At 37.2% G+C, this 144,179-nt stretch overlaps 6 protein-coding genes and 2 long non-coding RNA genes across 11 annotated transcripts; 5 read left to right on the top strand and 3 right to left on the bottom strand.

Annotated features, from left to right (window-relative positions):
* The first annotated feature begins 4,372 nt into the window (after window positions 1-4,372).
* Window positions 4,373-8,119, top strand: nkx1.2lb (NK1 transcription factor related 2-like,b). The gene is made up of 2 exons (XM_065268102.2): window positions 4,373-4,941; window positions 6,843-8,119. Exons 1-2 carry the CDS (start codon window positions 4,539-4,541, stop codon window positions 7,550-7,552), a joined length of 1,113 nt encoding a protein of 370 aa, XP_065124174.1. The 5' UTR covers window positions 4,373-4,538; the 3' UTR covers window positions 7,553-8,119.
* Window positions 8,120-9,781: 1,662 nt separating this feature from the next.
* uvssa (UV-stimulated scaffold protein A) lies at window positions 9,782-44,245 on the bottom strand. The gene is made up of 14 exons (XM_065249217.2): window positions 44,087-44,245; window positions 43,374-43,495; window positions 41,697-42,027; window positions 41,250-41,370; window positions 38,647-38,970; window positions 38,452-38,561; window positions 38,014-38,142; window positions 27,440-27,545; window positions 19,250-19,451; window positions 15,095-15,247; window positions 14,351-14,534; window positions 14,125-14,236; window positions 10,377-10,566; window positions 9,782-10,234 (listed from the first exon to the last, which is right to left on the bottom strand). Exons 2-14 carry the CDS (start codon window positions 43,481-43,483, stop codon window positions 10,141-10,143), a joined length of 2,166 nt encoding a protein of 721 aa, XP_065105289.2. The 5' UTR covers window positions 43,484-43,495; window positions 44,087-44,245; the 3' UTR covers window positions 9,782-10,140.
* Window positions 20,609-24,634, bottom strand: LOC135749403 (uncharacterized). 2 transcript variants are annotated; one of them, XR_010532370.2, is made up of 6 exons: window positions 23,231-24,634; window positions 22,373-22,518; window positions 21,941-22,038; window positions 21,715-21,800; window positions 21,520-21,634; window positions 20,609-21,380 (listed from the first exon to the last, which is right to left on the bottom strand). It is a non-coding gene; the product is annotated as an uncharacterized lncRNA (long non-coding RNA). The 2 variants fall into 2 exon arrangements; XR_010532369.2 differs by having other exon boundaries at window positions 22,373-24,634.
* A 1,207-nt stretch (window positions 44,246-45,452) lies between the features above and the next one.
* LOC135731251 (uncharacterized) lies at window positions 45,453-50,981 on the top strand. The gene is made up of 3 exons (XR_012335196.1): window positions 45,453-45,653; window positions 46,668-46,751; window positions 48,854-50,981. It is a non-coding gene; the product is annotated as an uncharacterized lncRNA (long non-coding RNA).
* An 18,399-nt stretch (window positions 50,982-69,380) lies between these two features.
* Window positions 69,381-75,642, top strand: LOC135749480 (uncharacterized). 2 transcript variants are annotated; one of them, XM_065268071.1, is made up of 4 exons: window positions 69,381-69,979; window positions 70,568-71,068; window positions 75,136-75,234; window positions 75,379-75,642. In XM_065268071.1, the coding sequence occupies exons 1-4, from the start codon at window positions 69,586-69,588 to the stop codon at window positions 75,519-75,521; spliced, it is 1,137 nt and encodes a 378-aa protein (XP_065124143.1). In that variant the 5' UTR covers window positions 69,381-69,585; the 3' UTR covers window positions 75,522-75,642. The 2 variants fall into 2 exon arrangements, with proteins under 2 accessions (XP_065124143.1, XP_065124142.1); XM_065268070.2 differs by lacking the exons at window positions 75,136-75,234; window positions 75,379-75,642 and having other exon boundaries at window positions 70,568-73,055.
* Window positions 75,643-76,525: 883 nt separating this feature from the next.
* LOC135749490 (trypsin inhibitor ClTI-1-like) lies at window positions 76,526-77,629 on the top strand. The gene is made up of 4 exons (XM_065268081.2): window positions 76,526-76,646; window positions 76,815-76,855; window positions 77,142-77,251; window positions 77,422-77,629. Exons 1-4 carry the CDS (start codon window positions 76,610-76,612, stop codon window positions 77,465-77,467), a joined length of 234 nt encoding a protein of 77 aa, XP_065124153.1. The 5' UTR covers window positions 76,526-76,609; the 3' UTR covers window positions 77,468-77,629.
* A 4,129-nt stretch (window positions 77,630-81,758) lies between these two features.
* On the top strand, window positions 81,759-82,973 carry LOC135749383 (PI-actitoxin-Avd5a-like). The gene is made up of 4 exons (XM_065267966.1): window positions 81,759-81,995; window positions 82,129-82,160; window positions 82,483-82,589; window positions 82,708-82,973. The coding sequence occupies exons 1-4, from the start codon at window positions 81,959-81,961 to the stop codon at window positions 82,781-82,783; spliced, it is 252 nt and encodes an 83-aa protein (XP_065124038.1). The 5' UTR covers window positions 81,759-81,958; the 3' UTR covers window positions 82,784-82,973.
* A 5,178-nt stretch (window positions 82,974-88,151) lies between these two features.
* Window positions 88,152-142,875, bottom strand: neurl1b (neuralized E3 ubiquitin protein ligase 1B). 2 transcript variants are annotated; one of them, XM_065268004.2, is made up of 5 exons: window positions 142,623-142,875; window positions 100,384-100,950; window positions 94,948-95,673; window positions 94,210-94,332; window positions 88,152-90,823 (listed from the first exon to the last, which is right to left on the bottom strand). In XM_065268004.2, exons 1-5 carry the CDS (start codon window positions 142,708-142,710, stop codon window positions 90,576-90,578), a joined length of 1,752 nt encoding a protein of 583 aa, XP_065124076.1. In that variant the 5' UTR covers window positions 142,711-142,875; the 3' UTR covers window positions 88,152-90,575. The 2 variants fall into 2 exon arrangements, with proteins under 2 accessions (XP_065124076.1, XP_065105284.1); XM_065249212.2 differs by lacking the exon at window positions 142,623-142,875 and adding an exon at window positions 115,403-115,875.
* Between the last annotated feature and the right edge of the window lie 1,304 nt (window positions 142,876-144,179).

Here is a 144,179-nt window from a genome sequence, read left to right as displayed (position 1 = left end):
GCCCCATAAATGCATCTTTTGGTTAAAACCAGGAGGAATAATCATATGATCATATATTTGGGTCATTCTACAGAAAAGGTGGAATTCGGGTGATGGAAATCTGCTCACATGAACTTCTTTCAACATACCCAAAACTTCTTTAATAGCTTTACAGTAATTAACTTGTCAAATCTATGAATCCGCAAAACGGGGAGCTTTTTAACTTTTTAATACATTTTAATAAAGAATCCATGACGTTGTATCTTCAATACCTGACAAAATGAGAATATAATAATAGATCATGAATATGATAAAACGTATAAACTTAAACATTTTTCCATCTTGTTTTGTTTTTATGCTTTTATTTTGGCCAGTTAAAGGAATAGTGCTTAGGAAGTACTCATCAGAGAAGTAACAACAATGACGGTAACACCAATGACAATTTACAAAAAAAAAACATTTTAACAAAATGGCTGCCATTAGCCATGTGCTTTTTTATCAGAGATGTAACAATCACATACTTATTCAGTTTAATGTATTTTTATGTAAAGATCTTAACACTATAAAACAGCTAACAGTTATAAAAAAAGAGTAACACTAATGACATCCAAAAAATCTTATCTCAAAATTCTTAGATATATCATGATATTTTAGACTTCCTCCACTGCACTTCTTCCACTGACCTCTTGAACCATGAAAAACTTCAAAGAGCTGATGCATTGTTTCAAAATAAAAGTGCTTTGGGTAGGGTAACACCAATGACATAATTTTGGTGGACAAATATTTATTTGATATTATTCATTTTAATAGTGTATTTTTACCATTTCAGTGTTGTAGTAAATTCATACAGGGTTAAAGGTACACTGTAAAAATAATCCGTAGAAATTACAATGTTATTGCAGCTGGGTTGCCGGTAATTTACCGTAGATTTACATTTATGTAATTTACTGGCAAGAATTTGTTCAAAGTTCAATCAATTTTAAATATTTACAAGTATTTGTCTTTACAGAATAAAACGATACAATAACAGCCTCATGCAAAGCATTCTGGGAACCAGAAGTCATCATCAACCTTTTTCTGTTTTTTGCTTCAGATTTTGTTTCCCAGAATGTTTTGCTTGATGCTGTTTTTTTAGTTTTACTCTATAAAGACAAAGACTTGTAAATGTTTAATGTTCATTTAACTTTGAACAAAATGTTGCCAGTTAAAAATATAAATTTAAATCTACGGTAAATTACCGGCAACCCAGCTGCAATTTCTACAGAATTTTTTTACAGTGTAAATGTAAATTAGATTTGTTTTATAAAAAACATGGTTTTAAATAATAAGTACACAGTTCAACTTCCATGTATGATCAAAGGGACAGGGCAATTTTCAGGACCAGACATTTAAAAAAAAAGTTTTAAAAAAAAGGGAAAATTAAATAAATAAACTCTCTCATCATTTTAAGGACAGTCTATATTAATTAAATATATCATTATGGGATTATTGGGTCAAATTAAATGATTAAGGGGTCTGCAAAAGCAAGGGACAAGCATTTCCACCTTTTTTGTAGAATGACCCATTTGGTTGATTAGATGGAATTATGTCCTTATTATTCAAATATTAATTTGATAAAATAAGATACTAAAATAAACCTGATAATTTTCTGCTTTCACATCTGTATAGTTTTGGAGGACTATTACTTTAAGAAATACTTTAAGTCGACTGAAAAGGGCCATCTCCTTATAAACTTTGTATTATTGAATAAAGCAGGTTCAAAGAAAAGCACGCCCCCTTCTGGCCTATGTTAACATTTTACATCACACCATCCACTTTACAAAGTTGACATGATGTGCTCTATGAATAGAGTTAATAAACTGGACTAAGTTTCAGAAAAAATTATCATTCTGAACAACCATTAGCAAAGTTTATATCACAAATGTAGGTTTCAATAAAGACCAATAGTGTACAAAACAAGATTATGCACTGTACATTTCTTAACCCACTTCTTAAAATAAATGCATTTTAATTCATAGCAGAGCTTATTAAAGGTTTGTTATTATTTGCATGTTTTCTGCTCCTGCTTCTCTATCTCTCTTTGTTTAAAAGAGCCGGGTGTATATTTGTCTGTTCACAAGCTCTCTGCACTAAGATTGTAATTCTCCTTTCTCATTACAAGTCTTAATAGACCCATTCGACCTCATCTCAGACCGAGATATAATCTGATCCATAGAATTAATTAATTATAGCCCAAATATTATAGATTATTAAAAATAGCATAAGTAATAGTGTAATATCTCAAGCTGTCGAGTTTAATAGTCAACATTGTCTTGGCACCTCTTATCAGTGGGAGACACCCGGTCGGAATATTGATTTCTAGTCGTTTTAACCATCATCTGCTGTTGTGATGGAGAATTGTCAGGCTTTTACTACTGGCTGCTCATTTAAAATCATTAGATTGCTTCTGACGCTTCGCCTAAAACTGTCTTTTCTCTCACAACACTATAACTGCTCAGTATTTTATACTGTGTGACGGGACAAAGAATTGCAGAGCAAGAAATAACAGCACAGTATTACAGAAGTGGAGTGGGTTTAGATCATCATTTATTGCTCTAAATATACATTTTTGAATCACTGTATTGTTTTTCTATGCTTCTACATTTCCTAACATAGGGTCTCACTTGAAGACCCTGGCCAGAGATTGTATTCTGGTCCGTCTATGTCATTAGTTCAGTCACATTGAAAGAGGATTGAGGTACTGAAATGTCCTGCTGTGTGTGCATGTACAATGGTTTGGGGACACGACTTGGTTATTATCTTCTAAGGCTGTCTTGGTTATTAAATTGTCAATAATGAATATGTTATTGTCAATGATTTTCTCAGGGTGAAGCAGTGAGGAAGTTGGTTCGATGTGTTTCATGAGCTGTAGACTGGGAGGTCTGTGAATAGAATAATTTACATGCAAATTATCGTGCATAATATGATTAAATTGCCAAAATCGTTCAATGTGCTACTGGGAGAAGCTTCTAATTAAACGGCTATTCCCCAATCAGCTGGTAAAACTGCCAAATTAAATGTGTCTTCGTGGATAGACGTATCTGAAGTCTGTTTAAGACTTAATTGAAGAACAAATGTGAGGGTTTGCACTGTAAAATCTACAATGTTTAATTTATTTGAAATAAAGCCGACCAGTTTTACTTGCTTATGAAGGGCTCAGGTTGACTTCTGTTGCAAAAGATGCTTTTGAAAGTTTCAGCATCATATTATTGCTCTGTTCAAGTAGTGTAAACTTTGAGTTTGGTCTGTATTATGAGGAGCTTTTTAGCAATGTACCTGTCAAAGATCTCAGCACTAGAAACTTTGTTTAACAAAGTGTGAAATGATGTGAACACTCATAGGAAAGCTGACCATTTGAACTCTTGATAGATGAGGTGAAAAGTTGAAGTTGTAGTTGTAGAGAGATATGGTGACTCCCATGAGCTCAGTTAAGATGGGATAATAAAGTCCATCCTTCTTATAGCTGATTGTTTTACCCATTATTTTGTTCAACGTTTAATTTATCCTTCCAAAGGATAATTGTAGTCGATAATTGCACAAAACTGACCTTGTTCGAGTCACCTGAACCAAACAAAATATTTTTTTTGTTTGGTCACATGCCTGTGGTGGATTTTGCTTAAATTACACTACTAGACTTTTGTATTTAAGGTTTAAAAAACATACAAGACTAAGATAATGCCCTTTTGTTATTGTTATCTGAATATTAATAAAGAAAATATATTGAAGCAGAACAGTTTCATTTAAACTTGCATTCTTCTATATATTATTATTATTATTATTTTATTACCCTCCCAACCAAATTACAGATTAAATGTTAGTATGTATTTCATGTAAATGTTTTTGCTCATTATTTTATTTATGATGTGCATCAAAAAAGTCACAGTGCTGACCATTCCGACTCCTTTGGAGTGCCTCAATTTTCTCATTAATTTCTCTGGAAACAATCATTATCCAAACCTTAGCCCATTCAGGGTGGAGGGCGGGAGAAAGTAAGGAAAATAAGGCTATTTAGTCAGTTTCCAGTCCAGTGCTCTCAGTTTGGGTGAGCTGACAGCTGTGTATATCAGGGGTTCAGTCTTCTCTGGAGCTCCTCACATTCACAGACAGAGATAATAGGCTATTAGAGGCATGGGATTAATTTGTAGCCAATTACCACTCACTGTAGAATATGAATGCATAAATAAGCCATGGCTTGTGTTTAAGTTTTGGCAATGATCATCATAGCCGTGTAAAAGGGAAGGAGGGGGAGCCAGCCAGGCGTGTGTGTGTGTGTGTGTGTGTGTGTGTGTGACATAAACCCTGGGGTGTCCTGGGGGGATACTTCAAATCCAAAAAGGACCAAAGCAGGGGGGACATCAGCATCATCTTCCACAGACCGACTGGATCAACTCGGTGACTGGCTCCAAGCGCACCATCCGGCTGGCTCTTTTCATTTATTTTTTGTGTTTTCGCAATAATGTCTGCTGTTGAATAAAGAATAAAAAACAGAAGTCAAAAGCTGTCCTGCCCGCTGGAGAGCTATGAACAGGGATAAGGTGCAGGTTGGCGACTCCGTCGCGCCTCTGGCGCCCGGTGTGATCGTGGTCGCTTCGCAGGACGCTATGGATGAGAAGCGGCTCTCTGTCGGTGAATTGCCTGTGTTTTCTTGCGCCGGTGCCGCGTTACCGGTCGAGAGTCGAGACACCTCACCGAGGCGCGAACCTGCGCCCGCGGGCGCGCCTCCTACCATACACCGGACCACCTCGTTCTCAGTTCTGGACATTTTGGACCCCAATAAATTTACTAGTAAGAGGCAGCCGTCTAATAGGACAGGGTCTGAGTTCGCGTTTGGTGCTGAAAACAGAGGAAGCGAAGACTCCAGTCATACAGCCGATCACAAATCTTATCCAGAAGACTACGAGTGTAAAAAAGCATCCATTTTAAGTAAGTAGAAATTATTTTATTATTATATTCATTGTGTATACAACCGTTTAACCTGAGAGTGTAGCCTAATTTGGATAATCGACACATCAATTAACTTTATAACATGAAGAGTTTATTTTAAAATGTGCTATGAATAAGTTATAATTTGTTTTAAGCGTTCAATTGGACACTGCTTCCCTAAAAGTTTAAATTACATTTAAATTTTAATAGTCCTGCAGTATGAGTTTTTAGCGCAAATGCTTAATGCATTGTCAGAATTATCCTAGTCAAAATGCATTCATAGTGATCAAGAAAAAAATATATATAAAGTTTAGACAAACTATTTTTTTTTCAAATAACCTAAATATGTGCTTAATGTGATAACATTTAAATTAAACGTTTTAATTGGAGTCCAACATATATTTTAAAATGATTAAATCACACTAGTTGGTTACACCAACCAATGCCATTTTTAAGGATCATGTAAGTTGAAAAAAGTTCTCTATCAGCATAACTTAAGTTTTTGCAGTTTAGTATAACACTGCTTGACATGTCGTCGTCTACCCATATTTACAAATAAATTATTGTGACCTAAACAATGTTGACTCTCACAAAATTCAGGACTTAAAATATAACCTATCAAAATAAATATATATTATTTTTACAACCAGTCATTGAATGTTCTTTGTTTAAAGTTTCTTCACAAAAATAAGGTAAGTGATATGAAGTCGTTAAATCCACATAAATTGACTAAATGAGGCTGTTATAACATTTAGCTGAAAAACTTTAGGCTATTTCTTGAATTTTGAGAGATGTACAAACATAATATAATATTAAATATATTAATATGTATAAGTTTTAAGACATTTTAAAGCGCTAGTCATGCTGCAGAATATTTTTAAATATATTTGGATACCCATCGATATCTCCGCTAATAAGTATACTACATATTAATCTTGTAATTATCAGAATTGTGGCCCTGTAATTTAGATGTTGAGAGAGAGTTTGCAAGCTGTCTGAAAGAGATATACTCATTTCTATAATAGGATATCGACCTGTCTGGAGCAGATCCTCCCCATTATCAGCGTCTTTACGCAGCGTTAAATGAAACACAATCGAATATGTTTAATTGTTTTTCTTTAGATATTGGAGCGCTTTGTCTCAAGTCTAAACCGAAAGGACTGTCTTCGTAAGTCTCGTCTTATCTTCTGTGTTTTTGCAAGGACAAATATATGTCAACCTCTATGATTGATTAGGGGTAACGCGGGAAAGCAATTCTCAATAAACAGTAATTGTAGGCTGCAATAATTTGATAAGGTTTGTGCTGTTTTAACAGCCGCTTTAAATGGATGAGTAAATTGAGAATTATCGATCAGACGACCATGCAATGATTTAAGATGTCAAGACGAATTGACACGCCGAAAGAAATGCTGTCTATCCTGTCCTTACTTTATATAAACAGGAAAATGTCCCACCAGAAAAAAAAACAATTCATAAGTTAAAAACACTAAATGTTGTCTTTATCACGTGTTTATAGGCTACTCAGTATCCTGTGTATAAACACGTGATAAAGACAACATTTAGTGTTATACAATCCTACAAAAAATGCGATACCTTATTAACTAAATTAATAAGACTAAAAATGACAAATTGAAGGGAAAATAATTTTTGCTTAACCAATCGAAATCACAGTCCTTTTTATTCATTTATGAATCTAATTAAGAAGTTTGAAAGTAAATAAAGTGAAACATTCTAAATGACATACAAAATTTTATTGTTACATTATTAATGCTAATCTAATTTAATTATAATTCAGAGTAATAAAAAAACATATCGATGTGTGTTCGTGTAAATAAATTTATCACGTGCGTATAAAAGTTGTTTTCCTGATAGATGTGTAACGCAATGTTTTGTTTGTACAGAGGATGGGTTCGTGTTCCGATCAGATGAATGTGAGGATGATTTCTCTCGTGGGAATCAATCTGACAGCGAGCTTCAGGATGATTTGTGCAGTGAGGAAAGCGGCGCACTGACCGGACACAACGATGCCGAGTTTGGACACGAGGATGAGGATTCAATAAACAAAAGCCCAGAAGGACAGCAGACTCAACAGTCCAATTCAAATGGCCAAAGTCATCCGAATAAACCGAAACGGAAGCGCTCCGGTTCGGACTCAAAGTCCGGCAAGCCCAGAAGAGCCCGGACTGCCTTCACATATGAGCAGCTGGTGGCTCTGGAGAACAAATTCAAGTCGACCCGCTACCTATCCGTGTGCGAGCGACTTAATCTGGCTCTGTCCTTGAGCCTGACAGAGACCCAGGTGAAAATATGGTTTCAGAACCGTCGGACCAAGTGGAAGAAACAGAATCCTGGCGCGGACACGAGCGCACCGACCAGCGGGAGCGGCGGGGGTCCGAATGGCCCAAGCAACGGTTTGGGGAGCCTGAGTCCCCTCAGCCCGTCTCCTCCTATGAGCCATTTGTCCATGCACACCGGCTATCCGGGTCACACGCCCGGAGGACTCGTTTGCGCCACCCAGTTACCCTTTCTACCGGGTCACGCGGTTCTGTCACCCTTTATGCTGGGCTCTCAGACTTACGGAGCGCCAACATTTTACGCGCCGCACTTATAACCACAGACATACACAAATGTTCTTCTATAAAGGAGAAAAGAAACTCTGTCCGGTCCTATAGGGCACAGAAATACGTGTAACACGAAGCACTATGGGGTTGCAAAGACATTTCATAGGTTTGTCTTAAAAAGTTAACATTTATTTCAACCTTGCTCCAGTGTGGCAAGCCCTGTGGAAATTTTGTTTACGAATAATTTCATCTCCTGTTTGGCAGTATGATCACGTGCCAATATTACATTTCATTTAAGTTTGCTTCATTTAGAAAAAAATGTGTATATTTCTCTAGGTCAAAATGTAAATATTCAGTTATTATGAATACTTGTTTAGACATTAACTGAATGCAAATACAATTGTTGTAGGGAATAAAACGGATTATGCATCGAAACAAAATGAATTTGTTCGACTAATATCTTGTACAAACATAGGTATAATGAAAAGTTTATCTTTTCTTTTTTTTGTGGTTAGTATTATTTCAGAAGTTACTATTGTTTGTCTCAATCAAGGCAGAGGCCGAAATAAATTCTTAAATACAACTATTAAGGTCAGCTGGGAACCTTTCGTTGACATTATTTTGAGCTTTATTAACATGAAATAATTATATTGAAGTCATTTTCTTTGCATGTTAGTTTAATTTAAAATTGATCATGAATTTGATAAAAACTATATTTTCAATTAACTTGTTTGCAGTCACTAATTAGGAGACAGCTAATTTAATGCAAATTAAATAATAATTAAGAACGAAAATTTAAATATGTCATGGTTAATATAATACTAAGATAAAATAAACGTTTTCCCAAAATGTCCGCTGATATTTTAACTTTCTGTAATAGCCGAGATTTTTGGATATTTTTTTCTCTTAAATTTTATTGATAATTGCTTAGGATTAAATATTCAATAATTCTGTCAGTCACCAGAAATATTTCGATCACACTTTATAGTTCAAACAGTGTTTGATAAAAATAATTTCTTACCATTGAAATTTACCATGTGTTAGTAATGACAGTAATATAGAGATTTAACATGTGACTGTAAAGGTATTAGCCTACTGACAGTTGCCCACAATTTTATAACATAAGGTACGTGCCGTGGTCCAACACATGATCATATACTGCAAACTTTTTAATGATTTTCTATGCTTCTGCTTATGCGATAAATAGACGTCAGTGCATGCTTAACATATGTTCCCTTCTTTATCTGTGGTGATTTTGTTAAATGCCGATAAACATTTCCAATTTTATATAACTATTTACGCAGCTCTGACGTTCAACAGGTACAGTAAATAAAATTTTTCCATAATTTTTTCTTGCTTTTGTGTTTAATATGTGCATTTTATTTTATTATTATTTTTGTTTTCTTGCAATTACACATCCTTTAAATTACACATAAATTGCACACAAACACACAGGGGAAGCATATTATTTAACGTTTTTAAACACCACAGATTCTCACATACCATCTTATATTATGTGCGAATTATTTCAACTTTAATTTTTTCCCAACTTTTATAATAATTAATTACAATATAGGCCTAATATACAACGCGTGTATTTTTAAATAGAAGTTTGCTTTAAGTGTGTGTGTCGTAAACTATAACAGTATTTACGTAAATATTTTAACTTGAAAGATGACGAACGTATAAAAAAACACATCCTGTTTTGTCGGATTTTCCCCACCTTTGATATCATTTTACAGCGGTTTCATTTTTTAATTACAGTTTTTTTTTATGTAGGCATCAGTTTCTTAGGAACAATCGAATACTTACAATACTGATCGTTGATCTGCATCAGTGCCATCAATCACACCGCGTTATGATTTGAACTAGTCAAAATAATAACAATATTAATTCACCCTTTCTGTCATTAATACATTTTTTAACCCGATCATTTTGCCCCTTAAAATATTGTCGAAAGCTATTTTTGCTCTGCTTGTTTTTGAAACCGCCCGCCTTGTAAATAATTTCTAAATACTGCTAAAATATATTAATAAGCACTCGAGCACTTATCAATTAACTTTATCAATTTAGGGCAAATTCATAGTCAAACGACAACTGAAGCCATTGACGAAACAATTATTTGTGGAACATGAAAAAATTTAAAGTTCTGCAAAATATATAAACTATAATTTAGCTTTAATAACTAGTTAAAATAAGCCTCGCGGTATAACAAAATGTTGCTGACGTAATTTCAATAAACATAATAAAGTTATTTTAAAATGAAAAAGATAAAGATGTTAGAATTTCCCTTTTATAAAACCAATAAGAAATTTACTACAACTATCACAGGACATTAAATATAACATTAGCATTCATTTATCACATACAAAATCAATATTTTATAATCATATAAATTACAAATAATGCAATGATATAAATTGTAAAAAAGACAGTGTATTAAGATTTAAACTTTTACATTCCTTATTTTTCATACATATCACAAAAAACAAATATACAAATAAATAAACAGCATAATAAAATGTAATCTACAGTTTTTACATCAAATATTTTACACAACTTCATATAAGGCACAGTGTTGTTTTAATGCTGGTTGTAATCATGTAAACACTGGCCAGTAGAGGTAATGCTGTATCATTCAATTCAGTGCATAGTTGAACTGATTTGAAAATTTCTCATGTTTCCTCTTGTCCATCTTGTTCATGACCTCCGTAACTCGTCTCACTGAGCTCCTGTTAAGAAGTAACAGTTCACATTCAAAATCTTCAAAATATAAAGTTACTCTTCAGATACTCCAGATACTGTACAGTATATGAAAACACCAGACACATATTTCAAGACTTCTTGTTTTCATCCATATCTACAGTTACTTACTTGTTGAAGACTTTCTTCTCCAGCCTTGAGCGGGAAGTGTTGGCACTTTGTTTCAAGTCTGTAAGGTTTGGGTACTTTTTCTTTGACTTGCCCTTGCTGCCCTTCTTCCCCTTCCCGAATGTTTTTGAGGAACCCAGATCTTCTCCAGTTGCTGCCTCAATCTCTCTCATGAGTTCTGGGTCTCGCCAATCTAAAACCATGGGGCAAGTCTTGAGTGATGTCATAATCCAGATATCATGGATTATCTACATACTGTTTAACGTAATTCAATTTAACGTAAATAGAGGAAAAATAAAAATGTGAAAAAATTAAACTTTATTCCAGAATATGCAAATGTTTCCAAATGTATGAAACATCTGATTATGGCACTGATAAACCTTTTTTATAGTTTAATAAAACGTGTGATGCTGTGGATATTTTATGTTGTTCGTAATTGTAATAATATAGTTCACATGTTTTAAAGAAAAGGTTGGATAGGTTTTGGACTTGGTAAAACAAGTTCCAGGCATCTTTGAAATAACATAATGGATTGGTTCTGAACTAAAATACTGAAACAAATCCACTTAAAATATTCACGTCCTGATATTTATAAATACATTTTAGCAGGAGAATTATTTAAGATGTACTTAATTAAAAAAGAATCTGCTGCATGCAAGGAAAACTATTTGAAAAAAACTCTGATTTGTTAAAAACATTTAAATATGCAGCAGCATGAAATGTTCGTCCACGTGCCGACTCTGCACCCAAAACTTAAATCATCTACTTTACATTAAGGACATTGCATACGGTTGATACATGCACATCTTGCAATGATAAAATGGTAGCTGTTAAATTATTTACAATCTTCAAAGTGTTTAATTGGATCGAGCACTGCGGTTCATCGGTCTGTACTGAAATGCATGCACGCAACAAACAGCTTTTTCAAATGCCTTTTAAATTAATATGAGGGAGTCAGTGTTCCCTATAAGGATTTATGAAGGTGAAAGACCCCGTTACACCAGTGCGACGATCCATCCCTTCAGGGGCTCCGATACTGCAGTGAGGACGATGGGGGGCTGGCATTTAACTTAAGCTCTGCAGAAGGGCTCACTACTCTGTCAACGGCTCGCATCTGCATTGGGGAGGTGAACGCAGACGCAGGCGCATGCATACACACGAGGCAACAGCTGACACTAACACCAATTCATATCTGAGGAAATTAGGAAGACAAACAGCAGTTGCAATGCCAGAAGCACAAGTGTGCAAATAGGCGCCCACCTACTGGTACCTTTGTGTCAGTAGCTTTGCTGTGGCATCACTATTGAGAATCACATGGGTGTTTTGGGAAGGCTGAAGCCTGTTTAGAGATGCTGACGCAGAAATCAATGGCCCAGCAGGGGAGCAAGTGTTCAGTCAGGGAACTGAAGGAAGGCACAAGCGCTCCGGCAGTACCAGAGCGTGGGTGGGGTGTCCCGCGGTTACCGTGACAACCGGCATGTCGACGGGCAGAGGCCATGATGGAGTCGGGGGGATCGATAGCTTACTTAGTTACAAAAGATGCTATTTCACAAGCCAGTGGTCAGTGGGCGCCTGAAGTCAGTTACCTCAGATAACTGTTTGTTAACAAGTAAACTGTGGCCAAAGAAAGCACATCCGCCGCTCCAGTGACAGCAGCGAGACGCTACTTAATTGACTTTTAGCACCCAACTCCGCAAGAAAAGAGAGAGAGGGAGAGAGAGAGAGAAGGAGAAAAGTGAAAAGCAGAGTGAGATGCAGTCTGTCCTATTATCCAAGTATTGATGATGACTTGGATGGGATTCCATCAGTCCCCCCTCGCCGATTGGTCTGTTGTCCACTCAGTGTGTTTAAGAAAGGAACTGGGGGTAATGGATGTTTAGGATTTGGATTGGTTACTAAAGGGCTTTTGACAAATCTGAAAAGGCTTGGGGGCTCCAGCACTAAGATGACAATCAGATGAAAACCGTGTCCTGTGATGATGATGAATGAAAGAAGATTATCATGCCCGCAGGTTTGGTGTGAATTGCCAATCTGGCTAGAAGTTTTCCTGTGCTCTAACAGTTTAAAGCGAAAACTTCACACCAAACGCTTTTTACTTTAAAATGTGTTTTTTGTTTCAAGGAGGCAGGATTTAAACACATAGAATGAACATTCCTTCAAATGTGTGCAAGCGAGACGTATCGTGAACATTTAGGTCTCATAGCTGAATTAGGGTGTTTTCAGACAGGAGTCATACTATAAGTAGGGATACATGTCATGTCCATAGACTCTATTATCAATTTTACACATTTTTCATTAACTTTTCACTTCAAGCAATGATCACTTTTATATTAGGGGACTTTTCAAATTCATTTAATACAAAAATCCAACAGATACCCAAAACCTTGCAAAATTGACATATTCTATGCTGGAATTTGCGTTTTTTGTGTTGTCCGATGTGAGGTTTTGTTCTTCAGATTAGCTCTAAAATACATGTTTCTGTGTACATTTCTGTAAGTATTTGTCCAAAATCAACATTAAATTATGAGGAAGGTTTTTTTAACAAAATTTTGCTTATGCATCTACATTAAATCATTCATTTTGTGTATGTCTGAGAAATCAGTGTCAATCGTGTTACTCCCGATAAAACCCCCTATAAATTAGCAATGGTTTGTTTCACACTTTTTTGTTTAAAGTGTGGTAAGTCATAACTTCTCCTCTTCAATATTTTATCTATATTATTGTCTGCACATAGACTAAATTAATATACCATCAACTGTGTTATCAACATGTTCTAGCAAACTTGCGTCACATGTTATATTTATAAATATGTGGGGAAAGAATATAAAAACATAAGTTAATCAAGGTCATGTACTCTATTTCTATATCTATTTAAAGGTCAGCAGTTTGCACAAGGCCCTAAAATTGCTCTGAAATGTCAACTGTGTTACCCGTTAACTGAGTTACCCGTCAACTGAGTTACCCGTCAACTGAGTTACCCGTCAACTGTGTTACCCGTCAACTGTGTTACCCCTCAACTGTGTTACCCGTCAACTGAGTTACTCGTCAACTGAGTTACCCGTCAACTGAGTTACCCGTCAACTGTAACACAATTGACAAGGATTAACGCATTGGAGCTTATGCTTGTCAAATAATCAATTTAGCACATTAAGGGGATATAATATTCAACCAACTAGTTATTCAAAAAAGAATTCTGACTTTTTGGCTGACACAAAATGTACCCCAAATACAGAATGACTCACATAGACTGCTTTATTTCGAAAGGGGATATTCAAACTATTAAAATGTCTCAATGTTCAATTGGTAAAGTTTTACAATGAACTAAACCTTATGTGAGATTAAAGTGTCCTCTCATTGGTTAAAATGGACTCGCGTACAGTATGTTCTGGTATGCGGCTCCTAGCTTTCATCTTTCAGACAACATCTTAGGGTTTATTGTGAAGTTTTTTGTTGCTGTGTTGTATTATTTAATCGTTTTGATCCAGTGAGAGATTAACGCACATCTCTTCAAGACTCTCACTAAACACCTTGTACATACTTGTTCGCTCACAACAAGCAAACTGCTGCAGAGTTCGTTTGCATTTGAGTCGAGACTACCTCGTTCATGCGGTCTTGGACCGATTGTCTTGGTGTAGATCCAAGCACGATATCCATGTTCACATATGCGTAAACTAATTAACACACCAGCTTCCAAAAAGGAGACTCCAGTGTGAGAACACCTTTAAATACTGCTTTGCATAAACTGTCAAACCTGGCTGCTCCTCCTCGCGTTTCCTCTTTTCTTTCTCCAATCGCAGGGCATCCTCAGGGTTAATCGGCCTTCCCAGCTCATCCCGTGGGATAATGCTTCCGTGGAACGGGCACTGAAATTACACCACCCAAAGAAATCTAATGGTTATATCTTTATTTAAAACGCAAATGTATTAATTGTTTAGTGATATTTAATATTAAGGTAATATTTCAGTTATTTTTCTGACCTTTACTCTGTCTTGACGCTCACACAGAGATCCGTTTGCCATTGGTGCTTTGCACTGATGCTCCACAGGTTTGAAGCTACCAACGAAAGGGATGCATCTGGACTTCATCTGTTCAGACAATTCCTTGTTTTCAACCTCCTCCTCCACTTCATGAGGAACCCAAAACTGGTGCTGGGATGTGCTTCTGAAAACAGTGAGGACAGAGAGTGATGTCTTGCATGAATTGCATCAACATGCAATTTAACTAGAATTTTTTTCAAACTGACAGGGTTTAGATTAAGCCAGGACTAGGCCTTAGTTTTATTAGGACATTAAAAGTAGTTTTTACAAACAAAAACAATACTGGTGTGCATTGTGGGACAAAACATGAAATGTCATTACAAGGTGTATTTAAATTAAGGCAAGTTAAACATGCATTTTAGTCTAAGACAACGATAAGCCCTGTGAGGGCTTAATATTTTAAAGTTGTAGTTTTATTTTACATTTTGTGTTTTTCAGGCTTGGTTTTAAATTCCCTAATATTTCTGGGTGACTGTGGAAACTCTATATATTGAATGTGCATGTAAATGCTGATAAAACTGGACTAACATTATGATCATTTAATTGATTTCATTTGAAGTAACAGACAATAGTGCCCTCTAGTGGCCACTTCACATGACACAGTCTATTTAGACTGCAGAGCCTGACACACACATCAGTTATAACACAACTGAATATTTCAACAGATTATGAATGTGACTGTACTTGATGATTTTGCCGGCAGTGGGCTGTTCCTCTCCCCAATAGTAAAGATCCATTCCAAATGGAACAACAGGGGCTTTATCATGGGCTTTCTGTTTGCTCCTGTCCCCCTGATCACTGCTGCCCGCTGTGCGCTCAGATGAACCACCAGACTCGCTAAAACAACCAAGGACAGAATTAAATCTCATACATTATTACAATAGACAGAAGAATAAAAAACAAACAAAAAAACCCACAACCGATTTATGTTTAATCTTTAAAAAGCACATCACTACATATATACAATGTGTCTGTGAAAGACTCTGGTATAGATGATACAAAGCACTTCTCTCTCAGAAAGAGGTACCAAACTTGTCCCCGAGACGGTACCCTAATAAAGGTACTTTTAAAGTGCCTATTAGTATCATATTAGTAATATCTATACCTATATGGTACATATTAGTACCTTTTAAAGGGTACCGTCCCAGTTACAGCTTTTGTACCATTTATTCTTAAAGAGTGTTCAGTGCCAAATGCGTGCTTACAAGGTGTGTGCTTTTATTGGCATTTTAAGATTTACAGCCAGAACTATGTGTTTTATCTAGGGCTCTCAAAAGATTAATCGTGATTAATCGCATACAAAATAAAAGTTTGTTTTTGCATAATATATATTATATATAATATAAAATATATAAAAATCGAAATAAATAAAAATATAAACATAAACACACACATACATGTAAAAGTTTCTTATTTTAAGATTTATAGCCAGAACTATTTGTTTTATCTAGGGCTTTCAAAAGATTAATCGCAATTAATCGCATACAAAATAAAAGTTTGTTTTTGCATAATATATAATATATATAATATAAAATATATAAATAAATAAAAATATAAACATAAACTAGGGATGGGCAATATAAACGATATGCAATATGAACGTTACAAAATTGGCTTACGATAGATAGAGATTTGAATTACAATGAGAGATCTATTACACTATCGCGATAATGCATGTTAATTACGCAATCTACCCACAAAATTTAGAGCCACGAGCTGCAGCGCATCATCATATTCGTCATTTTGAATAAACATGGCTGAAAGCGTCAGCGAAACAGAGGAGCTCGTGAAAAGACCGGTGCAACATCTACTATTTGGACTTGGTTTGGATTTAACTGTCCAACAAGCAGCAGGAAATATACTCTGTAGAGCAGGGGTGTCCCATACATCGATCGCGATTGACCAGTCGATCGCAAAGGCAATGTCGGTAGATCGCACATAAGTTAAATGCTGCTCCACGCGCAAAATTGGCATTATGGTCTTTCATTGTGAAACACGCAAGTCTTTTTGAGTTGTTGCGCCTTTCTTCTCAAATGTGTTTTTATAAATCTTATGCCAGGGCGCTGCAACTCAGTCATCTAACTTCCAAAATTCACCAGGATGCGCATTCTTGCCTTCACGCAGGAGCTGATCCACGGTGTGAGTGTGCATGCGTGAGCAAACGAGAGAGAGAGAGAGGCAGCGTAGTGCTGATTTGTATGCTTCTGATACTGTTGTCATTTTCTAGTAGAAGAGCCCGCGATGGATTGAAATTACCAGGGCCATAACAGTTTACTTGTATAAAAAATACATTTAGCAGTTTTACTTTCCTAAGGGTCTATATAACCTGTTTTGAAACCAGTCTATTAAAATTAACATATAGCAATACATATCGCTACCGCAAGAGGCTGCAGTGCATATCGCCATATGGATTTTAGGCCATATCGCCCATCCCTAACATAAACACACACACACACATACATGTAAAAGTTTCTTATTTTAAGTTTTGAAGCCAGAACTATGTGTTTTATCTAGGGCTTTCAAAAGATTAATCACAATTAATCGCATACAAAATAAAAGTTTGTTTTAGCATAATATATTAGAGCTGCAAATTTCGACTATTTTTTCAACCGATTAGTCTATCGATTATTTTTTCGATTAATCGAATAGTCTAAATAAAGATTTTTTTTTACAAATAATAAATGTAACATCTGCTATTAATGCCAACATTTTATTGAAGCATTTTCTCAATTAAACAAATACACAAACAGTGCCAGTGCCAAGGAAAATATAACAAATCACATAAAAACAAGTCCAACATTAATTCAGCCTAACATAAACAGTGCAAAAGGGGCATTATTCACCTTAAACAAATAAAATATATTAATATTAAAGAAGTAAAATAAAAATAAATCAAACTGAATAATAACTCCTTATTAATATAAAAACATGTCCTGCTCTTTATTGTTCCAGCCCTAGTGCTAATCATAAACTAATGAAGAGTCATCATTAACTACAAAATGACTCACATGAAATCATAATACATTAACTAAAAAACATGTCATGTTGTACTTAATGATGACTCTTCACTTCGTTTATGATTAGTACATGCATTTACTCAGCATTAGTTCAGACTGAAGTAAAAATAAGTTCATTGTGATTCATGAACCCTTATTATAAAATGTAACCATTATATTATTACTGTTAATATTATTACTATCAGTAGTAACGTTACTGCATTCTCATTTAGCATCAACTTTAACATTTAACTTTTCTTAAGTCTCGGGTAAATACAAATTTAGTTAGCATGATCTTCTAATATTTTATAAACGGCGTTTACGCTGCTGTTACTTTAAATAAACGCATGTCAGGAATACCTAACGAGACGAGCTTTTATAATATCTGCGCACATAGCAAAAAAATAAGCTATGGGAACTCCGCGCTGCCAGCTGGCTTTCAGTGCACGCGGGCACATGCCTATCTCAGTGTAACACAGTAACTTATTATTTCATAACTTCTTAATATAAAAAGTTAAACTTGTCCCGCTCTTTATTTACTGTTTCAACATACTGCCCAGACGCGATGCAATGTCGTGTCTGTCAGGCGTCTCGCAACTCGTATTAAACTAAGATGTAAACACAGCTGTATTAAGCACCATATATGCCTGCATTGATTCTATTGTTGTATAAAAACTTACTGTAAAAATTCAAATACTTACGCTGCCGTCGCGTCATTCTGAGGTCGGAGAGCTCCAGGTTGTTTTCTTTTAAGATGATCATGCACAGATGTTGCGCTGCTGTGGTATGCCATTTCAGTTTTACACAGTATGTGTTTTATTTGGTCTCTGCTTAAAGTATTCCCACACTTTTGATCACGTTCTGGCTGTTTGGTATAACACTTGTATTATCCGGTCGGAGCTGAAGCCGCCTTCATTTGAAAACGTAAACAATGCGACGCATCGACGCATTTCCGGCAAATCGACGTAATTACGTAAACGACGTAATCGACTACGTCGACGTGTCGTTCCAGCCCTATAATATATAATATAAACTATATACAAATCTTAATAAATAAAAATATAAACATAAAAACACATGCACATACATGTAAAAGTTTCATAAATACAAACGGTACATGTATGCGTGTGTGTATTTATATATACAAAATAATTTCACAGACGCACACACATTTTTATTTTGTATGATGCGATTAATCCCGATTAATTTTTTGACAGCCCTAGTTTTATCAAATATAACAAAATAGGTCAAAATCCACTCTAAATTCACAACAAACATGCATTTACGAGGTGGTGATGGCACAGTGGATAAGGACACAAGCCTTTGGTGTGAGAGACCCGGGTTCGAATCCACTGTGACACACCATTGTGTCCCTGAAAAAGACACTTAACCCCTAGTTGCTCTAGAGGCATGCGACCTCTGACAGATATAGCAATTGTAAGTCGCTTTGGATAAAAGCGTCAGCTAAATGAATAAATAAATGTACATATTTACAATACATTTTGGAAATAAAATAAAAAATGCATTTGTTTCTATATCTCTACAGCATATAGAAAGGTACAAAAGTTCTGGGGCGGTACCTTGTTCCTAAAAAGTGCATATTGGTAACAAGATTGTATACATGTTTGTACCTAAATGGTAAATCTAGGGACTTTTTAAAGAGACTGGCGGACTGGCGGTTTTTTTAAAGAGACTGGCGGTTTAGACTGTACCTTTGATTTACTAATATGCACTCTTATATTAGTAAATATGTAAAAAAAAGTGTACTTTTTGAAAGGGTACTGCCCCAATGACAGCTTTTGTATGCAGATAAAACAGTGCATAAAGAGACTGATGAAGGTACCTTGTGGATGGAGCTACATGAAGTCTCTGTTTGAGCATACGTAGCGTGGCAGCAGCGCAGGTGGGATCCTCCTCTTCATCCCGCATCCTTCTCTTCAGTCGAGAGAGGTTGAAGGACTCAGCAGGAGCAGGACGTTTTACCACTGGCTGTGATGACTTTGGTTTGGCTACAGAAGTTGACGTTGAAGGAACTTCATCAAGACCTTTGAGTCAAAAAGATCAAAGAACTAATTATGATATAGCCTACACCATAAACATTTATTCATAACATGGCATTTTCCATTGAATGCTATTTTGTCATTTATAAAATAATAATTTAAACCACTGATAAGCTTAAACATGAAAATGCCCCTCACTCTACTTTCAGCAAGGATCTCAGAAGGTTCCAGCAGGAGCGTGCAAGGGTTTAAAGTCGGCTTAAGAGTGACATGAAGATCTAAGATTCCCTCTTAAACTTCCCAGCATCCAAAGGAAATTAAATTTAAACTTCAAAGTGAAGTAAATTCCTGGTAAGACTATGATAAAGAGACACCTGACCACTGAACATACAGACTATCAATGCAGGTGTATAAGAAATAACATCCGACAGCTGTAGAGATGCGAGATATACTTAAATTACCAGAAATACCATGCATGTGGATACCACAATATGCATATGGCAATTCTTTTATATAACAATGATTTTAATACTTCAAAAAATTATGTATTGTCAAAGTTTCAGATTGATTGGCGAGTCAAAAAGATTGATGCTTTCTGTTTGGCTAGAAAGAATGTGAAATGTATATTGGTTAGATTTTATTAATTTGACAAATTTAAAGCATTATCATATCACAATTTGTAAACAACATTTTACAAATCGTATTTTTCTTCAATATTGTGCAGTCCTATTTTTTTTGCATAACAAATTTGACAATTTAAACTTTAATATTACAGTTTTTCTTTTTTCCATTTGGAAGTTTTTTTAATGTTTTAAATTCTTTTTTTATATTTTTTATTCATATTTATATCCATGTTATGTATATGTCAAGTTTCATGATATGGTTTGTCTATTTTAGATGACTACTGTTATGAGAAAATAAAATGTTATAAATAAATTCAAACTACACTAATCCAATCATTATGGTGAGTTGGAAACAACAAAAAAAAAAATTTCTGGTGTTTGGACATGAAGAGAAACGCTTGGCCGGATTCTCACAATCCACACAGCAAAATCACTGGTGTTAAAATAACACCCAGGGTGTCAAATTTAACACTTGAAAAGTGTGTATATGTGTCCACACTACACTGTGTTAATTTAGTCAAAAGTGTAGTGTTAATTTAACAACACTCACTATATGTTAATTTAACACTCAATATTGTTAAATTTTACACTTTGTTCAACACTATTCATTGTTGTTTCCACACTACACTGGTGTTGGCACAGAAATACAGTGTTAAAAATTAACACTCCTAATTTAAGGTCAACACCAGTGTAATGTGAATTCAACAATGTTAAGTGTTAAAATACTGATTAATAGCCACTTTTGTTGCTAATGGGTTGTTTCTATAAAAGACAAATGGCAAGAAATATTGCAAAACCTCTTTTTATTAAAGTACATCACATTTAATATTTACATTGATACACACAACACTTTGCATTTAACACTGCTTATTTAAATACCTCAGCTACAATTAGAATACAGAATACAGTATGGAATAATGAAAGTTATCTTATACCACAGCGCAGTGACATGAAAACCACTTATTATAAGGTCTTTAATATATCAAATGAGAGTTTAAAAAAAATTAGCCACCCTACTCAAAACTTGAACATTAAAATACACTGCAATTACCTTACTGGCAGGCAGAAATGCTTATCCTTCACAATACTAAAGATTTTTCCATAACAAAACAGACATTTCAATTCAAAAGACGTTTCATTTTTCTTAAATACGTTCCAACCTGGTATTTAGTTCTGTAGTTGTTTTACTCATGATGTAGTGGAAGGCTGCATCAGTGGTCTTCATCATGGAGGGAATGGCTTTCTGGTCCAGAATGATGCAAAAATTCTGGATGCAACTTCTGTTCCCAACGCAGTGCAGGCAGGGCTGTGCTGATTCATTCCCCTCAAAGCATGGATTGATGCTCATCACCTAAGTGTTTTAAAAGAGTGTATTTTATGAATGTATTTGATGTGTATTTATGAACTTGTATGCATTTACATGGGGTGAACAATGCAAGCAAACTAACTGCTGAATAAATAACTAGAACAAAATACTAAAAAAAACGTACATAGCACAATCAGTAGCTTCAGTTGCACATTGACCCTCTCCAGTCTTTCTTCCTTTCACAAATGAAGGCAAGAGGTGAATGAGCCAGGGAAGAGCTGCCACATCACTGTCCCGTCCTAGCAAAACAGAATTGAAACACCATTAGTATACAGTTAAACTTTAAAACCGTAAAAGTAGCAAACCCATGTACACTTACCATATTTAAACTCCTGTTGACCAGACAGAGGGTCATCCATATTGTTGTATGTTGGCTATTTTGCAATACATCACCTCAGCATATTTCTGCAGATTTTCAAAGACAAAAAGAGTCAAGAAAATACCAAAAAGGGTGCAGTTTTAACCGTTATTTGAATCAAAATCATCTCAGTATAATAAATCATGTTAGAGACAGTGTACAGTACAAATGTACTGTGTGTACTCACATAACTAGTTGGTAAGCTCTGATCCTCCAAACTGGGTTAAGGAATAACAGTTCCAGAATTCATGAGTATGCCGTATTCAAATATAGTCTGGTAGGGTCCTATCACAAAAATGACAATAAAGACTCTGAAAACTCAACATTCTTTTTATATTAAAAACAGCACTCAAGACAATATGAATCTTCATTTATACATTTTCAAAATAGTAATCAATTTGATTGCTATTTAATATGACATCAATAGCAAAACGATGTATGAGAAGATAATATATTTTTATTAAAGTTGGCAGCAGGTCATGCGAGTTTCTTTCCAGATTAATAATAATAATAATAATAATAATAATAATAATATGTACAAAACTACATATAAAAAGATTGGTTAACTGTTCAGTTATGTCAAATAAAATGATTTATATGTATAAATATATAAACTTACCTTCTGTAATGAATTTATATAAGTATTAGCAGTCGTTTCTCATTGGAAGTCATCCATGTCAGGTCTTCTTTAATAAACTGCCCTAAAAACAGCATCTCTTCTGAATGATTTGAAGCACTCAGTGTGAACTTTCACCAAACTAGCATCTATAATGACAGAAAAAAAACAAACGTTCACGTTAGCCTTACACGTTTTACACTTTGTATGTATTTGCCATTTGCATCTGTCTGACATATAGCGCCACGAAAAGCTTACAACACACAATGCATCCAATCCAGCAATCTGTGCATACAAATGATGATATATTGTGAGGTTTTGGTAAAATTAATTGTTGGTTTGGCGATATTTCCCCTGTTTGCATACATCTTAGAAAAACATATGACAATGCGGTTGCGGTTTTCTCCGTGTTTTTCAGTAATTTGAATAATTAACCGATATCCGTGCACTCACGTGCATGTAAACGACCTCGTTAACTCACGATATCTAGCCTATATGATTACCTCATAACGAGCATCATATGGTGAATAAACGAGCTTTCATTTAACTTAATTTCATACCTTCAATTTGTAGTGCATGTCGCGTTTTATCATGGTTCAATTCTTTCGTTCATATCTCCTGTTAATATTATCCTTCTTGGTTTTAAACTTTTAGCTAGCAGTTTAACTTTATACTAAACTAACAAGGGAACAACGTAACACAAGGTAGCTCTGATTAAACTGAACCAAATAACGAACAAAGGGGAAATAAAATGGGAAAAATATCTTATTTAGGTTTTTTGGCATATGGCTGCGTAGAGTCAGACAGAGAAATAACAGTTTAATTTAGCCAAACCATGTGAATATTATGAGACTGATTTACCTGATCTCTTCAGTCCTCCGGTGAAAGAAAATGGCGGTAAAATCCCTGACAGGATATGTTTAGTGGAGGCGTGGCTTGATTTACACCGCTCAGAGTGAAATCTGATAACACCCTTGTTTTACACTGACACTGTCGTGAATATAACACTGGCCTAGCAATGGCAGTGTTATTTTATTACCAGATAGTGTTAAAACAGCATCAACACTGTGTATTTAACACCATCCCTGAAAATTTAACACTGGTGATTTTGCTGTGCAGATCTTGATCCTCTGGTGTAAACAGTTAATCCAGATTCAACTCCTTTCAATGACCAACTGCATCATAGCCGCGCTCAAGTGTGTGAAATCAAGAAATACGACCAAATCCTTTCTTTTTCTGTTCAAATTGACCAAATGGTAGCTATTTGTCTGAAGCAATAAAGTTGCAGGTGCTAAAGAGATAAATCAATAAGAGGAAATAGAGAGGACCAGCAGTAGACACAGAGTGGAGCTGCCAATGGTGGCGTTATTGATTTTCCCGAGTTCAGCAGGCCTTGTAATTAAAATGTAAATTTTGAGAGAGATAACGTCCTGACAGGAACGCTGGGATAAAGGGATAGATAAAAGCTTCATGGTGAAAGGAGGAACAGTGAGAACAGAGGAACAGGCCTAATGCTTTTCAAATGAAAGTGTTTCTCTCTGGATGAGAGAGCCGGTGTGATTTTGAAGGAGGCGAAGGAAAGATTAGCTACTGATGAGCTTGGCTCCTTTGACAGGTTGATGTAATATTAAATGAAACCGCTGATACTAACTTGTGCTGATTGATAAATTTGAAATGATGGAGTTAACCTGGCAGTAAATCAGATTGATATTTTATGTGTCCCGGGTTAGGAGTATTTAAATTATACCGTTGCGCTCTTAATGTAAAATTTCCATCTCCAATCTGCGCTCTTCCACATGTATAACAGATACACCTTAACACTGCTTTTCACATTTAATTCAAAAGCTAAGAAATGGAAGACACATTGCTCAGAACAGCCCCAGATATGATTCACTGCAGCACAAGATGATTAGCCATGCGTGCTAAGACATTAATCACCGTTACCATTGCTTATCTTTTGGGTTAGGGGTTTTCAAAACCCTTAACCTTAGGTATTAAAATTTGGTGTGTATAATAATAAAATAAAAAAGCATGAAAAAGAAAACTGGGACAATTAATTATTAAATATAATATTATACTAATGTCTACATGTTAAACAGAGATGGCAAAATTTGGATGCAAAGGAAAGCTTATGTTTAAGATTTATAATTTTTATTGGTTTTAGATGATAATTAAGCAAATATATTGTGGAAAAGATAAATAAAAAACTATTTCATATGAGGTATGGAAACACTTTACTTGAAGGGGTGTTCATAAGACTGACATGACGCCTTCATAATCATGACATGACACGTGTCTTGAACATGAAATACATTTTATGCACGTTTATGACAACTGTCATTAAGTGTCATTTGTTCAATTATGTCATTTTTAATGCAAAGATAACATTGTTTGCAATGTTTTTGTTATGAAAACTTGACATAAACCAGTACATCATAACTTGTCATAAATCTGTCATAAACATGACATAGCAGCATAATTATCAAACTTAAGAAACTACCTAGCTTTATGTGTTAACATTACATTAAACTGGCATTTAGATGTTATTAAGTGTTAATACTCTCTCAAATAATTTGAAATACCTTTACAAAATGCAACAGACACGTAAAAAGATTATACTTAGCTTTATGTATGTGCCCAATGCATAAAAAACTGAAAATCAAAGTTTTCTGAAAAAACTAACAAAACATTAATTTAATGTAATTAACTGTTTTCAGGGGATAGAACCAAATGCTACATGACTTAACCTATTATTGTACGGTTTTCATTTAATTTTAGGTGAATCAATCTCCAAATGCATTAAAATAGAATTTTATTCATTTCAATTATTATTATTATTATTATTATTATTATTGAATCACTGATTTTATTTCTAAAACACCTGGAGGAAACGTAAAAAAACATTATGAACTGAAGAATATTCAAAACTATATGACAGAGTATTAACACTTAATGACATTTTAATGACAAATAATATTTGTACCATTTTAGTTGAGGTCAAGAAAAATATTCATGATGCTGTTATAAAACTATATGACAGAGTATTAACACTTAATGACATGTTAATAACAATGTAAATTTGTATTAATGGTAAAAAGTGGTCAGTTATGTTGTCTTGGTCAAGTTGTTATGACAAGTTATGATGTATTGATTAATGTCAAGTTGTCATAACAAAGACATCTCAAACAATGTCATCTTTGCATTAAAAATGACACAATTGAACAAATGACACTTCATGACAATGCATAATATCTCCTTCATGTTCATAGCACGCGTCATGTCATGATTATGAAGTTGTCATGTCTGTCTTATGAACACCCCTTCAAATACAGTGTTACCTCAGGTATTAAGTAGTCCCTATAGTGATATGAACTATATTTCAAATCAAGTGGCTTGTTCAGAAAAGATGTTAAAAGGAGTTGGACAGACCAATGCTATCTCACAAGAATTCATACATATTTTACGAGTTTGCTAATTTGTATTAATTCATACGACCGCATTCGTAAGTTTTTGTACGGTTTGCCTTGACCCCTGTGACTTTGTGGTTAGGGGCGGGGTTAGGCTTCGTTGTATGTTGTATATTTTGCACAATTAACTTCGTATGAATTCTTACGAATTAGCCAACTCTTAAAGATCTGGCTGGACAGACTTGATTTCCACCTGCTAAAGAAAATGTGTGAAATCTTCACATCTACATACAACTTACAACAGGCACCCAGAGGAGCACTTAGAAAACATTATCAGTTCATCACAGCAATGACTTGACAAAACCTGTGTGATTTTTTTAATGCGCAAAAACTTCTACAAAACAATAGATTGTATAAACATGTTTATGATTCCCGATTAAGAGATAACCCTGTATTATGTAGTGTCAGACTAACAGATGGTTTAGTTTAGTTTAGTTAGTGAATGAATGCTCCGTTTCATTGCACAGAGGCAGGTGAGCGCTGTAAATTACAGCTCTAAGCTAATGGGAGCTCATTAACACCATTGCATTGTTAATTTGGCATGGCCGGCGTCCTGATCATTACATACTTTACTGCAGAAAGTAGCTCGGCTCAGTGCAGTCATCGAAATTAAATCCTAATGAATCTTCAGTTAGTGCCTCTTTACAGATGGTGAGAGGAAATTAATAAAGAAAGAGAATGAGGAGTGGAGAAATCACATTGTACCTCATAATTACATCAAACCGTACAAAAAAAAACATTAATATTCAAACTGCAAGCTTTTCCTATGAGAGTACATGCATGCCTTTAGTTTGCAATTTATCATTTATCATGATAGACATGTGTTTGAGGTCAAATATAATCTGGGGTATTTAGCTCAGGTTTGACCTATTGCTTGAACCCTGGGTTTGGCCTGTGGCTTCTTGTCAATAGAGATGTCCTTGCACAGATGGACAAGAATCTTTCGCATGTACAAACAGTCAGCTGTCAAAACAGATTTCTATTGGCGGCCCCGGGTTATAATTGATTTAAAGCAGGCTTAAAGTGATTTATTCCCTGTCCGAGAAAATCAGAGTTTATTAAATGTGCAGCTGTTTTTACAGTGATCATTATTTCAGCCATTTTGAATTTATGGGGGGAACCCAGGAAATATATATAAGAAATATGTTATATATATATAAATATATTTTCAATAAATATATATTTTATTTATTTTATATATATATATATATATATATATATATATATATATATATATATATTTTTTTTTTTTTTTTTTTTTTTTTTTTGGTAAATTCCATTAAATGAATTATCAACTTGTTCATAAATGCATAAAGCACACATTTTTTTTGCTTCACACCTTTAGGCAAGTTCCCTTTTGGGTCTTAAGCTTTTTCTACATTTTAACTGAACACACCTTTCTCGTAATTCCACAAATAAACCCCGTAGCCTTAAAATCCACAACTAAAAACAAACAGGCTTTCCCGGGAGACTCTGCGGCTCATCTCTGCTTTGAGGCAGCCGCTTTAAGTGTGTGGTGATATTCTGCGAGAGATCATTTGGATTATGTGAGACCCTGTAGGAAAAGCCGGACCCTCTGTTATCTGCACCTGAACAAACTCACCATACTCTGCCCGCAGATGGTCGGGAATATGCGGTTCGTAGCCTTCCTTCTCTGGCACCTCTTCAAAATCATCATCATCATCCTCTCCTTCCTCAGGAGCTCGCATCTAGTTTCAAAAAAAAAAAAAAATTGGTTTATTTTCATAGACTTAATTGCATTTTACATACGTACATTGAAAACGCTGTAAAAACTACTGATCTGTAAATGGCCTCTTATTTAAGTTTCACTGTTTCCAACACAATGTTTGTTTGCTGACAGTTCACGAAAGACGTGTGCAATTCTCTCCAGCTGATTAACACTCAGATAGGAAATTCACTATGGCCTCGGGATATTCCAGAGATTTACAGCAGCCAGAACGGCAAACTCTGCAGTAACGTGGGACTCTTAACATTTTAATTCAAACCCTTAATAGAATTTCCAGTTGACCACATCCAATTTTTTTCTAGTGGCCGTCTATCTGAGTATTGTCCCAGCTAACCGAGCCCGTTTAAAATAATGCTTGTTATGTTAAGCGGACTTTCTCCAATTGAACACAACATGGTAATGCCCGTTTGCAAGCTTCGCTTTAAAAATTGTATCAGGATCTTTAGCTAACAGTTATAGAAACAGAGGACAAATCTTATATTGGGTGTCTTAGTTTAAGCTAGAGATGGTGAGGTTGAGTTGTTATTGATAACATCTTTGTGCAGGTTGCTCTACAAAAGAAAGCGATATGACGCTCATTCTTAAGTTCTGTGGTTTCATCATGCAATCACTTTAAGGAGATCAACTCAAGAGCAGGCACCAGATAAACCCATCTTAGAGGCGACCCAATCCAGATCCAGAGTTTAAGAACATTGACTAGAAGTCTGAGAACCGTTCTGAGGGCGTCATTTTGTGATCTTGTGCGTGTCTGTGATATAGCTAAAAAGCATCAGTAAGTCACAAAGTTTCAATAAGCCTTTAAATGGTTAATATCATGAAAATTTGACTTTTTCCATGTTTATGTGCTATAATTGGATCCCCATTGCTTCTATGAACCTAGAAAATGTGAAAAAGATTAACCCATTAACTTAGTTTTGGTAAACCATTCTCTGCAAGCTTGTGAAAAAATAGCTCATTGAAATTTGGCTCCCCTTGTGATGTCAGAAGGGGATAATACCGCCCCCCTTAATCTGCACTAGCAACACAACCCAACTTTCAATGATCCAATAAATTCTTGATGGACAAAATAAAATCCAGTCCAACTTTTTTCATTTCAGACGCCGTTTCATTCGGATATACATCACGACGGGGAAAATAAGACAATCGCTACTTCTGTTTCATTGTGACTTTAAGAGTTTTATTGTTTTTAACAAATATATGACAAATAAATGATACTCAAACTTGATTTCAACATGTTCTTAAGAATAAATTGGACTTATAACTAATTTGAAAGTTACTTCAATAATAAACACTTGCATTATAATCCGCCTGCAGGTGTCTTTTAGTCGAATGTAGACTGGCTCACAGATTAAGCAGGCAGGAAGGCGAATCTCACTGTGCTCCTCCTGTGAGCGCCCGTTTCCAGCATCAGCACCTGCTCATCCATCACTGACGCTGTAAGTTTGGTTATCACTCTAACACTAATCAAAAGAGAAACCTGTCACCACCACTGACCTGTGGAACCTCCCAATTATGCTCTTCAGGAATGACAGCGGCACTTAACTTCCACTGCCGGGTAAATGACCACCATCAATCTATGCAGAATAGCAATGAGCCACCGGGCTGCAAATGATTTTTTTAGGTACAGAAATACCCGGGCTGGAATTTATGAAAGGTGAAAAGCAACTCAAGGCTGTTTTACACCCCTCCCTTCCCCTCAGCCTCGCTCCTAAGACTCACGGGTCTGAGAGACGCCTGCATTAGCGCTAAACAGAATTTATGCCTTTTAATTTACTCAAAAGGTGCTTAACTGCCTCTCGCGCTACAATGCATAACAGAATGCCAGTTTTTTAAATATGGGGGTCGTTTTCATAAAACGGTATACATACTCTGTGTGCCCTTCCTTTTCGAGGGCACTGATAAAAGTCTGCCGCTCTAGCGCGCCATTTCCATTTATTCTATCTAATTGTCTCCAAGATTGCCTCAATATAAAGTACTAAAAAGCGGAGCGCAACTTGCTTCCTTTTATTTTCTTTTTTATTATTGCAGGCCGGTGGTGTTGACAATTGAGGATTGAGTTATAAAGTGTCTTTGGATGAGGTCCCAATTATGTGCGCTGATGGCATTGGTTCAGAAATTAGGTGCACCGCTGACAATGAACACAATAAAAACTGTGGCTATTTCTGTGGCTATAAAAGGAAATGATGTCTAAACTTCAAATTATCAGGTCCTATAGTTTCCATTTAGCATGTGAAAGCAGTGAAGCATAGCTTAACATCTAATCAGACCGTCTTTATAACGAAAAATGATTTTGTATAAAGTGCACATTATTCCTGTATCTGTTATAACAACATTTATTTTTTACGGACCTCAAAAGTTTTTTTTTGTTTTTTAGACGCTGATAACTACTATTTTTCCTCACTGGAATATCTTGTCTCACTTTGAAATATGGCAGATTATGTAAAATGAGTTAATGGCTTTGGTGTTTAATTTCAGGTTGACCGGTGTTTACGGTGTCCCCTTTTAGTTAAGTTAACAACATTAAACATGAAAGTTTCAAGATGGGTATTTTTTATTGCTTATATTGTACTATGTTGTGTTGAGTACAGTGCATTTTAGGTGCAGTTCACTAAACCTTAAAGACTAAGGAAGCCTCTGCAAGTAATGCGATCTAGAGTTAAGTACAAACAAAATAATTCAATGACTCTTACCATATTTTATTCCGTGTTGCCTACAGCCATGGGACAGACTATTATTTTGTTTATACGCATGCTCTTTATTCATCCCAATCCAGTTAAATCCACCTTGATAGATTAAAGGGAAGAGGAAATTATTCCTCGCACAATAGAACATATAGGCCAGTAAACACTATTTTATTTTTAATTCACTTTAATTCAGTTGATAGAATCAGCACTGTCTGCTAGCAATGGCAGTATTATATTTCTTCGACTGTGTACACGCTGAGAATGAGACTCTATTTGGGGCATTTTGCTGACAAAGGTGTTGTTGACATACTGAGCCCGGCTCTAAGTGTCTCCTTTGCATTTAAAACATTTCTGTTTTATGGCTTCCATTTTAAATTGTGCATCAGGAAAACATTGCATAAAGGTTTTTAGAAAATGCCAAAAAATATGGACATGGTTTTAATAGTATTAATAGTTTAATTAGTGAAAATGATATTATTGTTCAAATAATAACACTAACAATATTATTTGTAGAAATTCATTATATATATTTATATATAGAATATGTACACTGAATTAAATTATAAACATTTTACAGTGGCCTTTTATGGTGGCCAGCCTAAGGCACGCCTGTGCAATAATCATGCCGTCTAATCAGCATCTCGATATGCCACACCTATGAGGTGGATGGATTATCTTGGCAAAGGAGAAGTGCTCACTAAAGCCCGGGATACACTTCACGATTTTTGGCTGTCCCAGGCGAAAGATTGTCCACGTGAAACAATCGTTGTGATTTCTGTGATCGTGGCTCTTAATGGGTGGTCCTATGTCGTACAGTGAGAGCTATTTTGTTGCTATGACCTGCGTACCGGTATTGGTTTACCATTAGTGCATGCTGGTGATGTTGCGCTAACGTGTGACGCAGCCGCCGTAGCCTCATATTAAATAGGTGTCATCAATGTACAGTCTACGTGCTTGTTGTACCCAAGCTTAAACAATCCATTTCGCACAGTGTAATCTTACAGGAGTGCAAAAATCCTGCAGTGTATCCCGGGCTTAACACATGTTTAGACAAATTTGTGAACACTATTTGAGAAAAATATAAATTTTGTGTACATAGAAAGTCTTAGATCTTTGAGTTCTTATTAAGAATGTGTTTTGCGTTCATAATTTTGTTCAGTCTATCTATATATAGTCTTTGTTTTTTATTTACCATGCTATTATTGTCATACTTAAAGGGTTTGTTCACCCCAAAATTATAATTTTATAATAAATCACTTACCTGTGTCGTTCAAAACCACCAAGAGGATTCTGTCTATCCCATATACTGCAGTTTGATTTACACATCGACAAAAAAGTCCATGTGCCATCAGTAGTTCAATAAAAATGCAAAGAAAACATAGCGAACGATTTTATTCAACAATTTGTTCTCCTGCTTGGTTGTTCAGTGCGCTTTAACGAGCGCATTCACGTTCATACACTTGCAAGTAATTTGTGCATTAATACCGGCTGTTTAAAGGATTAGTCCATTTTCTTAAAAGAAAAATCCAGATAATTTACTCACCACCATGTCATTCAAAATGTTGATGTCTTTCTTTGTTCAGTCGAGAAGAAATTATGTTTTTTGAGGAAAAGATTCCAGGATTTTTCTCACTTTAATGGACTTTTATAGAGCCCAACACTTAACACTTAACTCAACACTTAACAGTTTTTTTAAACGGAGTTTCAAAGGACTCTAAACGATCCCAAACGAGGCTTAAGGGTCTTATCTAGCAAAGCGATTGTCATTTTTGACAAGAAAAATAAAAATATGCACTTTTAAAGCACAACTTCTCATCTAGGTCCGGTCGTGATGCGCCAGTGTGACCCTACGCAATACGTCATGACGTCAAGAGGTCACAGTGGACGAACGCGAAACTACGCCCCAGTGTTTACAAGTGTTGAGAAAGAGGACCGTTCCTACGTTGTTGTATGTCAACTGATACTAATTAATGTCTTTGTGTCAGTTTATTGTTTACAATGGTCCGCAAATGTGCGTTTTATATATGTTACACGTGACCTCTCTAAGACACTACGGATTTACGTTAGGTCACGAACGACCGGACCTAGACGAGAAGTTGTGGTTTAAAAGTGCATATTTTTCTTGTCAAAAATGACAATCGTTTTGCTAGATAAGACCCTTATGCCTCATTTGGGATCGTTTATAGTCCTTTGAGACTCCGTTGAAAAAAACTGTTCAGTGTTGAGTTAAGTATTAAGTGTTGGGCTCTATTAAAGTCCATTAAAATGAGAAAAATCCTGCAATGTTTTCCTCAAAAAACATAATTTCTTCTCGACTGAACAAAGAAAGACATCAACATTTTGGATGACATGGTGGTGAGTAAATTATCTGGATTTTTTTTTAAAGAAAATTGACTATTCCTTTAAGTATTGCTTACAATGTTTGCATAATGGTTTAAATAAAAACAGAAAAACGAAAAAAAACTTTGGCAACTACATCAGCAGGTCACGTCGGCAACAAGCGTCGTAGTCTGCTTGTGAACGCGCACTAAACAACGAAGCAGGATAACAAATTGTTGAATAAAATCTTTGTTTTGTTTTCTTTGCGAACAAAAGTGTTCTCGTTGCTTCATAATATTATTATTAAACTACGATGGTGGCACATGGATCTTTTTGCCGATGTCTTTCTGGGCTTGATTGTGTAAATCAAACTGCAGTTTATGGGACAGTCAAAAGCCTCCCCGATATCTAAAAATGTTTTCTGAAGACATTCGATGGACTTGGTGGTTAAGAACAACACAGGGGTAAATGATTTATGATAAAATGGTCGTTTTGGGGTAAACTAGCCCTTTAACGTATTTGTTAGGAAATAAAAAGCGACACAATAGGCTTCTGTAAATTCATTTTTAACTCATTCGCCACCAGCCTTTTTTTTTAAAGTTGCCCGCCAGCGTTTTTGTGATTTGCACAAAAATTTCACAAAATTGCTTGCAGGAAAATTTTTCTTCTAAAAATATATAAACAAATATATCAAATGAAATAACAGACCCTCTGCTTTCAAACAAACAATAAACAAACAAAACAGTGAAAAAACTTTATTATATATTTACTTTCCGAAATTTTTCCACTTAATTTAACCACTGACATATGGATATACAACATTTTGAAAAAAAAAATATTTTTAAAGGAATTTATGTTAGAGATCCGACTCAGAACGATTATCAAACATAAATGCATTAAAAAAAATATTTAAATACTTTTTTGCTTCAGTTTTTGATAAATTCGGTTTGGCCGAATAGTATTACACCTTTTCATAGAAATTTGTCAAAAATACATATTTATCAGGTAAATATTAACTCATAGAGATAAGGGGAAATGCCCACAGTTTTGTCACCAGGAGCAACTTTTTGCACTAAGATTTTTCATGAATCCAGGCCCAGATCTTTAATTCTTTCCATAGATTTTCAATTGGATTCAAGTCAAGTGATTGGCTGGGCTATTCTAGCAGCTTTATTTTCTTTCTCTAAAACCAATTGAGAGTTTCCCTGGCTGTGTGATTAAGGGGTTAGGGTTTACCCATCATGAGATGTTTCTTGCATGACACCTTGGTAATGAGACACTATTTTATAGACCATCAGTTGGGACTGAACCAGCTGTTATTATTTGCACTGACAAGGGGCAGGATTGCTTTTTTATTACTGACTGTCTTGGCCTTCCATGTCTTTTTGCACCTCTTTTCTTCAGGGGTCCAACACTTTGCATGTGTCATTTTAGATGATTATTACACATAACTTAATTTACAGACATCAGGTGTGGATTCCATTGGTTGTTAAGAAACATCTGGTAAAAATTTCATGTCAAGAGCACCTTATAAAACATATAATATAAAATGAAATAATAGTGTGTTCAATACTTACTTTACCCACTGTATGAACCTACTGTAGCTAAAGTCAATTATATATTAGGTTTCTATACATAAAATTACCCTACACAATGTATCGATGATCGAAATCAAACTAATTAGATTATGAGACAATGCCTGGATTTTAAAGACAGGGTCACGTATAAGATTAACATTGAGTATTTCATATGTGATGCACTACTGTATGTATATTATTGGCAGACATTCACAGTGAACTGTACTGATCACGCTGTGGCCTCTGTCGGCTAACCTTACAGGAGTCCAGATAATAAGCTTCCGGTTAAATGTCCCCCACTTACGGCGAAAAACACATTCCAGCAGTGCTAAAGTGCTCCTCGCGCCCTACAATATATTTTGTACGGTCTAATTAACTCTGTAAGCAATCTCAATTACTTTGTGCCCAGGGAAGCGTCGGCCAGGCACACTCCTTAAGCAGGTCCGTTATCCTTTTAAAAAATGAGCCGAGGAGGCAGCCTCGGACAACCCGGCCCTACACTTCATTTGTCTTTGGCCAAGTTTGATGGCTATGCGTTTAAAAACCCATTCAATCTTATAAACCAAAAATTAAATGTACTCAGCTGTGATGGTGCTCTGTGCATCTGCTATTTATATGCTAATCTTCTCTCTTACGAGGAAGGTCTTGCAAATTATTACGGCAAACCAATAACTCAGGTGTATGGCCTAGCGTGCTAGCTGACCGCAGAACAGAATGAAGGGTTCTTTGTACTGAGGACACGTTCTAGGCTGCCTGGGTTAAGATCGTTTAAAGTTACTCAATGCTTTTTGATACAAAGCACATTGACAATGACTATGCATGACATTTAGGTGGGTAAAAATAAAGATGATTTGGCATAACAGTGAGTTAGTGCAACCTAAAGTAACAGTGATGCAATAAAAAAAACAGTTTGTGATAGCAATGGACAGATGCTGACTGACTAATACATTTGGGATAATTCGGTATAATGGGCCTTAATGCTTGCTTGTGTTGGGGGAACGTTGTGATTTTCCAAAAGTGAGATTTCAATACCCACTTGAGGTTTGCTATTTATCTTTGTCATGTGAAGATATAATATATGCTTAAATGATTTCACAACTCCATGTAATAGTCACAGTTTTTCTCTTAAGAACCCCGGTGAAATGCTTTGACAAAAAAAAGCAAACTAAGAAATTATAAACAGTCGTTTTACACCTCGCCGTGTTTTCGGTTCTCCAATCAGCAGGAGTTTATGGAGTTGAAAGCAATTCCACCCATGTCAGAGCAATGATAGAGGAAATAAAGTAATGGAATGCTTTTAAGGCTGAAAGGGAAAAACTAATTATGATAAAGCCCTTTTAGTTGTTGCTTTATCACAAAGCACTGACTTTTTGCATTGAAAATCATCAGCGAGAGTGATAAAGCTCTCTGGCGTGCAGTAAAGTGCTTTGTCAATGTCACGGCCCTCTTTTCTCTCTAGTCTGCCTGTTCATTTCACCCAGTTAAAAACGGATATCATGTGTCATAATGATGCGTCTCCTAACTGCTCGCTGTGTCCCGTTCCACCCAAGAGTGAGCAAATCTCCATTAACGCATGAGCCTCCCTGCATCCGTCGATGTGAAGATGTATGTCTTTAGAGTTCAACCAAATATCATAAACAGTGTAATCTGAAACGTGTGTGCTATATCCAACTCATTTTTTATGTAAATGTGGGGCCGCTATCTTTGAGCTATTTTGTGTAAGACTTCCGGTGAGCCACTAAAGCTAATAGTAGTCGTATTTCGATGGAGACGGGTATGCCGTTTGACCGGCTACTTAATGTTTATTATGAAATCCAGAAAGACCGGCAGAATTTGTGAGGTTAGTGGTTGCTATAATATCTTGTACAAACGCAGCAAATCTCAAAAAAAAAGCATTTGAGCATAATCCACCCACCCGGCCTGAACGTGAATGTGGCGCACACGCACCCATGATCTGTGTGTCCACACATCCATCCATGAAAACTTTTCATAGAAACTAATAGAAAGTGATCAATGAATACAATAACTGTTCAAAAACAACTAATGACCATAACCTCATTGTATACTCAAAATCTTTTTATTTATTTATTTTATTTATTTTGTATCTTTTGTTAAATTTATTAATTTTATATTTTTTTCCTCTTTTTTTAACTTGTTTGTGTTAATTTTGGGTTGGGAAGGGATAAAGTTCAAAGAAAAAGTATAAGAAAAAATACTTTTGATATTTTTGATATCATGAATTATCTCTAGTCAAACTATTTCAAACGATTGCGGTTTTTGATACATGATTCAATGTTGCAGTATGTTCGCTTGAATTTGATATCTCACAATCTTCAGCAAAAAATAAAAATAAATAAATAAAAAACTAAAATTATGCTGATAAAAATATGCCGTAAAGAATATATACGACATAAACTGCTTATTAGTTAATGTTTATAGTTCCAAGTATTTGTTTTGTTTTAAATTAATTAATAATTTGGTTAATATCTTTATTATCATTTGTACTTCAAATTAGGGATGCTAAACAATTAATCGCGATTAATCGTTAGCAGAATAAAAGTTTTTGTTTACATCACATATGTGTGTAAACTGTGTATAATAAATATGTGTATATATATAAATATGAACACATTCATGTATAATTTTAAGAAAAAAAAATGTATATATTAAGTATGTATATTTATATATAATATAAATTATATATAAATATACAAATGTATATACACATGTAAACATTTCTAAAACATATACATGCATGTGTGTACATTTATTTATACAAATTTATAATACACAGTTCACAAACATATATGATGTAAACAAAAACTTTTATTCTGCTAACGATTAATCGCGATTAATTGTTTAGCATCCCTACTTCAAATAATTCATAATGTGTTAAATGAGAAAGAAACTGCTGCTGGGATGAAGCGCCACATTCACGTGATGGACTTGATGTGCCATCATTAAAACTTAAACATTATAACAGTAAATAAAAAAGTGCTGTTTAAAAAAAACCTCACACCAGGGGGACAGTTTGGACACATTAAACATACGCCTGAAAATATTAAAAAGACGAATTCTTGGTCTATTTCATGTACAAACACCTGACTGACTTTCCCACTGTACAGGTACTGCATGCCTCTGTGCTTTTATAGTTGCACATTGAAGACCCATCAACTCAAATAAATGAATATATCTTTATGTGATGTATCAGGCCACTTCTTCATTTCATCCTCCCACTGGATTTAACATGGCGGGTGTAGTAAATATTAACCATAATGGTTTTTAATCATGTTTGGTGCCTGCTCTCACGACATTGTTTTCTACCAGCCGGCTATCGAAACGGAAGTCTCGTACAAAAAAAGGGTAATACGTCACATCGTTTACTTTCCCATTTGAAAATAAGGTGGATAGAAAGCACTCTCAGCATTTTTGAGTCTCCTCATGGCCTGTTTTCTGTCAAGAAAACACCACTTGGACCCAATTGCACTAAAAGTGTAAGGAAATAGCGCCCTCCTTTGGTGATAATTTGTTATTGAAGATAGAGCAGTGAAGCATTTGCTGAGTTTGGAATGAAAAACTCACTTATTGCTTGATGCTTACTGCATAGTAGATAATTTATGAGATATCTTATGTAAATATAGTAAATTATAGTAAATTAGCAAGCTATTTCAAACAGAGCCATTGAAATATTACATGTAGAAGCACACAGTATATACAGTACGACTCCATAACTCTTCTTAAACATAAAAAGATTTCAGTGTAAAACATGCGGGGAAAACTAAAGTTAGCAGATTAAGTATAGGCCTAAATGTTTTGATTTGATATAATTTGCAAACCATAGTGAACTCACCACTCTTCTCTCTCTGTTTTTGTAGTCTATGTGAAGGTGATCATGTTTGCTCAACACATTCTCCAGTGACTTCTTTAACTCAGTTGCTCTCCGCATCAGTACTTCTTCAACACCAACCTTTGTAAAAACCTGTAAGCGAATCACACATTTATTGGTACAGGAGTTTTTAATTTAATATAGCAGTTATCCAAGACAGAAAGAAAAATCTGGTGTTAGCACAATTTTAACATGGCAAGCTCACGACATTTTGCAGATTGTCGTTTTTTTTTCTGCGCCATTACATGAATTTAGAATAGAGAAAACAACTGTGAATTGAATGCAATATAAATTTGAATGCAAAAGCCCAACATGTGTATTTTGGCTAGGCGGTTCACAGAAAGAAAATGATGTTGGACAAACTCAAGGTTGTGTGAATGACGACAGAGATTGTCTACGGACCTGAAGCCATGAAAGCACCATTGGCAGGTGTTTGGTTATGATGAGTCTATGCAGATCCCTCACTGTGTTTACTAACGCTTCATTCTCTTCACTCTCCTTTACATTAAAATCTGCACAGAAAATTCAGGTTATTCACAAAACTGTGTTTATAATATGTTTGAGGAAAATTACAACTAATAATTTAGGTAGATGTACCTGTAGCAACACTGAGCTCCAGTTGATATTTATGGGATACCAATCCGGTGCTGCGCAGAAATGCATCCTCGCAGGTGACCTCTTCCATGTCGCTGTCATCGCTACACTCATCTTTTTCCTCTGTCTCATCCTTCTGTGTTGTCTGTCCGTTCTGCTCCTGGATGAGTTCTTTACTGCAGCAGGGCTTGTCAGATGTTTCCTCAGCTGCAGTTAAACAGTTACCTGTTGGAGGTTCTTCACTAAACAGGTTTAAGTCATCCGTCATGAGCAGTTTTATGCAGTTGTTCATCTCAGTCAAGCTTTCCTCAATGCCAGCTGTCATTTCTTAATGGAGACAAAGACAAATATTAATATAAACTGTTAATATAAACTAATTTCTAAGCTTTCTTTTCGTTCTACAACAGTCTGACTGATATACTTTATTAGTTTGGTAAGGCAAAGAAACACTATTACGATTGCTCTTACATCGAACAAAGCCTTAATTGTAAATACTAAACTTTTAATTGAAAAGTATGACAAACATGTGCATAATTCAAAGGAGAGTTAATGATTTGTTTGCCCTAAATAAAACTAAAAAACACAGAATACACTTTTAATTATGGCTTCATCAAGTTAAATAATTTATTTTTCTTAAAAACATTTTTTTTTTTAAATGTCGTGCTATTATTTTGTAAAAAGTGTCAAATGTTTGAACAGATCTTGTTGCTTTTACACTGTTTTGACCAGCAGGTGTCGCCAGCATGTGTGGTGATCGAACGCTTCGAAAAACTGAATAAATTTGCAAAGCAATTGGACCAATTGATTCGAAGCTTCAAAAAACTTTGTTTTTCCCTTCACATGTGCACACAGCTTAAATGAAGTCTAAGGTAAATACTGCAATTCATTTGACACATCAGTATATAAACATTAAAACAGAACTTATGACTCATTAGGAATCTAAATATTGTTTGATTTCTTGATTTTCTGCTAACTTGTACTTTATACATGTTTGTCATTTCAAACCATAACAGGAAATCATTTATTATTAAGGCTTTTGTAGTCAAGATAATATTATTTAACCAATTTAAGGTAAGCAATTGGGCAACGCAGAATGAGTATAAATTAGTCATTTATTTCAAGATTGTGTTTTTCAGGTTTTTTATTTTAACCACATCCTAGGAACTGCCTTAAATGTTCAACCGCCATAAAAAGCAGCTTATGCTGAACATTCCTGAACAAATCCTAAATAAAGATTGTACGTACATTGTAGCCTTGATTTACAGCTGGTTTTATGTTGCTTTAGCACAGCAACATGACTCTGATTAAGCCGGGTACACACCAAAAGATAATCGGACTGAAACTAGGTAAAGTCCTGATTGTCTTCGTGGTTCAACCGATTATCTAATCAGATTTTCCTGTGGTCCAATTGCAAGTTAAAAATATTCAACATTTTGATAATTTAACAATCAGAAATCCTGTTGTGTGGGGAACCGAAGACAAGCGCACATGCATGCTGTTATGTAAAACAAAATGATACTCAATCAGAGAGCGAGCTGATAAAAGATGAAATCATAACAACCGCAGTCATGGCACAGGAGGCACAGTTCAAACTGAGAAGGACATCAGATGTAAATAGCAGTCCACAGTATTAATCACGTTTCCCACACCTTAGTTATCTTCAAATTCAAGGACCTTTCAAGGACTTTCCAGGTCCAATACCCTCAAATTCAAGGACTAAATGTGGGGACACATTTCAAGTGAGAGCAAGGTTACATTGGTTAACTTTAAAGATACATTGTTACAGTTCCCTTTCGAGGGAACTCGCGCTGCGTCACTGCGGTGACACTTTGGGGACGCCTCCAGGGGTAAGTGCGTCTGAATGTGTATATCAAATTCAACCAATGGTGAGGCTTAACGACAAAGACAGGGTGATGCGGGACCCAGGAAGTATATTGCTTTATAAAATTTTGCCAAAGACGGCGTTACAGGGACGCAGGAAGTATGGCAAGGGAGACGCAGCGTCTCGTTCCCTTCTCAGTAAACAGTAACATACGTAACCCGAGACGTTTTCATGTGTCAAACACAACTATGCAAAAAAGCATTTTGGTATGAATCAACATTCACATACAGAAGATGTAAGGATTTAAAGCAAACAGTTTACCACGTGTGCAATATACTACACAGGGAATAATATGAATTTTTCCCAGAAAACTTCTTGCATAAAATAGATTCAAGAACTTTTAATGACCTGTATCTATGTATGTATATTTTCAAAAACTTCCCAGGTCCTTGAGTTTTTTTTACCCAGATTCACAAACTTTCAAGGATTTTAAGGACCCGTGGGAACCCTGATTAATGACATTTCTTTATGTCCGTCAAGTTTGTTAACTGTGAAGTCTTTCTGTGAGAATTCCTCTCTTCTCTTATGTGAAGGGAATTTGAAGATGTGTGGTGGGCTGGGATGAACATAGCAGCAATCCACACACTATAGGAACTATATGTAGATTTCTTTCATCATGTTGGTGGTTTCTTACATTTTGAAAATCTGATAAGAGTTAAATCATCTTTTGGTGTGGCCCTAGCTTTACTGAATAACACAGTTTCAGGGCAGTTATCATGGTTACCTTCCATCTCCTGTTTGGCTCGTTCAAGCTTCTCTTTATAAATTCTTTCCAATCTCTTCTGTTTCTCTTCTTGTCTCTTCCTCTCAGCAAGAGTTCTTGCTTCAACATCATGAAAATCTACCTGTAAAAAAAAAACAAATTTTTCACTTTAAGATGATTTTCCAACACTTTGATGACCAGATGTATTAACCAACAACAAAACTATCAACTACAAACACAAGGTTGGTGAACACAAGTCACATTGTTCACAGTGTATTAATAAGGTTTTTGCAAGCTCAAATTTGGAAAGTCATTTAATCAGACTGAATTTTTTTATCTATTATTCTTTTTAAATGTATTTTTAATTTAAAAGAGTAAGTACTGTCAAAATTAACTTTCAAGCAAGTGGCAAGATAGAAACTGGTGTAATTTTTAGCAATCACAAAACAAGTGAAGTCTGATATGTACCTTTTTAATCTGTTTGAGGAAATGATATCCCAGAGACAGTTTCTTATACGCCTCTCCGTACGTGGCATGCCACGACTGCACAGTGTGAATGGCCAGGGTCCGGAGTTTTCTCGCCACCTCTTTTGGTGGAGGAAGAGGCTGCTCAACATCCGTTTCCACCGTCAGTTCAAGAAACTCCTGAAGGTTTGTGATGAGGAGGACTCTGAAATGATGTGACCGGCTGAACAGCTCACTGACCATTTGAAAGGCAGAGAGGCGAATTTCTGCATGTTCCTGGTTCAGCTGGGTCATAATCAAGTGGTAAAAATGATCAATGTAGTCATTGGAAACTCTGTAGACACAAAAAACACAAGCAATTAACCTGTAACATCTGGGCATGCACAAAACCAAAGCCATTATACAATGCAAATTAACACACACTTGTGACGTCACACATTATATATTAATGTGCAAACTCAATGTTTAATATAATCATAAAAAACACGAATTGTTTGAAAGCCATTAAAACCCATTCAAGGATTATGAAAACAGTGGGATGTTCTTGATGTTGAGTCTACTGTTGTGTTCGAAACCGCTCCCTTGTTCACTTCTTCACTATTCCCTGTATAGTTATATTATTAGTTGATAATAAAGAGAACAAAACAATCGCTTGTCATATTTATTTACTATTTTTTTTATAAACATATGTAGTATATTTTTTTTCTTTAATTGTTATTTTAAATTCTCATGTATCTTTGTTTTTATTGTGATTTTATCGTGTATCTCTTATTTTTACATTTCCTTTTTTATATATTGTTTTCTCATTTCTGTGTAAAGCACTTTGAATGACCTCTGTGTATGAAATGTGCTATACAAATAAACTTGCCTTGCCTTGCCTATATTTTAAATAAAAGGTATCGCACTTACTTTTAATCAACCAGAACTAAAAAGGTGTAAAAACTTAAATTCATGGTGTTTACTGTCTGTATCCTTTACCTGGTTCCAGTTACGCGTTCGGCTCCCATTGTATCATGGGAAACAGTAAGTGAGCGAGTGTACATCGATTGTACCCTCAAAGTCAAAGGGCATTGTGGGTAAAAAGTACTGAACGAATGTAGAGAATGAAGTTGTTCACTCAGGTTTTGGACACCACTACAAAATGACGAATGCCATATATTTTGCACTTACAGTATATAGGAGATAGGGAGCACAGCATATGTATTTACAAGATATTGTATGTTCTGCTTTTACATTTGTGACATTCTACATAATGTAAAGAATATACTGTGAATAAATATCCTTATTATTATCATTGACTAAGTAAGATCATGTGAAATCATAGTGAAATAATTATAAGTATAAATAAAATTTGATGCTCGAGTCTGATCTAAAAATTAGATTTTGACACTTTAGTCTGGTTTTCATAGGAAGGTTCACATTTATGCACTTGGCAAACGCTTTGACTGTATTTAAAGCATGTACTTAATGTCCTACATTTGAGCAATTTGTGTGATCCTTGGAATCAAACCCATGGCCATGACCTTGGTAATGTTAGCAGCATGCTGACTTTGTTCTTCATTTGACATCATCAGATATCAACATCATTCATATCATTTGTAAACAGATTACCAGTTACCCAAACTGTGTGAATAGCTACAAACAATGTTTAAAAGCTCTGCTCTGTTGCCTTATTCATACTTGCAAATTTTCTTCACTTCTTTCATTTTGTCTTGATTCAGTTGCGGCTCTCCCGAAGTTGTCAGCTCCTCAACTAGATTGGACAGCTTATCCCGTATTGTTTGGTCCATCTTAATTCAATCCTGAAGCAGAATGATAGAAATAATGGCAGTTATAATGGCATATTCACCATTACTCACTGATACTTTCATTTATTGCAATTACACAACTGCTGTTAAACACAGAAAGGTGGAGGACAGGGAGAGATATAAACACACAATAATGACATTATATGAGGGCGATAGACTGCCGGTGTCGAAGGTTTCTGCTATTCCACTCCCGACTATCGTTCAGAAGACCTTGAAAAGCAGGTTCATTAGTATGATAATAATAATAATAATAATAAACTCTAAAGATCTGGGACTTTTACTGCATATCATTAAGCATGAATACCGTAGTATTGAAAAGCATTGACCATAAGAAGCACTTAACGTTATACTTGAACACAAATCAGAAGCCATACAATTTATTATTCAAAAAAAGACCAAAATGTAAATATGACATAGTGTTAGGGTGTCTGGTGTTCTTATATATATGTTTCAATGTTGCTGACATTGTAAAGATCTGTTATTGATATCCTCGGAGCTTTAAACAATATCAATAACATGCTCTTCGTTTTTAAGTTTCGAAAAACATTATTAGACTGTCAGCTATGGGATAATACAACACGTTACCTCCTCATCCACACGATGAACCCTCAAGAAACCCTCTATTATATGCCGATTTTTATTAACTGTACATTTATGCTTCTGACTGAAAGTGAAGACCACTCATCTCAGCGGCTCTCTCGTCTCACTGAGCATTGAGCATGTCTAAACAAAGCTCACTGATAAACCACAGCAATGGCGACAACTCCACCATTTTCAAAATAAGAGTCTTAAAGTCCGTTCAACCAAGGATGATAATTTTAACTATTTAAGTAACGCGTTAAATAGTGTAACTGTTACGATACAGAGCAACTTTATTATGAGTAAAAAAAATAATGGTCTTGACTAGAGAAGTGCATCTCAGACTTTTTGACTGTAAGGATTAATTTAACTTCATTTCATTTTTCTAGAGCTTGGATTTAACCCACTTTTTTTCCTCTTAAATAAAATATTATATATAAAACATTGTATAACTGAAATGCTTTTATTATTACACTTTGTGCTTTATATTATTGTTGTTTGGTGTGATGTTAAAGACTGGCATAATATAGTATTTAACAAAGCAATAAATAATTTTTACAGTTATAAATAATCTTAGGGTTAGAATAAAAGACCAGAGTAATATATTTTTTTAACAAAAGCGAAGTTGAATTTAAAAAAAAAAAATCGGTTTTAATAGAAAGATTAAATTGCTCTATATGATATAGAACAACCAAAAGTTTCAAATTCACTATTTAATAAATTCTTTATTGAAATTTAAATTGTTTATGTAGTTTTCTAAGATGTTTATTTATGTAAATGCTGCGTGACTGAATGTGTGTGCTGCGCGCGCTGAATGTTTCTGCCCCTTTAAATCCGTGCGTAAGTTACAACTGCTTGCGACGTAAAGGCTTGTTCGACTTCATGTAGCGCCACAAGGACCGACAGACGAATGACGTCAAAGTAACGCGAGAGGGATTCAAGAAATCACGCGGAGACTCGGCTCTCGCGGTAGTTTTACGTCATGCGCCAATCAGTTCTTGCGGCGCCGCATGAAGTCGAACAAGCCTTGAGTTACAATTTATGCACTACTAAATATTTTTGCGTATAAAACTTGGTTCACCATAAAACTTGGTTAGAGCGTAACTCTCTATATAAACTAATTGTATATGAAAGCGTTAACGGTTGGAATAAATAAATAAATAAATAAATAAAAATTAGAGTACCATTAAATATAAACGTATTTTAACAGTTAACTGCGTGAATCAAATATGTATGAATCAAAAATAAATTTTAATTTATGGCATTTCAACACAATTTCTGCTCATACATTTAAAGGCTGCTATTGGATAATTCAAGGTAAACGTCATATTGTGCGACTATGCATTACTGTATGGAGAGCTTACCACCTAGCTACGTTATGCCTTACGAAGAGGTGGTGCAGCTGAATTAATCAGTTCCATACCAAACTAGCTAGTAGTGCAGACTTTCCGTTCCAGTTCAAGATAGAACTTACGGATAGCTGGTGCAAGCCTACCCTTGAGTGGAGTGGCGGGAGTTACCATGGAAACGAAGTGACAGGAACAAAGTGCGAAAAGTGTCTCTACGGTTTAACGTAAGGATTCATCCCACAAATAACAAAAAATAATACACACAACTGCTGTTGGCACATAATTGATACGCTTTTGTTTATTATTTAACGGTACCTCATAGAAATGGCTTGTATTGTGTGTTCAGAAAAAGTCCGTTTAGCATCTCGACCGTTTTCTGTAGAGGTAACTTTAACGTTAGACTAAGTTAACTGTATATCTTTTGCTCTTCTTGTTTATTAAAGTTTGTGCGATTGAAAACATGTAATTGTGTAGATGAGAGGTTTTAGAAGTTTTGTTAAGGGTGTCAATGCATTATTGGAAGTAGTGTCATTTGTTTAGCCTAAAATATGCGATGTAACGTTACTGTAACGTTATAGGCAGTAGCAGCTTAACACGGAAGCTATGGAAGTTTTTTTCTAACAAAATTAAAATTCAAATGGTTAAGAGTATTAAACTATATGCTAAATCAAAACCCTCTAAACAACTGCTCAAATGAGAAATCAAATGCTTAAATGTTTAATTAATAAATCAAAGTCTCAAACTGGCTGCTCAAATGAGATATGAAATGGTCAAATGCAATTTCGTTTCCTTATTTGGGGAAGCATGGATTGTATCAAAAATCTACTTAAAATCATATGTATTTGAAATTAAATTTTTACTAACAACCCAGTATAAACCTGGCATATTAATGACAAATCAAATACTCAAACCGAACGCGCAAATAATAAATAAAATGCTTAAGTATATATAGGAATCTCATTAAGTAACGTCATATGCACTTTTTTCACATTGTATAACCTTGCATCTTGTTATTTTCCTTTGCTAATTTTTACATTCATTGCAGTTATTTAAAGAAGGTTTTGACATCCGAACGTGAGTGGCACTGCGCAATATTAAATGAATAAATAAACCTAAAAACATAAAATTCTGTTTTTAATACTATCCTTTCAGCCTTTCACATCTACTCTTGCTTGTTTCCTCTTGCAGTGCATACTAAAATTGTTTGCTTTGTGACAAATTGCATGTTATGGTTGTAGATTTGTCCATGCTGATGGCCATGCAGCAGAGTTCAAGCAGACCTGTCAGAAAACACTTCCAAGGTGCTATGAACCATATGGCTAGTAAGTAAAACATCAGACTTAAACACTACCGTACAAAAGGCTGTAATTATTTATTTGACAAAAAATACAGTGTAAACGACAGAAATGTTGTGAAATATTATCACAATTTAAATGAGCTGTTTTCTATGTAGTTAAGTGGGATTGGTGATGCAAAGCAGATTTTTCAGCATCTTTTTCAACAGTCTTCAGTGTCACATTATCCTTCAGAGATCATTCTTAAAGGGCCCATGTCACAGGATTTTTTTAAGATGTCAAATAAATCTTTGGTGTCCCCAGAGCACATATGTGAAGTTTTAGCTCAAAATACCATATAAATAATTTATTATAGCATGTTAAAATTGCCACTTTGTAGGTGTGTGCAAAAATCTGCCGTTTTGGATGTGTCCTTTAAAATGCACATGAACGGATGAAATTCAAACACTGATCACAATGATGGTGGTTTGTTGAAATTGAAACTCAATTGTTCTGTGAATTATTTTCTCTCTGCACTAAATAGCAGTGCTGTGATTGGATTAAGGGGTGGTTTTATTATAATAAGAGCTCCTTATGACATCATAAGAAGAGCCAAATTTCAACAACCTATTTTTTAAAGGGCTTGTAGAGAATGGTTTACCAAAACTAAGTTACTGGGTTGATCTTTTTCATATTTTCTAGGTTGATAGCAGCACTAGGGACCCAATAATAGCACTTACACATGGAAAAAGTCAGATTTTCATGCCATGGCCCCTTTAATATGCTGATTTGCTGCTCAAGAAACATTTCTGATTATCAACAGTTGTGTTGCTTCATGTTTTATTAGGAAGTTTTGGATAAATAAAAAGTTACAATTAAACACTGGTTATTTTAAACAGAAATCTTTACTCTCACTTCTAACAAACAATAGTGCAAACTGCAATTTAAATGTAGTGGGGGTTATTTAACAATAAATCATGAAATAAAACAACTTAATAAAAAAAAACGCTAAAATATTTCTTAACACAACTGTCAGCATTTAATCGAATAATCGGAAATGTTTCTTAAGCAGTAAATCAGCATATTAAGAATGAACTCTGATAGATCATGTGACACTGAAGACTGGAATAATGATGCTGAAAAGTCAACATTAATTACAGGAATCAATTAAAGCTTACAATATATTCATATTGGGGTGGTTTCCTGGACAGTGATTAGACTAGTCCTAGACTAAAATAAGTTTAAGAGCTGTCCAAACTCAAAACAACTTACACTGACATATCTTAAAATACATCTGTGCCCTTTGTTTTGCCCCCTAATGCACACAAGTAATGTTTTTAGTAAGGCATGTTTGTTAAAACTAGTTATATTTCCTAATTAAACCAAGGCCTTGTCCTGGTTTAAGCTAATTCCTGTCCGGGAAACCACCCCATAATGAGAGATGTAAAAAATCCGAAGCTTTGAACGTTATTGTAAATTATAGTTCTGATGGCTTGTTCCTCCCAATTAAAGGCGGGGTGCATGATCTCTGAAAGCCAATGTTGACATTTGAAATCACCTGAACAAACACGTCCCTACCCCAATAGAATCTCAACCTTCTGTTGATTGACCCGCCCCACACATACGCAACCCAGGCAACGATGTCGGTTAGTTGACATGCCCCTTCCTGCTGATTGGCTACAAGTGTATTTTGGTACTCGGCCCGACTCCCTTTTTCAAAGTGTTTTTCAAAAATCATGCACCCCGCATTTAATGATACTATTGCACATGTAGTTTGTTCCATAGAGACTGTGTCGGTTCCCCAAATAATGAAGACAAATTTACTAAGGGATCCAGAACAAACCTGATGGTGATTGAACCAGATAATTGCTAAATAAAGTCACAGAACTCTTGGTAGTACCCAGAATGTCAAAGTCCATAAAAGGAGGCAGAGCTTTTTCACATTTTACTTCCAAACTCTCCTAGTGTAAATCTAGTAAAAATCCTATCTTTTTAGCAAAGCATTCACATAACACATTGAATAACTTTGTACTGAATGAAAAGGTATAAAGTACACTTGATCATATTTTGCTTGAAATACTATGAACAGCAGCTATGCTAATCCTTCTCCTTTTGCTTTCCTGTTTCTATCTATCGGGATACCCATACAGGTTACAGAAGCTCCAGTATGGATCCAGCCTCACTTGTGAAGACTTCAGATGATGCCTACACTCGCGAAGACTTCAGATGATGACAACTAAAGATGGACATACAAAACTGCCAAACGTTATATTGTAATCACTGCCTCGAAGCATAAGTTTGCAGATTCGCAACCCACTTTATATTTTACAATAAATGGTAATATTTAAATGGACAATGTTTACTTTTTTCTTTAGTTAAACTTGTACTGAGATATTCACATTTATTTGTCCGCAATACTCTTCCGAATACATATATTACAGACAGTGAAACAATATAAGGTGGGTTGAAAATCTGTTAACCTTCTCTATAATAATAATTGTCTGTTTAACTGAGCATGACTTGAAACACATGACTTACATTATCTTAGAGCTATTGCTACATGAACATTACTTTGTTCATTAATGAGATAAATGCTTACCCCTTGTTTCACAGACAAGACTTAAGCCTAGTCCTGGACCAAGACACTTCTTTGAGCTGTCTCAAGATACAAACCACCGGTGAGGGCTCGTGACTGCTTTTCCGAGAGGCGCATATTTATACTATGTGTTCGAAGTGTCATGTTAGTTGCTCGTGTTTTCAAAATATGTGTTTGTTGCGTTATGTGAACCATGTGCATCACGTCTTTTGTCAAAATAAGTGCCTGCTGCCCACGCGTCAAAACAATTTATGTTAAAAGAGACGCTCACGTTCATAAAATACACGCAAGACACTCCATTAACAGTAAACTTTGATTATGCATGAGATTATGCGAGTATCTGGCAAACGTGAGAGTCTCTTTTATCATAAACCGTTTAGACGCGCCTACAGCAGGCACTTATTTTGACAAGGCACATGATGCACACAGGTTCACTCAACGCGCCAACACATATTTTGAAATTACGAACCACACACAAAACTGGCTACATACATGTTCAGACGAACTGTGCATCATGCGCACTCGAAAAAAGAAGTCACCGGCCGCCACTGCACACTACTAACAACTTTTTTTAAGGCATGTTTATTAAAGATGCTTAAACATCTTAATTTAAAGGGGCGGTGAATTTATCGATTTTATTGTTTTATACTGTTGTCTGATGTCTACTTATGATGTTCTCGTGGTTTTAGCATCGACTTCTTTACAAATGAATCCGTGTACACAAAGTAAACACTCCCCACTCGAGCTGAAACTTCTTCAAAAGCCACGCATTACTAATGTTAAGACTCCGTTATCCAGCATCTGTGTTCTTCCCATAGACCGTTCTTCCACAACCGAAAATGCGTTTCCGTGGTTACTTCAGATCACCGCGTCAAAATAAAAGTCTCTCAGAAAAAATGTATTTAAAAGTCATTTTGGTTACGTTTGGCAATCTTTAAATACATGTTTACTTATTGTTGAGACACACGTGTCTCACGCGAAGCTGTGGGCGGGGCTACAAAAGTGGTCCTTGTATTTGGCTATGGGGAGGTGCTTCAATTCTACTTTGACGTCATACTTTTCTGAATTCCACACTGGCTTGTTTTACTGGCTTGGTGCCAAAAACTGTTATATTTCAGTAGCAAGGACGTTTTCAGTTCTGAAACTTTCAGGATGTTCATTTATGTATGATGACCTCTTATATAACAAATTATCAAGTTAAAATTGAGTATTTGATTCACCGCTCCTTTAAGTAAGGCCTAGGCCTGTATGTTGCTTAATGAATTAAGGCAGTTGAATTAAAATAGTAAATTTGGTATACCTTTTGGGGTGGTTTCCCGAACAGGAAATAGCTTAAACCAGGTTTAGGCCTCAGTTTAATTAGGAAACTAGTTTTAACAAACATCCCTTTACTTAAAACATGACTTCTGTGCATTTTCAGGCAAAACAAAGGGCACTGATGTATTTCAAGATGTCATTGCAAGATGTTTTCAGTTTGGATAGCTTTTACATTTATTTTAGTCAAGGACTAGTCTAATCCCTATCTGGGAAACCGCCCCTTTATTATTAAAACTTAAAATGTAAGGGTAAGCAGATTAGCCAAGATAATAAATGCAATGCTTTAAATTACAGTTTGCTTACCTATAGTATAAAATATAATTAATTAGGTGTATACCGAATATTATTTTGTCATATCATTATCTTAATTTTCATTAAGATTATCTACGTTAAGTGTCTTGTTGATTAACACATCTTATTATTGGCAAATCTGCTTACTGTTACATGACTTATTAATAAATTAATGTTTTAATTCAGCTGTTCTGTATTAAGCAATGTTAAGAAAGTTAGTCCCAGGAAGTCCTGGGTATGGTTGTGTTCTTATTGATAGTTTGAGGATCTTTTCATTTGGTAAATATTCATAAAATCCTCATAAAGGGTGATCAACAATTTCTGAAATAAAATAATAATGACCCAATGAGAGGTTTCTATCCGACAGTGATGATATATTGTTTGACAATTATATCATTATGAAGACTTATTAAATATTAATACTATCCAAGTATTACATTTCTTTTGCATTTAGTTTTTTTTTGCATGGTCTTAATTGTTTGTTCATAATATTTATAATTATATCACTGCTATCAAAAGATGTTTTGTCATATTATGTTGCATTAAATTAAATCCTTGTTGTAGTTCTTGGAAATTTGATTACTTTTATATTTCTTGTCTAGTGATTTGTCTGTGTAGCTAAATGTGTTATTAATTCTTTTAAAAGTTGTGGTGTGGCTTGCTAATTAAGTTATTAAAATGTTTTTACAACGTTGTGAAAATACGTATTTTTAACGTTAAAAAAGACATTTGTCCTATTAAGTACGTCGGAAAATAACTTTATCACAACCTTTTCATAACTTGAAAAAAAAAGTTTTTATAACGCTTTTGTGTTTGCTGGGAACTCATTATTTATTCAAATACAATAGCCAATGGCAAGACTCCAAGTGCGCACTCTTAAATGTTTATTTATTTATTTTGTTTTAAAAGTAGCTCTGTTTATAAAAAAATTTGAACGTCCAGTTTGTTTGTAATATGTTATATTGTAGATATAAAAATAATATAAAATGGTTACAGTAAGCATACAGTATTGTAGGTTAATTTGTGATTCCTTCTGCGGAGCTGCATTGCGTGCAGTCTTAAAAACAAATTTTGGCGGTTTTGTCATCATAATCTCATACAGCTCGCGTTTGAGAATCTTATGTTTACATGATTGAAGAGATGAAGCTTTAAGGAGATTTCACTCAGAGACCAGTCGCCTTTGGTAAGTACACTTTAATATGCTAACTTTACATGTGGACGTACGTTAACTTGTATGTTTATTGCTATTTGGTATGTTTTGATAAATAGCGCAATTTGTTTTGGTCCCCCACAAATGTTTAAGCTACGGCCTGTGGTTACACACACACACTTCAGTAATTTACGGGAGTGACAACCGAATTCTAACGTTACCACTAAATTAATTAATAACTCCCCCAAAAATGCAGGAGTGACATGGTGACCGCTTTTACATAAAATCTGCGTAGTGTACATAACCGAACTGAAGTATGTAAATTGTGCATCATGGACATTAAAATGTCTCTGTCCTGAAAATAAAATGCCTAAAAGAGGAAAAAGTTTTCTGTGTGCACGGTACAAAAAATACAGGCCTGCTTAATAGGGTTGCGAGATCTTTTACGCAAAAAACACAGTGGACAAGATAAATCCCAAAACCGAAGTAAATCAAATTGTTTTACCTCAAATATAAAAAAATTGATATCGACACCTTCCCATTTAAATAACACCAAAAATCGCTTCATGAGCCAAAGCCATGAACGGTCTAGCGCCAAAACGTTAACTAACATTAAGCAAAAAAAAAAAAAAATGAAGACGTGAACCTGGCAATACTGCAAGACAGCGCTGAAATGTGTACAACACACAACGCCAAGTCGGAGGTTTATTGCAAAACATAACGCTGTAATATTATTTTGATCAAAGCAGTAGATATTAGCCACGCGAGAAGGCAGAACGTTGCTATGGTTACCGCTTTGTTTGGTCTGGAGCCAGTTTGGTCTGGTTTTTTCCTGCACAGACACGAAACGATTATTTAGCGGATTCACTCGCGCATTCAAATGCGGTTGTCACTCCCGAAAGTTTGCAGTGTGTACGTAAATGGTAAAAAGTAAGAAACTGAGAGCATTACAACAATGAATTCATATCAGCTGTGTGTTACAGAAACGCTGCACGCTGTAGCCGCAGTCGTTAATCGTTCAGCAAAGAAGTGAGAAATGCTGTCGAAGGTGAGGGAAAACATCTGAATTAATAATATATTAATAATAATTAATAATATAGGAGTTTTATATTCAGTCAGATTGTTATGTAGCCAATCGTGTCTGCCAACACAGCAAATATGCACCCAGTTAACCCAGTAATGTAAACATACATATTATGTATATATATATATATATATATATATATATATATATATATATATATATATATATATATATATATATATGGGTGTGTGTGTGTTTGTATGTGTTTGAAACGGGAAACAGGTAGCCCGGGATTTAGTTGACCCGGGGTTAACCTGTACTGCAGCATCATGGTAGGCTACTTACTTCTTAAAAAATGATATTATATTATTTATTACTATAAATAATAATAATAATAATAATAAAGAAACAATAATACAATCGGTGAAATAGTTTTCTCCTAGACAAACAAATACCATGTAAATCTAAATGTAAAACCACATATTATTCATTATTTTTATTATGCTGAACCGCTTTGAACCAGATAATTTTTTTACTTTTTTTACTTTTTTCTGTCGCTATGAACCAGACATTATATTAGAATGCGTGACGTCACAGAGAACTCTGCTCAGGCTTTATTGAACGCAGTTTGCAGTGTGTGTGGTCATTCTACGGTGAGGCTCAGAACACTCAGGGAGACACTGCAAGGGAGGTAGGAAAGAAAACCTTACAAAGCATTACAATAAAAACGTGTTAGACACAAATTGCTTTGGGTAATATAATAATTAGTGATTTCTTTTGTCATTTTTTTTGTGTTTATATAAATTGACCCCAAAAGCAGATGTAAAGGCCAACCATTTAGAAACAACTAACAAGTGATTGGAAATATTGAGTATTGTACTATATTCTCAACATGCATATATTCTCATCACATGCTGTTACTTCACTTTTACATTCATGAAATATCAGTAAGGTATTAAAGGAAACCTTACAAAGCATTACATAATTAATTAAAATTATTTTGTCAAATTTAATGTAAATTGACCCGAAAAGTAGATTTAAAGGCCAACCATTTTTTTAAATGCTAACCAATAACACTGAATACTGTAGTATATACTGTATATAATACATTTCAACATATCATATGATGTTACTTCACTTGCATATCCACAAAATTTGATGTAAATGAACCCAAAAAAGCATATGTAAAGGCCAACAATTTTGATAACTCTTACAAATGTCATTAGAGTACTGTATTATAGTACTGTATTATATATATAGTATATGTATATGTGTGTAAACATACTGAGACATGTTAGGACATGTTGATATATTGATATATATTGTGGAGACTGGTGGTTAATAGTTTTTTTGGGGGGTGGGGGGCAAAAAGTCTCAGAACTAAACACATATTGTACAGAACCGTTGGCAGAGGTTTGGTGTCTTTGTGTAAATTCAGCCTGAGGGTGGCGCTCTGATATTGAGAGAGAGAGAGAGAGAGAGAGAGAGAGAGAGAGAGAGAGAGAGAGAGAGAGAGAGAGAGAGAGAGAGAGAGAGAAAGTATTATTGTACTTGTATATTTTGTATATTGATTTAAAATGTTACAAACTGTGGAAAATTCTGGAGAGGATCACAAAGTTGCATAAATTCTTAGAACAATTAATCAAGTAACTAAGTGCATTGGGAGCTGGGTTATTCATGTAAAATATGTTTATGAATTTATTTTATTAATTATTATTTTGCAATTGTTTCTGATTATGGTATGTAATATTCTCTTCTGTAATGCTTTATTTTACAGTGCCCATGATACAGATAATTTAGCTAAATCTGTTGTGTTCATTTTGTCCCAGCTGATAGGGTCGAAAGTAACAATACTTATGTTCAAAGTGAAATTATACTGAAGTCGTTTTACATTTGTTCCAAATTCTACCTGGTATTGATAAACAACACTTGTGAGTTATTGACCAAAGCAAAAATATATCTCTGTCTAAAACATTAAAATTAAGTTTTGTGATAAATGGTACTTTCTACACCCCTGCTTCCCCCTATGTGTTATTGTCTTGATACAATGTACCTATATAAGAATGTACTTAGAACTACAAAATGTAATACATGGTACTTCATATGTTACTAAGATATGGAACAGCCTCTGTTTACACATAAATGTATACATTCAGTGGACTACTGTTGTGACTACTGTTACATGCTGTTAAGGGTTCATATTTGTATTATTTATTTTCTTAAAACACTGCTATATCAGAAGAACAAACCTTGTCTGTCTTTGTCATGAACTTTTGTGATGTAGGTGATTGTTAATGTAATGCTCCGTTCGATGCTCTGTTTTGTGTCTGTCTGTTTTGGTTTATGTTTGTCTCTACCTGTATGGATTTACCATTTATTAAATACTGCACTTGGATCCTCTGCATCTGACTGCATGCTTAAGCAACATCATTACAAAGGCAGAGGATCCATTTCATAAATAATATAACTTATGAAAATATTTAATTGTTTTGTGTTGTTGCTCGGAGTTGGCAGGAGCTGTCTATTACATACATAATTACAGTCTGTAAGTACAGGCTTTTCTATCATTTAGTTACATAATACGTACATTTGAAAACATGTAATTACAATTACAACATCTATTACTAAGTATCATGGACACCGTAAAATAAATAAAGGAGAGGTAACGCTTTATACATTTTCAAAAGAGAACATATAAGGAAATGTACCCATTACGCCCACCAAAGTTTAGGTGTTTATCATAAATAATGAGATGGTTTATTAGAAAAAGCATTTTATTTCTGAATAAAGTTACTGGTACCTATAAACCCACATGTGTTCCAGATAAGCCAAATCTGATTTTTTTTTGAAGGGACAATAAGTAGGATTTTCCCCCATCTAGTGGTGAAGTTGTATTTTGCATTCAAACAAATAGTGCTCTCTAGGGCCTGGCTTTTCCAAATGCGTGTTGCAACTACCGTAGCTGTTATGTAATCGCTGATCTCCTTGTCTGTTTCAGCTGGTTCACGTGTTCTGAACGAAAACGGGTGGTGGAAACGCTGCGTTAGGATAGTGCTTTTAGTCCCTCTGTACTATTATAGGTTTTAAGTAATCTGACACCAATGAGGACATATTTATGAATAAAGAAATTGATTTTGACTAATAAAATACTTAAAAACTACATATTGTCCCTTTAAGTCAATTATTTATTCAGTGACACAAAACATAAAAATCATTTTACCAATGTTTGCGAGCATTTAACTACATAAGCTTCAACAAGAATAACATGCAGTAAAACTCTTCACTTCATGAATAAAAAATGCAAGCCTTTGCAGTAATAACTGTTTTGTTACTGAGAAGATTTTCCAGCATAGACAATTTTTTACTGTGCCCTCACTGTAACTTGCCTCTATGATTTTTGGTCAGGTGCTGTAGTTTTCAGTTTTAAGCTGAGAACAAATGTTACACATTATCATACATCTATTATGCTACACAGTGTGCAATATGTAGGCCTATCTAAATATAGTTGTAAATTAAAGTAGTAAGGTAAGAGGTTAGTAGGGTGAAAGCATGTAAAGTTTTGTTATCATTTCAGTAAACACTTTCATTAAAAATACTCATCAAAATTTGTAATAATAGGGATTGCTCAATGAAACACATAAGGTGGACTTAAATAGTACCATGGTAAATAATGGTGAATAAAGACAATTTTTTCCCTTAAAATATACAAAGTGTTTTACAGAAACATGTAATATACTGTGGACAAAGCATCATAGTTGTTTTCATTGTGCCCATATTAAGAAATGTTTATTCATTCATGGTTAGCTGTGGTGGCTATAGTTTTATGGCAATGTATCATAAAAGCTTATTTGAATTAATATATTAAGCCCATTTGTAGATGTTAAATTATAAAAAAAAATGTAAAATAATCTTGCAGCTCGTCGTTTCTTTCACAGGGGACCGGCTTACGTGGCTGAGAGGCCGCGCGGCGGAGGACCCGACAAGCGACGGCTGCCGCCTGCGGACCCCTCGCCTGCCAGGACCCAGTGATGACGCCGAAGACGCCACCGCACGCCGTGAGTAGCTCCACTTTTAATAAGTCGTCGGCGTACGGGGGATGGGCATAGTTTCATAAGAAGCGTGGCCCGTTTTTAAGTATCCTAAAACTGCTTCGGCAGTCTAGCGGGAAAATTAGCCTTTTTTACACTCAGATTTAGGCCGCCCCCAGGTGCCTTCATTAGATTCGCTTGTTTCCTAGCTCTGGATGCAGCGCCCTGGGCGGGACTAGCGGCTTGGCGCCCCCAGCATCGCGGACCCGGCTTCGCGCCGGCCGTTTGATGCGCACCCGGTGTGCGCTGTTCGTGTTTGCTATGCCCTTCGCCGCACCCGGAATTGTAGTGGGGGATGGGCGCGGGCCGCAGTCAACCCCAGGGTCTCATTTTAGAGTTAGAAGCAGGGCCTGCACTGTAAGGCGGGCGCGGTCGGGAAACAGGAAGGGCCCTGCTTTTGAAACGCAGAAGCGTGTAATGGCAAGCACCTTGGTTTACAACATTGGCGCTTTCACTACTACTGTGGTGAAGCGCCATGGGTTTTCCATTAGAGATTGTTATACTTTGTCTAAGGGGCACCCGGGAAGTAATAATACCCACCAGGCCTCAGTCTTTGTCTTAAGAATGAAACGTTGACACGTTTTTATGATAGGGCGGGTGGGCGGGTGTTTGGGTGGTTTGGCCATACGTGTCTTTGAAATGTTGCCCATCTCTGGACATACCACTGCGTCGTGGTGTCGATTCGTCGACACCATGACGCAGCTCCTCGTTTCTTTCACAGGGAGCCGGCTTACGTGGCTGAGAGGCCGCGCGGCGGAGGACCCGACAAGCGACGGCTGCCGCCTGCGGACCCCTCGCCTGCCAGGACCCAGTGATGACGCCGAAGACGCCACCGCACGCCGTGAGTAGCTCCACTTTTAATAAGTCGTCGGCGTACGGGGGATGGGCATAGTTTCATAAGAAGCGTGGCCCGTTTTTAAGTATCCTAAAACTGCTTCGGCAGTCTAGCGGGAAGATTAGCCTTTTTTACACTCAGATTTAGGCCGCCCCCAGGTGCTTCCATTAGATTTGCTTGTTTCCTAGCTCTGGATGCAGCGCCCTGGGCGGGACTAGCGGCTTGGCGCCCCCAGCATCGCGGACCCGGCTTCGCGCCGGCCGTTTGATGCGCACCCGGTGTGCGCTGTTCGTGTTTGCTACGCCCTTCGCCGCACCCGGAATTGTAGTGGGGGGTGGGCGCGGGCCGCAGTCAACCCCAGGGTCTCATTTTAGAGTTAGAAGCAGGGCCTGCACTGTAAGGCGGGCGCGGTCGGGAAACAGGAAGGGCCCTGCTTTTGAAACGCAGAAGCGTGTAATGGCAAGCACCTTGGTTTACAACATCGGCGCTTTCACTACTACTGTGGTGAAGCGGCATGGGTTTTCCATTAGAGATTGTTATACTTTGTCTAAGGGGCACCCGGGAAGTAATAATACCCACCAGGCCTCAGTCTTTGTCTTAAGAATGAAACGTTGACACGTTTTTATGATAGGGCGGGTGGGCGGGTGTTTGGGTGGTTTGGCCATACGTGTCTTTGAAATGTTGCCCATCTCTGGACATACCACTGCGTCGTGGTGTCGATTCGTCGACACCATGACGCAGCTCCTCGTTTCTTTCACAGGGAGCCGGCTTACGTGGCTGAGAGGCTGCGCGGCGGAGGACCCGACAAGCGACGGCTGCCGCCTGCGGACCCCTCGCCTGCCAGGACCCAGTGATGACGCCGAAGACGCCACCGCACGCCGTGAGTAGCTCCACTTTTAATAAGTCGTCGGCGTACGGGGGATGGGCATAGTTTCATAAGAAGCGTGGCCCGTTTTTAAGTATCCTAAAACTGCTTCGGCAGTCTAGCGGGAAGATTAGCCTTTTTTACACTCAGATTTAGGCCGCCCCCAGGTGCTTCCATTAGATTCGCTTGTTTCCTAGCTCTGGATGCAGCGCCCTGGGCGGGACTAGCGGCTTGGCGCCCCCAGCATCGCGGACCCGGCTTCGCGCCGGCCGTTTGATGCGCACCCGGTGTGCGCTGTTCGTGTTTGCTACGCCCTTCGCCGCACCCGGAATTGTAGTGGGGGGTGGGCGCGGGCCGCAGTCAACCCCAGGGTCTCATTTTAGAGTTAGAAGCAGGGCCTGCACTGTAAGGCGGGCGCGGTCGGGAAACAGGAAGGGCCCTGCTTTTGAAACGCAGAAGCGTGTAATGGCAAGCACCTTGGTTTACAACATCGGCGCTTTCACTACTACTGTGGTGAAGCGCCATGGGTTTTCCATTAGAGATTATTATACTTTGTCTAAGGGGCACCCGGGAAGTAATAATACCCACCAGGCCTCAGTCTTTGTCTTAAGAATGAAACGTTGACACGTTTTTATGATAGGGCGGGTGGGCGGGTGTTTGGGTGGTTTGGCCATACGTGTCTTTGAAATGTTGCCCATCTCTGGACATACCACTGCGTCGTGGTGTCGATTCGTCGACACCATGACGCAGCTCCTCGTTTCTTTCACAGGGGACCGGCTTACGTGGCTGAGAGGCCGCGCGGCGGAGGACCCGACAAGCGACGGCTGCCGCCTGCGGACCCCTCGCCTGCCAGGACCCAGTGATGACGCCGAAGACGCCACCGCACGCCGTGAGTAGCTCCACTTTTAATAAGTCGTCGGCGTACGGGGGATGGGCATAGTTTCATAAGAAGCGTGGCCCGTTTTTAAGTATCCTAAAACTGCTTCGGCAGTCTAGCGGGAAGATTAGCCTTTTTTACACTCAGATTTAGGCCGCCCCCAGGTGCTTCCATTAGATTCGCTTGTTTCCTAGCTCTGGATGCAGCGCCCTGGGCGGGACTAGCGGCTTGGCGCCCCCAGCATCGCGGACCCGGCTTCGCGCCGGCCGTTTGATGCGCACCCGGTGTGCGCTGTTCGTGTTTGCTACGCCCTTCGCCGCACCCGGAATTGTAGTGGGGGGTGGGCGCGGGCCGCAGTCAACCCCAGGGTCTCATTTTAGAGTTAGAAGCAGGGCCTGCACTGTAAGGCGGGCGCGGTCGGGAAACAGGAAGGGCCCTGCTTTTGAAACGCAGAAGCGTGTAATGGCAAGCACCTTGGTTTACAACATCGGCGCTTTCACTACTACTGTGGTGAAGCGCCATGGGTTTTCCATTAGAGATTGTTATACTTTGTCTAAGGGGCACCCGGGAAGTAATAATACCCACCAGGCCTCAGTCTTTGTCTTAAGAATGAAACGTTGACACGTTTTTATGATAGGGCGGGTGGGCGGGTGTTTGGGTGGTTTGGCCATACGTGTCTTTGAAATGTTGCCCCTCTCTGGACATACCACTGCGTCGTGGTGTCGATTCGTCGACACCATGACGCAGCTCCTCGTTTCTTTCACAGGGAGCCGGCTTACGTGGCTGAGAGGCCGCGCGGCGGAGGACCCGACAAGCGACGGCTGCCGCCTGCGGACCCCTCGCCTGCCAGGACCCAGTGATGACGCCGAAGACGCCACCGCACGCCGTGAGTAGCTCCACTTTTAATAAGTCGTCGGTGTACGGGGGATGGGCATAGTTTCATAAGAAGCGTGGCCCGTTTTTAAGTATCCTAAAACTGCTTCGGCAGTCTAGCGGGAAGATTAGCCTTTTTTACACTCAGGTTTAGGTCGCCCCCAGGTGCTTCCATTAGATTCGCTTGTTTCCTAGCTCTGGATGCAGCGCCCTGGGCGGGACTAGCGGCTTGGCGCCCCCAGCATCGCGGACCCGGCTTCGCGCCGGCCGTTTGATGCGCACCCGGTGTGCGCTGTTCGTGTTTGCTACGCCCTTCGCCGCACCCGGAATTGTAGTGGGGGGTGGGCGCGGGCCGCAGTCAACCCCAGGGTCTCATTTTAGAGTTAGAAGCAGGGCCTGCACTGTAAGGCGGGCGCGGTCGGGAAACAGGAAGGGCCCTGCTTTTGAAACGCAGAAGCGTGTAATGGCAAGCACCTTGGTTTACAACATCGGCGCTTTCACTACTACTGTGGTGAAGCGGCATGGGTTTTCCATTAGAGATTGTTATACTTTGTCTAAGGGGCACCCGGGAAGTAATAATACCCACCAGGCCTCAGTCTTTGTCTTAAGAATGAAACGTTGACACGTTTTTATGATAGGGCGGGTGGGCGGGTGTTTGGGTGGTTTGGCCATACGTGTCTTTGAAATGTTGCCCATCTCTGGACATACCACTGCGTCGTGGTGTCGATTCGTCGACACCATGACGCAGCTCCTCGTTTCTTTCACAGGGAGCCGGCTTACGTGGCTGAGAGGCTGCGCGGCGGAGGACCCGACAAGCGACGGCTGCCGCCTGCGGACCCCTCGCCTGCCAGGACCCAGTGATGACGCCAAAGACGCCACCGCACGCCGTGAGTAGCTCCACTTTTAATAAGTCGTCGGCGTACGGGGGATGGGCATAGTTTCATAAGAAGCGTGGCCCGTTTTTAAGTATCCTAAAACTGCTTCGGCAGTCTAGCGGGAAGATTAGCCTTTTTTACACTCAGGTTTAGGTCGCCCCCAGGTGCTTCCATTAGATTCGCTTGTTTCCTAGCTCTGGATGCAGCGCCCTGGGCGGGACTAGCGGCTTGGCGCCCCCAGCATCGCGGACCCGGCTTCGCGCCGGCCGTTTGATGCGCACCCGGTGTGCGCTGTTCGTGTTTGCTACGCCCTTCGCCGCACCCGGAATTGTAGTGGGGGGTGGGCGCGGGCCGCAGTCAACCCCAGGGTCTCATTTTAGAGTTAGAAGCAGGGCCTGCACTGTAAGGCGGGCGCGGTCGGGAAACAGGAAGGGCCCTGCTTTTGAAACGCAGAAGCGTGTAATGGCAAGCACCTTGGTTTACAATATCGGCGCTTTCACTACTACTGTGGTGAAGCGCCATGGGTTTTCCATTAGAGATTGTTATACTTTGTCTAAGGGGCACCCGGGAAGTAATAATACCCACCAGGCCTCAGTCTTTGTCTTAAGAATGAAACGTTGACACGTTTTTATGATAGGGCGGGTGGGCGGGTGTTTGGGTGGTTTGGCCATACGTGTCTTTGAAATGTTGTCCATCTCTGGACATACCACTGCGTCGTGGTGTCGATTCGTCGACACCATGACGCAGCTCCTCGTTTCTTTCACAGGGAGCCGGCTTACGTGGCTGAGAGGCTGCGCGGCGAAGGACCCGACAAGCGACGGCTGCCGCCTGCGGACCCCTCGCCTGCCAGAACCCAGTGATGACGCCGAAGACGCCACCGCACGCCGTGAGTAGCTCCACTTTTAATAAGTCGTCTGCGTACGGGGATGGGCATAGTTTCATAAGAAGCGTGGCCCGTTTTTAAGTATCCTAAAACTGCTTCGGCAGTCTAGCGGGAAGATTAGCCTTTTTTACACTCAGATTTAGGTCGCCCCCAGGTGCTTCCATTAGATTCGCTTGTTTCCTAGCTCTGGATGCAGCGCCCTGGGCGGGACTAGCGGCTTGGCGCCCCCAGCATCGCGGACCCGGCTTCGCGCCGGCCGTTTGATGCCCACCCGGTGTGCGCTGTTCGTGTTTGCTACGCCCTTCGCCGCACCCGGAATTGTAGTGGGGGGTGGGCGCGGGCCGCAGTCAGCCCCAGGGTCTCATTTTAGAGTTAGAAGCAGGGCCTGCACTGTAAGGCGGGCGCGGTCGGGAAACAGGAAGGGCCCTGCTTTTGAAACGCAGAAGCGTGTAATGGCAAGCACCTTGGTTTACAACATCGGCGCTTTCACTACTACTGTGGTGAAGCGGCATGGGTTTTCCATTAGAGATTGTTATACTTTGTCTAAGGGGCACCCGGGAAGTAATAATACCCACCAGGCCTCAGTCTTTGTCTTAAGAATGAAACGTTGACACGTTTTTATGATAGGGCGGGTGGGCGGGTGTTTGGGTGGTTTGGCCATACGTGTCTTTGAAATGTTGCCCATCTCTGGACATACCACTGCGTCGTGGTGTCGATTCGTCGACACCATGACGCAGCTCCTCGTTTCTTTCACAGGGAGCCGGCTTACGTGGCTGAGAGGCTGCGCGGCGGAGGACCCGACAAGCGACGGCTGCCGCCTGCGGACCCCTCGCCTGCCAGGACCCAGTGATGACGCCGAAGACGCCACCGCACGCCGTGAGTAGCTCCACTTTTAATAAGTCGTCGGCGTACGGGGGATGGGCATAGTTTCATAAGAAGCGTGGCCCGTTTTTAAGTATCCTAAAACTGCTTCGGCAGTCTAGCGGGAAGATTAGCCTTTTTTACACTCAGATTTAGGTCGCCCCCAGGTGCTTCCATTAGATTCGCTTGTTTCCTAGCTCTGGATGCAGCGCCCTGGGCGGGACTAGCGGCTTGGCGCCCCCAGCATCGCGGACCCGGCTTCGCGCCGGCCGTTTGATGCGCACCCGGTGTGCGCTGTTCGTGTTTGCTACGCCCTTCGCCGCACCCGGAATTGTAGTGGGGGGTGGGCGCGGGCCGCAGTCAACCCCAGGGTCTCATTTTAGAGTTAGAAGCAGGGCCTGCACTGTAAGGCGGGCGCGGTCGGGAAACAGGAAGGGCCCTGCTTTTGAAACGCAGAAGCGTGTAATGGCAAGCACCTTGGTTTACAACATTGGCGCTTTCACTACTACTGTGGTGAAGCGCCATGGGTTTTCCATTAGAGATTGTTATACTTTGTCTAAGGGGCACCCCGGGAAGTATTAATACCCACCAGGCCTCAGTCTTTGTCTTAAGAATGAAACGTTGACACGTTTTTATGATAGGGCGGGTGGGCGGGTGTTTGGGTGGTTTGGCCATACGTGTCTTTGAAATGTTGCCCCTCTCTGGACATACCACTGCGTCGTGGTGTCGATTCGTCGACACCATGACGCAGCTCCTCGTTTCTTTCACAGGGAGCCGGCTTACGTGGCTGAGAGGCTGCGCGGCGGAGGACCCGACAAGCGACGGCTGCCGCCTGCGGACCCCTCGCCTGCCAGGACCCAGTGATGACGCCGAAGACGCCACCGCACGCCGTGAGTAGCTCCACTTTTAATAAGTCGTCGGCGTACGGGGGATGGGCATAGTTTCATAAGAAGCGTGGCCCGTTTTTAAGTATCCTAAAACTGCTTTGGCAGTCTAGCGGGAAGATTAGCCTTTTTTACACTCAGGTTTAGGCCGCCCCCAGGTGCTTCCATTAGATTCGCTTGTTTCCTAGCTCTGGATGCAGCGCCCTGGGCGGGACTAGCGGCTTGGCGCCCCCAGCATCACGGACCCGGCTTCGCACCGGCCGTTTGATGCGCACCCGGTGTGCGCTCTTCGTGTTTGCTACGCCCTTCTCCGCACCCGGAACTGTAGTGGGGGGTGGGCGCGGGCCACAGTCAACCCCAGGGTCTCATTTAAGTGTTAGAAGCAAGGATCTGAATGGAAACAGGAATGGCCTGCTTTTGAAACACAGAAGCATCCAAATAACCCAAGATCGAGCGATATCTTCAACAATCAAATCTAGGTAACTGAGTTATCCACTTTTAAAGAACATTACCCAGGTGATCTAAATGATCGATTTTGTTAATACCTTTTGGATTCATGTATCTTTAAAGTATGTGTTTACCTCTCTCTCCCCTAAGCTTCTTCATCTGGTTAAAAATAAAAGATAAGTCTGTTATTTTTTTTCCCATGTCACTTATTATTTCTGTCAGTGATAAAAACAAATGAATTATCTTAATATCACAAACATATTAAACAAAGGAATAACTTTTTAGCTAAGAAAATATTACACTTCCCTTTCTCGCCAGAATTTATCACCAGATATTAATAAATATGTAATTCCTAACATGGCCAAAGTCACTCTAGATATTATAATTGCATTACCTTTTTTTGTAGGTTTAAAGAAAGGATCTCCCTACTATGCTGTTTCTGTAAAGAGGAGTCAGAAACAATCTTATACTTATTTTTCAATTGCTCTTACAGTAAATTATTTTGGAACAAAGTGTTTTTCCTGGCAGTACCTACCTTAGAGGTACCAGTTGTCTGGACCTCGTTAATATTAAAGGCAGGGTAGCTGATTTGAAACATAAACATTTAAGTTTTGCTGGTTAAAAGTTTCCTTGCATCATAACAGCAATTGTTGCCTAAATGTATTTTGATAAATATACCATTATGACCACCTGCCTAATATTGTGTAGGTCCTGTTTTACAGTGCAGTACAATAATCACCATACCCCCATCTATCTGGCAAGCTAGTGATAAATTACACTAACATCAATTGGTCAGGAGTCAGTACTCAGGAGACTTTCTCTGTGGGTCATTTGTTACAGCTAAGGTTCTAGTAGAAGCAAGCAGCCTTTTCTTGTCCTTTATGAGTTTAAAGGGATACTTCACCGATTTAGCATTCAGCTTTGTATCTGTAGAAACCCGTCAGTATTACTGAATGACCATGTTTCCCTCCCTCATTTCCCCCTGAGAGGAGAGATATCTGCATTTTGGTTCTGCAAAAAAGTCCTCCGATGATGTAATATGACGATTTTTGCATCATCAGAGGACTTTTTTGCAGAACCAAAATGCAGATATCTCTCCTCTCAGGGGGAAATGATGGAGGGAAACATGGTCATTCAGTAATACTGCCGGGTTTCTACAGATACAAAGCTGAATGCTAAATCGGTGAAGTATCCCTTTAAGTAATACAATTTAATGTTACTACAAAAATTAGTTTTTCCAGTAAAAAATTAAAGTACAAAGTCTAATAGCTTAATTCAAAGTAAAAAGCTTCAGACTGTCAGACACTGGAAAAACAGCAGGGCTCCAGACTAACTTTTTTCACTAGAAGCACAGTGGCCCCCAACTGAAGATTTTAGGGGCGCAACCAAAAAATTTAGGGGCACACACCGTAAATCAACATGCTAATTAAATAATGACATTTCTACACATTTCCACTGTATTACTAATACATATGTTACCAACCAGAGCGGGCCACTAATGCCCCTCCGGACGGTCCACCTCGAGGAGGTCCCCAAAAGCACCCCAATGACCAAACACGAGAACAAGGAAGTACAATTAAAACAAACTTTATTTAAATTAATTAAAATCAAACTGGGATGGGGAAAGGGGGGATTGTAAAGAAAATAGCTCTGACGTGTTCCTTTTATTTCTGCAGGGGAGGAGAGGAGCCAAGGGAAAAAAGGACGGAGCTCCTTTGTCCTGAGGTAAGTATCACGACTTCCTAGGAGTTCTAATCCTTGTTTCTACTTTTTCCTTTTAGTTGAACACGTGGCGCCCTCCTCTGATCCTGGAGGCAGAAAAGAAACACAATTAATGGATGTAGAAATGCGAGACAACTACCTGCTCTGCTGTGGGGTCAACTCCGTGGCTCTATAGTTCACTGGGCATGCTGCTCTGGGCCAACAAGACAGCTTGGGTACGTATAGCTTTTAGCTCTGGCTCTAGTGTGGCTCTGCGGTTCACTGGGCGTTCGTACACAACAGTTAATTTGCGTTTTCACAACTTCTGTACTTCCTTTAATTTCACTATGATCTCTTCCACAGCACGTCAATACTGTACCCACACAATCTCCTTCGTTGCTTGGGCACACAGGTGGGGGAAGATAAATCCACGATGGTGATCACACTCCAGCAGCTTCACGACAACCTCTCAGTGATAAGCTTGACCTGGAAGCGGTATGAGCGACAGGGACACGGCACAACACTGCAAATACTTCAGGTGCACACACGTCAGTAATTCACAACCACCCACGGCAATCCACACTCTTTAGTGACAGAAAAAAAAGGCCCATACCTCTACACTGGGTCAAATACTTCACTGGGGAAAGACGTTATAGTCGCTGCCACAGGCGTTTTATGTAGTTAGCACGGGTCCCCACAATGACGTCACAGTCTTTGGGGAACACCTTCAAAAGAAATGCATAAATACAACCATATTCCTTTGTTCTCTGTCTTCAGGATTGCCTTCGCTGTATTCTTCTCCGAGGTATCTGCAAGACATCCCATCTGACGGTAACTCACTCTTTGTTCCTTTGTCTGTCTTTTACAGGTTAAATGCATAATTCTTTTCTAATACATGTTATAATAACTATTTCAATAAACAGTTAATACAATAGTGTGTGAATGTCTTTCTTAAAACATGCAACATGTAATTTATCATTGTGATAAAGTGAGGTATGTAACCTCAATACAAAGAACCAAACAATGGGTTTTGTTTACAAGATTTTATTTATTTTTTTCATTGTTATGTTTTACACATGTGTCAAATGGAAGGTGCACATTCCATTGTGATTAATGTTTGTCAGTCTTAGCCTCTTGTGCCTGTAAAAAAGAAAAGGTGAATAAAAATTTGAGAAAATAATGATTTGTTTGTTAATTGTGATTCTCTTTGTCTTAGACCACAGGGGTTGTTGAATGCTTTATTCTGATTGGATGAGAAGTGTTCCTTGGGTGTTGATTATTTTTCTGTTTACTGCACACCTGACTTGTCAAATGTCTTAAGAATATGCACCAGGGCAATGTTTGAACGACAGATGAAGTGTTGAGTGACTCAACCCTGATAGTATTTATATATGTAGATATATATGTATCTCTCTCAGGGTTTTTTCTCCTCCTAGGAGTTTTCCCCATGGACTAGCAAGGAGGGTTTTTCTCCTAGGGGTTTTTTCATCCCCTGGAGAGTCCGCCACCATTGGCTTAACTTAATACTTTACTGTGTATGTTACATTATTACTATGCTCGCTTTTCTATGCTTTTTCCTACATCTATTATTGTAAAGCTGCTTTGAAATAATTAAAAAATTGTGAAAAACCAGAAATTAAGCTCTGTTTTTGCATAGGCCTACTAAAGGGTTAATGGTGCCACATGGTGATCAAAAGTAAAAATGACAAATTTGACCTCTTACCAAAAGGAAAAAAACACCAACATTAAAAAATGCATGATAAAAAGGTGTCATAGCTCTGCAATCAAAAAATGTGGTTATAATGGAAGTCAATGGGGAAAAAACAGCCACTAACAAAAAATGAGGGAGAAAAATAAATTTAAACTGATGCTACACAAAAACTAAAAATGCTTTAAAGCCAATGTTTTTACCAATCTTGTAAGGCTGTGAAAAAGGTTAAAACAAAATCCAGGTTACAATCACTTTTTATATTAAAAATCGGTCATTTTGTGTGTATTTTTTCCCCAAATCAGTGACACCACTTATGAACTTGGAAATTAAAGAGTTAAAATCATGGAATTTTTGTGAAGATTTGGTAGTTTTGATCAGTAGTTGATTAACAAATTTATGATTTTTTTTTTTTTTTTAGAAAAAATATACATCTAATACATTTTTATAGCCGTTGAATTTACTATGAAAGGGTAGTAAAGTTGCCCACGGTATATATTGTTGAGTTTTTGAAAAATTTCAAAGCATTTTGTAAAAATATATGTAAATATAAGATTTGTCACCAAAAATCATTCAATTTGATAAAACTGAAAGAAAGTTATTGCCAAATTAAGAGTAAATAAAACCTTGCAGTGGATGAAAACATCCCCAACAACACATAAGGGTAAAATGACTTAAACTATATATTATACCGTATTAAATTAGTACTCACTTTTAATGTGAACATTGATCTTGTAATGAACACAAAGATGATATTCTGGCTGGAATTGATGACACATGCAGCTGTGACCAACTCTGCAACCTGGCTTTAAGAGCTTTTTCAAACAGTGTGGCGGTGTTATTTTCCCATGGCACACCAAACAAGAGGTCACGGCAGGCACAATAGTCTGCCACAGCACAGTGGTTGAGAAACACTGGCTTAAATCAATCATTACATAGAAAAGAGCTACATCAAACAGGGTTATGTGAATTTTGTGATGTAGCTGAGACTGTTGAGCATGTAATAGTGGAATGTAAGAAATATAATAGAGAAAGAGAGGAATTACTAAATAAAATGAGAAACTTGAGTAAAACCAAAGTCATTCTTTCAGTTTTGCTAACTTGTGAGTAGGACAATCCGTAGTACAAAGGGAATTGCTTAGTTATCTCAAAAACACAAGATTGGACGGTAGATTATTATTATTATTATTTAATTATTTATTATTATTTAGTAATACTGTACTCCTTTCTTTTAACGCTCCACACTCCAGTCCAGTTGGTGGCGGTAATACACCATAAGTTGGCTTGTCAATTAAACACTACAAGAAGAAGAAGAAGAAGAAGAAGAAGAAGAAAAAGAAGAAGAAGAAGAAGTGTTGAGCGTCTTCTACCTCCAGTACAGTAGGAGGCGCTCTGCAGCTCTTCAGTCCGCCGATAAACCCACCAAAGAAAGCAAGCGCTCCATCGCGTGTGTTTGTTTGTGTTGTTTTCTCTTCTGTGTTTCACTGAGTGTAAAGAGAGTCTTATCTCTGTGTATTTAAGTGTTAACAAGTTGATGTTGAGATGGATGTGAATCGTCAGTGTATGTGACTCTCGGGGGCTCCACAGAATGTCTGGATTCAGTGTGGATGAGCAGAGATCACAGCCACACACCGCAGTCAGTGCTGGACTCTAAACTCTCTGAAGAGAAATCCAGACACACACAGGACTCGGAGCTCAGTCTGACTTTACTCTGTTATACTGAGTCAAAACCCACAGACTCTCAGGACACCACAGTGTGTGACAGTAAACAGAGCTTACAGGAGGATCAAACCTCCACAGAGTCTCTGGATTCTGTCTGTAACGCTGGAGAACAACAACAGATCCTGAAGATGTGTTCAGTCAAACTCATCGACCCCAGGAACTTGATGATGGAGATTAAAACTGAACCCACAGAAATCAAAACTGAACCCACAGAAATCAAAACTGAACCCACAGAAGAGGAAGATCGCAGTGAGAAAGATGATGCTTTTATTTTGTCAGGTATGTCTCCTTAATGGTTGTATTTAAAAAATAAATGTCACTCAATCAGTAAATATTCATTTATTACATTTAATATTTTGTCAACAAGTTGTCTTTATTCTAATAAAATATTAACAAAATTTAGGGATGCACCGATACCACTTTTTTGGAATACGAGTACTTGCATTTCAGTACTTGCCGATACCGAGTACTTAATAAAAAACATGATTTAAATTTACAGGTAACAGCTTTAGTCATTTAATTTAACAAAAAAAACAAGGGACTAGTTTTCCAGTTTGTTGTAAACTCTGCATCTTTGGACAACACAAGAGGCATTAACCCCTTGCACGCTGCTCAAACAGACATTTCTCAGACCGTGGTATCGATCCCTGGTATCGGGGGGCTTTTAATGAGTACGAGTACTTTAGAAAATGTGGTATTGAGGCATAGCATCCCTAACAAAATTATTTAAAAAAATGTATGGACTATAATAACAGGACTGAAAGCTGATATATGTGTGAATATAGAAAAAGATACAGAATCTCAATTCATCCTTCTTTTTGTAAATAAGAGTGTAATGCTAATTTAATTATTTCATGTTTATTTCAGATGTGAAGAGTGAATCATGTTTGGGTGGAGAAATAACATCCTCGACTCTTTCCTGCATCACCGGTGGAGAGACATTGAGCTCACAGAGACATGAGAGCGTAAACACAGATCAGAAACTCTTCACTTGCACCAGATCTGAGATCAGCTTTACTACCTTACAAGATAAGAAACTTCATTCAGAAGAGCACGGAGAGAAGAAGAAGAAGCAGTTTCAATGTGAGCATTGTGGGAAGATTTCTGGCTCTTCCTTTAATCTAAAAGTTCACATGAGGACACACACTGGTGAAAAGCCTTTCTGCTGCACTGAATGTGGAAAATACTTCAGCACCAAAGAAAATCTTAATACTCATAAGAGAATTCACACAGGAGAAAAACCATACAAGTGTCCATACTGTGAGAAGAGATTTACCCATAACCAATGTCTTAAGACGCACGTGTTTATACACACCAATGAAAAACCATATCCGTGCAGTGAATGTGACAAAGCCTTTAGGGATTCAGGTTCGTTAAAATCACACCTTAATATTCATTTTAAAGAGAAATCCTATCAATGTTCACACTGTGATACACGTTTCTGTCATGAATATCAGCTGATAGTCCATGAGAGAGTTCACACTGGAGAAACATCTCATCACTGTAGTGTTTGTGGGAAGAGTTTTGATAATCATGAACATTTAGTGGCACACCAGAGAATTCATACATGTGAAAAACCTTACAAATGCTTTCAGTGTGACAAGAGGTTTACCCATTTAGGTAACTTAAAAGCCCATCAGAGAGTCCATACAGGAGAGAAACCTTATCATTGTAGTGTTTGTGGAAAGAGTTTTAGTCAGCAGTCACACTTCATAAAGCACCAGAGACGTCATACAGGTGAAAAACCATTTAAATGCTCTCAGTGTGACAGGATGTTTGCTCACTCAGATTACTTAAAAGTCCATCAGAGAGTTCATACTGGAGAGAAACCTTATCACTGTAGTGTTTGTGGAAAGAGTTTTAGTCAACCGTCAAACTTTCTAAAGCACCAGAAAATTCATACAAGTGAAAAGCCTTTGAAAATCATCACAGTGTAACAAGACATTTGCTCAGTCGGGTTAAAGGCCCATCAGAGAGTTCATACTGGAGAGCAACCTTACGTCTGCATTCCAGGATTTTTCTCTATATAGTGGACTTTATTGGACCTCAACAGTTCAACACAGATTCAAAGGGCTTTTAACGATCCCAACTGAGGAAATAAGGGTTTTATATAGCGAAATGATAACATAATACGCAAAGTGAAATAGTGCTGAAATGTCTTACAAAAGTAAAAAAACAACAGTACTATACATATAAAAATATATTACTTAATAACTATTGTAGTCAATACTTCTCTGAAAAACTCCCACTGGTAAATTGAAACTACATAAATGTATATTATGTGTAGTCTTTTACTTAATTTGCTTTTGTTTTAACATTTTAATGATTATCTAATCAAATAACAAAATATGTTTTGCAGTAATGATAAAAGAGAATTGATTTCAGATTTTTTTCATTTGAATATGTTAACGTAGCCGACAGCTGCATATGGTTCGCTTTCTCTCATTATTAACTTAAAATATGGATAAATTATGGATAACATAACCGGCTGAATATAAACCAATGCAAATCTGTGGTATAATCATGACATGGCATCTCTTGGGCAAATTCATTTACTTACAATGATATGAAGCAAAATACGCAAACTCTGAAAAACTATTGGTATGCATTTTTTGCATACCAATAAATCGGTAAATACCAATAATAAATCGATAAATCGGTTTATTATAAAACGGGCAGTTCTGGTTCTTCATTCTGATTGGTTGAAACGCGTTCTAAGCCGTGATAAAATACACCGGTAACCTCACGGTTCAGACCACATTACATAAGTATCACTGCGCCCCTGTTGCTGCGTATTGATTTATGAAAATAAACACCACAGTCTTTAATCATATTTTTAATTTGTCTACAATTGCACAATTATGGCGATATCCAGATAAATGTCAATAAATATTGTTGAGTCATCTCGTCGATAAAGAGAAAACGTTGTCTGATGAGTTTCTAACTCAAGTTCATACGTCCGCTATTATCCACTGGGTGGCGATCTTACCCAACTTAAACACTGACGCATTCACACTCAACACGTGTAAGTTTTGATGGCTTTGAATCTGATCTCTTACACAAGTTCTTCACAAAAATGTAATTTTCGCCGCTTTTAGCTAAAAAATCTGACAGGTGATAAGAGAACAAATGAAGGTAGGATGAAACGTTTTTTTGTTTCTTTTTGTTTGAAAGCGGATGCTCTGTTCTTTCATTTTATATTTTATGTTTATTTAAAGAAGATAATTTTTCTGAAAGGCATTAAACTAAAACGCTGACGGGGAAAGAGTTCAGCATGCTTCCAAGCATATTTGATCATCACTTCAACAGTTGCACAATATAAATGTTAATGTATAAATTAAATTAGATGAAATGTTGATTTATAAAATAAACAACACAGTCTTAAATCATATTTTCATTGTGTCTTTGCTGCATCTGTGTTGGTTGGGAACTGCGCTCTGTTTTAGTCACACTTGATTCTGAGGAACTACTTTGTTTGGCGGAAGAGTAATATTTGTACTAATATAATTACAACTTTTTTGGGTTTTATTTTATATAATCCCGCTAACTTATGCATATGAAGTAACCGTTTTATAAACGCAATAAACCCCTTGAAGCAGTGGGGTTACAGTGCATTTTATAACAGCTAAGGGGGTTTTAGCTAACAACGCCCCTTAGCTGTTATAAAATGCACTGGTAACCCACTGCTTCTTGGGGTTTATTGCTTTACTTATGTAAGTATGTTCTATACAATGTTAACTACAGATTGGCTGCCAAACCTCATTAGCCAATTAATTTGGTTTGCTGTTCTGCGCATGCGTAGCCGCCAATGAAGTACAGTAGAGTGATATAAGTCTAGTTTTTAAACCAAAAATATCAAATTTATGTGATAAAACAAGCAAAAAAATCTGCCAATGGGTTAAGCAAAAAATCTTGAAAAACAGTAAATTCAAGGCAGATTTTATTGCTTGTTTTATGCACAAAATCACTTCAATTTGATTCATTTTTTGCAGTGTACAGTTTAGGAAATAAATCATTTCGACCAGCAAAGGCCCATGCATTTGTGCTCTAGTCCCAGGCCTTTGTGTTAAAATTTTCAGATTTATTCTGGATGCATTGATTTTTTTTACAAATAAAAATAATTTTTTTGCATTTCCCCTTCATTTTCAATTGGGGTCATTTTTACCCCCAAGGAACTATTTAAGTATCATTTATTTTACGCCTCTTTAGAACGATTCAAATGAGGCCATTCAAAACTGAATTTAGGCCAGTTTTGTTTATGAATCTTGACAGACAATCTTGAAAAGTCAAAAAATCTTATTTCACTGAGATGAATGGAACCATGTTTTTTAACTAAAGAAAATGCATTGGTGGTGGTAAGATTGACCCCAAGGGTCTTATAAGATGCTTTTTCTTGATGAGCAAAATGACCTAAGAAAATAAGTCTAGTTTTTAAATAAAAATTATACAATTTAAGTGAATTAGTGCTTAAAACAAGCAAAAATATCTGCCAATGGGGTAAGAAAAAAGATTTCTTTTTTCTTAAACACTTAATTCAAGCTTAATTTTCTCACCCCATTGGCAGATATTTTTGCTTGTTTTAACCCTACTCCCTTGTTTCCTTGTTAGTCATCCAACATTTCTTCTCCTGCCTTCCCTCATTACCCTTCTTAGTTCTTATACTATTTAAATGCAGCTGTCAGGAATTGATGCGGTGTGTTTTACATGAGAAAGATTATGTTGTGTGAAAATGACAATAATGTTGTAGATAAAAACAGGACTCATGATAATACAATGGCTATGGTTCTAGCTACGATTATAATCATATATCCTGACACCACCTGTGCACACACACTGACAAACACTCAAAACTACCTTAATTTATATTAAAAGGTGTTTCTACTTAAGCCATGGCGCCCTCAGGTGGTGCAATAAAAAACTGCATTTTGGCGCCAACATTCACTAATACATTGCAGCAATTTAATGTTTTTTACATTGTTAAGTGCTTGGAGAAAAAAGTGCTTTATAAATAAAATGTAATGTTTCCATTTTAATGCAGTGACACATTTGGCCTGAAGCCAAGTTTTCTTGTGACCTTTTTTGTGTTAATATTGAATACACACAGTTTGCGTTCAAGAGGAATATTTTCTTCGATTAACTGACCAATCATAATAAAAAATCCTTTCAAAATGTTTGAAGCTCACCCATACACAGCAGTACTTCTTCTTTGCACTTTGTACAGCTCAGGGTTTTTGGGATTGAACCTATTTAATTTTACAGGGATAATGTATGTCCTAAAAAGCCATTTAGTTTGCACCTTGTATTAATGCAAAATAGATTTTACAAATAGACATGATTCTTTTCTTTCTTATTTTAAAAGATTTTCCCATGCTACTAAAGTGTTATCTTTTGATCCATTTAAAAACAATTAAATCTCTGCAGCTTTCTGTTGACAGGAGAGCTTTTAAACAGTCTCATCGTCCTGCTGCATTGTAGGAGGATTTCTCAACTCGATATCAAACTTCACTGTGGGCTTTGTATTTCCAATCCTAGAGGTAAGACTTCCTCAGGGAACATGAACATATACAGTATATTTACATTTGTATAGTAGGACTATGAGATTATTTCATTTATCTATTCACTCACTTTCATATTAACCTGTAAATGAGTTGTAAGAATATTGTGCAATGTTTTTACAGATGTCAGCTGGTGCTTTCTGTTACCTGCTGTTCTGTGGTGTGATGGCATGGAGCTCTGTGTCTACTTCATTGTCCCTGAAACAAAGAAAAAAAACTTTTGTCGAGATCAGTCAGATTGGAAAAGAGCCCCTGACTATTACTGACCAACTCAGTCTTAAAATGATGAATGGCTATGGAAGTGTTGATGATCTGGAGAAGTAGTGTTGATATTGTACGCTGTGATCTGCTGATCAGAGTGCCATGAAAATCTAAGATTTCTTTGGCTTTCAAATATGTCATGTTATTCAACTGTTTAAAATAGTTTAACTTTTTTATATTTTTATAAAATCTTTATAAAATCTTATTTAAAGCTGTTGAGTGTCATTGTTTTCTATGTTAATACTTCTCTTAACATGCAAAGACAAGTAAGAAATAAATTAATTTCCCTAACACAAGCCTTATATGACAGCATTCACTTAACCAATGGCCTGAACTTGAGGCTGGATTATCTGACACGTGACACTGCAGCAGCATAGGCGGGTCCAGGCCCCAATTGGCTAAAATACGTTTTTTTTATATATATATATAAATTATATTCCACAACAAAATTAGGTTCTTATACATTTTAAACGTTTCTTGTAAGATAATGTGTAAAACAATTGTTAATCTGGTAATAATATGTATTTATCAAAACGTGGCGCTCAGTAACGTAACTTTTCTAGCTGTCCAATCACAATGAAGGAGAGACGGGACAAACACTATCGACCAACCGGGACATCTTTCCTCTACAAAACAAATAGTCAATATAAACTTCGACTCAGCACACCTTCTTTAATTTAATTTTTGTTTTATTACTAATAATAATAATTATTTCTTTAGCTGACTACTAGGCTTCCCACTTATTAATGTCTACCTGTTAGCCAATTACTGTGTCCAAATGTGAGACGAAACGTAATTAATATTCATAATCCAAGCTGCGTCATAGTTGGACGCAGGCAAGGTGTGTTCGACTTCATGCGCCACTGCGCAGACCCATCATAAAATGACATAAAAATACCGCGAGAGCATTCAAAAAGCATAGATAATAGGCTGCTCTCGTGGTACTTTTGTGTCACACGGTTTGCGCAGCGCCACATGGGGTCTAACACACGCAATTTGTTTAGGTTATTTTGTGGGTGGGAATAAGAACGCAATAAAAGCCCTCGATCGCCACACAAGAGATGCATCTACGACTTATTTTAATCAGATAATCATGCAGGCACGGATTGTTCTGGTACTTTGCTTGGCAGGTGAGTTTTGTAACTCAGTCTGATGTTTTGATTGTATTATACAATTTATATTTAAACAAATAGCCTTGATCTTGTGTAGCTAATAGAAGGCAACGTGTAGAAGGCACGTCATGAGGGTAAACGTTTTTTGTTGTTGTTTTTAGTAAAATGTCAATTTTGTCCTTTAAGCTTTGGCATGTGCAGCCCGCATCCCTGATGGCTCTAAAGAGGTATGTGGATGACCATTACCATATTACTTGTTCATTTTACCCACCAGGTGGGGAGTATACTGTATATGTTTATACAGTATACTCTACACTTGTATCCAACCCTGCTCCTTGTGAGCTACCGTCCTGCAGATTTCAGCTCCAACACACCTGTCTGTAATTATCAAGCATCATTAGCTGCTTCAGCTGTGTTTGAGGTTGGAGCTAAAATCTGCCAGATTTTTTTCACAATATATATTGTGCACGTGCGTGTGTATGGTTATGTAACCATGAGTGCATCTGTTCACAGCCTAACTGCTTCATTTATAATCTGCCTATGTGCACACGAGAATATAACCCTGTGTGTGGGACTGATAAAAACACATATCCCAATGAATGCACATTGTGTCTTGACAATATGTAAGTAATCACTTTGTGTACCTTTCTTTGCACCGTACTGTCTACCATTTAAATGCTTATGTTTTTACTAATGTCCAAAAATATTATATAAATCTGTCTTAAATGTCATGTGGTTGTGTGGAAAATGAAACCACAAGTACTGAATTGTGGTTTTTTTTGTCTTGTCATAGAGAGCTAAAGCAACATGTATTGATCTCCAGGAATGGTGAATGCTGAGTTAAAAGTCTGCACGTTTCTGTCCGAGACGTAACATGAGAGAACATGCACGTTTACGTCCGGTTTTGTTTTACAGCAAAATAATTTGTTTTAAAATTAATTGTTTGGTGATTGTTTTTAAAACCTTGATCTAATCCTTAAATAAAGCCGTAATTAATTTAATCCTGCATCTCTGGTTACTTTATTATTTAAAAATGGTAAAAAAATACTCTTGGTGTGAGCTAGATATGAGCCCTTTTGATTGAGAGTTTGGTAAAACTTTACAATTAGTTTCTATTTGTTAACACAAACTGCAACACAATACTTTTACACCATGTAGTGATATTAAGGTGAATCTCTACATTTCCAAAAATTTAGTTTGAATCAACATCAATGCACTGTAAACTAACTTGAACAAACATCTGTATTTGTATAAACTAACATTAACCATGCAACTAAGTCCTGTAAATGTGTTCGTTAAAGCTCGTTGACAGTTCTTGTTAGCTTATGCATTAACTAATGTTTACTAATGAAACCTTATTGGGATGCAATTACTGTCTTCATATGGTAAAACATTTTTAAGTGAGGGCAATGTTTCCTTTTATGCCCATTTTGTTTAACATTCAAATGACCTAAAAGTATAAAATTTCAGTTGGAAAAAAGGTGTTTGTTCAGTTTTGTTTGGCAAGAGAATTACTGTAAGTCTTCTAAGAGTTTGGATCATATGAGTATTTTATTTAAGTTTATGCTGTAATAGCCACTGTTTTATAAAGTGTCAATGGGAGATCAACTGAGTGCGTTTTAATTTTCTGGGTTAAGAATTTAATCAAACAATATAGTTTTTTACTCTACAACTGTACTGTGTCTATGCACATGAATCACATGGCCAACATCTGCTTGCATTGCTGTTTGTTTAATGTCATATCACTGTTTGTGGGCTGATTTACTTATCTTTTATGACATGACACAGAACACTAACTTCCAGTAAACTGTGATACACTAGATAGAAAGTCAAAACATTGCATTACTCCCACTGAACCGACCAATCATCTTCCAGCACGATATCAAATCTATCCAAAGACCATACTGTAACAGAACATGAATATCCATTCAGTTTGTGCAATGACATGAACTTACAGTGATTAGAAACAACCCCTAATGTGACCAAACAACCATTAAATTACAATAACATTTATATTGTTAGGGGATGTTTATAATCACTGTACAATAATGGAAACGTTGTATGTTTGTATCCACCTCAATGTGTTTTCACCCATAACCTTAAACACATGATGTAATTAATTAATTATAATATAATTTGATCCTTTATAAACTGCCACTTTAAAATATAATTAACATGCATGCATGTTAATTATATTTTAAAGTGGCAGATTATAAAGGATCAAATTATATAACGAATATTTCTGACAATTATTTAATAAACAAACACACAAATACGTATGGCTTTTTTGTATGGCCCTATCTGTGAAATGTTTAGTGCAGGGCCATTTGTGGAATATAGGCTCTTCTATTTTTCTGTTCGACCTCTTCCCTGTAGTTTCCTATCTCCGTAGAGGGGGAGTTTGTTACCTTGGTAAGTGTGTCGCTCTTGAAGATTAAAGGTTGATACTGGCCCAGTCTGCATGCCAACGTTTGTAAGAGAAGTGATCTGAGACCTCCCTATTTATAGCATATGGTTTGTATATGATACCACTTTAGTGTTGTCCGTTAACACAAGAACACATGTGTTGGTGAGGTATAGACATTGAAGAATGGCATGCGGCCGATGATGGAGAAATGGCTACATTAAAGGGACACAAGGCAGCATTTTTATGTTAATAAATCATCTTCGTAAGTCGGTATATGGTTAAATGACTCATTACATGACGAATGAAGACTCTCTCGCCCGCCCCTACCGTCTGTAGGAAGAAGAATACCCCACTTGCAAGTTCGCTGTATCCGACCCGGTGTCCTTCAGTCTCGTATAGTCTTAGATATAGAACGGATTTACTCCCAGACACTAGGGGGAGCTAGTAGAAATAATACTCAGACTTGCCTTGTGTGCCTTTAATGTTTGCACGCAGATATGTTCATAGATATGTATATAAAGGCTAGATGGCTCGTCCGCGCTGATGGCCAATTGAGTGGAACGTCCGCATTTTGGCGGCCATCTTAGGACAGGGCGCTCGCTCACTCGTAGCATTGAGTTTTAATGATGCAGGTACTTTTAAATGACCATAACTTGCTTAATTTTTTACCGATTTTCAAACGGATTGGTTTGTTATAAACGTCAAAGATGTACCTATGACACTGAATACGTTTACTAAAAATAAATAAAAAATTCATGAAACATGTTAAAGCATCCAGAATTATAGCCACGTTAATAACGTTTGTAAAAAACCAAACCGTTTGTAAATCCGTCAAGAATTCAGCAAGTTACGAGCATTTTAGTTGGCGTATGTCACTCACCTTCCGTCCACAGCAGCAGGGAGCAGCACTATGGCAGCACTGACCTAAGATGGCCGCCAAGTGACGACACAGCTGACTCCGCCTTGAGCCATCTAGCCTTTATATACATATCTATGTGTTCAGCTACTACTACTCGGGATTGGTGGCTCCTGAGTTATCGGAATTATTTTTCTCCTGCGGCCAACGTGTTTTTGAAACAAACTTTAGTAAGCTGCTCTCTTGATTTTAGTTTAAAGGATATAGTTCACCCAAAAATTCTGTAATCATTAAATCTGATGTTGTTACAGACTTGTATACTTTTCTTTGTTCTGATAAACACAAAGGAAGATATTTTGAGGAATGTTTGAGACCAAATTGATCAGAGACCCCACTGACTTCCATAGTATTCTTTATTCCTACTATGAAAGTGAATAGGGCTCATGAATAGGAGCAGATAATTATGTATGTGAGAACAGACAGGATCAGACAGAAAACATTCGTATACAAGTAAACAGGCAAGAGATCAGGGCAGACCAAACATAATTCACAGGACAAAGCAACATACTGTAAATCCAAAAACCAAGGGAGCCCTCTGCTGGTAATAAAGAGGAGTCTCGGGCATCATTTATCATTCAACAGCTAGATACATTACAATAGAGGTACATTTTATAACCTTTAAGTAACATTTTGCAATAAGGTTCTATTTTTTTACATTATAGTAAACATGAAATAATAATTAACAGTACTTCTACAGCATTTATTAATTCTAGTTGACATTAGTTTAATGTTTACTAATACATTTTTAAATAAATAAATAAAAATAGCTGCTAAAATTAGATAATGAACAATGTATTTTGTATTATTCATAATAATTAAAGCACATACTATAAAGGGGTGCAATATCCAAAACAACAGACAAAAGACAAAAATTTGACACTTACGCACAGAGATTGTTCCAGATTCTCTAAATCTTTGGATGATATTATGCACTGTAGCTGATGATAAATTCAAACTTAAAAAACTATTTTTCGCCACAGCATTGGGGGAATTGGTGATTCTTTGCCCATCTTGACTTCTGAGAGACAATCTGAACGGCTTTTTTATACCCAATCATGTTGCCAATTGACCTAATAAGTTGCAAATTGGTCCTTCAACTATTTCTTATGTACAACACATTTAAATTTTCTTGCCTCTTATTGTTACCTGTCCCAACTTTGTGTTGCTCTCATGAAATCCAAAATGAGCCAATATTTTGGCATGACATTTTATAATGTCTATATTCTCTTGTTAATAAAATATAAGTTTATGAGATTTGTAAATTATTCCATTCCTTTTTTACTCGCAATTTCTAAAGTGTCACAACTTTGGGGTTGTAACATTTATGCATGTTTCAATATGATTTGAAGATGTGACTTTTGCCCCATCTGTCATTTTGATGCTTCAAAGTGTGCTCATCAGCGTCCCCTTGATGCAGTCTTTGGTGAAGGGTCCCTAAAGTTTTCAGTAGATGATATCATCAAAGTGTGGACTCTGAGGAGGACCACAAGTCCGGAGTGTGGCATTTGAGACAGGGCCTATGTGATTCCTTTGGATGAGATGTTAAACCGAGGTCTTGACCCTCTGTGGTCATTAAAAATCCCAGGTTGTCTGGGAGTAGGGGTGTGCCCAAGCATACTGGCTAAATTTGCCTAAATTTGCATACTAATTAATTTTACAGTATCACTCTGTCTCCTCTCCACTAATAAGCTGGTGTGTGGGGGGCGCAATATCGCTAAAAAAATGCTAGTTTGGTGAATTGGAGATGGGGCAAATTCCCTTTCCCCATGGATTAACTTGTCTGGGTCAATTTGTGTATGGATAATCAGTTCTCAACTCGACTATTGCCATAGATGCTGGAATGGCATAAAAAAGAAAGAATGAATATGTGTTTTAATACGTTTTCTCTATGTATAATATTTGAAACGCCCACTTTTACTTGCACAAGGGTGGGAACAATGGGCAATAAAAGGAGCTCACAGCCAAGACAAAAGAAAACATTGTCAAGATATCGATCATCTCAAAATCATGAATGCAAGATTTATTCTGCTGCTCTTTTCAGTCGGTGAGTTTACTTTTTTTTTTATCAAAATGTTTGAGCTATGATTCTTGAGCTACATCACATTTTTGTGTAGGTCACACTTTTTTCAAGTATTGTGTGTGAAGTAAATGTTTGACTTATTCATTTTTCTGCACAGTCATGGCAAGTGGAGTTATCATTTTTGATGAAGTAAGTATATGCTAATACCGTCCGTGTATGATATAACTTTATTGGGTGGTTTCTTGACAGGGTTTATCCTAGACCCAAACTAAAATGCATGTTTGAGCTGCTTTCATTTAAAAACATCTTGCACTGACGTATCTTAACATATATCAGGTTTTGTTTCAAGTTGCACACCTGTAGTGTTTTTTGTAAGGTTTGTTTGTAAAAACTACTTAAATGCACTAATATAACTAAGGCCTAGTCCTGGATTAAACTAAACCCTGTCTGCCCTATACCTGCTGGACACTGAATGTGTTTGTGTTTATTGTATGTGCGCATCTGTTGACAGCCTGACTGCCCTGACGAGGTGTTTGCTTGCATGAAGGATTATCATCCTGTGTGTGGTACTGATGGAGTCACCTATGGAAATGAATGCAGACTGTGTCTCCATATACAGTGAGATCACATCTGTGTTTTTATCTATGATTTATCTATCATTTAATGTGTTTTATCAAACATAAGTGTCATGTAATTGTGTAAACCAGAGTGAACACTTTTATTTACTGTTTTATAGGAGGACAGGAGAGGACATAAAAATAGCCTATAGGGATAAATGCAGAGACAACCAGAATCAGCAGCAGGTGGAATGACATACAACAGCTTTACAGTAAAGGATGGTTATTGACTGTTCGTTCTGAGATTTAAACTGCAAATCTACAATAAAGCATACATTAAAGTTATTGCTCTTCAGTATTATGATTTAACTCATTGTTTAACACTTAATAAAGTTGTATATACATAGCTGCCATATTAAGACCACATACACATTATACTAATAAAACTTTCCCCCACATTTGTGTGTGTGTGTGTGTGTGTATATATACACCATTATATCAGGGTCACTGGATTAAAATGTTACTCATGATCTTAAAACATCTGATCTGAATGCATAAGCCAAAATGTTTGAAAAGAATGTTTTGGACACTGCTGAAAATATTTATTTATAATAAAAAACATTCATAATGATGCAAAACTAATTTTTTTAAATGGAATATTGAAGAAAAGCACGCATCATAGATGTGAAATCTTTAAATACTGTAAACATCTCGGATGAGACAGCTTGTTGTCATTAGTTGGCGCAAGGATATGGATTTAACTGGAAGCTGGGACCATAAAACCTTGAAGAAAAGAGACAGACAGACTTCAAATAGGATAATGATCGACAGAATTAAGCATTAATATAACACAAAGAAAGATGTTTTTTAATGATATGTCCACTTGTGCAACTGTTAGGGTTGGAATATTATGTATGACGCCCTAAGGTGTGATCTTCGAAAAAACTTCTCATTATGCAATAAAAGGATTGCCACAGACGAAAAAACATGGTCAAGATATATGTTTTTTTTTAATATATAATAGTCCTCCTCCTTTCTGTTCTCTTCCTCATCCTCCTCTTGCTCTTCATCCTTCAACTCAAGCTCCATTAACTTTGATGTGAATGATGTGTCTAATGTGAAGAACCGTGTTTACAAGATAAAGTGTCTGCCGTTATTAAAGCTTGGTCTAAAGATTAGTTAATGGTTTCACTGAGAAAGCATCAAATTTAAAATTGTATTTTTACAATCAGACAATACATATATGCATTCATTATGTGTTCATCAGGGGAAGACTGTCACATAAAAATTTCAAATAAGGTTTTAAACTTTGTGTATTATTAGAACAAAGTCATCTTCAAGTGTTCGTCTTTCTTATCAACACAAATCTAACGGTAAAAGCTGCATTTCTCAGTACTGCTGTTGTAATCTTATTGCTTAACTTATAAAAAAGTAGTGTTACATCCAGAACTAAGTAGATTACTTTGAAATTGATTACAAACTGCATGGCAAAATTTGTAGTCAATAACCTAATCTCTTTGATTACACATTTTGTGTTATCTGACACCTATTGATTATTTGACCTATACAGTATGTTTATTTGATGTCACATACAGTATATTTAAGTAGGATAGTATACTTTTTTTAACACAGTAGCAAGAATACATGCAAATTTTAAACAAGACATGTTTGTAAGTGCATTTGATATTACATTGTATGTAAAACATAAATAAACATGATATCAGCAATAATATTATTATTCAGGTAAGATTCAGACTGCATACATATTTTGTAAGAAAACATCAATGATGGGAATGACTCTATACTGTATATAAAATCTGATGTTAACACTGAAGAATATATGAAAAATGATATATAACTTATGTATATTTATTACTCTTTGCTAAATTCTTTGCTATATATACAGTATATGAAGATTAATATAATACACATAAAACATGTCAGGCCCACCCTTGTGGATTAGTTGGCTTATGAAAGCATTTGTAAAATTATAAAAAAAAATTGGAAAACAAGAAAGTAATATGTAATGTAATCCATTTAAAGAAATCAGTAACACTAAAATAGTAACTGTACGATGGCATTTTAAAATGTTATGTCATTTAAAATACTTTAAAATGACATGTAATCAGTTACTACCCAGCGCTGGTTACATCTTAAATTCTTGTTATCAGAGAGTTACTTACATGCTAATGTCAAGTCAACTTAATTTATATAGCACTTTTTTACAATGTCGCATTGTAGCAGCTTAAGGTTTTCTTGTTTTTTATGAAAGAAGTTATATATTTTATCTTTGACTATCTAACATTTAGTCAATTTATATGATAAATAATGGCCCCTAAAAGATAAAAAAAAAACTGTAAGAGCATTTTACATTACATAAAGAATTTGCAGTAATACCATGAACAGGAATGTAAAAAAGCATAAGAAATTGTATCAACATCATTAAGTGCACACCTACCAAAGTAAAACAGTGATGTTTTTAGGATTGTAGCCAGACCATTACAAAGAAAAAAAGCTTTGTCAACAGTCTCCTAGTAAGCAAACTAACAGGTTAACAGTGTCAAGGAACCAAAACTCAATTATGGAGAACCTTGTGTTAAAGCAGGCTTATCTGGGAGGGTTAATTCTTCTATGGCATTGTACAGCTGCCCCCCATTACTTTTTTCCGTAACTTATATTTCTAAACCCTTTTTTTTTTTTTGTTACTGTGTGTGCATTTTGTCTGAATTATGATCATATAATAGTCTTTATATTATATTCATAGCTTTCTGCAGCAGGTGAAAAGATCTTGATCTTCCCATGAGCTCGATGCTGTTAACTTGCAGTGTAGTTTGTGTTGTTTTTGACATTTCTCAAAAGACCCTTATGCTCTACTTGAAGTTACAAGGACAGGACAAGAACACTAGGATAACAATAAACCAAAAAATTGCCAATAACATTCATGGAAGACTATGTGATTAATCTATGTGATTAACTCCGTTCTGTTTTATGATAGTTCACACTCTATTAATGATGCTTTGATTCAGCTTCAGTTTCTGCCGTCTGTCTCTTCTTCAACCAGTTTCGACATCGCCAGCTTTGCTTCTTTAGGATTCAACCCTAAAGTTAAGATAGTGAAGTTTATGAACATAAATGTTATAAATCATTAGTCATTGTATTTCATTTGAGCGTTTTATTGTGAAATTGATTGCTTAACTTTTAAACAACTGAAGAACAGCAACAGAGAGAAAGTCAAACATACACACTCATCATACCTTTATATGGCCTTCTCACTACATGTGTCTTTTAAATTTGAAGGGGGGTAAATACACTATACGCATAACAGTATTGGGACATCTGACACCAATATTTGGATTCAATTGTTCGACAGGGTTGAGGTCAGGGCTCTGTCAACTTCTTACTCTAAATAGTATTTGAAATAGGAATTAGTATGCCCATTAATATTGTGTGTTAAAATAAGTGTCCACTGCATTAAATTAATAAATAAAATGAAATGAGTGATGATTCACTGATTTGATAAATTAAGCAATATAAAATTACATATGAAATAATAATTATAGAAAACAATACCCTAACCCTAAAACTCAACAGTTATACCATGGGAAAATTTACTACCCTTTTGTGTACAAAAAATCTACTAAATTAAACTGCTGTAAAAATGTATCAAATTAATGTTTTTTTTTCATCAATCTTTTATCACTTAGGGTGTAGTCACTTTTGTTGCCAGCTATTTTGACAATAATGGCTTTATGTTAAGTTATTTTCAGAGGACAGTAAATCTATACTGCTATACAAGGAGCACATTTAATGTATATCCAAATTTCATTTCTACAGTATTGTTCCTTGAGAAGATTTACTAAAATATCTGCAGAACTGTGAGGGGTGTATTCAATTTTGTGAAATACCGAATACCACAGTGTTTCCCATTTTCTTTTGTCAAGCTTTGTTCAAGTCATCTGATGATTGAAGAAGTTTTTCGAGTGTGTTACATTTAGTCTTTGTTCAATAAACTGTACTTGGGTTTTCACAGCTTGCTTTTAGTGGCGTGTGACAGACATTGACAAACCTTTTTTTTTCATATAAAAAGAATAAAAGTATTATTTTAATAAACTAAAATGCCCACTTTTACTTGTGCAAGTCTGAGGATGGGGACAATGTGCAGTTAAAGGACCTCACAACCAAACCTGAGACAAAAAAAAATTGTCAAGATTTCGATCATGTCAGAATCATGATGGCAAGAATCATTTTGTGTTTAAGGCAAAAGTAACCAAAAAGTATCTAGTTTTTATTATCATTATTCAAAAAAGAACAGAATTAGAATAGAAATATGTTTGAAATATGAAAAAAAAATTTGCCCTGTTTAAAACCTTGTTCCATGTGTCCCTTTTATATTTTGTGCATGATGTTTTTAAATGGCGTTTTATCAAACATAAGTGTCATGTAGTTATGTAAACCATAAGTCAACATGTTTTATAGAGAGTTGACATAAAAATTGCCTACAGGTATAGAGGTTTAGACGTCACGTGACTCCTTCTGTTTATGCCACCATACTGGCAGGCAAGGACAGTCGGGAGTGAACATGAAATGAATGGCAGCAGCAGGAGTTTCATGGCAACAGAGTTCACTGCGCACTTTAATTTAAAAAATATAGATATGAACATCCTAAAATAAAAAAAAGATGAAACACAACAGATCCCTATAATACCTTTTAACGTCTATCTGCCCAATTTTTTCCACATTTTAAAATCTTTCATGTCATTTTAGGGTTAGGCTACTATTAAACTTAAAACCCTTATACAACATGTTGAAATAGTAAGGTTTGTAAGATATAAACAGTCTGGTATAAAATTATTGTTTAACCACTATCAGTGCTACGATTGCCTGCCAAAAGGCGAAGTTTAGGCAGTGTGACATCAACTGCTGGAGCTCATAGGGGTGAATGCAGAGACGAACGGCACCATCTGCAGGAGATATGACATACAACACCTTTACAGTAAAAGATAGTTATAGACTGTTTGTTCTGGGATTTTTAAGAGCCTACAACAAAGCATGAATTTAACACATTCAAGTCTTTGCTCTTCAGTATTATGATTTGACTCATTGTTTATCACTTACTAAAGCTGTGCCCAGAGATCCTTATTAAGACCACATACACATTATACTAATAAAAATTTCCCCCACATTTGTGTGTATATAAACCATAATATCAGGGTTACTGGATCAAAATGTTTCTCATGATCTTAAAACATCTTATCTTAATGCCAAATTGTTTGAAATGAGAGTTTTGTACACAAAAATAAAATGGTGCTTTAAATGTTGCTTATTAATTTAATGCACTCAGAGACTGAATCAAATACAGAGACTGTATTAAAGTACCGAAAAAATACAACAGGCCATGACAAACAAAACAAGACAAACGTTTCGGGCCTAGCCCACCATCAGTGTCGCAACTTCTTTATCATTTAAAAAATCTTCATAACTGCACAAAAAATATTTTTAAATATGGTCTGAGAAAAGTCACTTCAATACCTTTTTTAAATACATCTCAGGATGACTGATAATATGCCAAGAGAACATTTGTGAAAAATGTGGCCAAAGCATGACAACTGTAAAGGTGCTTAACTTCAAACTTCCCATATTTCCTTTTTGTAATTTCAAATTATTGGTCAGTTCAGGCCCGGTTACACAGAGGTGCTTGGTGCTTAGTTACACCGCAAAAAATGTAAAGTATTATTAATGCCTAGAGTGATTTCAAGTAAAATTGGCCATTTAAGGTTAGATCATCATTGCATTGGTCATATTCCCCTTGTAAAAAATAAAAATGTTTGCAACATGTTTGCTGTTTAAAGTGGCTTTAGTGTCTGCTAAGGTGGGCACAGCAGTACTTCAGAGACATGAAAGGGGGCGACAAATTACTCTCAAATAAAAAACTCTGTACTCAACTAAGCCCTTTAAGCCGATAATATACTCAAGTTACAGGAGGATTACATTTTAAGTATTTTTAATAAAGGACTATGTTTAATTTATTTAAAATAAACTGAAAAAAGTATGTGTGGTTTGTCTAGTTAGATGCTATATGTTTACACCTGTAGTGTTATTCATTCGTCCATGAATCCTTCTGTTTACATGCAAAGTCATATTGTCTGGGCATTCGGTGAATGAGTGCATAAGCAGATTGTTATCATCGATCCTGCTGATCAGATCTTACAAATATGTATAGACGATTAGTTATACATATTTCCCTTTAAGATAAATTAACAATTTCCTAAATGGAATAGTGTTTAAATAACCTGTGACTCAATTCTTTACATGATTAGTGAACGGTGTGACTGGGTGAGGGTGAAATTTTCTAGAAATTTCATCATCTTGGTGTTGCTAGTGGCATTTCTTTGCCACTTGAGCTACAAGGACTTCAAGAAAGGCAGACAAGCGATGACTAATCTTTCACCTTATCATAAGGAAAATTATTTTTACTCAAAAGACCCTGATGTTGTTCTTGCTCTATTTGAAAGAAGACCCCAATAAGAAGGCAATAAAACTTGTACATCATAAGGTATTACAAATAATGAAAAAAAAAATGTAAATACCTACCCAGCAAAAAAATAGCAGTCAATTCACAGTCTAGGTTAATTTTAGACCTGATATCGTCCGGCTAAAAATAACCCAATTCCAGCCAAAATGTTTGTAACCACTGTTGTCTTTGCTTTCATGATGAGACATCAAACATCTCACAAAGTGTTTGTTTTTATTTATTTATGGTTAAACATCTGGGCTGTGTTTGGACAGCTATTAGGCATCTTGTAAATGCAAAAATGCTTGCTTGGGTACTGTATCAACCAATCAGTAACTATTTTTGTGTGCAACTTTTGTAGCACTTTACAGAACTAACAATGAGCAGTTTAGTTTTTTCATATCTTGTCCATGAGCCTATTAGGTGTTTAGTTAATATTCAAATACTGGGTCACTCTTTTGCCCAATCAAATCCTCCATATTAAGAGGCTCTCGAACTGTTGGTTTTGCTTATTTTCAAGCTAGGTTAGGTAAAGATGACATTATAAAAGTTTCTTTAAAGTCATTTGTAATTTTGGTATTGTATTGATTTTTTTATAGTGACAAAATCTTTACTAGCTATTGTTCAAAGTATGAGGGAAATTCATTAAAGCACTTAAATCTAACACATTACTCTCTATCATACAAACTAGGGGTGTGACGAGATCTCGTGCGGCATGCATTATTATATTGTCTTTTAAAGCTTTTGTTTGTTTTTGCTGTTTATTACTGTAATGTGTTTACTTATTTTAATACTTTATTTGAACCAATTATTATTGCATCGTTCGTATTATGTCATTTTAAATGTTATTGCCCACTTGGGTCTACTTTTATTACCAAAAAAAAAAAATCAAATTACTTCATTATAATTGCAAAAAATAATTGTTAGGGACAGTCGTTTAAACATTTCAAAAGAATGTGTTTTTAGTTTCTCATTCATTTATTTTATCATTGGGAAAAGTGTAAAAATCTCATGTCTTTCTTCGTGAATTAAGTGTCTCGTCCCACCCCTACTACAAACAAATTTATTTTTGTTCTTTACGTTAAATGCAGGCCTCCACGTATACATATGAGATCTGAAAAACCTCTAGCCAATGAGTGCAACAAGTCTTCAAAACCAGCTGTCAAAATACATATACACAGCAATCAAGAATATCAAACCATACATTTTTCTTTAAAATAACATATAAAATCCTATTTGTAGCCCTGTTTATTACGGTTACACTTTACAAACACATTTCTTAATTCACACAAAAGATCTTAAATATGATTGTCTACTTCAATAAGTGCTGCTTTAGGAACACGACAAAGGCACTAAAATATTGAATCGGTCCTAATCAATCATTGACATTTGGTTTTAAGATTATCCGCGTTAAATATAAGGTGAGAGAAGTATGGACACAAATCAAAGCTACATACATCCAAGTTCAGTCCAAATATGAAAGCCCAGCTACCGAGTTGCAATCTGAATTGCATGTTAGAAAACAATACAGTCCTTTCATGGCCTGTATGTTTTTATGACGTCCTTTATGGGTCTCCGGCAGATGGGACAACAAGCATTAATCTGTCTCTTGAGCCTCAGTCCGCAGTCATTACATAGACACATGTGTCCACAAGTATAGATGACGGTATCCACCTCATGATCAAAGCACACTGTACACTCATTGTTTTTGTTGCTCAGGGCCGTGTCTGATGAAGAGAGGCTTGGTGAAACCGGTGGACTGAGAGGAGAGCTGGGGGCCGTCACTAAATATAAACACATTGAACAACATCACATGCCAGCTTCTGTGTGATACATCTCATTCATAATGCAAACACAATCCAGTTTGAACTTAAAAACATCATTACTATGAAATAATTGTGCAAACATTACACTGACTAAAGCAAATTTGTATTATTCTTTAAATAATATTAGAGTAAGTATAATTAACCCAAAAATTAAGAATTTTCATCACAAGAATGTCATCACTGTTATGTTATTGGATCTCACATGTCAGGTCTTACCAGACACAAATGAAGCGTTCAGCGAGTGATTACATTAAAAGTCAATGCAAAGACACGACAGACATCCTACAGCACAATCCGTGTGAATGAAGTGGTGCGATTCGTGCAAATGACGTGGTGCGAATTGAGCATTTCAGGCGTTTGCTGCATGTAAAGTCCAATTTAATAGTCGTGCGTAAGGTCAACGCCGCAGGTTATCTGTAGCCTCTGTGTAGCCTGATGTGCGCCAAATTTTTAACAGCACGTCAGTTCTACGCGAACTGCAAGTGCTGTGATTGGTCCACTAGAACCCCTCCCATCAGGTAAAAAACTGCGTCATTGGTTTTTCCGTTTGTGACGGTGAGAAGAAAGATGGGCCAAGTTGAGGAGTGATTTACCTCAAACTGCAACAAAAGTTGTTTATTTACTGCTAGTCTTCTTAAACATACACAACAATCTGCTGTTTCTTCTTCGTTTGTGGGTTAAACTGGCCAAGCTGCTGCTTCATTGACGGTCGTGCTGCTAACACGCATGGATACCGCCTACCAGCAGTCTGCATGTGTGTTTGCACGTCAATGTGGACAACGACGCAGAAGTATGAAATCCGACATGTAGCGTAAGCCATGGGACATATGCACAACTATAATGAGCCCTTTACATGCAAATTGAAAAATGTTACCTTTGGTGGATATTCACGCCGTGTTAACCAATCAGCAGCTTGCTATAGTAGACGATGCAACACTGCAAAAAATGACGTTCTTACTTAGTATTTTGTCTTGTTTTCAGTAGAAACTATCTAAAAATTCTTAAATCAAGATGTATTTTCTTGATGAGCAAAATGACCTAAGAAAATAATACTCGTTTTTAGACAAAAAATATACAATTTAAGTGAATTTGTGCTTAAAACAAACAAAAATATCTGCCAATGGGGTGAGAAAATGTTACTTGAATTAAGTGTTTAAGAAAAAAGAAAACTTATTTCACAATTTTTTTCCACACCACATTGGAAGAAAATTTTGCTTGTTTTAAGTACAATTTCACTTAAATTGTATATTATTTGTCTTAAAACTAGACTTATTTACTTAGGTCATTTTGCTCATCGAGAAAAAGCATCTTAATTTAAGAATTTTTAGATATTTCTACTGAAAACAAGACAAAAATACTAAATAAGAAAGTCATTTTTTGCAGTGAAGCGGAGGCAGAAATACGAAACAACAATGGAGGGCAAAATCATTGTCGCTGTATTTGGACACTCAGAGCTGTACGACTCATCTTCGTACTTTTATAGAAACAGGAATAAAAAGGATCTAACTTGGAAGAAAGTGAGTGAGGAGGTCCGACAATTTGGTAATTAAAGCCGACAAATTGAGAGTATTCACATCTCGAGTAGGGCTGTCACTTTTGAGAAAAATCAAATTCGAACGGATTTCGAATATCATGCAATGTATCCGAATATATTCGAATATCTAGGCGCCGCCCCCCCCACGCCAATCAAAAACCCACCGTAATGGAGATTCAATCACAAAATTATTAACAGTGACAGTCATACACAGGGTTGCCTGGATTACCTTTTTACCTAATGTTTGAAACAGCAGGTTAACAACTTATGAATAACTAACTTATATATATAAAAAACGATTCAGAACAGTTACAAACAATAACGTGACAACTTAAATAGCAGCAGGAGTATATAGGCAGACGCAAACGGATTTCGCGCCCGCAGATTTCGGCAGAAAACTCCACGGAATTCTGCGGATTTAATGCCCGTCATTGACAAGCACACATATCTCGCGCTTGAGCGTGTTTGTGACCAGAACTGTCATTGACAACAAGCACACATACAAAGCCTATCCCGCGCGTTTGTGAGCCGTCATTCACAAGTACATTAACCCTGCGCGTGCTGTTTGCTTGCCCGTTTTCAATGATAGAGAGCACAAACCCTTTGATACTTGAGATGAAATTAAACTTACCGCTGAGTTAAGCAGATCTCACTTTACTCTGTCGTCTATGTGACGCGCGACAGTCAGCACATGATCATTTAAAATCCGTTTACAAGACGAATGCTGTTGTTGTTTAATATAAAGTTTACATTGCGTTGTAAAAATGATGAAATTATCTACATGCTAATTTCATAATGCGAACGTATTTACACAAGCTTTTTATTCTGCTATAATATTTAACACTATAAACAATATATACAAATTTTATATACAAACTATAATTCTATGTTGACATGCACATGAGGTTCATTTTAGTCCAATTTGATTCCCTCTCGTGCGCACAGTTGCTGTCGTCAGTCTCACTCTCAGCCTCCTTCCGAGGTGTTACTGTAAAAAATGCGCTACACATGGCATTTAAAAAACCGGATGGTTTATTTATAGTTCGAATACGGATATTTCACGTCATGTTCGAATGCATATTCGAATATCGAATAAAAAGTGACAGCCCTAATCTCGAGTATTCACACATGAATGAAGCAAGTTAACTCAGAATGTTCAAGCGTTCAACTCATAGACTGCAAAAAATGATGTATGACGCGACGTCGCATCCCTCCATTGTAATAAATTGATGCTAAAAATGTCCGTCCATGGTCGTCGCCATGTTACGCAAAAACGTCAGTTTGGAGCCAAGGTATGCGCAGAAGGAATCATCCGTGGAGCCAGAGGCGGAGCCGCGGTGTCAAACTTCCGCCCAAACGCTCGCACGACCAATTTAACCACGCCAATCATAACGACCTGTTTCTATAGCATCAAATTACAAGCTAAAATTAAACTTGAACACTTGAACATATATCAGCGTGATATCAAATACCTGAAAGGACCAAAAACATTTTGGAAACATTTATTGGAAGTGTAAATATTTTTTTTTATTTAGAGCAGAGTCCCATTCGTTTGAATGAATAGGGCGGGGTTTATGACTTAAACTGCAGCCAGTCACCAGGGGGCGATCAAAGAGCCAAAGGCTTCACTTTTCAAGACTTATAAGGCACAGCTGGTGAATAGCGAGATTTATCATCTTCATTTGCATCTGGTGTGAATGCACAGTCAGTTCATTTATGGAAAAGAATAGTTTGGACATTCTGCTAGATATAAAAGAGTTTGGCTCCATATCTATTGTGTTTTCTTGTTACTGGGTTATATCTTTCTTACCTAGAGAAGATTCAGATGCGGATGAGGATCTGTTGACACTGAAGGCCAGATCAGAGTCACTGTCATCAGCTGTTGATCCCTGAGATGCGGATGAACAGGTGGACGGGCTTGACTGAATTGTTCCTTATAGACACAAACAATAATACACATTATTAATCACACTCACTGGATGTCTATCTGCATTACATTATAAATGACTGTTCCAGCTGTATTGTACATGCTTCAAAGTCTTACTGTCAATATGACATCACAATGAGTGAAACTGAAGGGCAAAGTCATACAGGGTGCTCCATTTTATGCATGCTCTATTTTTGTTAAAAGGTTTGTACAAGATTATAAAAGAGCATACCTCAAATATTACATATGTTAAACCACTCCCAATAGGACATTAAAAAGATTGATGGTATAAGAGACTTATTATTGGAACAAAGTGCCATCCTAAAGCATTACAGACTTGTAGAAAAGTATATTTCTCCAACAGGAGGCGAAAAACGGCTGCAGATGTATAAAGTCTGTACTTTATCTGCGTTTTTTGTTTTCTTTTACTTTACTAATCTTATTACTCTAAATTAAAATTTCATTAAATACATAATTACAATTATAAATCTAGTACTTAATTTTTACTTGAGTACTACACATTTATTTATGTCAAATTAATGTCAAATGCCACATTACCACCTCGGGTGTGCATTATTTTTGAATAATTCAACATCCTATCGTCAATTATTCCTTACATACCCAATATCCTGAGTCGGTTCACAGCCCCGTGCAGAGTGAAGAAAGCCCACAGAACCTGAGAGGAGTCGACACACAGGAGACGGCCACGCGCCCCTCCGTTAATCCCGTGATGCACCTCTCCGTTGGCCAGAAAGGTAAAGCTGAGCACATCACCTGCCGTTGGCACAGGAAAACCCCTGTACACCACCCAGTACTCCTTCCGGTCCAGAAGCACTTCTGGGTCGGCCGGAAGCTCGCCGGCATTGAGGGTGCCCGGATCGCACGAGGTCATACCAAACAGAAGTGCCCCGAAGTACGGCAAGCCGAGATGTCCTACCTCCACATACAGTGTCTCGCCCACCCGGACAGGCCTGTCACTGAACATCAACGTCCTACTGCTGTCCAGAAAGTGCGTACAGGCGACCGTGCGGTCGTTGGAGAGGACAACGTCCGGACCTCGCACTGGGTGAAAATGCAGATCGGTGTCAAGAGGCGAGGACGGTCCACGGGCTGGTCTTTGGGTGGTGATGATGTTGGATGATGAGGGCGTAGAGGAGGTGGAGCAGCACGGGGTGAGCTGGTTGTAGCTGCTGAGCTGCAGCGTGGCGAACTTGGCGGCGGCGGCCTGGTTGGTCTCCAGCTGGTTGTTGCTGTAATTGGCCGAGTCATGGTTGCTCTGGGGAAGATACGCACTGAGTCGAGCGGTATTCAGACAGCCTGTGCCCACGCTGTCAGCAAATGTGCTCTCTGAAAAAAAGGGAGGTCAGTGACTGAATCAGAAAAAAACATTCTGCACTAATAACAAATCTGTGTATATGGATGCGTGCTGTCCAAATGTGAGCTGTAACCTTATGTACCTAACTTTGACTGTTGCCATCATAAGCTTGATTTTATGTGACATTTTAGTTTGTTGTTGTCAATGTCCCAATTGTCCCTACTGAAAAATCCAGCTAAGACCAGCATAAACTGGCGAGCTGGTTTTAACTGGTTTCCCAGCTTGGTTTAAAGGTGCTCTAAGCGAATTGACGCGTTTTAAGGGCGATTTATAGTCGTGCGTAGGTCCTACGGCGTAGCTACGGCGTAGACTATCCATAGCCTGTGCGTAGCTCTGCGTAGCCTGACGCGCACCTCACAAAATTTCTAACAGCGCGTCGGCTCTACGCAGACCGTAAGCACTGTGATTGGTCCACCAGAACCCCTCCCGTCAGGTAAAAAAACTGCGTCATAGGAATTTCCGTTTGCGACGGTGAAAACAAAGATGAGCCAAGTTGAGGAGTGATTTAACTCAAACTGCAACATACGTAGCTGTTTATTTACTTCCATCATTGCTGGTCTTCTCAAATTATACACAACAAGTTGCTATTTCTTCTTCGTTTGTGGGTTAACTTGCTTAGCTTCTTCTTCTGTGACGACTTCTGCTGCTATTGTGGTTACACGCGTGATTACTGCCAACCAGCGGTTTCGCGTGTGTTTGCACGTCGACGCAGACGGCGACGCACAAGTATAAATGAAAACCGACGCGGAACCTACGCCGTCGCTGCTACGCCGTAGGACCTACGCACGACTATAAATCGCCCTTTAGACCATAAAAAGTTTTTGTTACATACAGCAAACATCCCCTCACTATCTGCTTGCTGCCTGTCCGCTGATCAAACTGTAAAAAACGCGATCTCTGTAGACAGCCCAGGCTTCACAAACGGCAATAACAACACAGTGGCCAAACCTAGCACCACAAAACAAGCCAATAAACGACAAAAAGGATTTGGGGGTTGGGTTTGGGCGTGTTATGAAAGCACGGAAGGGAGGGGGAGGAGTTAGCTACGCTCCGTCTGTTTGAAAACAATTCAAACGTCAACAAAAACTAAAGTCTCGCAGATTCGCTTAGAACGCCTTTAAGCTGGTTTTGCTGGTGTAGAAAGCTGGTCTAGCTGTGTTTTGGTTACTTTTTAAGCTGGTCTAGCTGGACTTAGCTGGTCAGGCTGGAAGACCAATTGACCCACCAACCTGACCAGCTTTACCAGGATGTGAGAACCAGCTTAAACCAGCTACTAAACCCACTAAAACCAGCTTCCAGCTTATGCTGGTCTTTGCTGGATTTTTCAGTAGGGGGGACAGAGGGGGACTTACTTTTATAAAAATATAATTACTTAACTAGGCACGTAATATTAAAGTACAGATAAATGAATCATATTGAATCAAATTGCTTGATCTATCTGTGCAAATATCGCATCGCCGGCGGATATAATCCATACTGAATCGTATCACAATGAACTGTACGATTTACACCCCTAAAAATTAGGCTCCAAAACTTTACTGAAATCACGATTTCCCATTGTGAATCAATTGATCTGTTTATCCTCATTTTAAGCAAAACATTTTTAACAACTTGACTGACAGCTCAGACAAAACATGTCTATAGGTCTGGATCTGGTCAGCTTTTCCAGAATGCTTGAAGTTTTTCTTTAGGAATAGACGGCATGTTGACCAAACATGGTCAGTGATCTCATCACACAGAAGATAAACAGTTCTTGACGACTGCTGAGAACGAGCCAGTAAGAAAGAAAGAAATAATTCACTGACTCCCAATCTCAGGTGTGAGCTACTGTTGATCATTCAGCGTGTGCGATTCAGAATCAGTCAGTCAGGGTGGGACAGTGAATCACGGCACCTCAGTCGTGATCAGGCTGTTCCTCTGGCATTCTGCGTTTCAGTGCTGCTGACGTAGATCAAACAAAACCCTGAGACCGTTATCTAATCGTGTCTAAAACGAAACGGCATGAATCTGCCCGTTCTTTCATTCAAGTGTACAGTACACTACACTTTACTGCAATTAAGAGGTGTAAGATGAAAATGTATAACAAGTGTGGTAAACCCTCACCCCCTGGTATCAGCAAGTGCAGTATTGCAGGACAAGGTTTACAGTACCATCTACACACGACTGCTTATACTGTAACTATCACTGAACGCAGGAAATAGCAGGAAATCCAGAGTGTCACAGCCAGATTAACATATCCCAGACGACTCTTCTCTGACCCACATGGAGCTGCTAGTTTATGAAAAGCAGTGGCATGCCAAAAATCTGTGGGGCCTCCCTGCAAAACAGGCAGAGATGCCGTACATGCAACTTTGTAGTGGGACCGGGGAGAAAGGTTCATAAGTGATACATGTGCTAAAACCACCTCTGAGAAAATTCACCAAATATCGAAGCAATTCATTCACCATGAATCAATTTGCTGTTGGTAAAAATGTTGTATAAAAGCAGTATTACACTCTGAGTCATGCTGTTAAACTTAGGTCTGCATGATATCGAAGAGAGCTGCGATAACTTGCTAGAATACAATATTGCTTTAAGCTTGTAAAATCAATTTTAATAATAATCAAAAAAAAAATTATTATTAATAATCATAATAATAAATTAATTTGAAACAAGAAGGCATCACTCTTTTTGTCACGCCAATATCTCTGCTATATGCATCAACCTACAACCTGAATATACTTTTTGAAGTAAATCAAATCATTGAGTTATTTCAATATGTGTATTGAGCTATGAAACTTTGTGTTATTTTCGATAATTTTATACTTAATGTCCTGCATTCTCAGTTTGACTTTTAGAAAATATTTGTTTGCTTTACTATGAAAATAATATCCATACTGTACTTGTGGCTTGAAATGGCGACCAATTTTATATGCTCCTGAATTTTATGTATGGCATTTCTTTCTTATATGTAAAAAAAATCCGTAGAAATTACAATGTTATTGCAGCTGGGTTGCCGGTAATTTACCGTAGATTTACATTTATGTTATTTACTGGCAAGAGTTTGTTCAAAGTTAAATAAATTTTAAATATTAACAAGTCTTTATCTTTACATAATTAAACTATACAATAACAGCCTCATGCAAAGCATTCTGGGAACCAGAAATCATCATCAACCTTTTTCTGTTTTTTGCTTCAGATTTTGTTTCCCAGAATGTTTTGCTTGATGCTGTTTTTTTTAGTTTTACTCTGTAAAGACAAAGACTTGTAAATGTTCAATGTTCATTTAACTTTGAACAAAATGTTGCCAGTAAATAACATAAATGTAAATCTACGGTAAATTACCGGCAACCCAGCTGCAATTTCTACGGAATTTTTTTACAGTGTAAAAACACTTTACATCATGTGTATGCTATATTTATATTGGGCGATTTCCCAGACAGGGATTAGACTAGTCCTAGAGTAAAATAAATGTAAGAGCTGTCCAAACTGAAAACAACTTGCACTGACATATCTTAAAATACATCAAAATGCACACAAGTAATGTTTTTAGTAAGGCATGCTTGTTAAAAATAGTTATATTTCCTAATTACACTAATGCCTAGTCCTGGTTTAAGATAATCCCTGTCCGGGAAACCACCATATTATTTATTAAGTATGTTAACATAATAATTTTAGAATAAACTGTAGAGACAAAAAGGAAGAAGACATAGCCTATAAGATATAAGGAAAAAGAAATAATAGAAAACTAAAAAATGAAGAAATATTTAATAAATGGTATTATAGAATACATGATATTATTGCTTTTCAGTATAACTCATTCTAATCTTTAAACTTTCTAAATCAATTATAAATGTAACTTAATGAAAATGCTATAAGAAACACATAGAGGGATCAGATTTCGTCAGAACACCGGACATATTCACTAATTATTTTCCATTCAAATTATTAAAAGATTTTCAGATGATTTCATCGATCTAGTCTGTCCGTTTAAGGGCTTAAAAGATTAAAGACACACTCAAAAGATTAACTTTATTTTTAATTTAAACAAAGTTTTGTTATGCAGCAAATTTTTTTTCTTTAATTTGATTATTGTAGAAAATATAAATTATTACATTTTATGAAATCAGTTATTAAACATGTTGTTTGATGAGTGAAATATAGTTAACCAATTACAGAAAATGGAAAGTCAAAATACAGAATCCAGAAAAATTAAAACAGAAAATATGGGATTTGTGAAAATGAAAACAGAATTTAACCCTGGAGAACCCAGGAAAATCCAAAAAAACATATTATTCCATTGAACAAATTTGACCCCGTGGGTTCTCCAGGGTTAAAATAAATAATTCAAAATAATATTAAATTGTTTTATAGGGCCCCATGAATCTACACGTTTTAAGCGTATGAGCTTGTTTAAAAATGGCCAAGCACAAGTCAAGTGTGTGGCAAATATTTTAAGATTTTGATTGTTCAAGCTTTTAATCTTCAGGATGAAGTTGTGGTGCTCCAAAATTTTCAATGGATGCTCCTTTATTTTTGCTGGTGCTCCTAACTTTTACATTTGGAAGCACCAGTACCTATTAAAAAGTTAATTTCGAGCGCCGTGTTTTTGTTTGTAAAAGCAACGTAAAAGCAAAACCACTGCAGCAGACTGTGATGATTGTTTGCAAAAATAAAGAGAGAATTATGATCTGAGCACTTACCCAACAATGTAACTTCCTGTGTGATTCCATAGATATCAATGATGGCCCAGAGCGGGCAGGAAACATTTAAGCCGCAGTGAAAGAGAATGGGCTCGCCGTCATTGACGCTGTAAAAGACTCGGCCGTTTCGGTCAGCCCAAAAGGCCAGAACATTGTCCCGTATGGCCAGCCTCTCAGGCAGGGCCTTAGCCCAGTATCCGTGCCGCGTCACAAGGTCTGGACAAGCATATTTGGGGATGTCGCCTAGGGTGAGCTCACTAGGGTCTGTGCTGGTGAAACCGAAGCGAAGAGCCCCGCTCCAACCCGTATGAACTCCAGAGAGGCGCACACGGACCTTCTCGTACAAGCGCACGGGCCGCTGGCTGAAGGTTATGCCGTTGCAGAAGCTGTTCTTCCGTGTGGCCCGCCGCAGTTGTGCGTCCAGCCGAATGTTCTTGCCCTTGGCGTGAGGGTGAAAACGGGGAGACTCTGCGTTGATTGGAGGGGCAGATGAGCGGCGCTCCACTCCACTGTTGGAAATAGTGCAGTACTGCCTGCTGGCCACTGGGCGATGCTGTAGACTTGCATCTGTTAAAACATCAGAGAACATGAGAAACAATATAACACCTCATGGTACCTGTAATGTTAAACAAACGAGTAGCAAATGTGATTCACGTATAAAGTATATTTAATCATTTTAAAAAGTGCTTTGTTATCAATACATTTATGAGAACATGATGAAATATTTCAGTCGTTTTTTTAGGTCACTATTCAAATGTATGCAACTTTGTACCTTCTTTTGTAAAGGTCAGATTTATTAAATGACACAAAATGCTAATAACACCATACTCATCCAAGCTCTGGTTTTCACCATGTTCACCTCTTAAGGGCACTGAAAAGGCGGCATCATTCCAGGAAGCGGTATATAAAAGGCAACAGTAAATATACTAGTCAACATTTGAAGTGGATCAAAAACTTTCATCCAAGTTGTCGTAAGACAAGAACGGATATTGGGTATTGGTTTTAAGGCAACTTTTAGGAAAGGTTTTGATCCACTTCAAATGTTGACTAGTGTAGTATGAAGCTGACAGTGTTGACAGATCCCCCATCAGTCACAGAACAGACAGCCGTATCAAAGACGAGCAAATATGCAGCAGTAAATCTTTTGTGCTGTTTTTTCACTGCTTGAAATGAGAGATACGTCTGAAATAGCTCTTCACAAAAAAACAACTTCAACCCGATCTATCACAGACAGAAAAATATGTAACCATTAAGAAAATTATCCTGTCTAGGTCCAATGTTGTTTGTTTTTTTATATATATATTCTGTACAAGTAATTGTGCATTACATTTTATATCTATATACGTGATTTTTTTGCATTACAATAATATTGGTGGCAACAACTAATGTGCTTAATTATCATGAACCTAATATCATAATTCAACAAGCCATTTAATAGTCCCTTTCTACTGGTAAATTACTGGTAAGTTGCAGTAACTAGATCATGTGTAAACAGAACCTTTCTGGTAAATCACTGCTGCCAATCAACCAGTAAGAGAGGTTGTAAGATTACCAGTAATGGTGAGCGATATGTGTGAATGGAGAATAAGGATTACTGGCATTAGAACGGATGACATCAAAACGCACTGACAGCTTCGGCCAATCATAACGTTTTGATACAGATGATGCGTTTACCCACACACGCTGCTTAAAGTTGAGCATACCTGAAGTTAACATCCACATTTCTTTACCAAAGTTGTTTAAAACAGCTTACCATATATTTGCCAAATTGCCCACATCCTTCGCACACTATCTGTAAAGACTCATGTGTAAACACAGTCGCAGTTTACGACTTTCCCCAAGTTCAGTTCAGTTTGAAGTCATCTAAAACGATGTTTGATCACTAGCAACTGACCGTCTGTCAGCATTTGCCACAAAAGTGAAAACTACAAAATATGGACCAGATATGAAGTCATAACCCACCACTGTTTACAAATATAACTCTGAGCTCGCTGTGCGGCAGTTTAGAGGTAACTTCTGCTTTCTCGCCGAGTTTATCTGTATTTTGGAACTGATGTGTGAATGATATCTTAGTGGTAAAAGAGGGAACATCACTGCATGTGTGAACAGCACATTTGTGTATTTACTGGTAAAGTCATTCTGGTAAATTCATGGTTATTACTGTGTGAAATAGGCTGTTTTGAAAAAAAAAAAAAAAAAACAAAAAAAAAAAAATATATATATATATATATATATATATAGCAAGTGGCTTCCTCATAGATCTTTGTGTTTTAGGTAGAGAATTGTGTGTAGTGTTTTGAAAAACGTGTTTCATGCAATTGAAAACTGAGTCAAAGCTGAGAAATAGCTTATGGTTTTGAAGATTTGGCATGTAGTTTTACTCTTTGAGTGAGAGGTCACGAAAATCGTGTGACATGAAAAGATTTTGTGTGTAACCAATCGTAAAAAACTGTAAAACAAGGCATGCTTAGAAAATGGAGACATGACTGCATTTAATTACAATTGTGAAGTTATAAATTTACTTATTTATAAATTTATTGTCTGTGGTTATATGTCTTGTTCACCAATCAGAAGCAGCGCGTTGTATGCAGGAAACTACAATGACAATAAAAGGCATTCAATTCAACTAGCAGTGTAGCTTGTAATTGCCAAACTGAAGGCTGTGCCAAAAGAAGAAATATACAAGATGCAGGCATGAGCAACAAGGGCATTGCGATGACGTCAAGCCCCATATATGATAAAGACAACGTCAGCTAATACAGCTACACGGTCAGCCACTCTTTTTCACATAAATCAAAAACCACCTCAAAGCAAGCATGAAAACTTTTTTGTGAAATATTTTTAATTAATTAAAGTCGTGTGATCTTATGCCTAGTCTTGTTTTGTACTGTTGTGTGTTCAAGTTTAGTGTTTTATATTGTGCCAAGTTTAGTGGTTTATCTGTTTTAGTCTTGTTGCCCTGTTTATTGTTGTTTGCCCCCACGTGGGCCTTTGTTTTCTTGTTTTGTATATTAAAGTGTATTTTATTTAACTCCTCATCGTCTGTGTTTGGATTCACGTCCTGAAAGCCCTGTGAGCGTGGATGAGGCATTTTGAACCAAATAGCATGGAATTGCCCACGGCAATTCTATTTGCCTATTTCACGTCTTCTATTCGCAAATAATTAATCCACACATATTTGAAAGATAGTGGCAACCTTGCAATAAAGCATTGGTGCCTCTCTTCTATGCTTGCCATGGTAAAGTTTGTGTGAAATATGACTCCAGCATCACAAGCATAGTTAGCTGCCTGTAGCCCATAGTGACTTGATATTTACTTGTGGGGAGCCATGTGGATTTGCAGACACACAAACAGATGCGCAGGGAATGATAAAAGAGATCGATTTGGACACATGAACCAAAAACCCACAATTCATATGTGTGTATTGGACCGTTGAGGTCGTACATAGCGGTTTAATATTATATTGAGAATTGAGACATCCTTACTCCAAACCAGCATTTCAGAATGAAGTAGATTTGAAGCCAAAGTATTTAATGAACGTATAATATACGACACTGGGTGCATTCGGTTAAAGTCTGTATGAAGTCATGTCAGAGAATTGTTTCTAAACGCATTATATATGTTAAAAATGCATTGCTGAAACAGATTACAAAGAATGTAAACTATATAGTACTGAATTGTGGAGTTGAAACACCTTTAAACAGTTTTTCCACATTCCTGTTTTCAGGATTATTTGGGCGGGGCTATAACAGTGGGTCCATGATGCACTGGAGCCACCGAGAATGGCTCCGCCCCTAACACAATCACAAGCATCCATATAGCGATATTTGAAAGTGGAGAGAGATGACAGCTTTTCTGTGAGTGGCCATGGTTTCAGCGCAGACATCGGACATGCTTCCAGCTTCGAGCAGAGCTTATTTTTCCCAGGTTTTGATAACTTATTTCATTATCTATCATTCAAATTTGGCTGGATGTTAATAACACATTTTTCTGTGGTATGACACACTCAGAACACATTTAATATCACTTTACACAGACTTTAATATCATTAAAGGGGCCCTTCCACATAAAACCATTTTTACTTTTATTTTTTGATATGTGTTAGGTCCATATGTGTTTGTGTTGTGTCGTGAATAAGAAAACGCACATGCGTCGAAAGGGTTTATGATAAAAGACACGTGTGTGTGTGTGTACCTGGTAATTATCATGTTGTGGGGACAAGATAGGAAAACCAGTATTTTTGTGACCTTGTGGCGACATTTTGAGGTCCTCATGAGGAAACAAGCTTATAAATCAAACAGAATGATGTTTCTTGAAAATGTGAAGTATCAGAAAGTTTTCTGTGATGGTTGGGGTTAGGGGAAGGGAAAAGAATAAACAGTTTGTATGGTATTAAATGCATTACGTCTATGGAATGTCCCCACAAAACATGGAACAAGTATTGAAAGTTAGTTTGACTACGAAAAACTAAGTTATCCAATCATAACAATGGCCGTTTACTTCCAAGTCGTCAATGCGGCTGGCCCCTCAAAACGGATCATGCCAGCCTCAAAACCATTGTACACTCTAAAAAAACAAACGGTGCTATATAGCACCAAAACTGTTGCTTTGGATCGTAATCATAGAAGAACCGTTTTTAGTGCCATATAGCACCGGTGAAGCACCAGTGAAGCACCTGTGTAGAACCATATAGGGGCCATATAGCACCACTATAGCACCACATATGGTTCTACAAAGCACTATTATGGTTCTACACAGGTGCTTCACTGGTGCTTCACCGGTGCTATATGGCACTAAAAACGGTTCTTCTATGATTACGATCCAAAGCAACAGTTTTGGTGCTATATAGCACCGTTTGTTTTTTTAGAGTATACAAAATGGCCTATTACTTATTGCTTTTGATGTTTTGGGGTAAAAACCACGCAAACATCATGAGTAGACCTCAGACAACAGTATAAAACAATACAAACGACCAAGGAAGGGCACCTTTAACTCATTTTTGATGGCATTTAGCAAGTTTTGCATCTGTGCTTCTCAATTATACAATCTCATGCATTTATCATGAAGGCAAGCATTGATGAATGAAGCAGTGATTTGATTAAAACATCCTGCCTGTCTGAACTATGGTCTAGGTACTGTATAAGTTAGTTTTGACCTTTATACGCACTCTTAAAAATAAAGGTGCTTCACAACGCCATTGAAGAACCTTTTCTGTCTAAATGGTTCTTTAAAGCACTTTTAGCATCTGAAGAACCTTTCTTTTTCACAAAAAAAAGGTGAAAATATAAATAAAATCAATAACTAAAAATATAGTAAAAAATCTTTCTATATTAAAGACTAGGGCTGGGTATCGATTCAGATGTTCCAGATCGATTCGATTTCGATTCGCAAGCTATCAAAGCGATTCGGTTTCGATTCAATTCAATTTTCGATTCCGGTTCTCGGGTCACTTTTTATACTCGATTCTCAATTCAACTCAATGAATATAAATTTAATACAAATACCATATTAATAAAAAAGAACAGAACAAAAATAAAAGCCATAACACTGTCGTCGTCGTCATCTTGCTTGCAAAATCTAAAATGCTTTCATACCTTTTACTTTTTATGTAAAGGTGGCATCAACATCGATGAAGCACCTGAAACCGCAATTTTAAGCACTGAATGAATGAATGACAGGCTCACCCTTCGCTCCTTGGTAACATCGCGCAAGGCAAAAAAGAGGGTGACATCTAGTGTAGAAGACTAGTGATTAACGTTAATATTACGTTCAATGTTTGCGGAAATAAATATGAAATAAAAAAATCGATTCGGCTCTTTGAGAATCGATTTTGAATCGACCACGTTTAAAAAAAAAAAGATGAATCGAAAAATCTATTTTTTTTGCCCAGCCCTATTAAAGACAATAAGTTTACACCACAGCTATAACAATACAGATACAACGAACAATATCGCTGGGATCACTGTCAGAGCAATTATTCCAATTGATAAACGATAAACCATTGACAGCCAATCAAATCTATTTAATTTTGAAGTGGTCGCATATTTGATCATAATGGCACATGACACTGTGGAGAAGCTCTTTGCTGAGATCCATTACATAAATTGACTATGCAATGTTTTTAATCTACTACATTGAATACAGAAATAGATAAGATAATAGATTACTATTCACTATTTAGAGATACACGAAACGTATCCTGCAGATTATGGCCGCTGCAAATGCAACAAGACAAGCATAATTACACGTTCAATGGCATGTAAACAAGTTTTTATTAAAGGAAATCTACAATGTTACTTAATGCCATTAAAGGTAAATGATTTGCACAGGTGCAAAGCGAATTAATATGTTTAGCATTATAGTTAACGTAATAGTTATTGTTGAACAGCCTTTTAGACATCACATAAACCCTGATACTGCCTTCACACATGCCAGCCAAACATCTGCAGCATCTGTTGATTTTTTTATATAGTTAGAGTGTTTCACGGTATAGAAATTGTCTATGTGATTTATGGTGGATATACTGAGCTTTCTGTCATTATCATTTACATTTCATTTTAAATTTATCTTAAAATGCTCAATGTTTCATGATAGAAAAACATGGGATGCATATGAATTGTATATAACCAATTTGCCTTTCATCTTCCACAGCGCTAAACTGAATTAGAGTCCAGAATAGCAGCGCTGTGCAAACAGATACAAGGCATAAGTCATCAAATCCTACAGTCACCTCTTCACAGGCTGTGATTAAAGGGGCTCTCCACTGATTTGTGTACAGGGCCCCAGGCTCAAGAAGAGATGAGAGCCATAAACTCCACTCCAGTCCAAATATAGACCTGAGCCATCCAATCAGGATAATGACAGCAATACAACTGTCCCGTCACTTGACTCCTATCTCCAGCACACACGAGTCCACAGCTCTGTCCATGCCAATTGTTTGTCACACGTTACCAAACAATGACTACTGCCTGTAACCTGAAGCAAACTCCTAAGCTAAACATCAGCTACTACACCATGGGCCCGTTGCACCAGTTGGTGAGCGTACACCCGGTCGTAAGACTAGTCTGGACGTAAAATGCGCTTTATGTCCTACGTGGAATTTACACCTGTTATTGTCATGATCCTGCTGTCCTGTCAGAGTTATTCATAGTCATGTGGGAGGATCTTATTGGTACTCATGTTTTGTGTGGCAGCACATTGGCTTTTGTTTGGAAAGTGTACTGCCGTGTCTTGTCTCTGCCCCCGCCCCATTGTCTCCTCGTCAATTATTTATTATTGGTCAACTCCCCTTACCTGACCATCCCTCGTTATCTTTTTTAGTTTTTTCCTTTTTTTAGGCCTCCTGTGCTGAATCGTTTTGTATTGTTATATGTTTTGGTTGTCTCTTCAGGTTGTGTGACAACTGTGATTGTTAAGGTCAAGATATAAGTGAGTCTTGTCACAGTGTTTTGTTTCGTCATAGTCTCGTCTGTTATTGTTACAATTTAATGTTTGTCTTTTGTTTATTTTTTTGATTTGTTTTAATGGCAAAAACTGAAATAATTAAATTGACGAGACATTGGCGCATCTTATTCACATAGGATACGCGAGCAGAATTTCATGCATGACATAGTAAGAGAAAAGAACTTAAGTTAATTCGCAAATTAATTAATCAGCAAATTTTTACATTTTGTGCAAACAGGAAAACATTTGTTAAGTTAATGCAGGTTGTGTTTGATGGGTCTGCACATGACGCACGCATATGGAGCTTTTATTGTCTACGCTGAGCGAAGCTGCGTCTGGTTGTAGTTTTCAGATGGTGCAACAGGTGTAAATATTTTTCACAAAACTAGACGTAGCTATGTGCGACATAGAGCTAACACCCAACTTTTTTATGTCCAGCTGGTGGAACCGGCACCGTGACTATAGAAATACTAGGGGTGTAACAATAAATCTTTATGGACCGATGCATTGATTAAATTTCCAATGATACAATGCATCAATTCCAAACATAAGATATCGATATGAGGTATCTTTATTTTGACACTCTTAGCATCATCATCCATCTATGCATTTCCGCTAAAACACACATTTTCATTTATTTTCATGTGCTAGTGTCAGCAAATGAAGGCAATGCAGCAACAACGGGGTTGTAGCAGCAAAAACACAGTGAAATAAGCAGAGGACTTTGTGACTGCTATCAGACCCAAATTGTGGGTTTGGAAATATTTTGTATTTGGAAAATGAATTGGACAAACAGATTGGCAGAAAACCTTTGCCAGCACCAACTGAAACACTAGACTTTGACTGTTGCCATCATAAGGTTGATTTTATGGGACATTTTTCCCTCATTAATTATTTTTCTTGATTAAAAAAAAGTTTATTTTTACTAAGTTTGTTGTTGTAAATGTCCCAATTAGGACAGAGATTGTGCCTTTTTTAAAGAGTTTAATTAAACGTTCATGTTATGTATTTTGGTGAGTTATTAAAATTGTAACCACTTAACTAGGCACGTAATATTAAAGTATCAATAAATTAATCGAATCATAATTGCATCGAAGAAACAGGCGAAGCACCGGCAAATATCGCAAACGGATACTTTATTGTCTTGATTTACACCCCTATAAAGAACACATCTTCTACAACAAAAATCACTTCATCTCCAGTACACACCACATAAGCATGGACCTTATAGACTGAGGATGCGGTCACACTAAACTTTAAACATGCAAATATTCAAAAAAGGCCAAATATCAGCCAATAATTCTGCCTGGCCAGTAAATTAATATATCACTTATCATAACTGTCAGAATGCAGGATATACAACATAGAAATAAATTCAAAAATATAATGACAAAAGCAACAGTAAATATTAATGTTATTGGCTTAGGATGTTTGTAATAATGGTATTGCTGTCAAAGCAAGCGTACATACCATCATCATTGGGTTGATGAGAATGAACTCTTTTATTTATGTTGTACTCTTCTAAAATTTCTAAAATTTGGTATACACTGATTAAAAAATAAACATTAATGGCATTCATCAAAACACTTTTTTGTCATATTAAGAACACTGTCATTGCTGCTTTCATCCTTGGGACTTCGTCGTTGAACTTTTTTGACAGCGATCAGCTGTAAAATGTTTTGGTGCTGCTTAGGGATGCACCGAATATTCGGCCACCGAAAATTTTGGGCGGAAAGACTTTTATCACCGAAACAATACGGCCGAAATGTTGTGATGACGCAAACAGAAACCGCGACCTGCACGTGCTTGTCTGAAGCAACATGTATGCGGCGTGGATGTATTTAACCGCAAAAAGGCGCTAAAGTACGCACAGAGGCACATGCGGTTGTGTCCGGTCCAGACGTGATCATCACAGTGAGTACGCCCTTCAAAGATCAGAACTCTTGATGTGTAAACTTTAGAGAGAGTCGCGCAAATGTGTCTCATACTGTATAGTCCATTAACATACATGTGCCGAATAAAGTAATGAAAAACAACGTAACGTTTTTATGCTGCGCTGTTTGGGATTCGCCTTCGTTCTCTCTGTGCGCGCGCGCGTTTAGTGCCCTCAATAGTGCACACACGAGTAAGACGCAAACAAGCGAACGTAAAATCTTTCTGTTATTGACAGGGCACATATAAACAAAATTATCTCCAAAGTATTCTTTTTATAATAAAAACATTTGTTTATGTCTTAAGTGTATGTATAGATTACAGTCATAAACCAGTCTCTGCTTACTAGGGTTGCCAACTTTCTGAAATGGAAATAAGGAACGGGGGGGGGGGGGGGGGGGGGGGTTGGGGGGGTTTGCCTGACATGCCCCCACGGAAGAGAATTTTGAAAAAAATAACCCCTGAAATGAAGACTTCTGGTGAAAATAGTGGAAACTAATTTATACATTTAGATAAATATATTTCATACAACTTATTAGGCCTAAATATTTAATGAATAGCAAAGTATGCCTAATAAGTATACAAGACTGAACCACATAGATGTGAAATATAAAGGCTATCATGATCATTTTGCCAACACCATGGTTTTATTTAAGTTTATAATACGCCCTCTTCAAAGACCCCACCCCTTTTTAAACCTTGAGCTATCTAAATCCATAATTATTTAATAAGAAACCTATCAGAAATGATTGACACATTATGAGACGGGAGGGAGCGGGACACAGGAACAGAGGGAGAGCACTGGAGAGCAGTGTTGGGTGTAACTAGTTACAAAGTAACTAGTTACTGTAATAATATTACTTTTTTCAGTAACTAGTAGTGTAAGGCATTACCCGTCTGAAAATGGTAATATTATTACAGTTTTCCTGAGCTAGTTACTTGAGTTACACTGGCCAGTAGCACCTTCATCACACGAGGCACAAAACACAGAGAACAAAAGGGAAGGGGAGGTGGGCGTGAATGGAACAGTGATTGGTCTAAGTTTTGCATGAGGTATCATTTACCATCACCGATTGGTCGACACCCGGCAGCCAGCAGCACAGAGCGGCAGCGGCACACTCAAAGACAGATCGGGAAAATGAAGAATCAACAACGGCAAGCTCTTTTTCAGAGGAAGATTCCCAGCAACAGAAAGCTAGTTTCGACGCGTGGAGATTCAGTCATATTTTATGATCTTCAACGGAAGGAAAATAACTTGACGGTGAAGTGCACACTCTTTAATGTTTCTCCGAACGCTGTGCCCCACGTCCGGTAGCGGGTAAGGAAGCCAGCATTTTTTGGCCGTGGCTTGCCCAAATAAACATTCTTGTCCAGAAAAAAAATGTAACTAGTAATATAACTAGTAATATAACTAGTTACTTTCTCCAGGGAGTAATAAAGTAAAGTAAGGCATTACTATTTTTGAGAGTAATATGTAATACGTAATATATTACTTTTTTGAGTAACTAGCCCCAACACTGCTGGAGAGATATGTGGATATATATGTTAGGCTAAACCTGTACTATCTCTTTTAATTATAATCACTTTCTTATCAACTATATTTGAGTTTTAAAAATCCACATAATTACATACCATGAATATGAGCTGGAGACGACTGATGGACAATGACATTGCTCCATCCTGTGCCCGCAGCCTCTCGCTCCTCTTGTGATTATCTCCTCATGCGTGCTGCTTTATATCACACACTCCGCCGTGACAAACAGAAAAAACGCGACGGCATATGGTACAATTGTAGGTATGTGACAAAAAAATATAAATACTAGAAAATTAATATATAATTATAACCATATGATAGATAATAAAAAGAACTTTAACATGGTTTTTAAATTATTAAAATCGGATAATTATTAAGAAAGTTATGGAATTTTTTAACTCGAAAATTAGGGGGCATTTTTGTACCCAATTAAAACGATAAAACTATGAAAAACTGTGACCTCTTCCGCTTGACCAAACACTTTAAAATATCATAACTTCCTCATTTCTTGGTCTATTTGCATAATTCAAACACCACATTGTAGGTAATTAAAAGCCCAACAAGATTAAGATGACATCTTTTTAAAAGATATATATTAAAATGTTATTATTTTTGATTAACCACTAATTAATGAAACCGAGAGCATCAATCCACGCATATCTTTCCATATGAAATCAAAGCCCTCTCAAATAAAAGCTATATTTTTATATATTAAAGAAACATTTCATTTTTATTACATTATTTTTACATTAATTGATGATTATGTTATTTATCATTCATAAATCAATAAATGCATGCATGTTGCATGCATGTATTTATTTATATCTTTGACAAAATTATGCCAATAATGTAATCTAGAGATTCTAATCCTTCGTTCTGTATGATTACTTTGAAAAATACTGCACGGATTGATGAAAACAGAGAAGTTTTGGAAGCCAATATGATTGAATGGGCGATTCTGCTTTTGACAACAACGTCACTTGCGGATCTTAAAAAAGCACATGCGAATGTTACAATCAATCCCAAACTTCACCCTTATTCAAGTTAAATGTATATTCTATCAAAAGTATTTGGTTTGAAACAAAAAAATACTCGCCCTCATGGAGGATTTTGATTCCAAACACGAGAGAAATTTTGCTTCGCTTATAACTTTCTTCTTACGACGGCGATCTTGGAAATTCGAACTTGAGAATCAACGTGAGGAAGTCATTTATGTCACTAGTATATTGGCTTTAGAGGTATTCACAAAGCAAAGATATGACAGATTTCCTAAGTCACCAACGTGTCTGGCGCTGAATACCTGCTGGGAACACAGCCGTGGGAACAAAGCGCTCGTGCGTATTACGTCATTTTGTCACATACCTAACAATTGGCTTTGTATTCATTGTCCCTCACGCATTTCAGCCACGGGTAGTCATTTTCCCATTCAATTCTATATTTTTGTTCTCGTTTCTTTTTCGCTGGCTGCTCGGATGCAGTCATTTTTACATTTCCCGCTGTTGTCACTTGTCGTCATCGTTGCTATGATACGTGACATCACAATGACTGAAACGACCAATTAAAAGGGCATTCTCTCATGGGGCTGCAAGATGTTAAAACGCTATACGCTGATAGACTTGGGGAGAAATTACCGCACCGTCAGAGTTTTCTTATACAAATGACGCGGTCTTCGTTCATGGCTGACATATTATAAGCTATGTGTCTGTCATGTATTTGCACTGAATTAATTTTCATAAAATACGGAACAAACTGCGTCCCGTATCAGTTCAATACGGAACAAGAATTTTATGTGTCAAATACGGGACGATTCCGTATTATACGGAACGGTTGGCAACCCTACTGCTTACAGTAACCTCAAATAACCTACTGAAGTCTAACAAAGAGACAAATAGCTCTAAAAATAATAATATATTTAATTTATACAATAAAGACAGTGTTATGACTCATTTAATTTGATTTCTGTAAGTAATGCTAATGTTAGCCCTTATTAATGTGCAGCTTTGTTCTTTTTTATAAATGTTTGTAATTTCTTTATTTGTTATTAGATTTTCCCCACCCCCTTTTTGCTGACCTGAAAAATAATCCGATACATGCCTCAAAAACTGTAATGTGATCTGAACCGTGAGTTTTGTGATCTGTAACAAACCCCTAGTAAAGTTAGTACACAGTGATAGCCATAAATGCATTTGTACTAATAATTGGCATAATAATTTATTTCGGTGTTTCGGTTTTTCGCCCTTGGTTTCCTCATTTTTGGTTTTCGGTTTCGGCCAAGAATTTTCATTTCGGTGCATCCCTAGTGCTGCTTGATTTTTGTTGACTTTGAGTAAAATAATGGAAAGTTTTTCATAAGATCCCCTTGGGGTCATTTTGTAAGCATGACAGAAGCTTGATGCTGTCGTCTGAGAACAAACAACATCCAGCATTTTTCCTTCGCCCGTGTGCCTCTCACGTAAATACGATTTTGATGGCTTACGTTTCGCCCCCGTCACAGAAAACCATCACAGGTTTATCAATGCCATCAAAAGTATTATTTTGTTTTTGTTTGTTTGTTGATCACAAAGTACAAAGTAGATGAGGAAAAGGATGTGTGTATTCAACACGCCGACATTATTGTTTATAATACGTGGAATGGTGCGTTGTGATTTGTTGAGCGGATTTATTCCATTTTGCAGAGAAGGAGGAGTGGTGTTTATCGCGTTTTGGGAAAAAAGAAAGAAAAAAATGACAGAAGAATAACACAGCGGATATTGGATTTTAGGTAAAATGAAGAATTTACTTTTTAATACTGACCTGATACAATACTGATTGTGATGGTAACTTTTTTTAAATGGCGTATATTGCGTTTTGGAACCAAACTCTTTATATGTGACAGTAATATTGTAAATGCAAATACATATAACAGCTCAGGTACACCAACGTTTAGCATGTTTTGCTAGATAAATGTACTTTATTGAATCGTATTTCTTTTTGTGCTGTGTTTAGTCATTTCAATGAAGCCTCAGAACTTGTGTGTACCGAAACCTGTGTGATACAGCCAGTTTGGCAATAGATAGTCAAAATAACAACAATAGAAATGTGTTTTCAAACTGTTTTCAAAAAATGTAATGTGACCTGTATTTTAACATTGTATTAGTGACACACCCTATCCTGATGGGTTTCTAAAGCCACACATTAGTTGTCTATGTATTGCAAGCTGACATAGATTACACAATATTTAATAAAACACAAGAAAAGAAAATCTCAAATGTGCTGATATAATTCACAAACTTTAAAGTGACATTGACTTAATTCCATAATTAAATGCGGTCATGCTAACCAACTTATTTTAAATGTAGCCATCATGTTGGTAATGGGGGCCTACTTATAAAGTCCCCCTACTTTACAGATGCGGTTCAGTGCAGTTGCTCTGACAGAACAGGTACTAGATGATGAGGACTAAGAACACACGAGATACTTTATCTGTGAATTTCAAAACAAAAAAATATTCAGATCAGGTCAATAATCTTTAATACTGCCACTGAACACTTTATCCTATGACTTTATCCGAAAAACTTTTGAAGAACAGTGTGGGTACAGGCTTTTCCCATAGATTTCCCCTCATCATCACTATCTGTTGTGGTCTCTTTAATAAGGACTAATAAAATAGTCAAATATTATTAGAGAATATAAACATCAGCTTGGGTGGTCTAAAGCATAAATACAACCAAATAAATACATTTCCAAACACTACTGGCTATAACCTCAAAGAAGCTAAACTCCACACATGCAGTGCTTGGTTACCTCTCCTGTTTGCCCAACATGAACAATGAACATGAACCCAAAACGAAAATTGAAACATTTAGGGCGGTTAATGAACTAAATAGGTTTCGTCAGTGACACATTTGCAAGATCTACAAGCAACTTGAACATCACCCATCATCTTCTCTCACTCCTCCGCAGCGCGCGCTCAAGCCCAATATAGTTCAGCACGCGCATGCATAATAAAGCACAGTATATGAGGTCTTTGTACAATATATAGAAACATTAAACATATGTATTTATATTCTACCTCATATAAAATGCTTAAGGTTTTGTTATCGGAAACATCAGTCATGCACAAGCACCTACCTAATAATGGTTTGGGTGTTGTATTCCCCATTTTAATCCCAATTATTCCTCTTCCCTGGTGACAAGTGGATTGTTAAAGCTGCGACTGCTGCTCCGTCCATTTATTATCAGATGTTCGATCACGGCTGTGTGAAATTTTCACGCGTTACTGATGGTCGCGTCGTCTTCATCCTACCACGCACACTGAAGCGCTTCTTTAAGCAATGACCGTCTATTGGCGCATTGGCTAGCCAAGCCCTCCCCACTCGACGCAACGCGACCGATCGAGACGAGCGCTCTCTGTCAAAGCTGGGAGCACGCGACGTCGATTCGTGGCGCGGATTCGTGCAAGAAACCCGCGATCTGACTTTTAAAAACAACCGGGCTGTGTAAGACGCCTTCCTAAAAGTTTAACTATTTTTAACTTGACGCGGCACCAAAACGCCCTTCCGACGCACGTGTACTGTACATACCCGCGGCCACATAAAAGCTGGCATGCAATGGAATGATGTGATGCGACTGACTGCAGAGTAGACAGTTGCGTTGATCGCAATAGAAGCGTGTTTCCGATACATTACGAAATATATTATCGTGAAAGTTTGTTATTGTAAAGAAATGAGTTCAAAATAATAAAAAGATTACTTTCATGTTGTTACAAATATAAATGTTTTGTTCTGATGAACATGAAGGAAGATATTTTGAGGAATGTTGTGACCAAAACTTGAGCCCCATTCACTTCCAAAGTAGGAAAAAAAAGAATACTATGGAAGTGAATGAGGTTTCATTAAAAACATTCTTCAAAACATCTTCCTTCATGTTCATCAGAACAAAGAACTTCAAACAGGTTTGTAACAACATGACAATGAGTAAATGATGAGAGAATTTTCATTTTGGGATGATCTATCCATTTAATAGTAATACTAAAGAAGACCACATAGTTTCTATCAAATGCAATTTTATTACATTAAAATAAGAATACCATTAAATTAATATTTTATGGCAACAATAAACCATTTCAAAAAAAATTGTATAATGCCTTATGAGGAAATCCCCTCTTCAGCCTAGCCCCATCCTCTCTCTCTGTCTCTCTCTCTCTCTCTCTCTCTTCACATCCTTGACCGTTGGGATCTTTGCAAGCTGCTTCCTGTCTTGTGAACTTTAGCTGTCTCTGAGGAGCTCTATCCAAACAGACCTAGCCCATGATTGTCGGCCATAGGCCAACGTTTATTAAATCTGCCCCCAAAATCTATTCAAAACACTTTATGCTCACATATGCACTGTGTTGCCTGGTCTGTGTGACCATTCAGACAGTAGCCTTGTTCATTCCATCCTCATTAGGATTGAGTTTTAGCTTTTGTTGATGCGTTAGGAATTGTTTGGCCTATTCTATTAAAGACAAAAGAGCTGTGTGTGCCATATAAGCGTAGATGGATTGTTAATGCACGTCTGATTTTGGAATCCCAGTTCATTTTGGTGGAAAAAAAGTCTTGCATGGCTAGGGTTAAGAATTAAACCATATTAATGAGAGTAATATTGGGGAAGTGTATAAACTAAAGTTCTAAGTTAAAGTCACAATCACATTTTTATTGTTGCTAATATGTCTGTTTGGTTTTTTATATGCTTTAGGATTGTGGCCAAAACTGGTATTGCAATCACAAAACTTGTGGCTAAAACTGGTACTGCAATCACACAACTGGTGGCCAATACACAACATGACAACATAAACATCAGTTTAGGACTCTAACTCCACTTTTTAAATGACAATATCCTGGCCAGACTACTGTTGTCAGTGATATAAGTATTTGAATGTCTATTGACATATCAGGGCCATTTTATGATTAATTGATATACATTTCTTACATACTGTTCCTTTAAAGACTAACCATGTGCAAATTCATCATTTAACACCACTGCTGAGTATTACATCCATAATATTTGAGTTTTCATAATATTAGACTCTAATTCCTACGGTTTGCTACATCACAATCACATCATCACATTTGAACTCACATGTGCTAAACTCATATGCAGTCTAACCTGTTTACATTAGCAATTTGTGCTGCAAACTGCCAGTTCATAGAGACAGAGCACAGCGCGTCATAACCTGAAAACCACGCCCACCAGGGGGAAACAATCCAATCGTCTCCATTGACTTTGTATTGCGGGAGTCCGCCTCCTTGTCATTTCTGGCTTATAACAAAAAAACAGAATAATGCCTAAAAGCTGCTGTGTGACAGTATCTACAGCTAACAATCCAAAGAACCCAGAAATAAGTTTTTATAAGCTGTCGAGCCGTAAAACCCAGCTTTAAAGGAGAAAAAAGTGGATCGGCGACTACGTTTCCCCCTAGTGGACGCAGTTCTACTAATAGGAGTACTATGAAAAGTTGCCTGTTTCCACTTTTGTGTCTATAAACGCTCGTTTTTTGAAGTCGACAGCTTATAAAAACTTATTTACAGATTAAACTTAAAAACAGAATAATACTTTAAAGCTGCTGTGTGACAAGGTGTACAGCTAACAACGTTTCCCCTTAGTGAAGGGGAAACGCATTATTGGTGTACACATGTAAACGTTGTCACTGTCCCTGATTCCAGCTATAACTCATACTGCTATTACAGGGTAATATATATACACTATAGACAGAATGCTATATTATACACCGACCAACAATATAAACACAAATACTTATGTTTTGTCCCCATTTTTCATGAACTGAAATCAAAGATTTAAGGCATCATGGGGAGTTTTAAAAAATCCCCTCCACACATGCTCGGTTTACAAGAAATCTCCACCAACCAGAACACCTACATACATTATTATAACCTGAGTTTTTCCTCCTGCAGTTTAAAAAAAAATCCCCTCCATACATGCTCAGTTTAAAAGAAGTCTCCGCCTACATGAACACGCAAAAACACGTGATCAAGAGCATGCCACACCAGCAGGCGGTGATATAACCCTAATTCAAAAGCCATGTTGGCCAATTAGAAGCCTTAATCAAAAGCAAAAATCCCGGTTTCTAAAAAAAATTTCAAAAATGTTCGGTTTCAGTGACGTGACTGTCACGGCTAGTCCGTGTCATGTTTTGTGTATGTCTCCGCTTACGTCATCTGGACTTTTCACAGACTGATTGCTCATCTCACCTGTTCCTTGTTTAGTCTTTGTGTATTTATACTGTTGTCTGTTTCACACTTGTCGCCGGTAGATTGTCATTGCAACCATGTCTGTTCCCTGTTTTGGATGTTCCTGTGTTTTGTTACCCGTTACTCCTCGTGTTATTATTTCCAGTTTTATCATTAAATGTTATTTATTTTCCGAACTCAGCATTTGTGTCCTCACTTCACCTCCGTGTCGTGACAGAATCTACCGGCCATCATTGGACGCAGCGAGTTCGGGGAGGGCTGCTTCCCCAAGTATTTCGTTGCGGGGGAGTAGTGACATCGGGGCGTGCTCTGCCCCGATGTCTCTTGGGACTCACCTGGAGGGATCACTCGCTCCTGCAGGAGGGGGATCGGCACAGGCGATCTTCGCTCGGTTGAGTCGCCGTCTCTGGTCCCTCGGAGGTCCACCGCCGTGCCCCTCTTGGGAGCCCGGAACGGAGACCACGCCCGATCGTTTCCCCGGGGTGGTCATCGCCGTGAGGGAGCCCGTTTCCCGCGTTGGTGGGACGCGACTTCCGGGGGCATCGGATCCCCGGCGATTCCCAGTTGGGGGTATTCGTCTGCCTCGGTTCTCATGAGGGTCGCTCCGGTTCGGCCGGCGCGCCGCTTTGTGGTTTCATCCCGGCAGCCGCCGGTATCGTCAGGGTCTCCTAGCCCTCCATCCCTCCCCTGGATCCACCCTACCAGACTTTGTTTGTTTTTTGTTCTTGTAGTGAGTGTCTGGTAGCCACTCTTAGAGGGAGGGGTTATGTCACGGCTAGTCCGTGTCATGTTTTGTGTATGTCTCCGCTTACGTCATCTGGACTATTCACAGACTGATTGCTTATCTCACCTGTTCCTTGTTTAGTCTTTGTGTATTTATACTGTTGTCTGTTTCACACTTGTCGCCGGTAGATTGTCATTGCAACCATGTCTGTTCCCTGTTTTGGATGTTCCTGTGTTTTGTTACCCGTTACTCCTCGTGTTATTATTTCCAGTTTTATCATTAAATGTTATTTATTTTCCGAACTCAGCATTTGTGTCCTCACTTCACCTCCGTGTCGTGACAGTGACACTGCGTTTCCGTGTGGATGAATGGCCAAACCGCGTACAGGGTTCCCACATCTTAGTTAACTTCAAATTCAAGGACCTTTCAAGAACTTTCCAGGTCCAATACCAAATTCAAGGACTAAATGTGGGGACACATTTTAAGTGAGAGCAAGGTTACATCATGTTACCTTTAAAGATACATTGTTACAGTTCCCTTTCGAGGGAACTCACGCTGCGTCACTGCGGTAACACTTTGGGGACGCCTCCAAGGGTAAGTGTGTCTGAATGTGTATATCAAATTCAACCAATGGTGAGGCTTAACGACAAAGACAGAGTGACGCGGGAGCCAGGAAGTATATTGCTTTATGAAATTTTGCCAAAGACGGCGTTACAGGGACGCATGAAGTATGGCAAGGGAGATGCAGCGTCTCGTTCCCTTCTCAGGGAACAACAGTTACATACGTAACTCGAGACGTTTTCATGTGTTAAACACAACTATGCAAAAAAGCATTCTGGTATGAATCAACATTCACATACAGAAGATATAAACATTTAAAGCGAACAGTTTAGCACGTGTGCTTAAAAAGTCTAGAATTTTATGATATTATCCTACACTACAGGGAATAATATGGATTTTTTCCAAAAAACTTCTTGAATAAAATAGATTCAAGCTCTTTCAATGACCTGTTTCTATGTATGTATATTTTCAAAAACTTCCCAGGGCCTTGAACCCCCCCCCAGATTCACAAACTTTCAAGGATTTCAAGGAACCCTTGATGGGTGGGAACCAAGGACAAGGCCTAAGACTGTTTCTATGTACACAAAAGACCTATATCTCTTAAACATTGGTCGCAAATCTGTCAAAATCTGTGTTAGTGAGCAATTCTCCTTTGCTGAGATAATCCATCCACCTCACAGGTGTGTCATATCAAGATGCTGATTAAACAGCATGATTATTGCACAGGTGTGCCTTAGGCTGGCCACCATTAAAGGCGACTCTAAAATGACTTATTACAAGGACTACAAAACTAGTACTTGAATTACATTACTGTTTCCCCCAGTCTCTGGGATTTATGTGAGACAATAGGTGAGAAAGGTTTCACATACACCATTCGCATGTATAAAAATAATGCATTACTACTTAAAATGTACATTTAAAGTAAGGATAACATGGTGAAGTATGTACTCAGGAGATTGTGATTGAGCTCCAGGGTTGTTATGGTAACGTGGTGCTAGAAAGAGGGATTGTTCATGTGCGTTAGTAAAATAAAGTCATGCTCTGTCTACTCTGTGTTTCATGACAGATTATTTGACTTTTTTTTAGTTTGTGAGACCTTTTTAATCTTCGTGATTATTTTACAATGAAATAGCAAATTATGCTAAATTGCAAAAACGTGACATTTAGTTGATTTTGTCATGCGTTCCACGATTTCACGAAAAACTGGAGGGACTGGCATGTCTGTCAAAAGAAAATACGAAAGCAACCAGTGGTTTACACCAAAAGAATGTTTGTTGCAGGGCTGTTTACGATTAAATAAAAGTGCTTTGTTTGGAGTAGAATGATATATACTGTCATTGTGTGATGTCTGTATTACATTTCTTCAGTTCCACAGGCAAAATCTATGTTTTTTCTTGTTCTTTTGTTACAATTTATGACTCAGAAATGTTATTGACTGCCATTTCTTTATTATTTGTACTTACTAAGCTTGCATGCAAGAATAAACACTCCACTGAATTTATTTTTATAGCTCCTGAATAAAACTCCACATCAGTCGTTTTTTTTTTAGCATTATGGTCAGTGTATCCTCTCCTCTGGCAACGGCAAACACAAATGCGTCAGTTTGATTTTGTGAATCTGGCTGCCATCGGCACGGTCAGGGATGGCAATCAGGACAATGTGACTTGACAAATAGGCCATGCACAAAATAACATTTCTACGAGACAAGGGTGGATATGTATATGACATGGCTTCGACAGGGAACTAAATTTGGATAAGCATTATGGCTCAGTTGAAATGTGTAGAGAACAAAGCTAAAGAGAACAGATCTCAGCGCAAAAGTATTATTATTATTTTTGTAAGATTTGGATTATTTTATCAGAATTGCTGCCATGCTCTGGACTGACTTCTTGGGCCGTGAAGTGTTACATTAGCACTACTCTAATTCCCGTCAAGTTTCAAAGACACTGGAGAAATGCTAAGCAGATGGCCAACCGGGAATACGGCATGTGGTTGTCTGAGCAGCATGGGAATCTTGTCCAAACCCCAAATCACAGATCTAATGATGAAATGAGTCATAACCACTGTCTAAGTGGACCCAACGTTTTCATTAAACGCATGTGCAAAGACTAGAACCATGATTTATAGTCTAAATTGGATTTTCTCGGTCACTCATTAAATGTAGATATTGGCCATTTTAACTCCTTTGAACAAACAATCAGATTTGTTGCTCTGTGGAACATTGTGAAATCACACTGGGAGGACATGGATCATCAGCTCGATCATACCAAATAATACTAAGAAATACTTCAATACTGCACTTCTCCAATTCGATTATAATGTTATGCTGCTGTTATTATTAATTTCTATTTCATATTTTTATATTCAATTGGATTGTATCAATAAAATAAACCTTTCAACCTCACTGTATGGATAGAGATAAACGAACGTATATGCTCCAATAGGACACTCCCTTTAAAATATTACTTGACTTTAAAATGTTTTTTTTTTATGTGTTATATAAGTATTTTTAGCATAACTGGTTTAAGCTTGTTGTCTGGGTTCTCACAGCTGTCTGAGCAGATTGATGTCAAACGTTTCAACTCCTTGCATGAAATCACACACGTTCTCTCAGGCTATAGTTGCATGCGGTAGACTAGTTATTTGAGGCTGTGGCGCACTGAAATGATCAACAAAATAATAAACAGACACAACAATCCTATATCATTACAGAACAGGAGAGTCAAATGAAAGCAGATTTCCTATAAAAAAAAATTGCTTGGCATTGATGCGTTAGTGAAAGCATGATATGACTCAAAAATATATATGTTCTGTGAAGATAAACTATTATTAAACCTTAATAAATTGGAAAATGTGTTGCTGTGGCATTTGTTTGGTGGTAAACATTAGATAAGGCATTTGTTCAATGAGAAGGTTCATGTTAACCAGATCACATCATTAAAATTTACAGCCTAATTTGGGAAATAGGCCTTAAGGATTTGGAGGCAAACCTCTATCATGGCCTAACACTTTCATGATACGACCTTTAAATAAATCACAAGATCCTAAACCGTGTCACGCTTGTGGTTAAAAAATGCGTCGCTGTGCTTCTTTTGGTTAACCATGCAATCATCTATATTCTCCTCTTTGTAGTTCACAGATTTTCTCTAAAATGCCCTACTACTCGCCGTATACACGTGATAAAAATAACTTGTTATTTAACCAGTCATTGTCTAATACAGCATAACTGCAAACCTTGGTTTTATATAAAAGAATACATACATTTGCAAGTCTTAAAAAATGCTTTCAAGTTCATATCAGTAATACATTACATTTTTGCTACAATATTGAGTGCTACAAAATAATGAACAATTTAACCTTACCTCAGAAAATCATAATGCGATGGATGCGTATCCGCTAGAAGATGGCCTCATCCTTCCTGATCAGTAATGATTGACATCTAGCCAAAAACATCCAAAATTCATTTCCGGGTCTTAAATTTCAAGTTAAGTGTATCTGGAGTATCAGAGAATTCATTTGACAAGCAGCAGGAGGTTGTTCAGTGTCATGCTCTCTAAAGTGACGTAACACATAAAGAGACACAAGGTATGAACCTTGACAACAGAGGTCAAACTGCTGAACAAACCCTAGAGATCAACAGGGGTCAAATACCACAGGAATATTTTTAGTGACTGTATTAAAGTAAAATAGTTATACTTTACCAACAAAAGTTTTGTTTTGGTCACCTGGTTAAAAGTTTTTATTTAACTAAATTTATAAATTAAAGAGCACCTATTGTCCGATTCACGTTTTTAAATTTCCTTTGGTGTGCAAGTGTGTATTAGTTCATGTTAATGATATGCAAAAGGTACAAACACCAAAGTAAACGATGACGCGAGTTATCGTCTCCAACGTAAATCTCTTTTCTTGGACTATACACACAGATTGTAAGCAACAGTTTACTTCCTGGGATTGGTTATGTAGAGAAGACCGAAAATTATCATAATTCCTCCCGCTTTGTACTCACAAAAATAAAGAAAAAGGAAAAAATTTGCACCTTATGTTTTGAACGGACATTATTTGTTTACTTCCGCTTTTTTGAGAATGGGTGCTATAGTCACGTGGGGAAGGAAAGGAGATAAAAGGCAATGTGACGAGCCCGGAAGTACCGCGTCTAAGAAGTTTGTTTACCTGGTGTGAGTGTTGGCCTGCTGTGGGAGGACGGACGGCGTTTGGTCAAGAGAAATGCTTGTTTGTTAATACCGGAGCGAGCGACATGGAGCTTTGTCTTTTCAACGTGCTCAGATTCCCGGATCGACAGTACGTACAGACCGCCGCGTGGTAGACCTGGGTTCGAAACCCGCCTAGGCCAAGTTTTTTTAAAGAGGGGGTTCAATGGTATTTCAAGCATTCGGACTTATTAACACAGTTTAAGAGTTGTTTCCTCATGCTAAACGTAGGCAAAGTGTCAAAAAAGCAGTTGGACGTGTTACAGAGTATTTCTGTGCCGAATGCACTTCGCCAGGGTTCGTACAAGTTTCGGAAAGTTTTTTTCGATTTCAGGTCCAACTGACGTTTCAGGGGTTTTCTATACATTTACTTCTTTATATGGGCACTTCCCCCGGAAAACCCCGCCCACCCGTCAATCAGCGGGAGACGCTAGAGCTTGCAAACATCTTATCACGCCACTCAGCTTTGTTTAATTTCAAAACTCAATAATGGCACGAAAGATGAAGTGTGTTTTTGGATGTAAGGAGCCTTAAGAAAACAATGGATATAGTTTATTATCTGGGATAGCAGCGGAGTTTTGCGTGTGTGTTTGATGCGCTGAATTTTCCCAACCGGGTCATGACGAGTTGCACGCGGTAAGTAAGACTTCTGTCTTATGTTGGAAATAGTCGCGTGCATATTATATAAATGACACGAACATGAAGTGAATCATAAGTTAAAGAGTGTTGTATAGTGTTGCATGACTCGTACTCGCTCCTCCCGTGGTATAACTCCTCCTTCTTCATTTTTCCGTCCGTTATCGGAAAGATTCGGTAAAGCCAATCTTTCTTTTATAAATCTGATTAAACTGAAGACTCTTCGGAGATATAAAGGATGCCATACTACTCTATAGGTACTCCAGATTAACATCAGAAATGCAGAAACAGCGTGTGTTACGTGAGCTTTAATAAAATATTGAGTTTAGGCGACCACCGTTACAATAGCCTGTAAGTTAACTCCTGTTAGCATTGCATTGTGAGCGAATCTTTCAAACATGGTAAGGAGCGTCACGTTTCCAGCTGACGTCAGAGATAACAAATTACAACGTACAGATTAACTGACACAGAGCTTCTGAAATCTGTGCATTTCAGGAAAAGAGTGAAATCTGGAGCTACAAAATAGTACGGTATCTGAAAAATTATGTGTTCAACACATTGAATACAAATAGGTGCACTTTAAAAACGACAAATACTGTAGTTCCAGGTATCTGAAATCTGATTGAATGAGCCACATTCAAGTCGTTGTAAAACAGATAATGTACACACATACTGTATATACACACCTGTGTTCAAAGAATACCTGAATACTGACTGATGCAAGTCGCTGGGTTGCTAGACATCTTTAACAGCTTTTGCACTAAAATATTTGGCCAGTCAAGCGTTTACCATAGCCATTTGGAAAAATAAGTAAATTACTAAAAGTTTACCTCACAATATGTGATTTATGTAAACTCTTTTCTTAAAAATTCTACAATTTCTTATATTGTTTGCAACTCTTGTTTAAAATTTTGGCTATTTATCTTTTATACCCATCCAGAATTTTAGGCAGATTTCTTTACATTAGGTCAACAACCACACAGAAAATGCACTCGCATTGTTTTCCTCCCTCTTTCCAAAGTGCTTGGGCAGTAGCGTCTTCCATTGCTTAGATTTCCTCGAGGCATTCATTGTCATAAAGGTAAAAGATGTAACTATAATAATGTGTCTGAATGGCGTTTACTCAATTCTGTCAGCTCGGTACGAAGGTTATTTGAATCTAGTTTACAGATTGTTAAAAAAATATTACGCTACTGGATTCATATGTGAATAAGTTCACTGTCTCATACATATGTTTGGTTTTAAAACTCACAGATGGTGTTAAAGTGATTTTACCACAGTTAAGGGAGTGCCCATTTTGCGTGATGCTTATGAACAGCAATGCATGGCCTCTGGTTGTTTATTGTTATAAATGAGTATGAGTAGCTACATGAGAGCGCTGTCAGTGACTTCAAAATGTCGTGAGTACAAGGAATCAGCATGCGGGTAGTTAGTATGCACATATGGATCCCAGACACAACAGTTTCATTGCACTGACTTTTAACTGAGAATTTAAAAAAAACTTTCTGGATCAAACTTCTACAAAGCACAAATGTTGGCTACACTGAAGATGTGGAGCTTAAGTTCTGTTCTACAACATAAGTGCTTTAGGAACTAACAACCTGATATCTTGAGGTCAAAGGGCAGTTAAACGTGGGAACCAACATAATGAATGACTGACAGCCTTAGTGGGAAAAATGTCTGAACACTTAAAAAAAATGCTGGGTTATTTTCAACCCATGGTTTGGCCAAAAAGGAACAAACTCAACACTTGGGTTGTAAATTAAACTATGATGCACTGTTAGACATTTCTGTTATTGTTACAGTTATTCACTAGCCTGACGTTGTCATACTCAATTCTAGTCAGAATTTGAGTCTGATACCGCTCAATTGGGCTATGATTATGAGGCGTGTCTAAACCGAAAAATGCCTCTGCACTCAATTGGATAGACCTTTGACCAATCAGAGCAACGGAGTGTGGAACGTATGTTGAAATGATGTCTTTTGCAGCCTGACCGAACTGCTAGTTATTTTGCTACAATGACACTAACATTGTGATTATACTAAGTCTGAGTTACCGAACGTACATCAACACCTACTATGTTTACAACATTTCATTTATATCACAACATTAAGTATTTACTAAGTCATACAGTAAGAATATCTCTTACCATTTGTACGTTAGGTGAACTTCATCCACGACGATACCCATTACGTTTGCTTGAAAAATATCGGAGCCTAGCATGTCCCTCCCCTTATTCAGCAGCCACGATTCTGGGGTTCCGAAAAGAAGCTGGCAACGACCGCTAATTAGATCAATCTCGTCGTGCACGCAAACTTGCATCGCCCTGATACCCATTTCAGTTCCTTCTTTAACTTGGTCCTCCGTAAGTGTGACCAACTTTTGCCGAATCCCGTAGGAAGGACTGCAAAAACATCTTTCTGATCAACAAATGCCTTGATCGTGTTTCTCTGTTCCTCTTTTAAAATCAATGCTCTGTCGATATATTTTAGAACAGACTCAATGTCAGAATCCACACATCTGAATTGTACAGCGGCAGCCATTTCGTTGTAAATAAATTCAACACATGCGCTCTTTGGTGACGTGGTTGGTTACGCCCTGACAATTTGATTGGTCGACCAGCTTTGGGTCTCGCATAGTAGCTCCTCAATGGAGAAACCCCAGACCGCTCTTCTCGTCCTCAAAATGTTGTGGGCGGGGCTAAGAGCGGCTGGCACCCAGGCTAGTCATTCACTATATCACCCAGTATAATACTGCAAATTGTCTATACAGTAACTAACATAGCATTATGGGATTTTTCTGTGACATCAAACACCATATGCAGTGATTCACTGTATTTTTAAAAATTGATGTTTGATACTGTATTTATCCTAGCTGTCTCTTTTGGCATTATTTTCCTCAAGTGCTTTTTTGACGATAGTCATATGGGCGACAGCGAGGTTTTATGATGATAGTTGGCACCTAATCTTGTAGGGCCTGTCCCAACTGGCGCACTTCATGTGGACATTTTCGGTCTTGTGGCCTTAAATTGCGCGTGCTCGCTTAGTCTTCAAGTCTGTCAGTGTTCTATCTGTCATTTTTACAAATCGAATTGTGCTCATCAGCACCCCCTTTGCAGTCTTCATCGAAGCCCACAATGCTGCAGGCTTCAGCACTTTAACAACCCAGAAGTCCTTGCGAGAAATCAGACCAATCAGACGACGTATGGGAGAAGTTCACACTGATGGGCAACTTCTCTTCCAATTTCTGGTGTGACGCTCGAGTCTGTCCCAAAAAACGACTCGGTTGAACCATCCTGGACTTGCGTAAAGGGTCCTTAAGGTCTGCACTACATGATTTCATCAAAGTGTGGTTTCTGAGAAAGTCCACAAGTCCAAAGTGTGCCATTTGGGACAGAATCCGTAATGCGCATGACTCTGACTCTTCTACGCACCTGAGCTTGTAATACCACGGCTCTGCCATTTCCTTGCACTGAGAGGTTGTTAGGGGTTTAAAACCAGCGAGTGTGTCATTACTGCTCCCTGCCACACAGGAAATTTCTGATTGCCTTGTCCTTAATGAGGCGCTCGGATTAATGGCATCTGTTTTAAAAAGGTTGCGGTCATGACGGTGTTGCCAAATCTGCTTCTTTTTGTTCCACCAATCAAGTGCCTTGTCATAAATGAGTAAAAAATAAATAAATCAGTAAAGTACTGCCCCGCTGATGATACTATAGTGTATCGGCAATCTCTCAATTGGGCATATCACCCAATACTAATCTGAACATAACAATAGTTTGCTCAACATTTCATTTTGCAAACGACTTCAACGTATTAATTTAATTGTGCGTTAACATATGAGCATATGTTATGTTTTTTTCTATAAGTGCATCAGAAAGATAACGGCCATTCCTTATGGAGCATTTGCTGCATAACTCCTTATCCAGGCCCTGGTAATCTCTAGGCTGGACTACTACCTTGCTCTTCTTGCTGGCCTTCCTGTACTGTCTATCAAATCACTCCAATTGGTTCAGAACACAGCAGCCCAGCTCATCTTCCAGGACTCCCAAAGGGCTCATCTAACGCTGTTTTCATCTCTCTACACTGGCTACCAATTGAAGAGCGAGTCAGGTTTAAGTCACTACTGATCACTTACAGAACTTTCACTGGTACTGCACCGCTATACTTTCACACCTTCCTACATTACTACACCCTATCACCTTACGTTCAGCAAATGAGCGGCACCTTGTGTTACCTTCACGTTACCTTGTCCTATTTTCAATCACCTTTCCGCTCATTTTTCTACACTTCTCCTATCTCTTGCAACATCAACCTGGTAATACACATGCTGGTAAAAATGTATACCTTGTATCACACTGTATATAGACCCTTTTACAGCTCACGTGATCAAATAGCCTGCGCGCGCATTTGGGCAACAGAAGTGGTGTTATTCCCCATTGGTTCTAACGTGGTAGCAACTCAGAAAGTTTATTAAAACGGTTTCTCAACATCAAAATGTCCCGTTGTTGCGTTTGGTTGCACTAATATAATATACTAATATACGTATATATGTATCTGGCAACTTTATTTTTGGCCATCTGCTAACGTCTTTTATCCACTCCACTATAGTACACGGATCTGGTAGCTGTGTTGAAAATGTTGATAAAGTCAATTTTTTTAAAATAACTTACTGTTTGTGTTGCTTCACTGTTGATTCTTACGATACTTCCGTTGCCTAAATGCGCGCGCATACGCTGCCACGTCATCATTGTGTACAAACAGTAAAAGGGTCTATTGTTTACCATTTTTTATAAATGTAAATGTAAAGATGGATGTCAGCACAGGCAGTCACTGTTTCAATTTAAACAGTTCTATCCAGAAGTCCAGTTTTTGGCTGTGAATGAAAGGGTTAATTCATCTGAAAATGTTTACCAAAATATAAACCCATTTTGGCTTTGTTTTGTATTGGACCATGACCACCTTCTTTAGCTTCAAAGGGAGAATGCAAAATGTATAACACCAAAGTATAATAACATAACTCCATGTAACTTGTGACATATATTTTAGGTTTTCTAAACTTATACATGTGTGGGTGTTATCCATTTCATTAAAGTGCCAGTCTGACGCAATTTCTAAGCTTCCTAATATTGTTAAGGATTCCCCAACAACAGGTTTAAATGCATGCAAGGTCAAAAAACACTGTAATTTTCTCAAAATATAAATTTAATATTACCCCATTTCTCAAAGATTTTCAAACGATTTGCCTGCCTAAACCCCACCTTTCGGTCGCCTACTCTCCTCTGATAGGGAAACTTACACAGTCTCTGCATAGTCCAACAATAGTGCAACATACATTGACCAAGTGCTAACATGACTCACTGACAAGATATTAGCGACATCAATTCACATAATTCATCATTAATCCAAGCAATAAAAACAACAACAGACACTAACATTGTTCATTGTGCAAGTATGTAAGCTAAATGGGCCATAGCAAAACTAAACAGTAGTGCAACATGCGTTAGTCTGATGTTTTTGCAGACTTGACAACAAACATGACTGCAAGCATCCTACCCATCAGGTACAATTACTTTAAAAGTTAAAATAAATGATTATATGGATTATTTTTATCATACAAATTTGTATGTCTTCAGGACACTTGAGACATATAGCACATATTATGCTGAGTCACTTTATAATGCTTTTGAATTCTTTTGAAGCCTGAGAGGTGGTCAAAGACACAGCCTACTTCCAATGTAACCGGAAAACTTAAAACACCACCTTAAAACATCAGCCTTTTATGTCAAAGAAAGTCATCGGGTCACCTGTAATTAGTTTAATACATGTGTAAGTTTATGTGTTTTGTGTTATATTAAATGTATCAATGCAAATGGTTTCATATTTGTATGTTTTAAATTGAATTTTTCACATAACTTATTAAAACATTTGAATGTTTAAAATAAAGACTTTAATATTTTGTAATAATTGTCTCTCTTTAATGTAAGCAGTACATCTCTAGGTTAAAATAAAAATGAATTCTATATAAATGTACAAAAAAATTAATGTATGTAAAGTAAAATAATTTAAGTAGTATTCTGCAAACCTAGTGTTTTTACAGTAACTAAACTGTGTTACAAATATGCAATAGCATTTAGTCACTGTAAACCTAAAATATAGTTTGTAGAAAAAAATCTAATTTACAGTAGCTTTCTCGCAACAGTGTTGTTTTAGCCCAAAATGCCGAATTGTCTCAACTCATGGTTCGTTCACATCTAGGTTAATTTCACCCAATGGTTGGGTTTGTCCCTTTTTGACCCAACCATGGTTTAAAAGTAACATAATTTTTGAGAGAGTATAAGACTAACAGCTTTTTTCAACAAATATCTGTCATTATTACTAAAGTTTATAAGTTGCAACTAGAGATGCACCGATATATCGAACAATAATTGGTATCAGTCAATAAAAGCAATTCTTCACACTATTCGGCCGTTTGTTTAAAAACAGCCAATAGTCATGACTGATATATCCTGTCAATCAAATGAGAAATTGAGCTCTGTGCATAGAAAATATAAAGACATCACTAGTTTAGTGTTAAAAGTGGTTAATTAATTATATGAATGAATAACATTCAGAAAATGTAATCTTCAGCATTTATTAAAAAAATGATATTAAACCCATGATTTACTCACCCCCAAGCTGTCCGAGTTACATATGTCCATCGTTTTTCAGACAAACACATTTTCGGATATTTTAGAAAATGTTTCAGATCTTTCATTTGATTAAATGTAATGTTACAGGGTCCACCCATAGTCCATGACCTTCAAGTCCAAAAAAGTGCGTCCATCCTTCACAAATTAAATCCAAACGGCTCCAGGATGATAAACAAAGGTCTTCTGAGGGTAATCCGCGCGGTGTTGTTGTAGAAATATCCATATTTCAAACTTTATTTACGTAAATAAATACCTTCCGGTAGCGCCGCCATCTTAGACTCCTCTGTATTCAGGAGAGAGTATTAGCGTAGTGTACGCACTTTTCTTAGTGACTTATGACAAATTCGGAGGGCGGGGGCACAGAGCAGCAGCAGAGTAACCTCCGTAGGCTGCGTAAGCTCTCATCCTGAATGCGGACGCGACTAAGATGGCGGCGCTACCGCAAGGTATTTATTTTCGTTAATAAAGTTTTAAATATGGATATTTCTACAACAACACCACGCGGATTACCCTCAGAAGACCTTTGTTTATCATCCTGGAGCCGTTTGGATTTAATTTGTGAAGGATGGACGCACTTTTTTTGGACTTGAAGGTCGTGGACTATGGGTAGACCCCGTAACATTACATTTAATCAACTGAAAGATCTAAAACATTTTCTAAAATATCCGAAAATGTGTTGGAAAACGATGGACATAAGCAACTCGGACAGCTTGGGGGTGAGTAAATCATGGGTTTAATATCATTTTTGGCCGAACTATCCCTTTAATATAACCACCAAACTATCTGTATCGGCAGATGTCAGTCTAAATAATCGTCGATCGTTATCAGTGTATTTCTAGTTTCAACTCAATTTCTTCATTAGTAATTAAATTTCAGAAGCTGTAAAAGTACAATGAACTACAGCTTGTAAATTCTTTATAAGAATAAAGCTATTCAGTTTTTAACAATTTTTAAATCTGTAAAGGGGTTAAATACAAAAATCAGTCCTTTTGGATGACAAAAGATTGGTGGTTCTCCCTCCTACTGTCATAGCACAATGCTGTTGTTCCAGAAAATTCCACTTTTGTAAACCAATGGAATCTAGCCATGTGTTATAGGGCTTACACATCGTAAGATTTAATGGGAGCCATGTGAATTTGAGATTAATGAGAGGTAAATTTGATATTTTGGAAAAGTGAAGTTTTTGCTGGGATTTAAGGGAGGCATTTTACGATGTCTTCCACATTCTATGTAACCAAATGCTCTTTAAAAAATTAACCTTATTCAGATTAATTCTAGTGCTAGTTTCCCATGCAAATGTCCTTGTCATGATGCTACATAGTTCTGGATGGTTTCCAAGGTGTTACTGTGTGGTTGCTAGGGTGTTCTAGCTCAACTCTAAGGTAGCTTTACTTGAGTTGTTGAATTTTGAGTAATTTTTTATTGTTATCAAACAATAAAAGAAATAAAAAAGATTAACATATATTGATATTGTTTTTGACTTTGTGTGTGCCAAATCATTTAGTTTTGTCAGTGATTTTAAGTTATGGATGTGGTGATTTTTGTGGTAATGTTGGATTTTTCCCAAAATTAACTTTGCTGACTCTGTCAACTTCAAACAGGTGTAGTTCTGCATGTTTTGTCAGATTAAAACAAATAATGCACTGTTTTGAAGTTTTTTAATAGAGAATGTCAAAATATAATTAACTCATTTTTTAAAATGTGCTTATTCCGACTCATTTTGCCAACACGGGTCACAAATGATGCAGCAGCAAACAGAAATGGGGAAAGAAAAGGGTCTTCTGAAAGGAAAATTCATATACAAAACAATGGCTGATGGTTCTGTCAAAAATGTAAACAGGCTGTTGTAGACATACATTTGCATAAAGCATCTATATTTGTCCACACTCATGTTGATTAGAGTATTAAAAACTTAAAGAGTGTTAATTTAAAGTAAATTTAGAACAGATAAAAATGTGAGATTAATTTGCGATTAATCTCAAAGTAACTCATGACATTCACGCGATTAATCTAGCTTAAATATTTTAATCGATTGACAGCCCTAATAAATATTATAAATATATTGTGAAGTATGTGTATATGTGAAATATGTGTATTCTGTGAAGACCATATAATTATATTTTGTATATAAAATTACATATATTTTTGGTGTAAGCAATAAGGTACGATGGGTTGTGCTATATTGTGGAATTAGTCACAGGTGACGGGTGTTTTTAAGTTTGACACATAACTCTTTATCATGCACAAACCACATGTAGAGTCTAATACTGTTTTAAGCCTGAAACAAGGGCATTCACATTACAATGATGTCATTAGTTACAGATGTATTTATCTCAGAAGCTCCCGATAGCACAGCTGTGCTGTCCTGCTATGCCTTTGAAAGCTATTTTAATACCCTTTAAAGCAACTCCAAACTGGCCTCTGGGGTCCTCGTGTCACCTCTCCTGCACAAGGTTAAAAACACCCTAAGAGCTGTCACCACAGCAGAGGGCCTTAAGAGAGGTGGGCAAGGGGTCTCTCCATGGGATAGAGACATTTCAGGGTATTTTGAGGGGTAAAGCACCCGTAACAATGTTGTTTTGTTGACCTTGGGTCTTGGACATGAATGATGTATGACTGGTTTTCCTATACTGCCTATTTCTGACTCAGGTCATATAACAATCTGTGCTTGAGAACCGTGAGACACCAGACTAGAGACTCCATTTACCAAAATAACACATGCCTAAATATCTTAAAATATAATACACAAAAAAATACCTTCAAAAGCAGTTCACCCAATTACTGGCCTATCACACCATAACTTTAGCGCTTTAAAGGGGTCATATTTTATATTTTCTTTGTCTTTAAAGTGTCAAAACATGTCCATGCTAGGGGTGTACTGGATCACAAAACTCACGGTTTGGATCACATTACGGTTTTTATGGTACGGATCAGATAATTTTTCAGATCAGCAAAAAGGGGTGGGAAAATCTAATAAGACCAAATAAAGAAATTACAAACACTTATAAAAAAGAACCAAGTTGCACATTAAGTAAGGTTTAAAATTACCATTAGGTACAGAAATCGAATCAAATTAATAATAACACTGGGTCTCATTTACTAATAATTGCATACGTTGCATAACATTAAAGAAGTATTGGATGCGCTAACAAATATGACATTTCATTAATATGATAGAGACGCGCATCTATATCTAAAATAAAACAGACAGGAGATCAAGTGATTGAGTTTGATTAATTCAGAAAATATTATAATATAAAATATAATCATGAACATTTTATATATCAACATTATCATACAACCCTATATCACGAAATTGCGTGACTATTTCACGCATGGACCAGCGTGAAAATGTCACGCTTTGCCGCATTTGAGCGTGAGCATGTCACGCTTTTCTGTTTTTGTCACTGTCACGTATTGGTTACTCAACTTTTTTGTCCTATTTTCAAACCATTGTCGCTTCGGTTTAGGGTTAGATTGGTGCTTGTGTTATATGTCACTTTAAGTATTGGTTTATAAAAAAAAAGATACAAGACTTATTCTTTTATATTTTCTAAACTTTAACCAGATGTCACCTGACGTTGGGGTTAGAGTTTGTTTAGGTAAGGATGTCATTTTATGTAAATCTAACCCTAAACCGAAGCGACAATAGTAAGAAATTAGGACAAAAAAGTTCAGTAACCAATACGTGACAGTGACACAAACAGAAAGCGTGACATGCTCACGCTCAAACGCGGCAAAGCGTGACATTTTCACTCTGGTCCATGCGTGAAATAGTAACGCAATTTCGGGATACTGGGTTGTATCATACACATTATATAGCCTAGTATTTGATTATAGCATAAGCTACGTGATTAATGCGTACGAGTGGTTTTAGGTTTTCTTGAATTTTGCATTTAGAAGAAATATTAATAAGAACGTTTTTGTTGAATCACGATTTGTTCGTGAAAACATCCGTACGCACATCTCACGCACAAATGTGTGCGTACGCATGCTAGTGAATGAGACCCAGTGTCTTTATTGTATAAAATAAATATTTTTTTTTCAAAGCTACATACGTGATTTTCTCTATCTTGGGTTGTTTGATTAACATTAATGACACAGACGTATGTTAATTAATTAGGTAAATTGAGGTTATAGAATGCCGGAAAAACTTGTCATCGGCAGGGAAGCGTTTTCTCTTAACTCGTCAATGGGGGGAAAAACATTAAAAACAAGCTGTTTGTTAACTGTAAATTAACACAATGTTGTTTTTAATTATTTTTATGTTTTATAAAATACAAAACATCATTTGTTATTTTCTTTAATCATTTCGTTATTAAAGACTTAAAAATATGTTGCTTGTAAAATGTGTGGTTGAGCCACAGTACACATGTACAGTATGTGTGCGTACCACCTCCACCTAATATTGAGCCATGCAGGAAAAACCCTGCATGTAAGACTAAGACCTATATCATTTGTAGAAGATGCCTCCTGGAGTGGTAAACACAATGACTGCATGCCAACACTAGAATTGTGCATGTCAGCGTTACTGTTTTGGAGGTTTCCAAGATGCATCGCTGTCGCATGACTCGCAAAAAACAGCTGCAGCATGTGCCGCAGTGGAAGTCTGCAGATAGCTCACTTGTTTTCTTGTGATTATAAATCTGCTTGTTTTGGCAGTGGTCCTCCCTAACTCAAATGTATTGTGAAGGGGACTTTTTCAAATGCATACAAAAAAGAGAGAGGAAGGATCTATTTAGACACAAGCGTGTGGTTTTCCCCATTTTAGTTCATGCTAGTCACGTAGATCTTTGACTGTTCTTAAGGGACAGTTTAAACCCCAGCTTTTTGACCATTTCATACTGGGTGGCCAGTATGATAAAAATGGTAATTTTACATCAGTGTAATGGACACATCATAATATCAGACTTTTTCATGGAAGTCACTATATTGATTATTATGTTATATTATATTATTATATTATATGTTCCTCTGGCATCCTAAATAAACTGTTATGTGTGAAAAAAATACTCTGCCTTGTACCATGCGCTCTCTGATCTCTGTGATGCCTCTTCTTATCAGCCTCAAAATGCATATGCAATAAGGTCACAATCGGCTCAGTTACTGGGATTTTCACACACAACAATTTCTAGGGTTTACAAAGAATGTGTGAAAAGAGAAAAACATCCAGTATACGGCAGTCCTGTGGGTGAAAATGCCTTGTTGATGCTAGAGGTCAGAGGAGAATGGGCCGACTGATTCAAGCTGACAGAAGAGCAACTTTGACTGAAATAACCACTCGTTACAACCGAGGTATGCAGCAAAGCATTTGTGAAGCCACAGCACGCACAACCTTGAGGCGGATGGGCTACAACAGCAGAAGACCCCACCGGGTACCACTCATCTACACTACAAATAGGAAAAAGAGGCTACAATTTGCAAGAGATCACCAAAATTGGACAGTGAAGACTTGTTGATGAGTCTTGATTTCTACTGGGACATTCAGATGGTAGAGTCAGAATTTGGCATAAACAGAATGAGAACATGGATCCATCATGCCTTGTTAACACTGTGCTGGCGGTGTAATGGTGTGGGGGCTGTTTTCTTGGCACACTTTAGGCCCCTTAATGCCAATTGGGCATTGTTTAAATGCCACGGCCTACCTGAGCATTGTTTCTGACCATGTCCATCCCTTTATGACCTCAATGTACCCATCCTCTGATGGTTACTTCCAGCAGGATAATGCACCATGTCACAAAGCTCCAATCATTTCAAATTGGTTTCTTGAACATGACAATGAGTTCACTGTACTAAAATGGCCCCCACAGTCACCAGATCTCAACTTAATAGAGCATCTTTGGGATGTGGTGGAATGGGAGCTTCATGCCCTGGATGTGCATCCCACAAATCTCCATCAACTGCAAGATGCTATCCTATCAATATGGGCCAACATTCCTAAAGAATGCTTTCAGCACTTTGTTGAATCAATGCCACGTAGAATTAAGGCAGTTCTGAAGACAAAAGGGGGTCCAATACAGTATTAGTATGGTATTCCTAATAATCCTTTAGGTGAGTGTATATGTAATTTAAAATAAAATCTTCAATAAATTGTTGTTAAATTGTATTTGTTTAATGATTTCAGATATGCTTTTTGATTACTGAAATTTAATTTAACCATTAAAACCAGAATCCAGAAAAATGGAAAACACGTACACGTATTTATTTGAAAATTAAATGGATTTCATATTAGGACCTCTCTAAAGGATAATTTGTAACCTTTATTTCTGACAGTCCACCCAAAAATGCATACTGTGGCTCTATCTCAACGACTTCAGGGGCAATGATACCTCTGGGTCGCCATGTTGCGTTCCAACAATAAACACCTACACACACACACACAACTGCTATGTTAACTTTTTAACCTGACGTGTTTGAGATGTGTGTCCAGCTCTTTTATCTACTGAGCACAAACAGCCGCAAGCCTGAACAGTAAACACCATCACACATTTCAGCCCTAAATCTACACCTATTAACAAACAACAGCGTTTTTCCCTGACAAGCTGCATAGATTAAAGAAAAATATCACAGATTCTTTCACATTATGTCATGGTTTCCCCCAGTCTGGTTCAATGCTGATGACGGGAAACAAGCCTTTTGTTTCAATTTCTAGTCATCTATTGCTCCTCTGCCCTGTGTCAACATCTGTGCTTTTTTCCTTTCTGTCCATGCAGCTTTTCCCTGTTCAACATGACATCAGTTTCAGCCATGTGTGGGAAAACTCTGGACCCCTCGCTGCTGAGCGGGACACTGATACACAAGTGCTGTGTGCAGAGGCTATTTAAAGAAGCTGTAAATATGGGAACTTCCTCTGTGTAAGGATATCTCATATCCCAAAGGATCTTTTTACATTATTAACAATAAGCTTTGAGCATAGTAAGCTGTGCTGCCATATGCTTGATTAACTGGGATGCGCAAGTCTTGAATAATTACATTATAAAAAAAAAAAAAACGTATGCCGGATTATGACTGAGACTCTATTTACTTTTCTAATAAACATGATCCATGAATGCAAGAAAAGAAAGGTTAGTCTTCTTAATGTTTCATCAAAATGTAATAACTCACTCTAAACTACTTTTCTTTTTGGCCGACATCACCCAAGCCAGATGGGCTATTGTGTAATTTGAACCAATCAAATACCTTAGGGATTGTTTTAGATTATTGTAGGAGATACGGCCTTCTAAAATCTCGCCAAGAGTTAAATGCAGTAATTTTATGCTGACTAGTGTGGTATTGTTATGTGTGTTACATTATCAATAGCAAACAACCATACATCTGAATAAATAAAAATCATTGAGTTCATGTTACCTGACCTTGACCTTTATGTCCACCAATTTAAAGCAATAGGTTTCATCCTTTACACAATCCACTGCAAACTCACATTCAGGGCTGACTTCATTGTGGTATTTACCACTAGATAAAACCTCACTCCCTATTTTTTCCAGAAGTTTATGTTACAGTAATAGCATTTGTAAAATATGTCCAAGGCCAGATTTAAAGTTGATACTTTACTTGGCCAACAGATATTTTATTTTTATAATATAATAAAACACTTATTGCATTGTTTCCTAGCGGTGCCCACATTGTCTGGTCTCTGTCACTCATATACAACACTTTCTTTGACCCTTGCTCTAGGATGTGTGGTAATCCTCACTCGACTACATGTCTGTTTGCCTGGCTATCAAACATTGACTGCTACAATCCAGATCTGTTTGTTACGTTACTTTCTCCATGTGTGAAGCTTTCAAACAGCACCGTTAAAGGAGAGAAGTCTCGGGTGATTTCTTTCATTTGTTTGTTTGAACAATTCAATATATATTGTATAATCATTTCTCAAGGTACAGTATATATTCCCTTCCATATGGTGTACAATAAATCTGTTACTCTATAAACACTATTTCGGTTTCTTTTTCAGTCGGCTGTGACCGAGTGGATGATGAAACGCAGACAAACTACTTACCTGACGTTGAGCCAAGTGCCTTAAACAATGTATACTCAAAGTCATTACTGAATTAAACAAATATAGAGACGGATGTAAAAATGTGTGTTAGAGCTCCTGCACCTGTGGTTGTCAACAGGAAATTTTATACCTAAACTATGTCTGGTAGGAAGGCGAGTAAGGAAAGATATTAAACAAGGAATGTTGGCAAACAATGCATCAGTGTTAGTTAATCATCAAAAAAACTAAAAACTAAATCTTACATAGCCTGTCCAGAAATTCAGTGGATTTTTTTTACTCCAGAGAGAGAAACATTATACATTATTTTACATAAGATAAGTGAAATATATCTATATATTACATATACACTCACCTAAAGGATTATTAGGAACACCATACTAATACTGTGTTTAAGCTCCTTTCGCCTTCAGAACTGTCTTAATTCTACGTGCCATTGATTCAACAAGGTGCTGAAAGCATTCTTTAGAAATGTTGGCCCATATTGATAGGATAGCATCTTGCAGTGGATGGAGATTTGTGGGATGCACATCCAGGGCACGAAGCTCCCGTTCCACCACATCCCAAAGATGCTCTATTGGGTTGAGATCTGGTGACTGTGGGGGCAGTGAACTCATTGTCATGTTCAAGAAGCCAATTTAAAATGATTCGAGCTTTGTGTGCATTATCCTGCTGGAAGTAGCCATCAGAGGATGGTTACATGGTGGTCATAAAGGGATGGACATGGTCAGAAACAATGCTCAGATAGGACGTGGCATTTAAACGATGCCCAATTGGCACTAAGGGGCCAAGAAAACATCCCCCACACCATTACACCACCACCAGCCTGCACAGTTGTAACAAGACATGATGGATCCATGTTCTCATTCCATTTACGCCAAATTCTGACTATACCATCTGAGTGTCTCAACATAAATCGAGACTCATCAGACCAGGCAACATTTTTCCAGTCTTCAACCAAGAGCTTGTGCAAATTGTAGCCTCTTTTTCTTATTTGTAGTGGAGATGAGTGGTACCCGGTGGGGTCTCCTGCTGTTGTAGCCCATCCGCCTCAAGGTTGTGCGTGTTGTGGCTTCACAAATGCTTTGCTGCATACCTTGGTTGTAACGAGTGGTTATTTCAGTCAAAGTTGCTCTTCTATCACCTTGAATCAGTCGGCCCATTCTCCTCTGACCTCTAGCATCAACAAGGCATTTTCACCCACAGGACTGCTGCATACTCAGACCGGCCCGTCTGGCACCAACAACCATGCCACGCTCAAAATTGCTTAAATCACCTTTCTTTCCCATTCTGACATTCAGTTTGGAGTTCAGGAGATTGTCTTGACCAGGACAACACCCCTAAATGCATTGAAGCAACTGCCATGTGATTGGTTGATTAGATAATTGCATTAATGAGAAATTGAACAGGTGTTCCTAATAATCCTTTATGTGAGTGTAGTATGTAATATATATAATATATGCATCGATTTATTCGTTTAAAACAATCAGCAATAGCATGATGCTAGTAATAAGGCCAATACTGATTGTTTGTTAATTAACTGCGTGAAGGCAATAAATTCAAAATAATTAAATACTTCCCCAAAACAAAATAAAATCTGTACAAATTATAGTTTTTTCAGACGTGCAATGGGAAAAAAATTGTAAATCACGTAGTTAATCACGTGAAAGGTAACTCAGTCACATGAGCCATGGGGAGTAGGAGTATTTCGGGAAAATGTCTGCGATCTGGGCTTTTTTCAAAATCTCGGAAAAGACCAGCATCTCTTATTATGTTGGTCAGTTGAATGTTAAATAGATCCAATCAATGTATAATTTAAAGTAAATATAATTTGATGCAGAAAAAATCTAGCTAATAGGCCAGCTGTATAGTATTGTATACAAGTGTTGAATATCGTTATCGGCCGATACTTCTTCAGAACATTCAGCATTCATATAATCTGAATTTGGAAACAAACTATCTTAAAAAATACTTTCAATCTTGCAAAAAAGTTATGGCTGCATTTTGTTTGCATGACAAAATGCATGAAATTTTTCTAAATTTGCAGAGTTGTGGAATTTGTTATTTCTTTCCTTTGCCATTTATACCTCAAAACAACTCATTTAGTTGAATACATCCAGTTAAGACAGTGGTCTCTAACACAGAGTCTGCAAGTGGCCCGCCAAGGCACATTCTCTTAATAGCCTCAATTTTAATACTTACTTATTACATATTTTTATGAACACTTGGCTTCTTTTATGTATGTTAACATTTTTAACAATGATCATTAAATAAATGATGGCTTAATGATAATGATGGACATTAAATAAAATCAACAACCCTGAGATAAGGTATATTAGCTGCCACCTGCTGGTTAGATTATGCCAGTGCATAACTGCCTTTGTTAATCCTATGTGGTTTACAGTACCAACATCAGGCCACTAATGATGACAACATCTGTTTATATAACATACATGAGCATCAGGATCATCCAATCCTACAATTTTAGTCAGCTAAACAGACCAAATGCTTTCAATGGTCAGATTCTGCTTTATATTTCTGGATAATCTTTGCTTCTCGGCTGTTCTCATCAAGGTCCTGGGAAAGCTACAACCTTGCCAACTCTGCATAGCTCAGACGTCAGTGGCCACCCCTCTCTCATCGTGGGAGTTACATTTCCTGTTTCAATCTGTTCCCAAAAATATAAATCCACTCCCCTATAACAACCAACTCACACAAACACATTTTTGTATTTGTCAATGTAAACAGTATGGTGAAAATAACATCCCTCTTTTCTTAAAACAACAACAACTTTTGCTTCAAGAATTGAGAAAGTTGAGAAATGTATTATCACATTATCGTAGAAATAATGTTTTATTTATGTATTAATGCATAAATGTGATTGCATAAGAAAACAAAATATTTAACCAAGTGGCAATTTATTTTTGAGGAAAGATGTCTTAAGTGCACTTTTAAAAGTTTTTAGAGTATGAAGTATTTTTTGTAGTTTTGAAGAATTTGGATATGCTCTGGTTGACATGTCCTACACCTGCAGTTTCTCTGCTAGGACACTTAAACTGAGGTAATTTATCCACTCAAAATCACTCTGAAACCATTCACTGTAAAATATGACTCAGAAAAGTCACGTCTGTTCTAAAGAATGCTTTTTAGATATAAGAAAGCAATTGTAACGACATTAAAACACGTTACATGTGGCTTCAGCACCAAAACTTTTGATGGGGTCACTTTATGATATCATTATTACATTGCACTATATTAAATATTAAATATATTGCACACAAACTTACCTTGCAGAATATTGTTTTGCCACTGAACTCTCGTCTTGTGGACTGTTGCTTCAGAGGCAAACGGCGCTGAGGACTCGTTATTACCCATCAAAACTTATCTGTATAACTGTATAACAGTTCAGTAACAACCTGACTCTTTCCACAGAGCCGTCACAAAACCCATCTCAGATCAACACTGCGCTGAAGTCTGTTAACGAAACCCCAAAACCCGCCTAAATTCAGTTTGAAATATAAAAACACCTAACACGTGCAAGGTTTATCTCCCGCGAGCTGTCCAATCGCGCGACTCCTATTATGAACTCTCCAACGGTCCTGCGCGCGCTACGAGAGAGGTGTGACCGTGACCGACCAGTGCGCGTGTGCTACACTGTAAAAAACATATTGTGAAATTCACAGTAATTAACTGGCAGCAATTGACAAGTAACTTACTTTAGAAAAAGCACAGTAAGTTACTTGTCAATTGCTGCCAGTTAACTACTGTGTTTTTTTTCTATAGTAAGTTACTTGTCAATTGCTGCCAGTTAAATACTGTGATTTTGCCGTACTGTAAGTTACTTGTCAATGGCTGCCAGTTAACTACTGTGATTTTTCCGTACAGTAAGTTACTTGTCAATTGCTGCCAGTTAACTACTGTGATTTTTCCGTACAGTAAGTTACTTGTCAATTGCTGCCAGTTAACTACTGTGATTTTTCCGTACAGTAAGTTACTTGTCAATGGCTGCCAGTTAAATACTGTGATTTCTTTTCCACAGTAAGTTACTTGTCAATGGCTGCCAGTTAACTACTGTGATTTCTTTTCTACAGTAAATCACTATTGTCAATGGCTGCCAGGTAACTACTGTGATTTTTTTCCACAGTAATTTACTGGCAGTCATTGACAAGTAACTAAGCAGAGATTATATGTTTTTAATATATAGTTCATTGTGGTTTTCCCTACAGCATTTGATTGGTTAGTTATTTTCTGTAAACATTCATCAATGTTAAAATAAAGTTGTAACGGCCAGCCTTAAAGGTTGAGTTACAATTATTTAAAAACTCAAGACTGTTAAAAGAAGGAAATACAAAAAACAAATCTAAAACAATATAAAAGTCCAAGCGTGTTAAAAGTCCAAATGTGCAAAGTTTCCACTGTGTATATAAAATCCAAGAAAGTGATATCCAAAGTCCATAAAACGTAACTGGACAGGTAAGCCCAAATACACAAACTCCACAACCCAGCAACCGCTTGTTTTAGCTATAGCGTCAGCTAACCATGTGCTCCTGCTCCTTCCTTTTATACAAAGTTCCATGTCATGTGACCCCTCACATGACAGGCAGACGAAGCAAAATAAAAGACATACACACATAAAATAGCAAAAGGATAAAATGGCTAAGAAAACACGTAAAACTAATTTAAACTCAAATATACATAAGTCACAATATAATGAGTGGTAAAACATGTCTCTTTTGTGATCATGTCACAACGTTAATTATCTAATTTAAATATGCTAAATTAAAAAATAATACAATAAGTTTTCTGATTTGAGGGAAAATGCTACTATTTCACAGATATGTACT

This window comes from Paramisgurnus dabryanus, chromosome 16, assembly GCF_030506205.2.
Source record: "Paramisgurnus dabryanus chromosome 16, PD_genome_1.1, whole genome shotgun sequence".
NCBI classification, from domain to species: domain Eukaryota; kingdom Metazoa; phylum Chordata; class Actinopteri; order Cypriniformes; family Cobitidae; genus Paramisgurnus; species Paramisgurnus dabryanus.
The sequence above is the reverse complement of the archived record's forward strand: the minus strand, read 5'-3'. Positions and strand labels throughout refer to the sequence as shown.

Coding starts and splice junctions, on each gene's coding strand:
- neurl1b (XM_065268004.2), bottom strand. CDS start 142,710: ATGGGTAATAACGAGTCCTCAGCGCCGTTTGCCTCTGAAGCAACAGTC. Junction 95,674..100,383: donor ACAGGAAGTTACATTGTTGG/GTAAGTGCTCAG, acceptor CCTTTTTTTCAG/AGAGCACATTTGCTGACAGC. Junction 90,824..94,209: donor CGCATCTGAATCTTCTCTAG/GTAAGAAAGATA, acceptor GTTTATATTTAG/TGACGGCCCCCAGCTCTCCT.
- LOC135749383 (XM_065267966.1), top strand. CDS start 81,959: ATGAATGCAAGATTTATTCTGCTGCTCTTTTCAGTCG. Junction 82,161..82,482: donor GAGTTATCATTTTTGATGAA/GTAAGTATATGC, acceptor ATCTGTTGACAG/CCTGACTGCCCTGACGAGGT. Junction 82,590..82,707: donor AGACTGTGTCTCCATATACA/GTGAGATCACAT, acceptor ACTGTTTTATAG/GAGGACAGGAGAGGACATAA.
- nkx1.2lb (XM_065268102.2), top strand. CDS start 4,539: ATGAACAGGGATAAGGTGCAGGTTGGCGACTCCGTCGCGCCTCTGGCG. Junction 4,942..6,842: donor TAAAAAAGCATCCATTTTAA/GTAAGTAGAAAT, acceptor TTGTTTGTACAG/AGGATGGGTTCGTGTTCCGA.
- LOC135749480 (XM_065268070.2), top strand. CDS start 69,586: ATGAGCAGAGATCACAGCCACACACCGCAGTCAGTGCTGGACTCTAAA. Junction 69,980..70,567: donor TGATGCTTTTATTTTGTCAG/GTATGTCTCCTT, acceptor TGTTTATTTCAG/ATGTGAAGAGTGAATCATGT.
- LOC135749490 (XM_065268081.2), top strand. CDS start 76,610: ATGCAGGCACGGATTGTTCTGGTACTTTGCTTGGCAG. Junction 76,647..76,814: donor TCTGGTACTTTGCTTGGCAG/GTGAGTTTTGTA, acceptor TTGTCCTTTAAG/CTTTGGCATGTGCAGCCCGC. Junction 77,252..77,421: donor ACATTGTGTCTTGACAATAT/GTAAGTAATCAC, acceptor GTCTTGTCATAG/AGAGCTAAAGCAACATGTAT.
- uvssa (XM_065249217.2), bottom strand. CDS start 43,483: ATGGACCAAACAATACGGGATAAGCTGTCCAATCTAGTTGAGGAGCTG. Junction 14,535..15,094: donor ACTGCCGGCAAAATCATCAA/GTACAGTCACAT, acceptor CACTGTTTTCAG/AAGCACATCCCAGCACCAGT. Junction 14,237..14,350: donor AGCGTCAAGACAGAGTAAAG/GTCAGAAAAATA, acceptor GTGTAATTTCAG/TGCCCGTTCCACGGAAGCAT.